The 144,179-nt window shown below is 41.6% G+C and overlaps 2 protein-coding genes and 1 pseudogene across 8 annotated transcripts; all 3 read left to right on the plus strand.

Annotated features, from left to right (window-relative positions):
- Positions 1-5,911: 5,911 nt before the first annotated feature.
- Positions 5,912-88,530, plus strand: MELK (maternal embryonic leucine zipper kinase). Of its 7 annotated transcripts, XM_021691389.1 has the most exons (17): positions 5,912-5,969; positions 8,279-8,364; positions 11,011-11,127; positions 13,519-13,662; positions 15,318-15,386; positions 17,121-17,213; positions 23,884-23,982; positions 42,727-42,795; positions 44,243-44,341; positions 56,825-56,911; positions 65,646-65,777; positions 71,100-71,222; positions 73,410-73,641; positions 76,874-76,970; positions 77,983-78,151; positions 85,862-85,965; positions 88,152-88,530. In XM_021691389.1, the coding sequence occupies exons 1-17, from the start codon at positions 5,912-5,914 to the stop codon at positions 88,327-88,329; spliced, it is 1,956 nt and encodes a 651-aa protein (XP_021547064.1). In that variant the 3' UTR covers positions 88,330-88,530. The 7 variants fall into 7 exon arrangements, with proteins under 7 accessions (XP_021547064.1, XP_044776404.1, XP_044776405.1 ...); XM_044920469.1 differs by lacking the exon at positions 71,100-71,222; XM_044920470.1 differs by lacking the exon at positions 13,519-13,662.
- Positions 14,135-14,990, plus strand: LOC110581625 (annotated as a pseudogene).
- A 22,304-nt stretch (positions 88,531-110,834) lies between the features above and the next one.
- LOC110581759 (proteasome subunit beta type-5-like) lies at positions 110,835-111,578 on the plus strand. The gene has a single exon (XM_044920656.1). The coding sequence runs from the start codon at positions 110,835-110,837 to the stop codon at positions 111,576-111,578; it is 744 nt and encodes a 247-aa protein (XP_044776591.1).
- Positions 111,579-144,179: the final 32,601 nt, after the last annotated feature.

The following is a 144,179-nucleotide window of genomic DNA, read 5'->3' on the forward strand; positions in this document are numbered from 1 at the left end:
GAAATTCAAGATCCCAAATGTACATGCCCACAATTCTGTTTAGTCACACTGAGAAGGACATTCAGGTATCTGATTGGGGTCTAGTTTTCTTTTTCATTATCCACAGTTGAGAGGCTGCCTTCCACATTGATCATATACCTCCTTTAAGCAGCTACAAAGTTGGGTTACTCCAGTCCCATCCTTCCTATACTCTATATTTCTAAACTCTAGAGGATAAACAGGGCACTTAAGAATATTTAGACCAGCTCTACAAAATTTAAAAACCAAGTAAACTCTGCTGTCATTATAGCAGTTTGCAATGCAAACACCAGTTTCCTTCTACAGTAGCAAAAATGATGTTCCCTGGATTCAGTAGATATAATTGAGGCCCACATTTGTATTACCCATCCAAAAACATGGTATAATTTGAGGGGGCAGGTGGTAGATAAAGAAAAAGGAAGAAAGAGAAAGAGAAGGTGCTTGGTTTTGTTTTACATTGGCACAAGTTGATCTCTGCTAGTTGACTTGAGGCCATGACCTGGAAGTTCAAAACTCATTTGGGAGAAATCTATCAAGTTAATTGTGAATTCTTATATCTCTCATCTGGGGAAGTGAATTCCAATGTCATACAAATGGTTGTCTCCTTTTGAGTATGGCAACAAAGCCCAGCCCTTTGTATGGAATTTAGACACATGCAGTTGGCAGTTAGGAGTCTTACATTTTGTGAGGCCTTTGTCCATTTCCATCTCATGGTTCTTAAGCTTTGAAATGTCTTTTTGTGTTTCCTTTTTAGCCCCTGTGTTCTGAATACCCCAATACTGCCTTAGTTGGGCTTTGAACAGATTTATAGCCTGACATTCCCCCATTTCTAATCTCCTGCTCTTTCTCTTCTTCCTCATCAGGATCCCAAAGATTTCTTTTTCTTTTTTTCCTTTCTTTTAGAGAGAGAGTGTATGGGAGCAGTGGGGAGGAGCAGAGGGGAGAGAGAGAATCCTAAGCAGGCTCCACGCCCAGCACGGAGCCAGATGTGGGGCTAGATCCCATGACCCTGAAATCATGACCTGATCTGAAACCAAGAGTTGGATGCTTAACTGAGTCACCCAAGTGCCCCCCACCTTTTTAAAAAGAGATTTTACTTTTAAGTAATCTCTACACCCAGTGTGGGGCTCAAACTCACAACCACGAGATCAAGAGTTGCATGCTCCACCGACTGAGCCAGCTAGGCGCCCCAGAATCCCAAAGATTTCTTGTGTTGACTTGTACTTTTACTGCTGTTGTTGTCTGTTTTGAAATTTCTTAGTCATATGAGCCCTGTCTTTTTGGGGTGTGGTTCTACTTCATTCCCACCTTTGCCCCACTGACAAATACTCTTTAAAAGATTTCTGAATTAGTACTGCTGTTAAGGATATTTTTAATCCTATGCCTCAGGCATCACCTCTGTGATGTCTCCTTCCCTGGAGTAACTTTTGCCACGCAGCGGAAGCAGAATATTTTATATCCCAGCTTTCCGTGACCTGACTTTTCTTCTTCCATTGCCTTACCCCATTCATGCAGGTTCAGCTAGATTAAAAGTTCAACCTAATTAAGTTGGTCCAATGCCATCTCTTCCTAGGAAATAGCTACTATTTATTGGATCAGAATGTCTTTTGTCCATGATCTTTTATCTTTCTTGCTATAATAGCTTTGGCGTTGAGATTAAAACGTTTAGTTTTTTTTTTTAAGGCTGATATTTTCCTTGAGTTTTAATTTTCCTTCCAAAGCTTCTGTTCTAGTGTTCTGTTCACCGACCAAATTTTTGAAGGCTTTTTACTTGCTGACAGTAATTTATCTTTTATCTCTAAGTAAAATGATTCATTGAATCAGAGTGCTTTAGGCATTTTAAAAGGAGATTTAAAAGGATATTTGAAAAAATATCTTGCACTCTTGGGCTTTTGATTATTTCATTGTTTTTTCTCTACCTCAATTTAAGAAGGTGTCCCATCCTCACTGTAGTAAGGATCTCCCCTTTTACCCTGTTTTTGTTTGTTTGTTTGTTTGTTTGTTTTTTAAATAAACTCACCACACTCCTGAGGTAGAACTCGCATTCTAGATCTTCCAAAGTCATGACCATTTTTAAGGCTTAGTAACATGCTGGCCACTCAGCTCTGGATGAGAGAGGATGAGGAACAGAGAACATGAAGGTAGTGAACATGGTGCTGGCCACTCATCAATCCCAAGCCTTTGGCGGGCTTGCTAGAGCTCTGCCTATTGGTGAAGGGAGACTATCTGGCCCTAGAAATGAGCATTAACACCAGATTTCCACTACTGAGAGACAGCAATCAAGATGGATAAGCTTTGCCCTTCTCAGGTGGAACTTAACTTCCCAAATCCGAGTTGGATATGCATGTACTCACTTAATTTTTTGAGATGTTAGAGAGAATGGGGTCTGAGGATCCAGAACCCTGTTCTGCCACAGGTAGGCCGCTGCAGGTGACCAAGGAAGATTTGTGCACAGGGGTCAGGCCAGGCAAAGGAGGATTTCGTTACTAGCTGGGTATTGGCCTCAAACCCCTTTGTGAACTCTATAGAGTCCTGGGGTGCTGTGCTGGATTATATGGGAGATTCTTTGTGCCTGACTCAGTGACCTCCACTTCCCTGGGCTTCCTGATTCCTGCTTGGCTTTCTAAGGGGTGTTGGGACATCTCTTCCCACGGTTGAAATCCGTAGCCCTGTCCTTCCACACCAGCCTCTGAGCAGGAGAGCCCCTTAGAGAAGCCATTTCTGTATAGGTTCAGAGGTCTTGCACCCCATGTCTACCCATAAAGAAATCTCCACTTTGCAGTACTGAGACTCATGTCCTAGGACTTGACCTATATATCAACACTTTTAGAAAATTTTAGAAATCTACTTCCTAGAAACTTTCTTTTACTCATTTTACTTTTTTCTTCCTTTTTGGCTTCCATGAAACTATATTCTTCTAATTCTTTTCTTTTTCCTTTCTGCCTTTTCCCACTCTTAGCTATGGGCCTGGTATGGGTAAGATCTTAGCAGTCTACATTTTAAAGATTTGTCTTTCACTTTTAAGTCTTTACACTAACTGTAATTGATTTTGTGTGTGGTATGAGAGATTCAGTATTCTTTTTTTCCATGTGGCTAACCAGTTGTCCCAGCTCCATATCTGCATTTCCATTTGTTGGTACCCCTAAAAGCAGTTTCAGTTCAGTACATGTAGATCTTTTTTTCTATTTTTTTTTTTTAACCCCTGGGATCTTTGCACTTAAATTCCTTCTTTTTAGAATACTTTTTCTCTCCTTTTTGGGCTCCCAGCTCCTGTTGAGGCCTACTGACCAAAGACCACTAAACACATCTGGAGTAAAAACATTAGGAAGCTTACCTGATTTTTGTGTTTTTTTTTTTTTTTCATAGATTTCTTGATATATATTAGCTTACCTGATTTTTGAAAAAACAAACAAAACAAAACAAAAACATTAAGTTTTCTTAGCTTGCTGCAGCAAGAGAAGCCATACTCCCTAGGAACTGAAAAGGGGCTTATAGGATTTGAACTGTGCTGGTGATTTTAAGAAAGGATTAGAGAAGCAAGGACCAGTTTTAGAATGGATATTGTCAAAGAGCTGTGGCATTTCAGCGGGTGGGTATCTTACGGAAGCAGGAGGTGGGAGGACAACATTGGTCAGAAAACACCAGTCAGTCTAAGAAAGGATCATTATCATTTTGATTTTTATTACTATTTTTTAAAGATTTTATTTATTTATTTGACAGAGAGAGAGAGACAGCAAGAGAGGGAACACAAGAGGGGGAGTGGGAGAGGGGCTCGTGACCTGAGTTGAAGGCAGATGCTTAACCACCTGAGCCACCCAGGCGCCCCAGGATCATTATCATTTTTACAGTCCCTCCAATTTGATTACCTGAGGGCTGATTTTCTTTTTCTCACTTTCCATCCTTTGAATTGGATCTTGGCTTAAATACTTCTCCGCAACACATTCTGACCACTATTGCCTATTTCTTTCTCAGTATTTATGACAACTTTTATTTTATTTTTAATTTTTATTTATTTATTTTTTAAAAGATTTTATTTATTTATTTGAGAGAGAGAATGAGAGAGAGAGAGCATGAGAGGGGGAGGGTCAGAGGGAGAAGCAGACTCCCCGCCGAGCAGGGAGCCCGATGTGGGACTCGATCCTGGGACTCCAGGGTCATGACCTGAGCCGAAGGCAGTCGCTTAACCAACTGAGCCACCCAGGCGCCCCTTATGACAACTTTTAATTATTTATTATCTATTTGCTTTTTGTCTTCTCTGCTGGAATGCAAGATTCATGAGGGCAGGGACCACATCTCTTTTCTTCTCCATTACAGAGTTAGTGTAAAACACAGCTCTGATACAGCATAGGTGCTCAGTAAGCACATCTGTAGGATAAATGAAAAAAAGAAAATTCAGGGTTGACAGTCTGATTGCACTAGCACTTCTGCCTGATACACTGCTAATCTCTAGTTAAAGTCAACTAACAGCATATCCTCCACAAATGACACAAAGTGGTATGAGTGTGACCTTAGGTATTCATGTACGCAATAAGGCCCTACTCATCCCCATGATTTTTTGTAATTCTACTTAATTTTAAAACAGAAAAAATCAAATAATAACTACCTAAGACTTTTTTTACAGCTAATTTATATATACTTTTTTTTTTAAAGATTTTATTTATTTGTTTGACAGAGAGAGAGATAGCGAGAGAGGGAACACAAGCAGGGGGAGGGGGAGGGGGAGAAGCAGGCTTCCCGCCGAGCAAGGAGCCCGATGGGGGACTCGATCCCAGGACCCCGAGATCATGACCTGAACCAAAACCAACAGTCAGATGCTTAACCGACTGAGCCACCCGGGCACCCCTCTTATGATTTTTTTAATAACATTTTCTTTTCTCTAATTTGCCTTATTGTAAGAATTTAGTATATAATACATATGACATACAGCATATGTGTTAATTGACTGTTTATGCTATTGATAAGGCTTCCTGTCAACAGTAGGCTGTTAGTAGTTAAGTTTTGGGGGAGTCAAAAGTTATATGTGGATTTTTGACTGTGCAAGGAAGTCCTTGCCCTTAACCCCTGTATTGTTCGAGGACCAACTGTATATGTAACACATGTAAATTGTGGAGCATAGTAATAACATGTGTCTATCTCATTATATGTTTCTTAAAATTGTTTATCATTGGAATCTTAATTTGCATTTCCCCGATGACTAATAAAACTGAACGTTTTTTCATGTTTTTATTGGTCATTTGTGTTTTTTTTATGATATGCCTTTTTATTTTATTTGCTTCTTTTTTCTTTTGGGTTGTCTTTTTCTATATTGTATATAGTATATTCTGGATAAAAATCCATTGTTTATAAGTGTTAACAAATATTTTCTCACATTTATGGCTTTCTTTTTTTAAAGGATATCTTTAGACATGCAAAAGTTCTGAATTTTAGGGGCGCCTGGGTGGCTCAGTCGTTAAGCGTCTGCCTTTGGCTCAGGTCATGATCCCGGGGTCCTGGGATTGAGCCCCACATCGGGCTCCCTGCTCAGTGGGAAGTCTGCTTCTCCCTCTCCCACTCCCCCGCTTGTGTTCCCTCTCTCGCTGTGTCTCTCTCTGTCAAATAAATAAAATCTTAAAAAAAATTTTTTTTAAAGGTTTATCTTTCATATATAAGTCTTTCCTTGATCTGAATTTGATTTTTATATATGGTATGAGATAGAAGCCAGTTGTTGTGTTTTTTTTTTTCTTAACCCTATAGGTAATCAGTTTTTCTGGTATCATTTATATGCCTATGATGTATTTATATGTGCACTTACAAGAGTGGAGGAGATAATCTCATAGTAGTTCCTTTTTTGATCATATACTATTTCTATCTTGCAGGTTCTTTTTGTAATATTGTATAAACCTCCAGGAGGACTATGAAAGATTATGATGAACTTCTCAAATACTATGAATTATATGAAACTATTGGGACAGGTAATTGTTATTTTTTTCCCTGGAGGCAGAGGACAGATCAACTCTTTGAGAATTTAGTGCATTTGGGCAGTCATGGGCTTTTCAGTTTAATTTTTTTTTTTTTTAAGCTTAGTATTGGCACTGGACTTTATTTATTTATTTATTTTTATTTTTATTTTTTTTATTCTTATGTTAATCCCCATTTTCAGTTTAATTTTAAAATTCTTAAATCTACTTTAGAAAGAAAAAGTAGAGCAAGAGAGAGGAGAGTAGTAGGAGAGACCTTGTGGGTCCTTTTATTTAGAATAAAGGTCACTGGAGAGTTTTGAGCCAAGGAGTGATCTATCTGACCTTTGTTTTTTTTTTTTTCTTCTTCTTTTTTTTTTTTTAAGATTTTATTTATTTATTTGAGAGAGAGAGAGAGAGCATGTGCGCGTGTGTGCACCAGTGGGGGAAGGGAGGGAGAGGGAGAAGCAGGCTCCCTGCTAAGCAGGATCATGAGCCGAGCCGAAGGCAGATGCTTTTTTTTTTTTTAATATTTTATTATTTATTTTGACAGAGAGAGACAGCAAGAGAGGGAATACAAGCAGGGGGAGTGGGAGAGGGAGAAGCAGGCTTCCCGCTGAGCAGAGAGCCTGATGTGGGGCTCGATCCTAGGACCCTGGGACCATGACCTGAGCCGAAGGCAGACGCTTAACGTTTAAAACGACTGAGCCACCCAGGCACCCCCGAAGGCAGATGCTTAACTGACTGAGCCACCCAGGTGCCCCCTGACCTTTGTTTTTAAGGGTCACTCTGGCTGCTTGGCTGTGAAAAGTTTGGGCTGGGAAAGGCAGGGGCAGAAGCAGAGAGGTGTTAGGAGTTTATTGCAATAATTCAGGTGAGTGTTGCTGGAGATGATGGGGACTTGAATGAGGGTGATAGCAGTGAAGGTAGTGAAAGGGTGGGATTCTTTACACTGTGTGTGTGTGTATGTGTATTTTAATTTATTGGGGTGCAACACAATAAAATACACAAAATATACTAGTCTTGATGGGAGTTTTATGTACACATCCACCTACATGTTCCCTGTTCAGATTAAGACAGAAAGTTTCCAGTCAGTACCTGCCTCTTTTCCCCCAAGGTAACACTGATGTGTTTTGAAGACCGAGCCAATGGGATTTGTTGATGGGTTGGATATGGAGTGTGTGACAAAAGAGAAGGGCTAAGGATGGCTCCCGGGTTTTTGGAAAATGTTGAGTTACCATTTACTGAGATGGGGAAGACCATAAGAGGGACCACCAGGAGCTTCTTTTTAGAAATGTTACGTTGGCAATTTCTCTCTCTTTTTTTTTTAAGATTTTATTTATTTATTTGACAGAGAGAGCACAAACGGGGAGTTGGCAGGCGGAGACAGAGGGAGAAGCAGGCTCCTCTTTGAGCAGGGAGCCTGATGTGGGACTTGATCCCAGGACCCTGGGATCATGACCTGAGCTGAAGGCAGTCGTTTAACCAACTGAGTCACCCAGTGGCCTTTTTTTTTTTTTTTAAGATTTTATTTATTTATTTGAGAGAGAAAGTGCACAAGCAGCGGGAGAGGGGTTGAGGGAGAGGGAGAAGCAGGCTCCCTGCTAAGCAGGGAGCCTGATGCGGGGCTCCATCCCAGGACCCTGGGATCATGACCTGAGCTGAAGGCAGATGCTTAACCGACTGAGCCACCCAGGTGCCCCAAGTTGGCAATTTCTTTTAGATACTGATGTATAGACATTTATCCAGCTTTTGATCCAGTTTTGAAACATAATATCCTGCTTTTGATCCAGTTTTAAAACTGAGCGGATGTTTCCTGTTGTCTTTTTTTCTCAGCAACTTTATATTGTGTTCTATTAGTGTTAATTATAAAACGAATTTAATTGCAATGTTAATTGTAAAGCAAATTTCTAAGCAGCAAATTCTGTTTTCCTATTTTCTTCAACCCAAAGTTAAAGATACTATCATGGTAAAAAACAATCTTCAGCTAGGCATTGGATGAGGAGAGGTTAGGGTCATGGCTAACACTTTGGAAGCAACAGGAAGAAAGGGCCACAAATTTCCAGGAAAATCTGGATTGATAGAGCCTTTTAAAAGCATATGGAGGGGTGCCTGGCTGGCTCAGTTGGAGTGTGCAACTCTTGATCTTGGGGTTGTGAGTTTGAGCCCCTCATTGGGTGTAGAGGTTACTTAAAAATAAAATGTTAAAAGACAGAAAATAAAAGCATGTGGAAAGGTATTTGAGCCTGAGTCCTCTGGTTGCTCTGATGATGATTTTAGGTTACTCTTGCTTATCTCTTTATAATACGTTTTCCTATACTTAGGTGGCTTTGCAAAGGTCAAACTTGCCTGCCATATCCTCACTGGAGAAATGGTAGCTATAAAAATCATGGATAAAAATGCACTAGGGGTAAGTGTAAGATTATTTAAAAAATATTTATAGATCAGTTTTGTAAATTAAAACCTGAATTTGCTCAAATGTCCTTGTTACTACTTTTATGAGAATCATCTTTCTGTAGCTTTTCTTTTTTTGTCTTTTTTAAAAATTGCCAGTTATGTATAAAGTAATCTGGGGGAAGGGCAATTTAATTTTTGGTAGGATCCATTCTCCTGCAGTTGTTTCATAGTCATACATGTGTTTCTGGATATTAATATCTCCCCATGACACCCGTACTAAACGTTGATCTCTTTTTACTATCGATAGGTCTTGTCCTAGAATTTTATTCAAAGTGACCTTAGAAGTTATCTTATGAAATCCTTTTTGTAATCAGCCTTTTTCTTTTCTACATGGATGCTTCCAGGATTGAGCTGCTCATTACCTCCAAAAGCAGCCCGTTCAATCAGTATGTGGTCTGGGTTTTAATGTACCTAAAGTACCTAAAGTTTTTTGTTTTTGTATTAAGGGAAGACGTGTCTCTTTTGATGGTCTTTTTGGGCCTGTTATACCCTTTCTAGTGTTTCAAGTCACCTGAGTGGTCTTTTGTTTCTAATTCTTTTACCATCCCTCATATGGTTTGGTATCTTTGTTTTTCTTTGTTCTGGTCTCCTGTTGGGAATTCACTAGTCTCGTAGTATGGATCTGTGGCCGTTTCTTTTTTTGACATGAATTAGAAAACATTAAAAAATCATTTTTTTCTCTAACCAAAAATCTCTGAGTGTTAAAATGTTTTTTCTTGTGGATTAAGTTAGCATTATAATTATTAGTATTGTACAACTGAGTAAAACAGCACAAACATTTTATAAATGTTGATAATTATCAAACATAAAAAATAACAATTTACTGAAAATACATTTTAAAATTAGTCACATTGAACTTCTTTTGGTCTCCCTTGTTGAAATGAGACAGAATTTAACATTAATTATTACCTTATTTATTTTTATTTATTTTTCTTATTTTTTATTTTTAAGGATATAAGTGCTGATTAACATACGTAAATAAGTCAGAGGGAACGTGAGGAATGTTATTATAGCAGTGTCACTCAATTCTTTGAACTCCTTCCAAGATAAATGCCAGAATCACACAGCGACCTAATCAGAACCTATTTTTAATAATCTATCAACCAACAATTCAGGTTCTCCTTCAGTATTTTTGTTTTTCATTGTTCAATATTGTATAAATAAATTGGATAATAAAAAGGCATTAAAAACCATTTTTCCTGAGCATTTAAAGCAGATTACAAATCTGATTAATTCCCTTAAGCAATTTAAACTTCAATTATAACTTTAGTGTGCCTTATTCATGTGAACACTACAAATGCTTTAATAGCAAACGGAATGTGAACTGTTTGTTACAAAATGTGTTACCACACTGATACTCAAAACTTATTCTAAAGCATCAATATAATGATGTTAATTCATTATTCCTAAACTTGTTTTGTATTTTTTGTTGTTCTTATGCTTATTTTAATTGCTTCCTAGGACTTTAATAATGTTTTTATTACTCCCAGAGTTTTATTATTTTTTTTTTTTAAAGATTTTATTTATTCATAAGAGACAGAGAGAGAGAGAGGCAGAGGGAGAAGCAGGCTTCCCACTGAGCAAGGAGCCCGATGCGGGACTCGATCCCAGGACCCTGGGATCATGACCTGAGCCGAAGGCAGACGCTTAACCATCTGAGCCACCCAGGCGCCCACTCCCAGGGTTTTAATCATCAGACTCCCACTCCTCCCAAAAAAGAAAAAAAGATTGTCATTTTGAAATAGTCAAAGTTACAATTGATCCTGGTCAAGACCTGACATCTGTGGGGCACCTGAGTGGCTCAGTCGTTAAGCATCTGCCTTCAGCTCAGGTCATGATCCCAGGGTCCTGGGATCGAGCCCTGCATCGGGCTCCCTGCTCAGCGGGAAGCCTGCTTCTCCCTCTCCCACTCCCCCTGCTTGTGTTCCCTCTCTTGCTGTCTCTCTCTCTGTCAAATAAATAAATAAAATCTTTAAAAAAAAAAAAAAGACCTGACATCTGTATGGTCCTACAAAATTGGATGTTAAGCCACTGATCATTAGATTGAGCCTCTTTTTACAATAAAGTTTTACTTGTTATTTCATGGATATCTAGATTTCTGTCTTTAATATGGACTTAGAAATTTTTTCAGCTTGGCTCTTCCTCCTTTCCAACTAACTTTTTGTTTTGAAAATTTTTAAGCCCATAGAAAAGGTGGAAGATTGAGACAGTGAAGACCTGCGTGTCTTTCACCTACATCACCAGTTTTTAGCTCAGCATGCTTCTTAAGGGATGCTGCTAAGACCGAAAATGGTAGTGCAGGCATGTCTCTGTTATTTTCCTTGTTTGGAATGCTAACCTTCTAAGGGAGTCTGAGACTCTTGATTTTTCTGGCCGTTGTACTATTGACCCATATCAAACTAGTCTTTCATAAAACCCTCAAGGTTTTTGGGTGTGTGTGTGTATGTGTACATACAAATAATTTTTGTTATATTTTTCTATGCTTTGAACAGTTTGAGGCTGTTGGTTGTTTTTGCTACTCAGTATTAAAGCTGTTGATATTAATGCTTGGTGTACTTCCCAAATAGGTTTATTGCTCATGTAATGTGTTTTGTCACAGAGTGATTTGCCCCGGGTCAAAACAGAGATTGAGGCCTTGAAGAACCTGAGACATCAGCATATATGTCAACTCTACCATGTGCTAGAGACAGCCAACAAAATATTCATGGTTCTTGAGGTTAGTAGTATGGTCTAGAGATCTAAAGGTATTTGATCACTGTCTTAGTCTGTTTGGGCTGCTATAACAGATATCACAGACTGGGTAGTTTTTTTCTCACAGTTCTGGAGCCTGGGAATTCCAAGATCAGGGCGCTGGCATGATCACGTGATGGCCCTCTCCCTGATTCATAGCTCGTTCCTTCTTGCTGTGTCTTTACCAGTAGAGGGGCCAAGGGATCTCTCTGGAATCTCATAAGAGAATTAATTCCACTCATGAGGGCTCCACCCTCATGTCCTAATCACTTCCCAAAGGCTCTACCTCCTAGAACCATCATCTTTTGGGGGTTAGGATTTTGACATATCAATTTTGGAGGGAAATCAAATATTCAGACCGTTTCCATTCACTTTATCAATAGTTAAGGGAAAACTATGTTTCAGCTAAAAGATTAAAATAAATGTTAAGCAGCTTACCTGTTTGAGTTCTGTCTATAACAATTTATTTATTTATTTTTTTAAAAGATTTTAAAAATTTATTAGAGAGAGTGAGCGAGAGAGAACACAAGCAGAGTGAAGGGCAGAGGGAGAAGCAGACTCCCTGCTGAGTAGGGAGCCCAACATGGGACTCTATCCCAGGACCCTGGGATCGAGCCCCTCATCGGGCTCCCTGCTCAGCGGGGAGCCTGCTTCTCCCTCTCCCTCTGCCTGTCTCTCTGACTACTTGTTCTCTCTCTCTCTCTGTCAGATAAATAAATAAAATCTTAAAAAAAAATAAAAATAAAATGACAGAAATTTATTGTCTCACAGTTCTAGAAGCTAGGAGTCTGAAATCAAGGTGTGGGAAAGGTTGGTTTCTTCTGGAGAATCTGTTCTGTGCTTCTTACCTAGTTTCTGATGGTTACTGACAATCTCTGGCATTTCTTAGCTTGTACCACTCCAATCTCTGCCTTTGTCTCTAAATCGCATTTTCTTATCTGTGTGTCTGTGTCTTTGTCCAAATTTCCCTCTTCATGTAACAACACAGTCATTGGATTAGGGTTCACCCTGACCCAGTATGACTTCGTTTGGACTTGATTACATCTACAGAGACCTAAATAAGGTCATCTTCATTGGTACCAGATGTTAGGACTTGCACATATCTTTTTGGGGGACATAGTTCAACTCACAGCCTATAGGTAGCTTTCAACACACATGTTATATGAATCAGAATCTTTGAAGTTTCAACTGCCCTTTTGGGGCCTGAAATGTAAAGTCTTTAGAACTTCCATCATTTATCTCATTTCATTTTCTTTAGTCTCAGCCAAATAATTTATAACTGCATATCATTTTCATAGATTAGCTGCATTTCAAAAGCACATGTTAAAATTCGTAATGTTGGGGCACCTGGGTGGCTCGGTTGGTTAAGCAGCCGACTCTTGATTTCCGCTCAGGTCATGATCTTGGGGTCCTGGGATTGAGCCCTGTGTCAGCCTCTGTGTTCAGCAGGGAGTCTGCTTGAGGATTCTCTCTCTCTCCCTCTGCCCCTCCCTCTGCTTGCATGCTCTCTCTCTCTCTCAAAAAATAAAAAAATAAATAAAAAGATGTGAATGGGTTTTAGTACTTTGCTATAGAAATATAAAACCCTGAATGGATTTAAAAATCACAGTGTTGTAGTGCCTGGGTGGCTCAGTCAGTTGAGTATCTGGAATGAACAGACTCTAATTTTCGGGAACAGAATAAAAATGTGAATACTCTTAAGTCTGCAGGCTCTGACTAATATGATTCTTCTCTCTCTGTTTTTTTTTTTTTAAAGATTTTTATTTATTTATTTTTATTTATTTATTCATGAGAGACAGAGAGAGAGAGAGGCAGAGGGAGAAACAGGCTCCCCGCTGAGCAGGGAGCCCGATGCGGGACTTAGTCCTAGGACCCTGGGATCATGACCTGAGCCGAAGGCAGACACTTAACCATCTGAGCCACCCAGGCGCCCCTTGAGTATCTGATTCTTGATTTCAGCTCAGGTCACCATCTCAGGGTCTCTGGATGGAGCCCTGTGTTGGGCCTCACACCCAGTGGGGAGTCTGCTAGAGATTCTCTCTCTCTCTCTGTCTCCCCTCCCCCGCTCTTGCGCTCTCACTCACTCACTCTCAAATGAATAAATCTTTCAAAAAAAAAAATCACAGTGTTAGTTGGCTCTACTTCTACTTACTGGTCATAAAACTGCTTGAGACCAATAGCTATTGATCTCTTTCCTCGAGTAATTGTTGATTTGTTTGATCCTGAGAGGATATTTTTGAATATGCCTCACTTGTTTTCCTTGCCTTTAAGTTGAATTAATAATATCTCTGAGTTAAGTATAATTTTTTGTTTTAATTCCCCTAAAGTGATTTTTCTAGGTGGTAACAATATCTGTGTGTCTTTCTTGTTACTGAAGTATTGCCCCGGAGGAGAGCTGTTTGACTACATAATTTCCCAGGATCGCCTGTCCGAGGAGGAGACCCGAGTGGTCTTCCGTCAGATAGTTTCTGCAGTTGCTTACGTGCACAGCCAGGGCTATGCTCACAGGGACCTCAAACCAGTAAGTGCCTGTTATACATGCTCTCCTGAGAGTTCAACACCATTTACCAGTAATTACTAGTTTTCCAAATGTTCTTATAATCTATCTTGGCTTTTTTTTTCTTCCACTCATAATGGATCACTTTTTTTTTCCTTTTTTTTGTTTTGACTGCTGGTAGGCTTTTTTGGATGTACTTGATTATGGGCATTCTAGATATTTGTCAGTTGTGGGCAACATTATGAATGTCTTTGTAATCAGCTGGGGAATATAAACCTCAGGATTTTATCTCTCGGAAAGAAGAGTTTTGAGTATTTTCTTTGAGAATATTGTCATTGAATATTTTCCCTTCAGTACTCTTTTCCTATTCTCATTTTCCTTTAATTTTAATTCCATTATGCCTCAGAAGAGAACAGTCCAGTGGAATGAACAGACTCTAATTTTCGGGAACAGAATAAAAATGTGAATACTCTTAAGTCTGCAGGCTCTGACTAATATGGATGTTGGTGAACGTGGATTTTATGTTACTTGATATTAGGGTCAGGGACCTAGAATTGGTTGGCAAAATATGGCAATGTTACTATCCTTTTCCGTCTGTTTATACCCAACCCTTTGATTTGAGTTCATTCTTTTGGTTTGGCACACGTTATGTTTGCTTGTAGTTGAACCTGAGAGCACCAAGGAGAAAATGGTTTATGCTAAAGTGTCTTGAGGGGAAGCAGGACAGTTGTCAACATTCCTCTTCTTTCCCCCTCTATACTTCTTGTCATTTCATTCTTTTTAAATGATTTTCATTCTGTTGTTCCCCAGCTGTGTAATATAAACAATCTTAAGTCTTATTTATTGGTTTTGCTGCTGCCTGGTACATCACACAGAACCTTCAGCGGCAGGGTCTGCAGGCAGAAGTGTAACCGTGACAAAGGGTTTTGGAAGAGTGGAAAATGCTTATCATATGAAAGCAGAGGCCTGCATTACATTTACTGAATTTGGAAAAATGCAAAGTATTTGTAACTTTCTTGTTGAAGAGCTAGATAGCTCTGCGGTCATCAGCTCATTCCAGTTCTGTTATACTCCAGGTTCTGTTGAGAATCTCAGATAGCAAGCCTGTCTGGTTGTGAACGTGTGGTGTAAAGCTCAAAAAGTCCGTAACCTTGTTGGCCAAACTCTAGGAAAATCTTTATTCATCAAAGAAGGAACAAAAGAATGGGAAGGCTAAATAGATGATACCGTACTCGTCCAGATTCTCAAGTTCATTAACTGCATAATAAAAAACCATAAGTGCAAAATATGCTGCTTCAAAAGTATTTATAACTCTTGAAGTAAAGGGGAAAGAGAAGAAAAAAAATCTCTGAAATTCCAACCAAAATATATTGTGTTTCATCTTTTTATTTTTATACTTTTTATAATGTTTGTTTTTGTCCCGAATATATATAGTATATAATATATAAAGTGTTTCTCCCCCAAAAATCTGTCAATCCTTGAATAAGGTCCCCCAGAATACCTAAATTTCCTTTCTATTTTTAAAAGCTTACTATAGGAAATACTGTGGAAATAAATGTCTTATATGTGAAAAAAAATCTTATTTAAATATTTAGAAATTGTTTTTAGAAATGGCTAGAGATAGGATGTGATATAAAGAAGTCAATACACAGTTAATGAAAATATCTTTGTTTTCCCAGGAAAATTTGTTGTTTGATGAATATCATAAAGCAAAGCTGATTGACTTTGGTCTCTGTGCGAAACCCAAGGTAATTACAGAAATCAAAATGCATTTATTTCCTTTGTAAATGCACCTCTTAGTATGTTATCTTGCAATGACTTCCCCTTAGCCTTTATTGAGCCTGGTTGCATCCATTAAGAATGTTAAATTTCCTCCCTTTTAGAAGTTCTCTAATACGTAGCCAGGATTGAGAACCACTGCTCTAGGTGCAGGGTTGGTCCTGCTGGAGATCCATGGGTGTGCTGTGAGAGAATTTGCAGTGCCGAGGTGACATGAGGTCATTACAACATGAATTCTGAATTGATCATGTGTTTGCAGTTTGAGTATGTTGCCACTAGATGATGCTTTTGTTCATTTAAATAGGAGTTTTGCGAATTTAGTGCAAATCTTTCTTTGTTATCCAAACTAACAGTTACATTTTGAGAGACAATCTGCTTTCTTTATAAAAGAAGAAGAAAGAAGTGCCTATGCACTTTTAAATTTATACTGTTATATATTTCCTTAATTTGCACTCCACAGTTAAGCACTGGTGTTCTCCAGTATACCTTCTCTTTGAGGTGACTTTGAACTTTCCAGCTGTGCTGTCTGCAGAGCTCCTGTGTGGCTGCCTGTTGGAGGCTTCCTCCTGAGTTCTCGAATGATGGCACTCACAGTCTCTAAAATGAGCTGTCTACACTCATTAAGAATGTTGAAATTGCAGCCCTGTCTCAGCCCTTTGCAGTCCCATGATTATTCAGAATTAGCTAAATGCAAAAGGAAGCAGATTTTGCCCCTTCAGCTGAATGTTTGATTCTTTCTGATTTTCCTCTTCTTCCCTTGGCTCTTCAGAGATTGTCAGTGGAGCCTTGTGTCTGGGAGCCAAATGCTGTAAGGCATTTTTTTGATCGGCAGCCATATAAAGATAAAACATACTTCAAGCAGATAAACTGGTTTAAGTCGTGTTCTCCACAGGAGGCAGTGGAGAAGGTTTGTGACAGACTCCATTAGCTTTTATTTATGGCTGCCACAGATTCGACCCACACAGACACCATCTAAAAAAAGCAGGGTTGGCTGGGAGAGGATTGCCTCCACTTTCTGCCGAGGAGTTCACTTCTGGGCATGTGTTTGCAGTTGTAAATGAAATTTTGCAACTTCCCAAGTCGTTTGCAAGTTGTAAGACTCCACAAGTGTTGGGTAGTTGTATCATTTTCATTATATCTCGATATTTCTGTGGGAGAGCAGAGTATGTTGAGCAAATTCCTCATTTTCACAGGTCTGGAAGCTCAGGCTGTGATTTGCGTTATAACTGGGTCTAGAAAACAGACTTCTACGGCACTATTCTATGCAGCAGATTCCTCTCTCCCCTCTCAGCGAAGAGAAGCTTCTGTATTTGTAAAGATTTGGTATTTGAGATAGGGTCCAGGAAAAAAATAGTCCGTTTTCTTTGAGTACTTGGGGGGGTGAGAAGACCTGGGTGCTTGGATGTCTGCTAAGCTGATTAGTATGTGAATGGACGTCTAGGAAAGTATGAACCTGACTTGATTGAGCTAAGGAGAAAAGGATTTTGTTCATGCCAGGTTGCAGTTGTATTGGAAATCCAGAGAAGAGGGAACTACATGTGTGTGCGTGCATATAGGCAGAGTTTTGGGTTGGCTGCAGAGTCTCTTATTCTTTGGGGTTAATTCTTCATCTAGCTTCTCTTTGTGCTGAAAGAATGTTTATCAAGGTTTTAATTTCTTAAGTGCTGTAACTAATGAGTCTTTCATTTTTTTCTTATTGGCAGGGTAACAAGGATTACCATCTGCAGACATGCTGTGGGAGTCTTGCTTATGCAGCACCTGAATTAATACAAGGCAAATCCTATTTGGGGTCAGAGGTAATCATTCATTGATTAATTTGGTATATAATCAATATACATTTATTGGTACCTATAGTAAGTCAGGCATTGTGCATTGGGGATATTACAATAAGGTAAGAAATAATCTTGTTCATCAAAGGGTTCACTTTATTCAGAGAGTAAGATATAAAGTAACACATGAAATGAATACCTTGCAATAAATATAATAATACATAGTATACTTTGAAGAAAGGATACATTTCTGGTGTCCTTTTTGTGGTTGCTTTTGTGTTAAACAGTACCATAGTTTAGGGCGCCTGGGTGGCTCAGATGGTTAAGCATCTGCCTTCCGCTCAGGTCATGATCCCAGGGTCTGGGATCAAGTCCCGCATCGGGCTCCCTGCTCAGGGGGGAGCCTGCTTCTCCCTCTGCCTCTCTCTCTCTCTGTCTCTTATGAATAAATAAAATCTTTAAAAAAAAAACAGTACCATAGTTTAGACTGGTAGGTCCAGCCAGGTAGAGCACGAGGCCAGGGTTGTAGGCTCAGTTTTCAGAGATGCTGGCTAGCTCTGAGAAAACTTGTACTTTGTTCAGAACCAACTATCTGAGGCCGGCAGTCCTGTGTAGGAGGCCCAGGCTCAAAGGCTTGGGAATTGCCTCTTTTACTTACCATTTGCTACTACAAGCTAGTCAGTCCTTTCCAGTCTCTGGAGTACTAATTTTGCTGATATTAATATCATAAGGCAAACAAGATTTAGTTATCAAAAGCTTGGGAAATGCTGGATTGAACAGTTTTCTTCAGTTCAGGACATCTCCAAATCTTTTTTTTTTTAAAGTTTTTATTTATTTATTTGAGAGAGAGAGAGCAGAGAAGACAAGGCGGTGGGGGCGGCGCTGGGCGGAGGGAGAGGGAGAAGGGATGCGGGACCCAATCCCAGGACCCTGGGATCATGACCTGAGCTGAAGGCAGATGCTTAATGAACTGAGCCACCCAGGGGCCCCTGGACATCTCCAAATCTTTAATACGTTCTATTACAATGTTGTCCTTTGGGGAACATCACAGAGAGCAGCTGGTCATGATTTGCCTTGCCTACAGAGTCCCCTTTTTATGTGGAGCATCTTTTGGAGCTAGTGTTATGTCAGAGAAACTTTGACATATGTCCATTTATTTAATTTATAACAAGAGAAGATGGGAACTGACTTGTTTTGGTGACTTTTTATTTGGATATAATCTCAAACTTAGAGAGTAGTTGCAAATATGGAATGAGGAACTTCTGTATACGTTTAGTCATATTCACAGTTTACATTTTTCCCTATTTGCTTGATCATTCTCTATGTTTGTATATATGCATACTCTTTTTTTGAACCAATTGGAAGTGTTAGACCTCATACCCCTTTATCATTAAGCACTATATATATTTCCTAAAAGCGAGGACCTTCTCTTTTATAACTACACTTTAGTTCTCAAAATCAGGGAATTTAACATCGATGCAACTTATTTAATCCGTAATTCATATTCCCATGCTGCTGATTGTACCACTGATTCCTTAGCTGTATTTTCCCTCCAGTCCAGGATTCAGTTCAGGATCATGTCTTGATTTAGTTGTTGTGTTTCTCTGATCTTCTTTAATCTAGAAGAGTTCTTTAGCCTTTCTCCATCTTCTTTGACCTTGATGTTTTTGAGGAAGCCCGTTATTTTGTAGAAAGTCCCTCATTTTGAATTTGTGTATTATTAGATTCAGGTTATGCATTTTTGGTAGATATACCCCAAAGGGGATGTTGTGGCCTTCTTAGTGAGTTGTAGGAAAAGGAACAAACTTTTACTGAGCATTTAACATAGTTCTGAATCATGCTAGGTCCTTTTCTTTTTCAGTTGTGGTAAAAATACATATAACATAAAATTTACCATCTTAACTTTTTTTTTTAAACTATCTTAACCATTTTTTTTTTTAAAGATTTTATTTATTGGGCGCCTGGGTGGCTCAGTTGGTTAAGCGACTGCCTTCGGCTCGGGTCATGATCCTGGAGTCCCGGGATCGAGTCCCTCATCGGGCTCCCTGCTCGGCAGGGAGTCTGCTTCTCCCTCTGACTCTCATGCTCTCTGTCTCTCATTCTCTCTCTCAAATAAATAAATAAAATCTTTAAAAAAAAAAAAAGATTTTATTTATTTATGAGAGAGAGAATGAGAGAGAGAGAGCATATGAGAGAGGGGAGGGTCAGAGGGAGAAGCAGACTCCCTGCCAAGCAGGGAGCCCGATGCGGGACTCGATCCGGAGACTCCAGGATCATGACCTGAGCCGAAGGCAGTCACTTAACCAACTGAGCCACCCAGGCGCCCCTATCTTAACCATTTTTAAGTGTACAGTTCAATAGTGTTAGGCACGTTCGTATTGTTGTGCAAACAATCTCCAGAGCTCTTTTTATTTTGCAAAATGAAACTCTACATCCATTAAATAATTACTCTCTATTCCTCCCTCCTCTCATCACTGGCAACTACCCTTTTACTTTCTATGTGAATTTGACTACTCTAGGTACCTTATATAGTGGGGGCATACAATATTTGTCTTTTTGTGACTGACTTATTTCACTTAGCATAATGTCTTCAAAGCTTATCCATGTTGTAGCATGTGTCAGAATTGTTTTTCTTTTTAGGGGCGCCTGGGTGACTCAGTTGGTTAAGCATCTGCCTTCAGTTGGTTAAGCATCTGCCTCATCTCCGGATAGATAGATCCGGAGTTCCAGGATCAAACTGTACAGCAGGGAGTCTGCTTCTCCCTTTCCCTCTGCCTCCTCCCTGCTCCTGCTCTTTCATTCGCTCACTCTCTCTCTCTCTCAAATAAGTAAATAAATAAAAATCTTTTATAAAAAGATTTTTTTTCCTTTCTAAGGCTGAATAATATACCGTTGTGTATATATACCCCATTTTGTTTATTCATTCATCCATGGATGGACACTGGGATTGCTTCCACCTTTTGGTTATTGTGAATAATGCTCAGAGGAACAAATATTTCTTTGGGTCCTTGCTTTCAATATTTTTAGATATATACCCAAAAGTGGAATTGATGGATTATCTGGTAATTCTATTTTTATTTTTTTATTTTTTTTAAGATTTTATTTATTTATTTGAGAGAGAGAGCGCGCGCACAAACGGGGGGAGGGGCAGAGGGAGTGGAACAAGCAGACTCCCCTCTGAGCAGGGAGCCCATCATGGGGCTCAATCCCAGGACCCTGAGGTCATGACCTGAGCTGAAGTCAGATACTTAACCGACTAAGCCACCCAGGTGCCCTGGTAATTCTATTTTTAATTTTTTGAGGAACTGCCATACTGTTTAACATAGTGGCAGCAACATTTTACATTCCTACAACAGTCTACAGGGTTCCTTATGCTAGATACTTTTTATAATTTTCATTTATATCCACAAAAATTCTGGGGTACCTGGGTGGCACTGTCGGTTGAACTTCTACTCTTGGTTTTGGGTTAGGTCATGATCTCTTGGTAGAAGGGTCCAGCCCTGTGTCTGGGCTCTGCACTCAGCACAGAATCTGCTTCAGATTTTTTTTCCCTCTCCCTTTCCTGCTCTGCTCCTCCCTGCTCACGTTCAGGACACATGTTCTCTCTCTCTCTCAGATAGATAGATAGATAGATAGATAGATAGATAGATAGATAGATAGATAGGTAGATAAAATCTCTTAAGTCCACAAAAATCCTTTGTAATGAGTACTGTTACTCATTTCATTGAGATAAAGAAGTTGAAGAAATAGGGGCGCCAGGGTGGCTCAGTAGTTTAAGCAACTGCCTTATGCTCAGGTCTTGATCCCAGCGTCGTGGGATCGAGCCCCCATTGGGCTCCCTGCTCAGCGGGGAGTCTTCTCCCTCTCCCACTCCCCCTGCTTGTGTTCCCTCTCTCGCTCTCTCTCTCTGTCAAAATAAATAAATAAAATCTTTAAAAAAAAAAAAAGTTGAAGAAATTGAGGATCAGAAATTAAGTGCCTTCTCAGGGTCACACAGCTGGTAACTACACGTCAAGATTTGAACTGAGGGAGGCTTTACTGTGTACCCCTACTCTCTCTCTTTTTTAGTATATAATAACTTTTAAAAAATATTTTATTTATTTGAGAGAGAGAGCGAGCACGAGTCAGGGGCAGAGGGAGAGGGAGAAGCCGACTCCCTGCTGAGCAGGGAGCCCGATGGGGGGCTTGATCCCAGGACCCTGGCATCATGACCTGAGTGTAAGGCGGATGCTTAACCGACTGAGCCACCCAGTGCCCCCATGATAATTTTTTAATAGACTTTTTTTACATTTTAAAAAAGTTTTTAATTTTAATTCCAGTATAGTTAACATATGGTGTTATATTAATTCCAGGTGTACAGTATTGTGATTCAGCAGTTCTATACATTACTTAGTGCTCATCATAAGTGTACTGTTTAATCCCCTTCACCTATTTCACCCATCCCTCCACTCACCATATACCTGTATTTTTTCCACTGTTCCAGCCAGTCTCCTAGGAGGAGTGGTAATCATATGCCTAATGCTCACAAGATTCCTAGGGGACTGGTGATGAGGCCTTGCTGGTTTGAATGCCTATGAGATTTTCCTATAGGATTTTCAGGTTTTTTCTTGTCTACTTTATTTTATTTTATTTTAGAGAGAGAGAGAGAGAGAGAGAAAGCAGATTGGGGGGAGGGGCAGAGGAAGAGGGAGAGAGAAAACCTTAAGCAGGCTCCACACCCTGTGCAGAGACCAAAGTGGGGCTCATTCTCTCATTCCTGAGACCATGACCTGAGATGAAATCAAGAGTCGGACGATTAACTGACTGAGCCACCCAGGCACCCCTCTTGTTTTAGTTTGACTTTCTATCCTTCTAGGACAGTGTCCCAAGGAATTGTCTGAGGCACTTGTTAAAAGAGGTAGAGCTCAGTCCTGTATGCGTAACAGATTTGGTTCTGTTTCCTAAGGTGGGGCTTGAAAAAGAAAAAGAATCTTCATTCTAAAATAAGTACTTTAGGTAATTCTGTTGTTCATGGTCCAGATCATGCTTTAAGGAATGTCCCATGCATAGTAAATATCTCTAATTCCTTCAGGGATTTCTCACAGGAAATGGTTTCAAACCCCTCCTCCCTCTGATTTTTTTTATTTGGCAATTAGTAGCTTATGGACTTACTTGCATTTGCTTTGGTTTATGATTTTACTTGATTAATTTATTCTCATATCCAGTTCACATCAGTGAGGGGAAGGTGTTTGGATGAGTTAACTGAGGAATACTTTTTCTGCTTTTTTCTCTCTAGTAGGCTTTGGTAGATTTCTATGGGGATGTTACTTTTATTTTCCTTATCTTTTTATTTAACCTCAGACATAATCTCTGTTGACCTCTTCTTATGGCATTTGATGAAGCCATGCTAGCCCACTCGTTCCTGTGCAGCCTCTTTGCTTTGAATTTAACACCCCGGTCAGGAGTGCTATGCTATCAAGGCTTAATTTATAGATTAATTATTTGACATCTCAGAGGCATAAATGGTTAATTTCTGACCTCCTGCAACTTGGAAGAAAAAAATCAGGTGTTTGCCTGAAAGTGGATTATTTACTTGGGACATCTTAATAATTTGATGTGATTTGGTAGACAAGACTGAGTTAGATTTGGGTTACTTAGTACAAGCACTACCTAGATGTGATGCTGCTTGAGTTATTTTAACTGTTTCTCTCCTCTGCCTAACCCCTTCTGCCTTTTAAAAAAAAATACTACCCCTTTTACCTCCTAAAATTTTCCTAAGGCTCAAACGAGGGTGGGAGCTATGACTTGTCCTCAGCCAACAGTGGTGTCATTATTATTATTATTATTTTTTTTTAAAGATTTTACTTATTTATTTGACAGAGAGAGACACAGTGAGAGAGGGAACACAAGCAGGGGGAGTGGGAGAGGGAGAAGCAGACTTCCCACTGAGCAGGGAGCCGATGTGGGGCTCGATCCCAGGACCCCGGGATCATGACCTGAGCCAAAGGCAGACGCTTAATGACTGAGCCACCCAGGCACCCAGTGGTGTCATTATTGACTAAGGCCAAATACCGCTTGAATAAGTAGTTAGTGCTTAGGGCTCATGGGACACATGGATATCTTACATAAAGGTTAATCTCCTTTCTGGGATTTTGAGACTTGTAGGGGTGTTTGTGCTGGCAGGCTAACTTCTAGCCTCTGTATTTGAGAAGTCAATCGTTGAACTTTATTAAGGTTTCTTTACATAGAGAGGACTTTACAGCACAGTTTAGTCACATTTGCAGATTATCAAGAGTAAATTTTAAGGCTTGTTTTGACGTCCTCATGCATGTTGATACAATCCTCACATGTAATAAACCCTCAGTAGCCCTACAGAATTGTCTTTCAGAATCAGACCTGGCTTTATCTCCTTCCTTATCATGTCCAATCCAGCCTAGCCAACTGGGAATTATTTTCTCTTAAGTGTTAGAATCCAGCATTGGAAGAGAGTGCACTGAACTGAAAGTCAGGAGACCCAGCCGGGTGGCCTGCCACTGACTGGGTGACTTTGAACAAGCCTTCCTTTCTGGGCTTTAGGTTCGCTGTCTGTGGAATGAGGATGCTGAATTGGATGGTCTCTGTGCTCTTTTTCAGCTGTGAAGATTCTGTGATTCTGTTAAGTGTACTGCCATTCTATGTTCTAAATTTTTTTTTTTAATTATTTTTTCTTCCCTCTCAGGCAGATGTTTGGAGTATGGGCATACTCTTATATGTACTTATGTGTGGCTTTCTACCATTTGATGATGATAATGTCATGGCTTTGTACAAGAAGATTATGGTGAGTATTACAACGCATAGAATTTCAGTGTAAAAGTTCTATACTGCATACTATTTGCTTTCTATCCATAAAAGTACAAAAACAAGCAAAAGTAATGTGTGCTTTTAGAAGTCAAGATAGTGGTTATGCTTTGGAGGAGGGAATGATTGGAAGAGGGGTGTGGGGTGGTTCTGTTCTGTTTCTTGATCTGGGTGCTAGTTATACTTGTATATTCAGTTTTTGAAAACTTGTCCAGGTGTACCCTCATAATATGTATACTGTTCTGTGTGTATATTATACTGCTTCAGTAAATAGCTCAGCGAGACAATAACAAATGGGGAACTAAACAGGTGAGATGATTTTTTGGCTAAGAGTTTTTATTTTGTATCCTGAAATGATGCCTTAGTAATTTACTGGGTTAAATCACATTCTCCTATTGAATTCTGGTAAAATAAGAGAAACTGTTTCTTTTTGAAGGTAACATTTGGCTTTAAGGTTTAATAAAACTACAGTTAAGAGTACTGTTAGCTTTGTTAAAATCCTATCTATCAGAGACAGGAAGCAGATTTGTTGTTGTGGGGGTTGGGGATGGAGTGGCAGTGGGGGAGTGACTGCTAATGGATATAGGGTTTATTTTTGGGGTGCTGAGAGCATTGTGGAATTATATAGTGGTAATGATTGCACAACTTTGTGAATATACTAAAAACTACTGAACCGTACACTTTAAAAGGGTGAATTTTAAGTTATGTGAATTATATTCAATTAAAAAAATCCTCAAAATCACATATAGCAAGGAAAACAGTAAAATTCTTTTTAAAGATTCCATGTTCAAAGCAAGTTAACACAAGAAGATATGTAAAGCGGGGCGCCTGGGTGGCTCAGTCGGTTAAGCGACTGCCTTCGGCTCAGGTCACGATCCTGGAGTCCCGGGATCGAGTCCCGCATCGGGCTCCAGTCCCGCATCGGGCTCCCTGCTCGGCAGGGAGTCTGCTTCTCCCTCTGACCCTCCCCCTGTCCTGCTCTCTGTCTCTCATTGTCTCTCTCGCAAATAAATAAAATCTTAAAAAAAAAAAAAAAAAGAAGATATGTAAAGAGTAAGGAAGAGCACCGCTTTGTCCCTAGCAAACCAGTCAGACCAGCAGAGCAGCTTCTCTCCATGTAGTTTGAATTCAGTTCTCTTGAACAAATATTTCTAAAGGTCGTCTTTGTATGAGATACTGGAAGGCATGAACAAGGATCTGTGAAACTTCATCATTGTCCACCAGGGCCTGATTTCTTGTTGGAGACAGATATAGGGCTTTCAAAAAAGGGTTGAGGTGCTTCAGAAAGGGATGTGGGAGAGAGCATGCTGTTAGTGTGAGCAAAGACAGAAGATGGGGGAAGCATGGGGGAAGATGGAAAAAGCGTGGGGGAAAATGGTCAGACGTTTTCTGTGGCTGGACCACTGGGTCTCTAGCACCCTTTTGGGAGGGAGACTACCTAAATCAACTGTCATTCTTGGGACGTGGTACACCGAGTTGAAAGTGGTAATCCCAGTTGGCTGATTTTTTGCTCTATAGATTAAGTTTAATGGCACTGAGTTCAATCTTCAATTTTTAAATTTATTTGACTTAATACTCATTTCCTATATCCCACCTTGGAAAAACCTTTATAATCCATGCCCAAATGACAAAGAGTAGTTTTGGGAAGAGATGGAATGGTAGTAGTTCCAACTCTTTGAAGGCTAAGGAGCTCTGATTCTGCAGTCAAATGGAAGTCGGTTCACAGTAGCTGTTCACACTGCTTTGGGGAACTGTGTGGGCCCGTGCTTCTCCTTGGGAAGCAGAGATAGATGGGACGGTGGGCTGGCAGCCAGCTTCCTGGGACTGGCTGCGCAGGTAGCCAACAGCCTGTATTTCCTCCTCTCCCTTCTCAGGAAGCTTTCCCTAAGCTTTGCAGGGTAGCAGTGTTTGCTTTCGCTCTGCTCGCTCACTGGGACCGCAGTTTCTGACTACATAGAGCCGCACCCTACTCTGTCGTACAGGACAGAGTAGCGTTAGGATCGCTTTATAGCTTCAGCTTTGCTTAAAACTCAAGTGCAGTGGGATGGAGGCTGGTCTTGGGCAGCTCAGCAACAATTTTCTAGCTATGCTTTTTAAAAAAAGAATTAGTTTGGGCTCTTCAATAATTCACTCTTTTTGCTACTCTTTTCTGTAAAGTAGTAGAGCTATGTTTCTCGTTCTGAGAGTAATTTTAGTATTGTAAGCTACTAGTATATTTTACCCCACTCTTTTTTTTGGAATTCCATGCCAGAGAAATAAACTGACAGACAAATTTCTCCTAAGATGAACTAGAATTAGATCTGTTAGGTGGTATAGCACGGAATCTTATACCATTTACAATTCTAGAAAGACAATGTGGGGACACATAATCATAGAAATTTGCTGTTGGAAAGGATCTTACAAATCATGTTTTCTCACCTCTGCTTCTTGTTTCATATTTAAATCTTGACTAAAACATCTGCCTTGGCTATGTCCATGTAATTTCTCTGCATATTAGCATCATTTGGGGTGCTTTAAAATATATTGGGTACAGCCCTCAGAGCAATTAAATCAGAATCTCATTGGTATTTTTAAAATCCCAGGATCTCTGCTTTCTGTCTGTGGACAGAATATGGCAAATTACTGAGCCTTTCTGAGTCTTAGTTTCTTCCTCTGTAAAATGGATGGAATGATAGTTTTTACAATATAGGGTTGTTAGGATTAAGTGAGTTAAGCCTTGCACAGCATTTAGAGTAGTGCTCAATAAATGTTTGCTATTATTATTCACACACATGTCTAAATTTGGTTTGCCAGTATTTTGTCCAGGACTTAAAATTTGTTCAGAGATTAATATGTACTTTCTTTTCTTAAACTGTTTTATTTGTTTGTTTGTTTTTGGCTTCAGGATTTTACTAGCCACATAAAGTTAATTGAAGGGTATTCTTCCTTTTGCTGTTTCGTTAAACTGAACTCCTGATCATCCCAAATGAGTTTCAGGAGTTCAGTTCAAAATGTGCCCATTTTGTCCAATTTCTCAAAGTTATTAGTATAAGATTATTTACCAGTGTCAAAGTATAATATCAGATTTTTATGTATTTTTTTCAGATTATACGTATATAAGGAATTTTATATTGTATCTCTTTATGCTATTCCCTTTCCAATTTTTTCACACACACGTGAGTGGAAATTTCCTGAAGTTATGGCCATGCTAGGGTCAAAATGACTGTCAGTATAATTGGAGCTAGGATTGACATTTTTTTTGTGAACACGGAGACTTCTGAGATACTTGACTTCTTGATGATGAGTATATGGGAATCTTAGTAAGACATTATGCTGTAAAAGATCACTATAATAATTGTATCCAGGAAAAGTTTTGAATATTCACCTTGGCCATGCAAAGGCTCAGTAAGGATGTCTGACTTTGAAGAGTCTAACTTCCATATACCCCGTGGATATCCACCTGGTAAAACAAAATGAGGTACTGTATGCATTTACCAACTATAAACTTTGATTTTAGAATAATTATATCTCAGGGGCGCCTGGGTGGCTCAGATGGTTAAGCGTCTGCCTTCAGCTCAGGTCATGATCCCAGGGTCCTGGGATCGAGCCCCACATCGGGCTCCTGGCTCAGCGAGGAGCCTGCTTCTCCTTCTGCCTCTGCCTCTCTCCCTGCTCATGCTTTCTCTCTCTCTCTGTATCTCTGTGTCTCAAATGAATAAATAAAATCTTTAAAAAAAAATAAAAAATAAAATAAAAAAAAGAATAATTATATCTCTTTCTTATAGTGATGATTAGACAGGCTGTAATCTTTGATTTGCAATGTTAAAATGTAATCCACATGTAGGAAGACTACTTGGCAGGAGGACGTGCGTTCATCTCTCCCAAGTAATACCGAGGCAGTAGGGACAAGTTAAACAGAAGGGGTGGGTGGACCAGGGGTTGAGGACGGGATATATTGTTGTCTTATCCTATTGGAAATAGTAGTTGATCGGTCAGGAAATTGTTCCTACCAACTCTGACTCATGAGTTAGTAGCATGATGCACAGTTCTTACAGATGTGTGATTAGCTAGGAATCTGTGCTGAGGTTAAAACTTCAGTCAGTCTTCTTGGCCAGGTGATATAGAGGTTGGCAAACTGTGGCCTACCAGCCAAATCTGGCCTACCATCTGTTGTTTAAATAAAATTTTATTGGAACATAGCCATACCTGTTTGTTTATGTGTCGTCTGCGGCTGCTTTTGCACAACAGTTGGTGGAGTTAAGTAGTTGTGACAGAGATTGTATGGCCCACAAAACCAAAAATATTTACTATCTGTTCCTTTTCAGAAAAAGTTTGCTAACTCCTGGCTTAGTGTTCGTGATCTGTAGTAGAATGATCCTCCCCAGAGCCTGCCTTCTCCCTTTCTAGAATATTGGTCTAAAATACCCAGGCTTGTAGTTCATCAAGAAACTGACATTCAGTTAATTGTTTTTATAATGAAAAACAGAGAATGTATGGTAAAAAGCTAAAACATTACTAAGGAGTATATAAAAAAAAGAAAACCCCCAAACAAAAAAACTTCCTCCTCACCTAACCCTCTGTTTTCTTCCAAAGAAACTATTTAGAAATTTCTTTTATACATTTGTAGGAATTACCTGTACTTATACAAACCTTTATGTATCTGTATATATCCTTTGGGACTGTATAATCCACACAGTGAATGGACTTCGCCCCCTTCTCCTTTCCTCCTTTTTATTTTATTTATTTTTAAATATTTTATTTATTATTTATTTTAGAGAGCGAGCGAGCACGGGCGGGCAGAGGGAGAGGGAGAATCTCAAGCAGACTCTGCACTGAGCACAGAGCCTGATGCAGGGCTCGATCTCACAATCCTGAGATCATGACTTGAGTTGAAACCAAGAGTCTGACGCCCAGATGACTGAGCCACCCAGGCGCACCCCCCTCCTCCTCTTTAAATAAATAAATAAATTTTTAAAGCTTTTATTTATTTATTTGAGAGAGAGAGAGAGAGAACGACAGAGATAGCGAGAGAGAGAGAGCAGGATCCAGGAGGAGAGGTAGAAACATGCTCCCACTGAGCAGGGAGCCTGATGTGGGACTCGATCCCAGGACCCTGGGATCATGACCTGAGCCAAAGGCAGACACTTAACCGGCTGAGCCACCCAGGCGCCCCTCCTTTTTAAATTTAATGCTTTACTTTGACTATTGTTTCATATCGGTACATAGCAACATGTATAGATTTTCATTGTTTTTTTAAATGGCTGCATAGTATTTATTGTGAAATTTCTTGTATTCCAAGTTTGTGTACATCATTTTTTTTTTTTTAAAGATTTTATTTATTTTACAGAGAGCACAAGCAGAGGGAGAGAGAGGGAGAAGCAGGCTCCCTGCTGAGCAAGGAGCCCGATGTGGGACTCGATCCCAGGACCCTGGGATCATGACCTGGGCCGAAGGCAGCTGCTTAACCAACTGAGCCACCCAGGCGCGCCTTGTGTACATCATTTTTAAAAATTAATTTTTAATTACACAATTACACAAGTAGTGCATAAAAATATTCTCTGTATAAAGAATTAAGACACTACAGATAACTGGAGTTCTCTTGACCTCTCACATAGGTAATTACTATTATCACTTTGGTTCTTTGGAACTTTTATTTGTATTTGTAGTATTTTGTATTTTTTCTTAACATAAATGGTATCATACTAATATAATTCTGTATCTGTCTTTCTTACTCAACAGTATGTGCCATTGTACATATAACATTAGCTCATTTTTACAAATAGTTTATATAGCCATTTTCTTATTGAATATTTTAGGTTATCTTTTAATTTTTTCACTAATATTTAAGTGATGCTCAGTGAGCATCCCTGTGCATATCTTCTTGGACATATGTACCAAGTAGTAGAATTGCTGGATCCTAGGGTGTAACATTTGAAAAATTAACAGATGTTGTCAAATTGTGCTCCAGCATTTTTTTCCACATTATACTCCCAGCAGCAGTGTATGAGAATGGCTGTTTCACCACACTGTCTTTTACATTGTTATTTACAAAAATTTTGGATCTTGGTCAATTGAATGGGTAAAAATGGCATCTGAAAATGGGATCTGAGGGGCACCTGGGTGGCTCAGTTGGTTAAGCGACTGCCTTCGGCTCAGGTCATGATCCCAGGGTCCTGCGCATCGGGCTCCCTGCTCAGCCAGAAGCCTGCTTCTCTCTCTCCCACTCCCCCTACTTGTGTTCCCTCTCTCGCTGTGTGTGTCTCTCTCTCTCTCTGTCAATTAAATAAATAAATAAAATCTTAAAAAAAAATGAAAATGGGATCTGATTTTTTAAAAATTTATGGCATCTGATGTGTTCTTCATGTGTCTTTAATAATTTGAGTTTGAACTTACTTTAAATGTGTGTGTATGTATATATATATATATGCCTATATATATATAAAGTTTATTTCTTCTTCTGCATACTGCCTGTTCATGGCATTTGCTCATTAAAAAAAATCTTTTTCTTTTTTTTCTTTTTTAAAGATTTTATTTATTTATTTGACACAGAGAGAGACAGCGAGCGAGAGAGAGAACACAAGCAGGGGGAGTGGGAGAGGGAGAAGCAGGCTTCCCACCGAGCAGGGAGCCCGATGCAGGGGTCGATCCCAGGACGCTGGGATCATGGCCTGAGCTGAAGGCAGACGCTTAATGACTGAGCCACCCAGGCGCCCCCCCCAAAAATCTTTTTCTTATTAAATTATAAGAATGCTTCTACAATAAGGAATAATAATAATTACTATCATTTATTGAGTATTTACTATGTGCCAAGTGTTGCTCTATGCATTCTACATGGATTAGCTCAATTTAATCCACACAGTAGTCCGTTGAGGTAGGTGCTGTAATCATACCCTTTTTAAAGATGAGGAAAGTGAAGCAGAGAGAGGGAAAATAATTTGCCTGAAGTTATTCAACAATTATTGACTCAATTGGGATTTGAACTCAGGGTGTCTGCATCCAGAGGCTGTATTCCTAACCACCATGTCATAGAGCATCCCAAGGAAATTAACGTTTTGTCTTGTGTGTTAAAATCTGTATATTTCAGGGTTTTTTTTTTTTTTTTTAAGATTTTATTTATCTGTTTGTCAGAAAGACAGAGAGAGAGAGCACAAGCAGTGGGGAGGGGTAGAAGGAGAGGCAGGCTCCCTTGCTCAGAGGAACTTGATCCCAGGACCCTGGGATCATGACCTGAGCTAAAGGAAGCCGCTTAACTGCCTGAGATACCCAGGTATCCCTATATTTTTCAGTTTTTTTCTTCATGCTTTTTTCTAGTATTGTTAACTTTTTTTTTAAGATTTTATTGTTAAGTAATCTACACCCAACATGGGGCTCGAACTCACAACCCTGAGTGTGAGGAGTTGTACATTCCACCAACTGAGCCAGCCAGGCACCCCAATACTTTTAAATTTTTTAAATACTAATTTTTTGATCTACTAGAAATTAATATTGGTGTAAGAAGTAATAGAGACCCAGCTCTTTTCTTTTTCAGTATAATTTTTATTTTTATTTATTTATTTATTTTTAAAGATTTTTTAAATTTTTATTTATTTGACAGAGCACAAGCAGGGGGAGCTGCAGGCAGAGGGAGAGGGAGAAGCAGACCTCCTGCTGAGCAAGGAGCCCGATGCGGGGCTCAATCCCAGGACCCTGGGATCATGACATGAGCCAAAGGCAGTTGCTTAACCAACTGAGGCACCCAGGCACCCCAGTAAAAAATAAAATAATAAATAAAAAAATAAAAAATAAAAAAATAAAATTTTTATTTTAAAATAGTTTTAGATTTACAGGAAAGTTGCAAAGATAGTACAGTATTCCCATATATCCCTCACCCAGTTTTTCCTATTATTAACATCTCACGTTACTATGGTGGTTTGTTACAACTAAAGAACCATCATTGGTACATTAATATTAACTAAATTCTGTACTTTATTCCTGTTTCATTAGTTTTTCTCTAATGTCCTTTTCTATTCTAGGATTCTCTCAGGATACCATATTATATTTAGTTGTCGTATCTTCTTAGCTCTCTCTGATCTGTGATAATTTCTAGGGATCTTTTATTTTTAAATAAATAATTGCTTATTTATTCTAAAATAGGTAATTGGTTGTCCCAGGACTGCTTATTCAATAATCCTTCATTTTCCCATTGATTTGAAAGGATGGTTTTATTATATATTAAATTTCTACATTTACATATTTCTTTTTCTGGGCTTTTTATTTTATTGTACTTATCCTTTTGTCTATTCTTGTCTGATACATAATTGTTTTAGTTGCTGTATCTTTTATTTACTTATTCATGAGAGACAGAGATTTTATTTATTTATTCATGAGAGACAGAGAGAGAGAGAGAGGCAGAGGGAGAAGCAGGCTCCCAAGGAGCAGGGAGCCCGATGCGGGACTCGATCCCAGGACCCTGAGATCATGACCTGAGCCGAAGGCAGATACTTAACCATCTGAGCCACCCAGGCGCCCTTAGTTGCTGTATCTTTATTATACCATTTATTTTATGTCTGGTAGAATTAGTCTTTTCTTATTATTCTGTTTTTCCTCTAGAATTTTTCTGGCTATTCTGTTATGACTTTTTTCCCTGGTGTACTGTTTAAATGGAATGTTTGGAAAGCTAATGGGTCCATAATTTGATGGAATAAAGTCTATTACATTTTAAAAAGGGATGATTTGGTAACATATCTGTGGTATTAATAATGGAAAATGAATGAGCCAGGATTGCTGACCTGGCCTTGGATGTTCTTTCAGTTGTATGAAATTCTAGCCCTTTCAGAGGGTCTTTATTTTCATAGCCTAGAAACACACTTGTTTACTGCTTGTCCATGTTCTTTTTTTTTTTTTTTAAGATTTTATTTATTTATTTGACAGAGAGAGACACAGCGAGAGAAGGAATACAAGCAGGGGAGTTAGAATGGGAGAAGCAGGCTTCCCACTGAGCAGGGAGCCCGATGCGGGGCTTGATCCCAGGACCCCGGGATCATGACCTGAGCTGAAGGCAGACGCTTAACGACTCAGCCACCCAGGCACCCCCATGTTTTTATTTCTTAATTCTTTGTGTGTTTGTGAGTGTTATTAGTGCTTTCTTTTTCTTTTGAAAAACACTAGTATTAAATTATAGTACATCTTTGTAATAGAATATTCTACAGCTATACAAATAAACGAGGAAGCTCTTTAAATACTGATATGAATGATATCCAAGATAGATTGTTGGGGGAAAAAGCAAGGTTAGAATAGTATGTGTAGCGTTCTGTTATTTTTGTAAAAATGAAAGAAAGGGAGGCATATTTGTATTACTTACTCACACGTAGAAAGGGACACAAGTAGTAGTTGCTGTTCCTTTTGGGGAGAGAAATTGGGAGAGAGGAATGGAAGGGAAGACTTTTCATTCTATGCTCTTTTAAATTTTGAATCATGTAAAGTTTTTACTTCTTGCCTAATTGTTCTAGCTAGGACTTCCAGTACTATGTTGAATGGAAGTGGTGAGAGTGGCCATTCTTGTCTTGTTCCTGATCTTGCAAGAAAAGCTTTCAGTCTTTCCCCATTGAGTGTGGCGTTAGCTATGGATTTTTCATTTACGGGTTTTATTATATTGAGGTAGTTTCCTCTTATTTCTAGTTTATTGAGTGTTTTTATTGTGAAAGGGTTTTGATTTCTGTCAAATGCCTTTTCTGCATCAGCTGACATGGTCATGTGTTTTTTCTTCCTTCATTCTGTTAATGTGGTATATCACATGTATTCATTTGTGTATGTTGAACTTTTCTTGCATTCAGGAACAAATCTGACTTGGTGATGGTGTATAATTCTTTTAGTAGGCCGTTGAATTTGGTTTGCTAGTATTAAGTTTTTAAAAAGTGGAATGATGAAGTTCTTTGTGAGTTTTAAACCCCTAAAACTGCTGTGGGAAGTGGGGGGGATGACTTCTCCAGTGAAGTCTGAGTCTGTTGGTAACAGTGGAGTTGTATGTATGTATGTATGCTGAAGTCTCTTCTGTCTAGAGTGTCTGCATCAATCTTTTTGTTGTTGATTTTTTTTTTTTTAGGTTTTTTAGGTTATCTTTATACCCATCGTGGAGCTCGAACTCATAACCCTGAGATCAAGAGTCACACGCTTCACTGACTGAGCCAGCCAGGCGCCCCTTGTTGATTTTTTGTGCTTTTTTCCCCCTACTCCTCTTTCTTTTTTTTCCTTCCAAGGAGATAGAGCATTCTGAAATGTGTATGCTTTGTATTTTCATGACCCTTTCATGTGGAGTCTCAGAAAAAATAAAATGTTTGCTGGCACGGATATTCTTATTCTGTTGTTACAAAAGTAGTACTTAACATTCATGAGCTTCTCTTGTCAGATTCTAAGTGGCGTAGTTACTATTATGGTACCCCTCTTATAGATGAGGAATCTAAGGGGCAGACACCTTAAATAACTTACTCAGAGTTTTTTGGCTAGTAAGTGGCAGAGAGATTTGAACTCAGCTTGTCAAGCTCAGAGCTAGTTCTCATAACCATCCTGAAATACTGTTTCTCAACTTTGTAGTTACTAGTCTCAAGAGAATCATAGACTCCTCGGTGGGAAAAGTGACCCTTACCCCAAACTTCTTTTTGTGTCCATTCACTTGGGAATATTATCAGACACCCCAACTTGTCAAATTTACCAAGACTACAAGTTAATTCTCCTAATTCATATTATTGTGCATCAGCTTTTTTACTCACTTTAGGTGTCACTCCTGGCAGAGCAACTTAGGTGGGTCCTCATTTTCTTCAGTAGTGTTAGGGCCTTGCAGTCATCAGTCATTTCAAGGTCCATTCCAGCTCTGAGTAGCTGTAAGTTGTCTGACTTCTCTTTGTTCACATTTGGGTTCCTTTGTTTGTTTCAGCCTAGCATTTCTGTTGAAATTTTGAATCTTGATTCTGCTCCCATGAAATATCAGCTGTCTCTCCCAGCATTGTGCCACTTTGCATGTTTCTTAAATATCTCTAATCCAAGTTGTCAATTAAAAAACTGAATAGAATAGGTGTTTTGAGAATTGGGTTTTGGTCTCTATCAGGTACACTTAACCAAGGTTTTGTGGTTTTATCCACAAAGATAAACTGAGTGACTGTTAATGCCTTACGGAAATTGAACTACATTAGATCCTTGGTGTTCCTCATTTACTGGCTTAACTTTAAGCTTTGCTTTTTCTTTCTTTTTTTTTTTTTAACCTGTCTGGACCTAGGTTTCCATACTGCCTATTTGCCTTCACTTGCTGTTACTTCAAGTTCATATTCATATGGCAGCCATGGAATCAATGCCCTTGATTATTAATATATTATTTCTCCAATACAAGGTGAATGTACCAACATACAATCTTCAGTGTTCTCTACATTTATTTGTTTGTATCCTTTGTGGGGGTATTTCGATATTTTTGGTAAATCAGATATTTATGCAGTGCAATGAATATGGTAGAAAATATCTAATTCTTGTTCAGTAGAGATTTAACCTTCCTAATTAATATTATTTACTAATACTGTAGATTCTTTGTTTCTCCTACTCTGAATTTCATTTTTTAGTTTTTCATGTATTTGCAAGTTGAAAATTGATTCAAATTAGGACTTTTATGCATTATTGTGGAATTTAATTTCACACATTATAGATTTTGAAATTTATTGTAATCTTGGCTTGGAACTATTGTTCCGAGGCGCAGTGTAATACAGTCTGCTGGTTGAATCTAATTAAGGTGTCGTATCACTTGCATGCAGTATGTATCTTTGCCTAGAATGTTCTAAAATTCCTCACTTGGGAATAACACTTCCTTCAGTTCTTCTTGGTCTGATTGAAAAACCCAGCAATATTTGACACACAGTATGTAACTCTTGTTTAAGAGGCAGGCTGTGTTTATCTTTTGCATTTGTTGACTATTTTAACCAAAATGCTCAATCACAGTTTCTAGCATGATTACCAACAGATTGGGTATTAATCTTATTAATGTCACCTATATTCATTTACCATCACTGCATTCAAAGACAAGCATGACTGTACTCCGGTTCTGGGTACACAAATATTAAGGAAGTATAAATAATTTTAGTAAATGAAAGTTGAATAGCTTGCAAGTAAAATTGCTTTCTAACAAGTATAGTTTATAATTTTAAAGAAAATTGGCACATTATCTTTTTATGAGATTATATTTTACAATTATTGAGTTGACTATATACTGTAATTATCTGTTGGAGAGATCGCCTGCCTTTCTTAGCTTTCAAGCTCTCTAGAACTCCCAGGATTGTCTTGCTTAGCCCACAGGGTTTTTTTTCCCCCCTCCTGCTTGGTTTCTCTCTCTATTACCCATTTCTTGCTCTCATTTGCAAGGTAATCGTCCCTTAAATAAACAACAATTCTCTAAAGACTGAGCAGAAACCAGGGTTAAGTTGCACAGCCCTGGTTGACAGAGGGCCTTTTATGGAGATGCTCTTCCCCAACAGAATTGCTTGTTTCAAGGTCTTTTCCATTAGATCTTTGGGTATACTTCCAATATTGAAATAAGGAGCCTTTCTCCCCGTTTACCTCTAGGCTTTCTTAGACTTTCCAGCACAGTACAACAGAAAAAGTACTGTATATCTCTTCTAGTCCCATGTCCACCTCTTTTTTGCTCTGTAACAATGTTTTTCAACTTTGGCACTATGGCATTTTGGACTAGATAATTCTATGTTATGGGAGCTGTCCTATGCATTGTAGGATGTTTAGCAGCATCCCTGCCCTGTTACACTAGATGCCAGTAGTAGCTCCCAAGTGATGACAATAAAAAATGTCTCCAGTTGCTAAGAGAGTAGATCTTAAAAGTTTTCATCACAAGAAAAACACTAAGCGAACAAAACTTGTAAATATGTGTAGTGATGGATACGCACTAAACTTACTGTGGTAATCATTTCATAATATATACATATAATAAATCCTTTGTTGCACACATAAAAAGGTCTCCAGACACTGCTAGATGTGTACTGGGAAACAAAATCACTCCCAGCTGAGAACCAGTGCCTTATAATATTGAACAAGTGCTTGATTTCCCTGGCTGAGACTTAGTTTCCTCATCTCTGTAATGTGGTTAATAATCCTTGCTTACGGCACAGGATAAAATATTTGTGCAAGTGTTTTGTGTATTTTAAAGTATTATGTACAAGTAAGAGGTTGGGTTAAGCCTGGCAGTAGAACTCAGCTCTGAATTCTATTACTGTCAGTATCTCAGTGCAGAGAGTGAAGCTGAGGATGTCGGGCCTTGGTGATGGGTCACAGGCCTCCTGACTTACTGTAGATGGTACTCTACAGGGCTTTTCTGTCCAAACAGGGAAAGTGGGTGGGTACACTTTAGGATGTAATGGAGCAGGGCTTGACTAGATGATATGTTCCTTACCAGGCAGTCCTGAGGCAGCTGCATTGGGGGCATAGCTCCATTGGGAGACATGTGGCATTCCTCAGAATGACTCTAGCTTTTCTTATAGTACTGAGCATTTAGCATTCTGGCATGCATGGTTTTGGCTAACATACCCATCTCTGGTCTGTTACTATTTTGGGCATCCCTCTCTCCCACCTGTTTCTTTCAGATTCAACAAACATTTGCTGTCTCTTACGTGCAGGGCATTGTATTGAGTGCTTTTACGTATTCTCTTTTATTCCTTTTACAATTCTCTCGGTGGAATTACTTGTTTTACAGATAGCAACGATAGTAATAGTAATAGTAGCATTAGTCATAGAGGCAGCAGTAATAGAACTAACATGCGGAGTTCTTACTTTGTGCCTGGCATGGTGCTCAGTGCTTTATATGTATTAAATCACTGAATCCTAGCATAGTAGGTACTATTATTTTGCTTCTTTGTACAGATGAGGAAACTGAGGCACAGTGCGATTCAATAGCTCATCCACATGACTAGGAAGTGGTAGATTCTGGATTTGAATCTAGGAAATTTGTCTCCAGAGACTGCTGCCTTAGGAAACAGGTCCAGAGTAATTAAATAACTTGTACAAGTTCATGGAGCTACTAAGAAGCAGGCTGGGATTCACACGTAATGTTGACTCCAGTCCATCGCTCTTTCCAGTGTGCCAAGCACCATGCTTCTCATTGACCCATTCTTGCCTCTTTCTGGCTAGGATAGCTTCGGTGGTGCTAACTTAGTGGGGGAACTTAGGCTAGCCCGGTAGGGGGATCTATTAGAAGATACATCATGAATTCAAGATGGGATGATAAAAGGGGTGATAAAATGAGGCAAAGAGGAACGTCTGGTGGAGCTTTTCTTATTCAGTACTTTGTTCTGATTATTTCTTTTTACATCTGGTTTCTGTAGAATACTGCTTCTTTTATTTAAGAGTACTTTTGTCTTGGGTGGTACTTTCTGAATTTAAAGGCATAACATTTCTTTTATTTTGATAGATCTGGTGATGGGCCTATTATCTGTGTTGCAGCAGACCAGAAAGGGCTAGAACCTAGAACCAGACTTATCCTTGCGGTGGGCAGGTGCTGGTGGGAGAGAGGTATTTGAGGAGTTAAACCCTTATAGATGGTGTATTAGTTTCCTAGGGTTGTTGTAACAAAGTGTACTATAAGGCAGTGCCTTAAAACAACAAAAATTCATTCTCTCACATTTCTGGAGGCTAGAAGTCCAACTCAGGTGTCGATCGGGCCATGTTCTCTCTGAAGGCTCTAGGGGAGAATCCTTCTTTGCCTCTTTCTAGCTTCTGGTGTTTGCTGGCAATCCTTGGAAAGCGGTGAATTGTAGTTGCATCACTCCAGTCTCTGCCTCTGTCTTCACATGGCCTACTTCCCTGTGTTTGTGTCCCTGTGTCCCAATTTCCCTCCTTTTAAAGGACACCAGTCATATTGAATTTAGGGCCCATCCCTACTCAGTATGACCTCATCTTAACTTGATTACATCTGCAAAAGACTCTATTTCCAAATAAGAATGCATTCACACGTTCTGGGTGGGCATGCATTTGGGACTGCACCCAGTGCAGATGGTGTCCAAAGAGTAAGCAGCAAAAGGCTCCACTATCAGCATGAGGGGAGACTCCCAGAGTTCATGGGGATTCTGACCAGTGAATGAAACATGACAGAGGACACTGTAGGTACAGGTTGTGATTGCAGATTCAGGTAGGTCATAACCATTTGATCAGTGTAAGCAGGTAGGAGAGTCCTTACCCCAGGCCGGTCTCTGCTTTCTCTGGGACTCTGGCAAAAGCAAGCCAAACTGTTTGAGAGAGCAGGCAAATGGTCAGGTTGCTAAGAAAGAGAAGAAGTTAAGAGACCCAGGATTTGAATGATGAGAGGCCTTGATCTCAGGAGTAAGGAGAAGCTCAGATAGGAGGGTGCGGCCAACTAGGTCAGGACCAGTCAAACAGCAACTGTGACTTACTGCTCAGGCCCAGAGTTGGTTGAAGCATCTAAAAATGCCCCCTTTCTAGGGATAGGCCTGCACAGAGCAAGGAGAAGTGAATTAAAGGCTTTCTCACTGTAATTCAGTTTCCAGCACTGGCTAGTATTAAGGTGCACTGGCAAGGTGTAAATAAGAGCAGGCTCTCTGGATGATATTGAGTGCTCTGGATAAAGGAGATTGAAAAATTTAATAACATTAAATGTTATTTGTAAGTGAAAGAAAGCTGTTGCCCTTTCTGGGAAACACTTTGTAGGCCAGCCTCTCTGCTCTCATCAGAGAGGCTGAGTCAGAGATTGAGTTGTTTTGACATTGACACCTTTTCTTTTTAAATTTATTGCTTGATAACGCTTCTTTGGAACTCTGCTTATTTCTTTAACATAATCAAAATCCAAACTGCCATGTAGTCCTAGGACTCTGAGCAACCCATATGTGTCTGTTTCTCTCCTCGCCTTGGAACTGGGCTGATTTCTGTGAGAATGATGTCCTAGACAGTTTATAAGAACAGAGAACCCCAATGCTTGGGCTAGTCGATGGCTTCTCCATCTACCTGTCTCCACCCTTCTAGCCTTCTTTAACTGCTGTAGGTTTTATGCATGCACGCATGTGTCCATGTGTGCTTATCCTTGTCTCCCTGGACCTATATTATATTTCTGACTCAGGATCCTTATTTAGTGCCTTTTGTCTTCCATCATTAGTTTTGGGGACCCTCTGGAATTTGCCAGCAGACTATGTTCCTTCGTTCCCACAGTTATCACAAAGAATTCTGTGATGAATGTTACTGTTCATATATTTTTATATGCCAAATTATTTGCTTAGGATAAATTGCTGAAGTGAAATTGCTGGATCAAAGATACGTGATTTTGAATGTTTTTTATGTGTTTTTTCTGTGTTTTTATGTGTTTTTATGTTATTTCTAAATTATTCTCCAGGAAAGCTTATATTCTCTAGTTGTATATATAAGCACTCTTGTCCCTGAACTCTTATTAACACTGGATAATGTTTTTAAGTTTGTCAGTTTGATAGACAACAGATGGTATCGTATTTTTGTTTAAATGAATTACTTTTTTATTACTAGATTAGTTGGACATACTTTCATGTTTATGGCCATTTAAGAGTTCTTGTTTTGGAAATTATCCATGAATATTCTTTGTTCATTTTCTTTTGGTGTGTTTGCTTTTCATCCCATTCCTTTATTTACTACACAAATATTAATTGAATACCTTTTATATGCTAGGGCCAGACACTGTTCTTGGAAAACAGTACTGACAAAATCCCTGTGATTAAGGAGCTTATGTTCTATTGTAGTAAGGCAGAAAATAAATAAGTAAATATGTAATATGATGAGTGGGGATAAGGTATGAAAGGGAGGTAAAGAATGATTGTGGGGGATGCTATGTTATAAAAGCAGTCGTGGGAGGCCTCACTGATACCACTAGTGTATAGTGGAGACCTGAAGATTGAGGCCAAAGCTCTGCTGGTGTTTGGGGAAAGCATTATAAGGCCGAAGAAACAAACAGTGCAAAGGCCCTGAGGTTGGACTGTGTTTGACATGTGACTGTAGTTTGGTGAATGAGGGGAAGAGTTAGGAGGTGAGTCTGAGAGGTAGCAAGGAGTTGGGTGGTTGTGGGGATATGGAACATGCATGCAGGGTCTTGGAACCAGAATAAGGTATTTGGACATTATTCTGAGTGATCTGGGGAAGCATTGGAGAGTTTTGAGTGGTGAAGTGGCATGACCTGAACCGATGTTTTAAGAGAACATGGGTGGTGGTGAGTGGAGACTAGCCTGGGGGTCGGGGAGGGTCAGTAGTGGAATCTGGAACATCAGGTAGGAGTCTCTTGCAATATGCCAGATGGGAGATGCTAGTGGCATGGTGGAAATAGTGACAAGTGGTTCTGGATAGATTTTTAACATAGAACCAATAGATTTTTTTTTTTTAAAGATTTTATTTATTTATTTGACAGAGAGAGACATAGCGAGAGCAGGAACACAAGCCGGGGGAGTGAGAGAGGGAGAAGCAGGCTTCCCGCAGAGCAGGGAGCCCGATGTGGGACTCGATCCCAGGACCCTGGGATCATGACCTGAGCCGAAGGCAGACGCTTAACGACTGAGCCACCCAGGCGCCCAGAACCAATAGATTTTGCTGATGGATCAGGTGTGAGGTTCTGAGAGAGAGAGGAATTAAAGATGACTCTGTTTTCTGGCCATTAGTAGAGATGGGGGAAAATGTGGGCAGCACAGGTTGGCTGGTTGTGAAATCTTGGTGATTTATAAGAGCTTTTTATGTGATGAAGTTTATTAATATTTAGTCATTTAGGTGGAAAAATTTTCTTTCCTCTGTTTTTAGTTAACTTTGTTAGTGCTGTTTGCTATATAGAAATGTCAACTAGTCTTTATAATTTTTGGGTTTGCTGTCATGTTTAGAAAAATTCTAAAAATAATCACCTCTTCTTTACTTAAGTACTCTATGGTTTTGTATTTCCATTCCCTCTTTAATCTGGATGAAATTAATTTTGGTATAAACTGTGAATTAAAGTTCAATCTTAATTGATTGAACTTTCAATAATTAACCTGTTATCCTAGCACCATTAAACAATTTGTTCTTTGTTAAGAGAAATGGTTGTATCATTTCCTCTGAATTGTGAAAGAGGGGTATGTGGCAGGTTGCGTAAAAAGATACGCTATTACGTATTAGTGTTTAGCAAGCCCCTGGTTTTGTCTTCGGTTGATGACTCGGTAACTATAATTTCTGAGTATCCTAGATTGTAAACATTTGTCTCCTGAACCTCTTCCATTCCCAAAACATGTACTTGACTTAGAAAATGACCTGCATCAGTTTCCCTCAATGATTGTGAATTCTGTCCTATGGATGATATGTAACCTGTTTTTAACCACAGCCTATGTCCTGCCACCAAATGTGTTTTCTGCTACTTCATTTTGTCAACTGATAATTGTTCTGAGATAATAAACTAAAATTTGCTTTAGCAATATGAAAATTGACTACAGTGTGTACTGGCTGTCATTTATTCACATTACAGATCCCAAAGCCCTCCGCATTTATGTATTCCAGTCATATTCTCTGTGCTCTAGTCCTTCTCTGATATGTGGATAATGTAGAGGTGACGATATGTAATTTGTTGGATTTTCTTCTTTAGGGCAAAAAATATGTTTCTTATGTTGTTAATAATGTTTACCAAATCTTATGTTTGGGTTAAGTCTTCAAGCGTGGAAGTAAACCTCCAGCATTTTGTCATCTTAGAAATTGATGCCAAGGCTGATTGAACCTAAATCTCTTAATTGTTTCTTGTTTTTTGTAGAGAGGGAAATATGAGGTTCCTAAGTGGCTCTCTTCCAGTAGCATTCTGCTTCTTCAACAAATGCTACAGGTAAACTTTGTTATTTATTTTTTAAATAATAGAAGTCTACTGCAGTTGTTTGATCCAACCCTAAGATGACTGTGGTCCTGCTTCATTTGGAGGACAGTGCTGTTTTTCTATTACCTTAACAAAATTCCATTCATTATATCTACCACCCTTCTCTAGATGCTGTCTTAATTGTGTTGCAAATGCATTTTCTTTCATACCTCTACCATATGTCTTTGCTGATGTGGTTTTCCTTCCTTTTTCTTGAGTATCGTGTGTTTTCTCTGACCAGCTCTTGCTCTACACTCTTCCCCTTTCTTGCTCCCACTCTTGCATGTTAAGTGTAGACAAGGAGTACATGCTTGAATGAGCTGATGGATAATCGAGTGGACCCCATGACCTCATGCAATGGTTCTCAAACTGTAGCATGTATCAAGATTGCCAGATGGGCTTGTTAAAACACAGATTGCTGGGTGCCACCCCGAGAGTTCCCGATTCAATAGATCTGGGGCAGGACTAGGGGATTTCCCTTTCTAACAAGCTTCCGGATGTTGCTGATGCTGCTGGTCTTGGTACCACACTTTGAGAACCACTGATTTAGGGGAATGGCCTCTGAGGGCTAAAGGTAGGAGTGTTGAAATCTAGGTATCTACCCTGCCAATCGGTAGGCATGCCACCTAACCTGGTTCTGATTTGTCAAATGGGGATTCTGAACCTGGCCTCACTGCTATGTAGTGCTATGAGGATAAAATGAGATAAATAGGAAACACTTTGAAAATATGAGTACCTTATTAGTGCAATATTTTTTTTTCATTATTATGTATTCGGAGTATCTTCCAGTTTTCCCATCTATTAACCCATCTCCAGTTTTTATTCAGAATTTACCTCAGGCTCACCCACCTTGATTAAGTAGGGCCAGACCACCAAATCTCCATAATGAGATTGAAAACACCTCATCCTTTCTTCTAAACTCCAAAAAACTTAATTTTTGTTGATTAATTTTCCTCTCCTCACATTTGAAAATTACAAATGGAAAAGAAAGGTGTGCTTTTCAACTTGTTCTATGTGATTGTAAGCTCATTGGAGGTAGAGATTGCATATTCACTATGAAGGCCCTGCATTGTGGCTGCTTGAATATTAAATTGGTGAATATTTCCTGTGAATAGGTTTTCCAGCAAAGACTATTACATCATACAATAGATTGACTGAACTTCATGAATAATGTTCATACCAATGAAGTTCATGTTTGTTAAACATTTATCTTCTAAGCGCGTGTTGGTTCCTGTAGTTTTCTTACCTTTATTGCCTTCTTTAAAGAATTTATTCCAAGGCCATTTTAAGGTCTTTGACAGCATTATTGTGATGATGAAGTTTACATCTGTTCTGATGAATTTTGAGTTCTCAGGAGGAAAGGAGTTCTGTGTTCCCTATTTGAAATGTTAATCTCTAGCTACTTCTCAACGGCCACTAGGTGGACCCAAAGAAACGGATTTCTGTGAAAAATCTATTGAGCCATCCCTGGATCATGCACGATTACAACTGTCCTGTTGAGTGGCAAAGCAAGAAATCTGTAAGTAAAATGAAGTCCAGGAGAATTTTTCACAAAAACTTTGTTTGATCTTTGTGTGGATTCAGGACCTACAGTGATGGTTTAAATATAAAAGAAAATGTATTTTGTAGACTTGTTTATCAGATTGGGGTTTGTGAGGTTTGTAACCTAATTAATTATACATTTGCCTGTTAATCTCTAGGACAGTGGCTCTTAATTTGGGCTGCACATGAGAATCATTGAGACCTTAAAAAAAAAAAATGCCTGTGCTGATCCCAGAACAATTAGTGGTTAATTTTAAAAGCTTCCAGGTATTTCTTACATGTAGTTAGGATTGTGAACAGTGCTCTGGAAATCACAGGCAAGTCGCTTAACTTTGCCAAATCTATTTGTTCGTCTGTAAAAAGTAGATTAACAGTTCTGTCTACTTCCCAGAAGAGTTATGAAGTTATAGCGGTTCTCAAACTTTTAAGTCTGAGGACTCCTTTACACTCTTAATATTTATTTATTGATTCATTTAAAAGTAACAGTAGTAAACCTATTACGTTTTATCTCAAGTTAATTTTTTCCTGAAAAATAACTTTAAAAATAAATTTAATGAGAGGAATAGCATCTTTTCAAATTCCTTTGAAGTCTAGCTTGATAGAAGACACTAGGATCTCATGTGCTTCTGTATTCTGTCTGTTTTGATATGTTGTTTGATTAAAATATATGAAGAAAAAGCAGCCTCACACAGATATGTACTAGGAAAATGGATTAACACCTTAAGAGCTTTTTAAGATAATTAGGGATATTCTGTGATAGTCCATTAATACTTGACAAATAGTGGTTTCTTAAGGGTTAGTTGCTTGTGGAATCAATGAAGTTATTGTACTCTATTACATTAAAATCCATTGGTCTTGGGCGCCTGGGTGGCTCCGTTGGTTAAGCGACTGCCTTCGGCTCAGGTCATGATCCTGGAGTCCCGGAATCGAGTCCCGCATCGAGCTCCCTGCTCTGCAGGGAGTCTGCTTCTCCCTCTGACCCTCCTCCGTCTCATGCTCTCTGTCTCTCATTCTCTCTCTCTCAAATAAATAAATAAATAAATAAAATCTTTAAAAAAAAAATCCATTGGTCTTTCCATTGGATCTCTTCCCCACGTAACATTATGAATTGGTCATTTGGAAAATATTGTTTCGCTGAGTTATTCAGATGTTCCAAAAGTTAATGCCTTTCATTATACATTAGAAAAAAAACCCTCACATTCGTTAAAGTCACTATTGATCTCATTAGAAGAGTCTTTAAGAATTGGAAAACTGTAAAAAAAAAAAAAAAAAGAATTGGAAAGCTGTTAAACTAATGGTGGCAGGTACAAATTTTCCAAAATCCTAATTTTCTTTTTAAAAATTTATTTCTTTAGGTGGGGAGGGGCAGAGGGAGAGGGAGAGTCTTAAGCAGACTCCACGCTGAGCACAGAGCCCAACGCAGGCCTCGATCTCATGACCCCGAGATCACGACCTGAGCTGAAACCAGGAGTCGGACACTTTAACTGACTGAGTCACCCAGGTGCCTCCCAAAATCATAATTTTTGGTTGAAAGTCCAAATTATATCATTAGCAACAAATACTGTCAGTTGTTTGTTTTCCTTTAAGTGACAAGTTCCTTTTGTTCATTTTTGAGAAAATGCTAAATACCCAGGTGTAAATATATTTTGTCTTTCAATTGAAAATGGCATTCCAGGAAGAAAACAGGTGATTCAACTTATAACTCAGTCGCACAGGTGCTTCTCCTCTAAATGGCCACCATATTTTGGTGTGCAGAAGTGCTTTCTGCATGCTTCCCACTTTGTCACACAGAATATCAAAAACACGTGTCCTGGGGCACCTGGGTGTCTCAGTCGTTAAGCGTCTGCCTTCAGCTCAGGTCATGATCCCGGGGTCCTGGGATTGAGCCCCGCATCGGGCTCCCTCCTTGGCAGGGAGCCTGCTTCTCCCTCTCCCACTCCCCCTGCTTGTGTTCCTTCTCTTGTTGTCTCTCTCTCTGTCAAATAAATAAATAAAATCTTAAAAAAAAAAAAAAATGTGTCCTGAGTGGCCAAGGTTTAATAAAATTAGTACTTTTTACTACATCAATGATATTCTTAATTGAAACTGGCTTAAAAAATTTTTCCTTGAACTGTAAGTGCATGACCAAGAATATGGTATCCTAATACAGTTTTGTGTCACTGCTTTGATTCATACTAAGGCACCAGCAGTGTTACTCATCATTGCGTTTGCACCATCACCACAAATGTTAACATTGTGAAAAATGAAAAACAGTATTATTATAAAAATAGGTTTGATCTTGGAGATCCTCAGGGCTCTGTGGACTATACTGTGAGAACTGGTCTAATATATATGTGTGAAAAAACTGTAAACAGTCCTATATGAGTTTAAGCAGTTCTTTAAATAATTATTCTTGCATTAATGTTTAAATTTCTCTTTTTTTTTAACAAATGGCAACTTGAACTTAGCAAAAGTGTGAATGTTACTAAAGGATATGTATATTTTGGTATTAGTTAACTATTACTGTGTAAAATGAAATCTCAGAATTTAGTGACTTAAAACAATAATAACTTATAATTCAGTGGACCAGCAATTTGGGCTGCCTCAACTGGGCAGTTCTTGTGCAGGCCTTATCTGGAGTCGTCACGTGACTGCAGTCATGTGGTGACTTTATCGTAGCGGGATGTAGCTGTTTGTACCATCTGTCTGTTGGGCTACATTGCCGCAGGCTAGTCTGGGCTTCTTGAAATCCCGCCTGGATTCCAAAAGAGGCAAGAAAGTGGGCAAATTCTAATCCTTCATTTTTCAAGCATTTTTCAAGTCTCTGCTCGCATCATGTTTGCTAATAGCCCATTCACCAAAGCAAACCACATGGCAGAGCCTGGAACCACTGTGAAAGGTGTGTCCTTCTAAGTCAATACAATTCATATCCCTAAAATATAGATAAGGAAATCAAGAAATGAAAAATAACAATTAAAAAAAATAAATTTTGAAGAGTGGCATCACTTTACATCTTTGCAGATTACTTTTAAATCTGGCTTAATAGAAGACACTTAGATACTTACCTGTTTTTGCATTCAGTCTTGTTTTGCTTTGTTCTGATCAAAGCATATGAAGAAAATGTAGCCTCACATAGATATGTGGTTAGAAAATTAATTTAATACTTTAAAGGAGAAGTATTTTAATGCCCTTTTCAGATAATTGAGCACGTTCTCTGATAATCCACTAAAATTTCTTCAGTGGAAGGGGGTATGTGCATGGGTCAACAGAATAGCTTGGAGGTTTTTCAGACATGCCACAATGCGGACTTAGTAGAGCTGTGAGGTATTTGCTTTCTGGAATAATCACACTAATAAATATAAATAAATACTCTTCCCAGTAGCCAACTAGTCTTGGAAAAACAGAGTAAGCTTGTTTTTAGCTCCTTCTTATTAGTCTGCCCACTGTTATGAAATCCCTTCTGATTCTCCTTTGACTGCCAGCTCCTAAAATTTCTTTTCCATATTCCCTTTGGTCCTCCATGACATCTTTAGTATCTATCGAGCAAATGCAGTTAGAGCAGCAACTAATTTTTTTTTTAAGTTTTTATTTAAATCCCAGTTAACATAGTGTAATATTAGTTTCGGGTGTACAATATAGATTCAGCACTTCTATACATCACCTGGTGCTCATCAAAACAAATGTACTCCTTAATCCCCATCACCTGGTTCATCCACCCTCCTGCCAACCTTCCTTCTGCTAGCCAGCAGTTTGTTCTCATCAGTTCTGCTAACCATCAGTTTGTTCTCTAAGAGTCTGTTTCTTGGTTTGCTTCTCTTTCTCTCTTTTTCCCCCTTGCTTGTTTGTTTTGTTTCTTAAATTCCACATATGAGTGAAATCATATGGTATTTGTTTTTCTCTGACTGACTTATTTCATTTAGCATAATACTCTCTAGCTCCATTCATGTTCAAATGGCAAGATTTCATTCTTTTTTATGGCTGAGTAATATTTCAGTGTGTGTGTGTGTGTGTGTATACACACACACATATATATACACACACATACACCACATCTTTATCCATCCATCGATGGACACTTGGGCTGTTTCTATAATTTGGCTATTGTAGATAATGCTGCTATAAACATCGGGTGCATGTATTCCCCCCTTTTAAAAAAATTTTTAAGATTTTATTTATTCATTTGACAGAGGGAGAGACAGTGAAAGAGGGAACACAAGCAGGGGGAGTGGGAGAGGGAGAAGCAGGCTCCCCGCTGAGCAGGGAGCCCGATGCGGGGCTTGATCCCAGGAACCTGGGACCATGACCTGAGCCAAAGGCAGATACTTAATGACTGAGCCACCAAGGTGCCCCTATTCCCCCCCTTTTTAAAAGATATTTTATTTTTACGTAATCTCCACACACAATGTGGGCTTAAACTCACAACCCTGAGATCAAGAGTTGTATGCTTCACTGACTGAGCCAGCCAGCCCCCTTTTTGAATTAGTATTTTTGTATTCTTTGGCTAAATAGTGTGATTTCGGATCATAAGGTAGTTCTATTTTTAAGTTTTTTTTTTTTTTTTTTTAAGATTTATTTATTTATCTGAGAGAGAGAGAGAACACGTGAGCAGGGGGAGGAGGAGAGGGAAAGAATTTCAAGCAGACTCCCTGCTGATTGTGGAGCCTGGTGCAGGGCTCAATCTCAGGACCCTGAGATCATGACCTGAGCCAAAACCAAGAGTCAGATGCTTAATCGGCTGAGGCACCCAGGTGCCCCTTATTTTTAATTTTTTTTTTTTAAAGATTTTTTATTTATTATTTATTTGAGACAGAATGAGAGAGAGAGCACATGAGAGGGGGGAGGGTCAGAGGGAGAAGCAGACTCCCTGCCGAGCAGGGAGCCCGATGCGGGACTCGATCCCGGGACTCCAGGATCATGACCTGAGCCGAAGGCAGTCGCTTAACCGACTGAGCCACCCAGGCGCCCCTTATTTTTAATTTTTTGAGAAACCTCCATATTGTTTTCCAGAGTGGCTGCACTAGTTTGCATTCCCACCAACATTGCAAGAGCATTCATTTGCCTTTTTCTACATCCTCACCAACACCTGTTGTTTATGTTGTTGATTTTAGCCACACTGAAAGGTGTGAGGTGATAGGCCATTGTTGTAGTTTTGACTTACATTTCCGATGATGAGTGATGTTGAGCATCTTTTCATGTGTCTGTTGGCCATCTGTATGTCTTCTTTGGAAAAATGTCTATACATGTCTTCTGCCGATTTTTAATTGGATTATTCATCTTTTGGGTGTTGAGTAGGATAAGTTCTTTATATATTTTGGATACTAACCCTTTATCAGATATATCATTTGCAAATAAATATATTCTCCCATTCCATAGGTTGCCTTTTAGTTTTGTTGATTGTCTCCTTCACTGTGCAGAAGCTTTTGATTTTGATGTAGTTCCAATGATTTACTATTTTGTTTCCCTTGCCTCAGGAGACATACCTAGAAAGAAGTTGCTATGTCAAAAAAGTTACTGCCTGTGTTCTTTTCTAGGATTTTATGGTTTCAGGTCTCACATTTAGGTCTTTAATCCATTATTGAATTTATTTTTGTTTATGGTGTAAGAAAATGGTCCAGTTTTATTCTTTTGTATATTGCTGTCCAGATTTCCCAACACCATTTGTTGAAGAGACATTCTTTTTCCCATTGGATATTCTTTCCAGCTTTCTTGAAGATTAATTGACTATATAATTGTGGATTCATTTCTGGGTTTTCTATTCTATTCTATTGATCTATGTGTCTATTTCTGTGCCAGTACAATACTGTTTCGATTACTACAGCTTTGTAATATAACTTGAAGTCCAGAATCATGACTTCTTGGCTACTTGGGGTCTTTTGTGGTTCCATACAGATTTTTGGGATTGTTTGTTCTAGCTCTGTGAAAAATGCTGTTGGTATTTTGATAGAAATTGCATTAAATGTGTAGATTGCTTTAAGTGGTATAGACATTTAACAATATTTGTTCTTCCAATCCATGAACATGGAATGTCTTTCCATTTCCTTATGTCGTTTTTTATTTCTTTAATTAGTGTTTTATAGTTTTCAGAGTACAAGTCTTTTACCTCTTTGGTTAGGTTTATTCCTAGGTATCTTACTGTTTTTGGTACAACTGTAAATGGGATTGATTACTTAATTTCTCTCTCTCTCTTTTTAAATGATTTTATTTATTTATTTATTTGAGAGAGAGCAAAAGAGCACAAACAGGGGGAGCAGCAGAGGGAGAGGGAGAAGCAGGCTCCCCGCTGAGCAGGGAGCCTGACGTGGGGCTTGATCCCAGGACCCTAGGATCATGACCTGAGCTGAAGGCAGACACTCAACTGACTGAGCCACCCAGGCGCCCCTTAATTTCTCTTTCTGCTACTTCATTATTGATGAATAGAAATGCAGCAGATTTGTGTACATTGAATTTATATCCTGCAACTTTACTGAATTTGTGTCTCAGGTCTAGCAGTTTTTTGGTGGAGTCTTTTGGGTTTTCCACATAGAGTATCATGTTACTTGCAAATAATGAAAGTTTTACTTCTTTCTTGACAATTTGGATGCCTTTTCTTTCTTTTTGTTGTCTGATTGCTATGGCTAAGACTTCTAGTATTATGTTGAATAAAAGTGATGAGAGTCAACATCCCTGTCTTGTTCCTGACCATAGAGGAAAAGCTCTCAGTTTTTCCCCATGTAGGATGATGTTAGCTGTGGGTTTTTCATATATGGCCTTTATTATGTTGAGGTATATTCCCTCAAAACTTACTTTGTTGAGGGTTTTTATCGTGAATGGATGTTGTACTTTGTCAAATGCTTTTTCTGCATCTATTGAAATGATCATATGGTTCTTATCCTTTCTCTTAGTGATGTGATGTAACATGTTGATTGATTTACGAATATTGAACCAGCCTTGCAACCCAGGAATAAATCCTCCTTGATTGTGGTTAATGATTTTTTTAATGTATTGTTGGATTTGGTTTGCTAGAATTTATTGAGAACTTTTGCATCTATGTTCATCAGGGATGTTGGCCTGTAGTTCTTTTTTTTAGTGGTGCCTTTATCTGGTTTTGGTATCAGGGTAATGCTGACCTCATAGAATGAATTCGGAAGTTTTCCTTTCTCCTCTTATTTTTTGGAATAATTTGAGAAGAACAGGTATTAACTCTTCTTTTTTTATTTTTATTTTTATTTATTTATTTGACAGAGAGATAGCACAAGTAGAGTGGCAGGCAGAGGTAGAGGGAGAAGCAGAATACCCGCTGAGCAGGGAGCCCGATGCGGGGCTCGATCCCAGGACCCTGGAATCATGACCTGAGCTGAAAGCAGACGCTTAACCGACTGAGCCACCCACGCGCCGCCCCCCCCCCTTTTTTTTTTTAAGTATGCTCCACACCCGGCATGGAGCCCAGCATTCAAGATGTCAGCCTCTTGAACTCACAACCCTGAGATTAAGACCTGAGCTGAGATGAAGAGTCATATGCTTAACTGACTGAGCCACCCAGGTGCCCCTAACTCTTAAAATGTTTGGTAGAATTCACCTTTGAAGCCATCTCATCTAGTCCTGGACTTTAGTTTGTTGGAAGTTTTTTGATTACTGATTCAATTTCTTTGCAGGTTATTGGTCTGTTCAAGTTTTCTATTTCTTCCTGCTTCAGTTTAGGTAGTTTATATGTTTCTAGGAATTTATCCATTCCTTCTAGCTTGTCCAATTTGTTGACATATAGTTTTTCATAAATAATCTCTTATATTTCTGTGTTGTTGGTTATTTCTCCTTTGTCATTTGTGATTTTGTTTATTTGGGTCCTTTCTCTTTTCTTTTTGATAAATCTGGCTAGAGGTTTATCAGTTTTATTAATTGTTGTCAAAGATCCAGCTCCTGGTTTCATTGATCTATTGTGTGGTTTTGTTTTGTTTTTTTTTTTTTAGTTTCTGTATCATTTATTTCTGTTCTTACCTTTATTTCCTTCCTTCTGATGCCTCTAGGCTTCCCCTGTTGTTCTTTCTCTAGCTGCTTTAGCTGTAAGGTTAGGTTGTTGAGCAGCAGCTTCATTCTAGCAACTATCAGTACTGAGCCTCAGAACAGCGAGGGTGCAGGTATGTGAGCAATGCAGTAGCAGGGCCAGGCAAGTGGGTATGTGTCCCTTGTGGAGGGGGGGAGTGGGTGGTGCAGATGCCTGTGTTCAACCATTGGGGGTCATCATTTCTCCATGTGTGGGAGGGCTTTGCATGTCTTCTCAGCCATGATCCTAATAGGATAGGATACACTACTGCTTGTGGGAGAACAGATGCCAACATGAAGAAAGTCTCTGATTTTACCAACACAAAAATTATTTTAAATTTGGGTGCAGTATAAAGTAAAATATATGGTTTTGAGTGCTCAAAAAAAGTATATAATTTTCCTTATATCTTAGTATAATAATTGCTAGTATTTACTGAATACTTACTATCATTGAATAGTGTGCTATTACAGTAAGAACTCTATATTATACTAGAGTATAATATAAAGCACTTAGGATATTCCCTTTAAGAGTCAGGTGCTATTCTTTTTTTTTTAAGGATTTTATTCATTTATTAGAGAGAGAGATCACAAGCAGGGGGGAGGGGTAAAGGGAGAAGCATGCAGGACTACATCCCAGGACCCTGGGATCATGACCTGAGCCGAAGGCAGATGCTCACCCGACTGAGCCACCCAGGCACCTGAGAGTCAGGTGCTATTCTATGGGCTTTGTGTTTTTAATTCTTTTCACTCATTTAATCTTCATACCAACCCTCTGAAGTAGATACTGTTATTGTCTCCATTTTGCAGATGAAGCAACTGGGACACAGGTTGTAAAGTAACTTCCCCAAGATCAAACAACTAGTAAGTGTAGAACCAGGATTTGAACCTAGACATGAGGGCTCCAGAATGTGATGGATCTGACAGGTCAAATCAGTCAAATCTAGGGCCTGCATCCTATGTAGCTGTGGCCTTTGGGATGAGGGTTGCTTGTCTTGTCTCTATTAAGAGGTGGCATTGTGGTTCGGTAGAACAAACTCTGGGCTAGTAATGAAAAATGCCAGTCTTGGGCACATTGCAGGAATTTTTCCAAGTCTTCATTTTCTTACCTCCAATATGAGTATTCTGCTGTCAGCCTCTTATGTATGTTTGGGTTATGTTTGCCATTTATAAAGTGCCTTTATGTGTTATATCGTTCATCTGTCTTGCCTGCCTTACAGTACTGTTTCGGGGATCAAATGAGTAATATACAGGAGAACTATAAGCAATGATTGTTGCTTTTCAAAGTATTTGCTTTTCTCCCCTCAGTTTTCTGTTTCTTCAAGAGTGAATTATAAAAAATAATTCAGATTTAGTTGGATATTTAATGTATAGGTGCTATTCTATAACTCTGTGCATGATCTCCTTCTATCATTTTCACACATAGCTCTAGTACCCAAGTATTGTATCAAATAGAAGTTATATTCAGTTCTATTTTCTGCCCTACTGAACAGGAAATGTAGTAGGCACGGATAATCCAAAATAATTGGTTAGCTTTTGGTATTCATTTTTGTACTTAATTTAACTCGAGTATGTGTGGCTGAGAATTCAGAGTACAGATCTTTCTTGACTTAAGGGGTTACATCCCAATAAACCCATCGTAAATTGAAAATATTGTAAGTCGAAAATGCATTTAATGCATCTAACCTGCTGAACGGCATAGCTTAGCTTCGCCTCCCTTAAACATGCTTGGAGCACTTACATTAGGTACAGTTGGGCAAACTCATCTAACACAAAACCTATTTTATAGTAAAGTGTTGAGTATCTCATGTAACTTATTTTTTTTTTTTAAAGATTTTATTTATTTATTTGAGACAGAGAGAATGAGATACAGAGAGCATGAGAGGGAGGAGGGTCAGAGGGAGAAGCAGACTCCCTGCCGAGCAGCAGGGAGCCCGATGCGGGACTCGATCCAGGGACTCCAGGATCATGACCTGAGCCGAAGGCAGTCGCTTAACCAACTGAGCCACCCAGGCGCCCTCTCATGTAACTTATTGATTACTGAAAGTGAAAAACGGAATGATCGTATGGGTACAGAATGGTTCTAAGTGTGTTGGCTCTTTAGTCTCATGATCACGTGGCTGACAGGGAGCGGCAGCTTGTTGCTCTGCCCAGCATCACAAAAGAGTATTACACTGTATATCATTAGCCAGGAAAAAGATCAAAATTCAAAATTTGTAGTATGGTTTTTACTGAATGTGTATCGCTTTTGCAGCATGGTAAAGTTGAAAAATTTTAAGTTGAGCCGTTGTAAGTCTGGGACCATCTATACTTAAAGTATTGAGTCTCTTTGGAAAACCCAGCTTGAGATAAGCCATATGGTTCAGACTTTGGTGTCTTGTCCACCCCACTCTTTATTCTCTCCAGTTCAGGAGTCCAGCAAAGAAGCTAGCACCTTCTTCCTCCGCTTCCCTCCTTTCCCACACACACCTTGTGGTAAAGGCACAAAGCAGGAGGCTAGGGGGAGAGAGAAAGGGTTTTTTTGTTTGTTTTTAGGAGAGTAACTTTTTTTTGAGATGGAGAGAGAGTAAGAGAGAGCAGATCAGGGGGAAGGGCAGAGGGAGAGGGAGAGTGAGAATCTTAAGTAGGCTCTACAAGTGTGAAGCCTGACGCGGGGCTCAATCTCAGGACCCTGAGATCATGGCCTGAGCCGAAATCAGGAGTCGGACACTTAACTGACTGAGCCACCCAAGCAGCCCTGTTTTTAGGAGAGTAACATTAAGATTATGGAGGGAACCCCAGAAATCTTCTCACTTGAGCAGTGGTCACTCAATTGGTGTCAAAGAAGTTGCCCAACTGGTGGTAAAGTGTCTGAGCTTCTAAGGCTGGGACCTTCCTGAAGGGGGAATTTACAATAGGGGGAACTGCTAAGGTCAAAGCAACACAGTGAAAACTTATCTTAGCATTTTGGACTTTTATATAGTACCATTAGTGTAAGTCTCTGTGGTCTCCACATTCTCCGTAACCCATGAGGTTGTGCTTACACCAGCCAGTGACGCAGGTCGTTGTTTCTAGTGTTCCTCTGTGTTCATGATGGCAGCATGACTTTCTCTTGAATCCATTACTATAAGTGTGGTATCCAGCACAAGGGAAGGTTCATGATACTGCTCTGTTTTGTGGCGGGCAAACCTCTCCTGGTATATTATGTTTGGTTCTGAACACATCACGCTGAGGGCCAGTGACAACCTAAAGTGTGCGATCTATAGAAAGGGTCAGAATGGTAAGGGGCGGTAATCATTGAAATGGTGGTTAAAGGAACTGGAAAAGAGAAAACTTGGAGAGGACAGGTTGTCTATAATAGGGATATTCAAATTTCTGAAAAGCTCTTATACCAAAGAGGAAGTAAAATTATGACTGTTAGTAAAAATAGTAAACCATTTTTTGAGGGTCTACTCTGTTTAGATGTTGTACTAGGCTCTCCACATATGTTACATGTATTGCAAGGCAGGCTCTATTTCTATTTTACAGATGATGGAACTGAGGCTCCGAGAGGTATAATAACCTACTCAAGGTCATATAGTTATTTAGTGATTTCACAACTCAAACCACGGTCTCCCTAATTCCAAAGCCTAGATTGTACTGACACTGAATGGAGATCATAGGCAGACAGACCTTAGAGGGCAGGTGGGAGAAGCTAGCCATCCCAGTTGTTCTGTTCCTGGGAAAGGAGGACTTAGGGCAGAAAGTGAAAGACCACTGATTGGGGTTGTTGTGAAGAGAATTCATACATGGCAAAGATGAGTTTAAAATTACATTCCTTATGAATCTCTTCCACTGTAGTCTTCTGAACTCCTGTTCCAGGTCCAGGCTAGGCCCCTTCGGCCTTTTGGTTCTCACTGATTCGGATTTGGTTCTCAGAACCTATTTCTGGCCCCTCATGCATGGGTCTGAATACTTGGATAATTTCTCTCCTGAAGCAAAATAAATCTTGTATAGAGACTATCTCACTTTTTAAAACTGTGCTTTGCCAGTACCCTCAGCATCGTGAGGACTCCTTGGATTGGTGCTAAACCCTAATGTAGCTTGAGGTGCGCTGCATTACAAGTCTGAGCCACTCTTTTGCCAGCCTGTTGTAGAGCCACTGATGTTAGTGCCTAGTGACTGTTCCTTGATGAAGATGCCATGCAGATCCCACTGTAGGCAGTGGGAAGGAGGACAGAGTGCCTTGGCTACATAATTTTAACAATCAGGTGGTGATGGGATGTGAAGGGCTAGGCAAGAGCTCCTCTTCATGAACTGCTTATTGTCACCTGTTGACATCTTTAAAACTTACGGAGAATGTTTATTCTCACTTAAGAATTTGATGAACTCATGTTGTTTTTACACATTGGTATTGATTTTACAAAGTAATTATGCTAACTTTAAGATTGGAAAACAATGAATATATTTGTAATTTTTTGTTAATAAAGTTTATAATATTTTTTTGTAGCTTATTCACCTCGATGAAGATTGTGTAACAGAACTTTCTGTACATCACAGAAATAACAGGCAAACAATGGAGGATTTAATTTCATCGGTAAGAAATACAATGTGAATTTGAGACTAATATCTCTTGTTTTATTTTTCTTTATTGATACAATAAATGTACTGGTAAAGTACATTAAAAATAGTATAGCATTTGTCAGACCTAGGATTTTATCATGGGTGTAAATATTATAATTATGCATGATTTTCACTCAATTCTTTTCTCATGTCTGCTGGATATCCTCTTAAAAATGACATTGATTAAAGAAAATTATAGTGGGGAAAAAATGAAGAAACAGAAGAAACTAGTCCACAGAGAATTGATAGAGTTCTGATTTTACTCCTTGAAATTCTCTAACATAGAACTATGATTCTGTTTGTAGGAATAGGTAAACACAAAGCACTTTTCTTCTTACCTAAAAGCAATCCTGTGGCATCACATCACCCATAAGCTTATGAAACAAATACAGATATCGTTATCATGATTTCTGTGTTGGATCATTTTAGCTCTTTCAGATGCTTAATCTCTAGATTTTTTTGTAGGGATGGAGGCACTCACAGCTGACCCTGAGTATAATCTAACCTGATAGGGATTGCACCTAACTTTGCTCCTGATTCAGTACTGTGTCTTTCATCATCTATGATTTGTGTTTTTGTCTCTTTTCTAATTTGCAAGGTAAAGGCCTTAAGCAAAATTTTTTTACTAAACAAAGCTTTGCTAAGCCACAATTCTTTTCAGTGAGGAGGTATAAAGGATTTTTTTGAATGACATAATAACCAAGGTTCTAGAATGTGTCAGAATTCTAAATTCTGACACTCAATGTTTGACATTCAAACAGAATGATAATTTAGTTTTTCATGGATAATGCCTTTATTTTATTTTATTTTTTTAAAGATTTTATTTATTTATTTGAGAGAGAGAGAGAGAGAGAGCATGAGTGGGGGGAGGAGCAGAGGGAGAAAGAGAAGTAGACTCCCCACTGAGTAAGGAGCCCAATGCAGGGCTCCATCCCAGGACCCTGAGATCATGACCCAAGCCAAACGCAGATGCTTAACTGACTAAGCCACCCAGATGCCCCGGATAATGCCTTTAAAGAAATGGCAAGAATTGGGAATTGTTGCAAGGTCTTTTATAATGAAAATCTGAAGTTTCCATTGAAGTAACTTAAAAAAAAAAAGAATGACTTTTTCTTTTGGACGATCTTTAATAGAAGACTATATTTCAGATACATAAGATTTCTTTTAAAATTTTTACAAGTTTTCAAACACCTACAAAAGTAGAATAGTTTAGGGCGCCTGGGTGGCTCAGTTGGTTAAGCAACTGCCTTCGGCTCAGGTCATGATACTGGAGTCCCAGGATCGAGTCCCACATTGAGCTCCTTGCTCAGCAGAGAGTCTGTTTCTCCCTCTGACCCTCCACTCTCATGTGCTCTCTCTCTCACTCTCTCTCTCTCAAATAAATAAATAAAATCTTAAAGAAAAAAAAAGTAGTTTAACAGTGATCTTCCATGTAATCATCATCTAGTTTCAACAGTTAATGACACTTTGCCAGTTTTATCTGTATCCCAGCACCCTCTCCCATCTGCCCTTTTAAACCAGGATATTTCAAAGCTAGTCCCAGACATCCTGTCATTTTATTGAGAAAAAATTTGGTGTGAGATCCACAGACTTAAAATCTGAATCTTAAAAGTAATATACTTGGTGGGGCACCTGGATGGCTTGGTTGGACATCCGGCTCTTGTTCTCAGCTCAGGTCTTGATTTTGCGGTTTTAAGTTCGAGCCCCACGTTGGAATTTCAAGAACTATTGAGGAAAAGTTCTTAAAATAATATCCTTTATGTGGTCTTTACATACAGTTTTCAAACTTAAAAGTGAAATGGAAATAGGAATTGTTTACTTCTGATACAGAAAAAGTAGATAATGAAGCATGATAGAGATTGTTTCCTGGTGTTAATCTTTCTAAAGATCTCAGTGATTCTAAAAGCTAGACATGAACAACATCAAGGATGTTGTGAAGAAAGTAATAGTTTTTCTTCTTTTGTACTCTTCCCTCATTCTTATGTGCCTGTTTATACTTACTTTCCAGTCCTAGGGATGAGTAGTATACAGGCTATGCATTCTAAATGTGAGCTTGTCAACCTTATCTGAACATAGAGTCCCCTGGGTGCTTTTTTTTAAGATTTTTTTTTTTTTTAATTCGAGACACAGAGATAGAGAGAGAGAGAGAGGGAGAGAGCATGAGCAGGGAGAGAGGCAGAGGGAGAGGGAGAAGCAGGCTCCCCGCTGAGCAGGAAGCCCGATACGGGGCTTGATCCCAGCATGCTGGGATCATGACCTGAACCTAAGGCAGACGCTTAACCATCTGAGCCACCCAGGTGCCCGTCCCCTGGGTGCTTTAAACTAATCCTGATGCCTAGGTCCTACCCCCAGGGCTTATGATCTAATTGGTTTGGTGTGTGGCCTAAATATCAGAATTTTTAAAAGCTTCCCAAATGATTGCAGTATGTTGCCAGGAGTTGAGAAGTACTACTCTAAATTCTTGCTATTCAAAGTATGTTCTGACCAGGAGCGTTAGCGTCACTTGGTGCTTGTCCGAAATGCAGACTCACAGGCCCCACTTCAGACCTACTGAATCAGAATCTGCATCTTAGTAAAATCCCTAAGTGATTCACATGTACATTAAAGTTTGAGAAGCATTGGTCTAAGTCAGTGGTTTTCAACTGGGAGTGATTTTGCCTCTTAGGGGACATTTTTGGTTGTCACAACTGGGGTGTGTATACATGCTAATGGAATATAGTGGTTAGAGGCCAGGATTCTGCTAAATATTCCACAACAGAACAGCCCCTCACAAGAAAGAATTATCCAGGGGGCTCCTGGGTGGCTCAGTCGTTAAGCGTCTGCCTTCAGCTCAGGTCATGATCCCAGGGTCCTGGGATCGAGCCCCGCATCGGGGTCCTGGGATCGAGCCCCGCGTCGGGCTCCCTGCTCGGCGGGAAGCCTTCTTCTCCTTCTCCCACTCCCCCTGCTTGTGTTCCTGCTCTCGCTATCTCTCTCTGTCAAATAAATAAATAAAATCTTAAAAAAAAAAAAAAAAAGAAAGAAAGAAAGAATTATCCAGGCCAGAGATGAGTAGTGTTGAGGTTGAGAAATCTTGGTTTAGGAAGTCCCAGAGAATTCACGTTGGTCCTAGGTACTCTCCAGTTTATTTATTATTTTTTAATTAAATTAATTAATTAAGATCTTATTTATTTTTTTGACAGAGAGACAGCGAGAGGGGGAACACAAGCAGAGGGAGAGGGGGAGGGAGAAGCAGGCTTCCCGCGGAGCAGGGAGCCCGATGTGGGGCTCGATCCCAGGACCCTGGGATCATGACCTGAGCCGAAGGCAGACGCTTAGACTGAGCCACCCAGGCGCCCCTATTATTTTTTTTTTAATTAATATATAATCTATTATTTGTAAATTAGTTTGTTATGGTAAAATAGCTAGCGTGATTTCTTTTTTTTATTAACATAATGTATTATTTGTAAATTACTTTGTTTATGGTAAAATAGCTAGTGTGATTTCTTTTTTTAATTAACACATAATGTATTATTTGTAAATTACTTTGTTTATGATAAAATAGCTAGTGTGATTTTTTTTTATTAACATATAATGTATTATTTGTAAATTACTTGGTACTTTCCAGTTTAAATAGCCTCAGGGGACCCAGATTTGAGGTCATCTATGGTCTGTCACACTTTTTCTGGCACTTTGGGAGCTTTGCCTTTATTTTGGGGGCTGGTTAGACTGGACAGGGAGAGATCAGTTTAGTGAGATCTATGCTGGTATGGTGCTGCTGATCTTTGTGCAGAGAGAGAAGCAATATTATTCTCAAATGTTTGACTCCTAGAACTCCCACTTTTATATCATATACATGAGCACTCTTTTTTTTTTTTTTTTAAGATCTTATTTATTTATCTGAGACAGAGACAAAGAGAGCTAGAACAAGTGGGGTTAGGGGCAGAGGGAGAGGGAGAAGCAGACTCCCACTGAGTGTGGAGCCTGACTCAGAGCCAGACCCAGGGCTAGATCCCAGGACCCTGAGATCATGACCTGAGCCAAAGTCAGACACTTAACCGACTGAGCCACCCACGCGCCCCTAAACATGAGCTCTCTAAACTGCTTTTTTTTTTTTTTTTTAAAGATTTTATTTATTTATTTGACAGAGAAAGACACAGCGAGAGAGGGAACACAAACGGGGAGTGGGAGAGGGAGAAACAGACTCCCCGCCGAGCAGGGAGCCCGATGCGGGACTCGATCCCGGGACTCCAGGATCATGACCTGAGCCGAAGGCAGTCGCTTAAGCAACTGAGCCACCCAGGCGCCCTCTAAACTGCTTTTTATATGCAGAAGTTAGAGTTTCATATGTGTTATGATTTCAAGACATCTCACCGTAGCCCTCTTGAGACTCCCAGTAGTGGTGCTAGAGCTTCCTTCCACCTGATTGCTTTCCTTACTTTCCTCCTATTTTCCCAGCTGTGAGTGGCTGTGAATTGTGGGAGCAGCCAGTCATCTGGTAGGAGGACTTCATTGAGGGTTACATGTGCATATGAGAACCTATTCAGATCAGTCCCTTCCCCCACCCCTGCAGTACAAATCCCCCTGTATTCTGGTGGCAGAAGTTTAAAGATTGAGGGCCTCACAACCAAGGTCAGGGGAAGGATAGTGAGCCATTCCTCAATTTCTTAAACGCTCTGTACCAGTAACTGCCTGCCCTCAGCCCAGGTGCCTGGGCAGTTCTTTAACATGTAGCCTGCGTGAACAGTAACTGGGGATTAAATTTTTTTTAGAAATGGAGTCTTCTTTATGATAGGTAAACCTATTGCTTTACTTTCAGACATTTGACTTTCAAAACAGGGAGTAATTAAAATATGAGGGGGCGCCTGGGTGGCTCAGTCGGTTGAGCGACTGCCTTCGGCTCAGGTCATGATCCCAGGGTCCTGGGATCGAGTCCCACATCGGGCTCCCTGCTCTGCGGGGAGCCTGCTTCTCCCTCTCCCCCTCCCCCTGCTTGTGTTCCCTCTCTCGCTGTGTCTCTCTCTGTCAAATAAATAAATAAAATCTTTAAAAAAAAAAAAAAGATGAGGGAGACATGGGTTGTGTTAGACTTGGGATTGACGTCACCTGAAAGCGTAACTAATGTGCCGATTCATCTGTTATTGAACACACAACTTCCCCATGTATCTAATTGTAATGAGTAGTGTGAAGTGGCTATGGCAAAAAAGTTATTAAAAGGATGTCTTTTTGTTTAGGGATAAAGAGGGCTTAGAGTTTATAAAACTCCTATGCAGGTTTAGAGGACTCCATCTAAAACTGTCCAGGTATTGCTTACATTGCCTGGATTGTGCCATACTGTTGTTGATAAACAAGTGGCAACTTGTTTCAGAGCCATTGTTTGTAATCAATTTATGGCATCTCTTTCAAAAAGGTAGGACTGTCATAATGGAGAGTGATTGTGACTGCTTAGTTTTTACCCAGTTCCCAAGTACCTTCTTTATGAAACTTTCTGCCCTTCCTTCCAACCCATCCTGTCTGGATTAAAGGCAACATTCTGTAATAATTTATCACAGTATTTTATACTTCTTCCACTAGATTGATAGGTCCATTATATAGATTTCAAAGCATACATGATGATTGTGGCCATCTAAAATATTAACAGATAAAATTTATTAATAAAAACAGTTTTTATTTACACCTTTTTGGTCGTAGGCCTCTTTGGATTATGTGCCTTGTGAGGAGATACATGCATTAAATATTATTAAAATTTAACACTCTTGTAGGATAGAGAGTCACCTAGTCTTATGAGTCCATTATTTAGAAACTTGCAGTTATACATAGTGGATTGAACAGGTATGTTTACATCCAACCCTTCCCTAAAACCTCACTAAAATAATAAAGGGATAAAAAGATTAAAAAATTCACAAGGATGTTGAGGATATAAGAGGAGACAAAAGTAATGTCAATAAGATTTGAGGAATTATAAAATAGGTAAGTGGCATCTGACATAGCACTTCAGAGAAAGCTGAAAGCTAAATGCCTGCAATGGGAAAAGAAAATAAGCAAATTGATTAGAGCCCTAGGCTCCAGAAAGGCTTAGGAATCAGAGGTACTAGGAGCCTCTGAAGTTAGGGAAGTAAGTAGGGTGGAAAACAGGAAGATTGGTTGAAAGTCTGTACTAGAAGCAGTTGGACCCCAGGTTCCTTTCTCTACCTTGTGCTGTATGATAGCCACCTCTTCCTTACCCCAGCAGGAGATGGGAGACACTGAACAAGGGGAACTCGTGTACCGTATGCAGCTCTGGTAGGGGTGATGAGCCATTCTGAAATGGATGAATGGCCACATGCAGTCTTCATATTAAGTAGTGAACCACTATCTCTAACCACATTCCCTATTCAACTCTGAGAATGCTGGAACCAGGATTTTATCCTGTTTGCAGTGGGGATGGGGAAAATATTGGAAGATTCAATTCTAGGGAAAAGCCAAGAGACAGGACCTACTATACCAATGGTTGGGAGTTCAGCTTCCTGTCTGTTCACCATAGAGAGAAGCCCCCAAGGTGATGAGCAGTCTCAAATTATACACAGAGCCTTTAATTAACTGTGCTTTATAATTCCCCATCTTTAGGGACAGGCAGCCAAAGCTTATCAGACATTTGAGGAAAGCCTCTAACATGAAAATCAGAGATCAAAACAAATGGTGGGGGTGGTGAGGTGGGGGAGAAGGAAGAAAAGTAAAGATACTGAGGAATAAAAGATAATGCAGGGAGTGGAAGAAAATGGCTAGAAGTGATAATTAATATTCCCAGAGATAAGAGAAGCTATTTCTTTTTTGAAATAGGAATAAGATGACTAAAAAGGAACATTTCAAGAGATAGCTCTTGAAAATTTAAGATATGACCACAGAAATAAAGAGGTTAGTAGAAATGATTGAAAGTACAATTAAAAGAAAATCTCTTAAAAGTCGAATCTAAGGACAAAGAGATGCACAAATAGAAGAGAATGGGTAAGAAAGGTCCAACATACAAATAATAGAAGTTGCAGGAAGATAAAGCAGAAGAAAGAAGGGAAGAAAGCATCAAAGAAATAATACAAGAAGAAATATTCCAGAACTGATGGTTTCTAAGTTAGTAGAACTGAGTTTTTAAGAATGAAGGGGCTTAGCCAGGGTTTGGAAATAAGGATGAAAATAGATCTACACAAGGTGAAATTTCAGAAAACCGGGGGAGAGAGAATATCCAAAAAGTTTCCAGGGACAAAAAAAAAGCCCCCAAAAGATCATAAAGGTTTGGAGTCAGAAAGACTCTGGATTTTTCAGTAGCCATACTAGAAGTGAGAAGACCATGGAACAATTTTTTCAAAACTGTGAAAATTATTGTCATCCTAGAATTCTGTACTCGGCCCAGCCAGAATCAAGTGTGAGGTGGGAATGCAGTCATTTATCAGACATGCAGGATCTCACAAAATTTACCTCCCATTCATCCACCCTCAGGAAGTTATTGGAGGATATATTCCACCCAAACAAGAAAGTAACCAAGAAAGAGGAATATTTAGGATCTGGGAAACTGGGGATACATTGTAGAATAGAGGTGAAGAGAATCCCTAGACCAGCAGTTGAATTGTAGGTTGAGAAAGAAGCCAGTCCAGAGTGGAGCATGGAATGCAGACATCAGGTGGAATGTCTCCAAAAGGGCAATGGAGGAGGGAACAGATTAGCTGGTGTGTGTGGACATGCTGAGGGGAGGTGAAGAATGCTGGGGAGTGTGGAGTTGAATTAGTAAGACGAGCAACTGCCTCTTTTTTATTTTTAACTTCAGGAAAAACCAAGATACTAAAGAAGGAAATGCAAGGGTAGTACCCCGCGTGGTTTAGCTGCAGTTCCATACTGGTTGTTAAGATATTAGAATATTTATGGGGCACCTGGGTGGCTCAGTTGGTTAAGCTACTGCCTTCGGCTCAGGTCATAATCCTGGAGTCCTGGGATCGAGTCCCGTGTTGGCTCCCTGCTCAGCAGGGAGTCTGCTTCTCCCTCTGACCCTCCCCCCTCTCATGCTCTCTCTATCTCATTCTCTCTCTCAAATAAATAAATAAAATCTTAAAAAAAAAGATATTAGAATATTTACCTACTCATTAGTAAAGAACTCCTACTCTGAGTGCCCTCCCTGTTGTCCATTACCTCCCTTAGGTCCCCTGGGCACCTTCCTCCAGTCTCCCCTGGTGATTAAAAGTCGAATAATTTTCATGGTAGGGATGCCCCAGGACCCTACTCACCTCTCAGCCTCTGTTCTAATTGCATAGAATCAGGGTACAAATGAAATATTTCGAATATTACCCCTATTCAGTTGTGAATACTAATTTACATAATCATAATAGTGTAAATATTGATTTAACTAAAAATTGTGATAAAAGTATAGTAGGAGGATGCAAGGAGGAAGAATGTATGGGGCAGGAAGGAGTTGTAGTAGAGCTAAATCCTTATTTTCCATACTAGGAAATTCATAGATAATATCTGAAGCTGAAAAAAAAATTTAAAGCTGTATAAGCAACGGAGAAACAAAGAAGAAATAGCTAAAAGTATTTAAAAGTGGTTCCCTCTGAGGAGTAGAAACTATGTGTGTGAGAGAAAGAGAGAGAGAGTTGGTATAGGGGATTGCTTTTTTTTTTCTGAATGGAAAAAAATTAATGTAAAATAAAACGTTATTTCTAAAAACAACTTTAGTCTTCTAAACAACTTGATTTTCTTTTTTCCAGTGGCGGTATGATCACCTCACCGCTACCTATCTTCTGCTTCTAGCCAAGAAGGCTCGGGGAAAACCAGTTCGTTTAAGACTTACTTCTTTTTCCTGTGGACTAGCCAATACCACCCCATTCACAAACATCAAGGTAAATGTTAGAACGGTTTTTATTGTTTTTTTTTTTTTTAAGATTTTATTTACTTATTTGATAGAGACAGACAGAGCACAAGCAGGGGGAGCTGCAGGCAGAGGGAGAGAAATGTTAGGACTTTTTGTGTGAACACCTACTGCTCTTTTTTTTTTTTTTTTTTAAAGAGGGGGTGCAGAGGGAGAGGGAGAATCTTTTTTTAAATTCATTTATTGTATATGTAGAGAGAGAGTGAGAGAGAGCGCATGGGGGGAGGGGCAGAGGGAGAGAATCCCTAAGCAGACTCCCCGATGAGCATGGAGCCCAACACAGGGATCCATCTCACAACCCTTAAGATCATGACCTGAGCTGAAACCAAGAGTCATACGCTAAATGGACTGAGCCACGCAGGCGCCCCAAACACCTACGGCTCTTGTCTTGTGCCTGCTGCATTCATGGGTGGATACACCACTGGTATCAAGGAGCCAGAGGCAAGACATTTTATGATTTAAATATTTTGGGGGGGGGGAATAAAATTTAAATAAATAAATAAAATATTTTTGGTGAGGAAAATGGGAAATTCTGAACTTGAACTCTAAAAATTTGAATGTAAACATAGCATTGAAATAATCCTCTCCTCCCCTCTGTTTTTCACAAAAGTAATTTGATTGTTGCAGAAAAATTTTAAGCCACAGATAAGCCAAAGGAAAATAGAACTCATCTATGAACCTACTGCTTATAGGGTTTTTTTTTTACTGTGTCTTTCCAGTCTTTTTTATAGTACTCTTATTTACATAATTTATGTATATTCAAGTACTTTTAAAAGATACCGTATTATTGGGTTGTAGATAAAAATTTTAAATATTGTTGGGACTAAGATTTCTGAAAGAGGATATATTCTACTTTATATGACATGAAATATTTTATTTTTTAAAATATTTTATTTATTTATTTGACACAGAGAGAGAGAGAGCACAAGCGGGGGGGGGGAGCAACAAGCAGAGGGAGAGGGAGAAGCAGGCTTCCCTCAGAGCAGGGAGCCCGATGCGGGGCTCGATCCCAAGACCTGGGATCATGATGACCTGAGCCGGAGGCAGACGTTTAACCGACTGAGCCACCCAGGCGCCCCAACATGAAATATTTTAATGAATATTTTGATACTCATTTATGTTGATTGTTTAGGTTTGTTTTGAGCTTATGTGACTCAAATTCCTTGTATGAGTTTGTTGTGACCATATAATTTTTTTCTATTTTTATCTTCTTTGTCTCATTTTTCTTTGTCATGAGCATTTAGAATGGTAGAGAAGCTTTACATTTAGGGAAGCACCATGTCATTCCTAAGAGTTCACATTAGTCTCTGTCTTCTGTCTGATTCTTTGTTATCTAAAATTCTGCCTTCTGAATCCTTTGCTGGCTGGGTGTGGAACTTTGTAATACAATAAGCCTTCCCTTTGATTAATTTAGGTTGCTATTTAAGTTATTCTAGCACTAGGAAATTGTACTTTTATTATTCTCAGAGAGAGGTAGTTAGCTCTCTTTACAGAATCCAGTATAGCCCCAATGACTATGTAGGTAAAGTGATTTTATTTCTTTAGGTTTCAAACCTCTGTTAAAAAAAGCCATCTTGGGGCACCTGGGTGGCTCAGTTGGTTAAGCAGCTGCCTTCAGCGTGGGTCATGATCCCAGGGTCCTGGGATCAAGCCCTGCATCGGGCTCCCTGCTTGGCGGGAAGCCTGCTTCTACCTCTCCCTCTCCCCCTGCTTGTGTTCCTTCTCTAGCTCCCTCTCTCTCTGTGTCAGTTAAATAAATAAATAGGGCGCCTGGGTGGCTCAGATGGTTAAGCGTCTGCCTTCGGCTCAGGTCATGATCTCAGGGTCCTGGGATCGAGTCCCGCATCGGGCTCCCTGCTCCTTGGGAGCCTGCTTCTCCCTCTGCCTCTCTCTCTCTCTCTCTCTCTCTGTCTCTCATGAATAAATAAATAAAATCTTTAAAAAAATAAATAAATAAAAAATAAAATCTTAAAAAAAAAAAGCCATCTTTTTCATGATCTTGTATTGAATCTCCCTCTGACCCCCCTGAATTCCTTTACTGCTTCATTTAGATCTCTTTTTGGCACTTGTCAGTCATGTGCTGCAGATATAGGGGATTTTATGTTCTTCCCAGACCGTGCCAGTCCCTTCTTCCCTCCCTAGTTGATCTCTTAATCAAACTAAACACTAAAAGTATCAGTAGCTGTTATGGAAAGGAATCTCGAAGTGAGATAATGTCATTCCTGAGTTGGTTTTCTAGCCTGTTCTTGGAGAGTTTTATTGGATTGGTGAATACCCCATACCCAGACAGATCTATTACCCATGGACTTCATGAATTGTCCTGTCACTCATCCTGCCCACATTGCCAGACCCTTTAAACTGAAGTGAATACCTTTAGGTCCAGGAGGACACAAAATCATGAACTCTTTTTCTGATCAAGGTAGTTTCAGAAAGGAATTAGATAAGTCTGTATTTATAATAAACTTTAATCTTAAATTATATATAAATTATGCACATTAAATTATAATAAACTTTATTAATAAACTTTGGCTAAATTTTTACATTTACGATACCTTAGTTAACAGGCCTGAGACATTTTCCTAAGCCATTGAATTTTCTTACATCTGGATTGGCCTGATCTCAATTTATCTGCTTATAACATTTATGAAGTATTCAAATGGAAAAGATCTGGGAAGATACTTACTCTTCTCTCTCTCTCTCTCTTTTTTTTTTTTTTTAAGATTTTATTTAGGGCGCCTGGGTGGCTCAGTCGTTAAGCGTCTGCCTTCTGCTCAGGTCATGATCCCAGAGTCCTGGGATCGAGTCCCACATCGGGCTCCCTGCTCAGCAGGAAGCCTGCTTCTCCCTCTCCCACTCCCCCTGCTTGTGTTCCTGTTCTCGCTGTTTCTCTCTGTCATATAAAATAAATAAAATCTTAAAAAAAAAAAAAAAGATTTTATTAATAAGAGAGAGTAAGAGAGAGAGAAAGCACAAGCAGGGTGAGGGGCAGAGGGAGAGAGAGAAGCAGACCCCCGCTGAGTGGGGAGCCCAGTGCGGGGCTTGATCCCAGGACCCTGGGATCATGACCTGAGCTGAAGGCAGATGCTTAACCCACTGAGCCACCCAGGCACCCCTTACTCTTCTTTTCAACTAATGAGCTTTGACCCTGATCATGTAATTATTTGGGTATTTATGTTATTTAATCAATTTTTATGATAGGTAGATATTTTAATGACAAAAAATGGAGCAGAAATAAAATTTGGGATTGTTTTCTGATTTTATGCAAATCATTGAAGCTTGAAACAGGGTTCCTTTGTACTCTTCTCCCCCTTGATAGAATCATCCCTTATCTCTGGGGTGTTGTTTATGAGAAGGTAGGTAATCCTGAACTATTAATCAATAGATGGCGTTTTCAGTGAAACAATAATATAGTCTAATCCAAGAATCATAAAAGACTACATCATCAGGTGCCTGGGTTGCTCAGTCATTAAGCGTCTGCCTTCAGCTCAGGTCATGATCCCAGGGCCCTGGGATCAAGCCCTGCATCGGGCTTCCTGCTCTGTGGGAAGCCTGCTTCACCCTCCCACTCCCCCTGCTTGTGTTCCCTCTCTCGCTGTCTCTCTGTCAAATAAATAAATAAAATCTTAAAAAAACAAGAAGACTACATCATCAACATATCATTAGCATTTTCAGGCCCATGCTTGCTCTGTAACAGTTAAGTTGAGGCAAGACATACATAAAGATAGCACTACACTGGAATAATAGATGATTGGTGCCAACAAGGGACTAGAGGTGTGTTTTAGTGGCTTTAGGAAGGGAGTGATCACCATAGGTGACCCAAACTGGATCTATAGTCAAGTCTAGAAAAAAATGGAAAAGAAGGAACACAGTATTCAGGGCAGGATAAATGAATTAGCAAAATATCAGGCACCTAAATGTGCTTGATATATTCTGTTGGCAGTCATTAGACTTTGGTTAAGATGGAGAGGTCAAGTAGGGAAAAAGTGAGAGGAAGAGAAGGAGGAAGTGAGCTGGGGGTAGGCGAGATCTAGATTGTAGAGAACCTTGAAATGTCATGTCAGAAGGGTTAGACTTTATGCTATAGATATGGGAGCCATTGATTTTTGAACAAGATAGGATAAGTCACTTGCATGACTGTAATTTTGGAAAATTTATCCAGATTTGTTCAGTTAGGGATGTGTGTGCTGTTACTCCCTTCTGCAGTGCCCATGACAGCCGTCATTCATACAACACTGTTCTTTCCCTCACTGAACCTAGATTTAGCTTTAGTATTTTTCTCCACCTAGCACTGCATGTAGGTAGTTCTGGTTCATGATAACTGGAGAACTCTGTCATTTCTGGCTGAGAGGGTAGAAACATTGGTGGCACAGACCATACCATCTGTTTGAATAGTTCAGGTCTGAGAAGATGTGTTCATGAATTAGAGCAACGGCAGTGGGACTGGAAAGTAAATGATGAGAGATGAAGAATTCAAGTAAAATTGTCTGGCCAGCTAAACTCGATGTTGAGGGGAAGGGAAGGAAGGAGAAATAAAAAAAAATCCGATTATACTCCATAGACTTAGGATTTAGGGTGTGTCTAGTATACCCTTAGTTTGTAGAGGGGGAAGAATGAGGGAAGATAACTAACTCTAGTGGTATTGTTAGCACAGGACCCCAAATCTCCTGTCCCCAGGAGATGCTTCATAAAGCTAGTTTATTTTTAGGAGAAATTGCTGCATACTCTGTATGTACTTACAACGAAGAAACCTATATTTCAAAGTCATTTCCCTTCTGTTTTCTACTTTGTCAGAGCTTTTTTTTTTTTAAAGATTTTTTTTTATTTGAAGGGGGGAGGGGCAGAGGAAAAGGGAGAGAGAGAATCCCAAAGCAGACTCCCACTGAGCGAGGAGCCCAATGCAGGTCTTGATCCCAGAATCCTGAGATCAGGACCTGAGCCAAAATCAAGAGTCAGACGCTTAACCGACTGAGCCACCTAGGCACCCCATCAGAGCTTTTTATTTGTTATTTGTCTGGTGGTACAGTGATTATCTGATAATAATAAGCTAAATAGTATGGCATATAATGTAAAAATGTTCCAAGACATGTTATTTGAGAGTCAAGAGATTCTCCTATGTAGTAATTTGTATTAGCATTTTTTTGACTTCCTATTTTCTGTCCTGGATGGTGAGCTCCTTCAATATACTATCTCTGCTTTGTTTCTGCTTCCAGGGCCTTGCCCTGTGCCTCAAACATACTCTTTTAAAAATTGAATCATGATGGTGTTGTCTCTAAGTTTTTCTGTTTTTCAATAGTCACAGAATCTGAGTCTAGAAGATATGACGACAAGTGATGAAAACTATGTGGCTGGGTTGATAGACTATGACTGGTGTGGAGACAGTTCATCAACAGGTGTGGCCACTCCTGAAACACCACAGGTTGGTTATTTGTATTACTGTTTTGTTTTTTTTTTAAAGATTTTATTTTTATTTATTTGACAGAGGGAGACACAGCGAGAGAGGGAACACAAGCAGCGGGAGTGGGAGAGGGGGAAACAGGCTTCCCACTGAGCAGGGAGCCCGATGTGGGGCTCGATCCCAGGACCCTGGGATCATGTCCTGAGCCGAAGGCAGATGCTTACCGACTGAGCCACTCAGGCGCCCCTATTTGTATTACTATTTAAAGCAGTGTATGTTGTCTTAGTTATAAAAACATCTAGACTCTAATGTGAGTATGTGTAGTAGCTCCATGTAATATGCAGTATTGTGTATGTGCTTGCAAATCTAATGAATTCCTAATTCCATTGAAAACATTAATGAGAGATTGTTGGAATATGAATGAAAGAGAAGCCAGTTATTTCCAAGTTGAAGAAAGCCAAGATTCCATTTTGGAGCACTTTACTCCTCCTCGTTTCGCTTTTCTTGTCCTTTTTTTCTTCCCCTCTTCCCCTTCCCTCCCTTCCCCTCCCCTCTCCCATTCCAAAAATGAGGTATAGCTTACATGTAGTTAATTATTCACCATTTTAGTGTACAATTCTGTGTGTTTTGACAAATACATACAGTCATGTAACCACCATCAAAATCAAGAACAGTTCTGTTGCCCCTCCCAAATTCCCTCATGCTTCTTTGCAGGCAACTCCATATTCCCCCCAACTCAGAGAAACAACTGATCTGTCTTCTTCTCCTTTTGATAATCTTTTGTTCTTTACATAAGCCCAGTTTACTATTTTTTTAACACATTGCTGGGCTTAGTTTGCTAAAATTTGTTTAGAATTTTTGCTTCTATGTTCTTAGATGAAATTGGCCTATAACTTTTTTCTTCTGAAAATTTTAATTTTATTATTACAGAAGTAATACATGGATACATTTATCCTGCAAAACATTCAAACAAATATAGAACAATATAGAATAATGAGTGAAAGGCTTTCTTCTCCTTTTCTTGCATTCCATCCCATTTTGTATTAATCTTATCTGATTTTGGTATTGTGATTATATTAGTCTTCTAAAATGAACTGGGATGTGTTCCTTTTTTATTCCCTGGAATGGTTTTTTAAGAGCTAGGGATTATATCTTCCTTGAATGCAGGTAAGACCATGGAGGTAGTATGAATTTTGTTACCAAACCTATATGAAATTATAAATTATTAAAGGAGACTTTTGCTTCTCTAGAGCCAAGGCCAGGACAGACACATTTTTGTGCCAAACTCCTTTCCAAGGCAGATTTATATTTAATTCACCCTTTCATTTTTAGTTAAAGCCCCTTCTGGCTTTTCTTGAGAGCTTTGGTTCTAGGTCTAGGGCTTCCATGGCTGTTGAAACCCACGCTGTCAGTTTTCCGAGATAGTAGGTAGATGCCCTTAGAGCAGTGGACAGTTTCAGCCTTCATTACATCTCTGGATACATGCTCCTCTTTTTAGTTTGGACTCTGAGGATTTTCCTTACTTTTTGGCAAGCTCAACCATAAATTCAAAAGGATTAATAAATATTTTGTTTCCAACATTTCTTTCTTTTTTTTTTTTTTTTAAAGATTTTATTTATTTATTTGACAGAGAGACAGTGAGAGAGGGAACACAAGCAGGGGGAGTGGGAGAGGGAGAAGCAGGCTTCCCGTCAAGCAGGGAGCCCGATGTGGGGCTCGATCCCAGAACCCTGGGATCATGACCTGAGCCGAAGGCAGACGGTTAACGACTGAGCCACCCAGGCGCCCCAGTATCCAACATATCTTTTAGAGTATTTTAGCATGGTTTTTCTGCTCTAATCATTGATTAAGCTTTTATTTTTTGGTACATGTTGAGACAAACCATGGCAATCTAGGCATGGGAAACAATTCTTAGGATTTATTTGTGGCCATTCTCAGTATTGCCTGAGATCTGGGTATGTTTAACATTTAACCTGAAACATGTTGAAATGATCTGTCAATAGAACAGCCTAAGGTGATCTACATGTACTACAGAGAACTGAATATTCCATTTTCAAATTTCCTGATATTGCCAATAATATCCTTTTGAGAGTATTTCATTTTAATAAAAATGGTGCAAGGTAATTTGCAAATGATTAAAGCATGTTGTAGAGAAATTGACTTTTCTTCTTCGTCAGTGTGCTTTATCCAGGAACTTTTTTCTTCCAGTTTGCCAAGCATTGGACAGAATCAAATGGTCTGGAATCTAAATCATTAACTCCAGTATTATGCAGAGCATCTGCCAATAAATTAAAGAACAAAGAGAATGTATATACGCCTAAGTCTGCTGTAAAGGATGATGACTGCTTTGTATTTCCTGAGCCAAAGACTCCAGTTAATAAGAACCAGTATAAGAGAGAAATACTCTCTACACCAAATCATTATGCTACACCCTCAAAAGGTATTTGCTATGTGGACTAATCATTGGTAAAATACTTTAAATTCCATTCTTCTTACCATCTAAATAAACATAACAGGTCAGAAATGACTAGCATTGCTCTCAGAAATTTCTGCTTTTTTATCGTGTGTTATTTGCATTGGTTGAAATGAAAGCATATTAGTCAATTTCCAATTTTTCTTGAGTGATATTTTTTCTCTTTTTCACATATATAGAGTTGAATTATAGCATCATAGAATATCAAAGCCAAAAGGCAAATTAGAGCTCATTTCATCCACCTGCCTTTTTCACAGCCGAAGAACCTGAGACTCAGACAAGTGATTTGCCCAAGGTCATATATCCAGGTTTAGACTTTGCTTTCTCCTTTCCCCCCACTTATCATGGCTAAAGCTAAAGTCTCTGCTGAGCCCTTCTTACTCATGTAGATATCCAGTTCTGGTATCTAATCCTGCTCTTGTCCATATCCCAGCAGACAGGTGAGACCTGTGATGTCCTTCTAGATATCTAGATCTATGTCTGGATATTACAACTTTCTCATTGCCCTTGGTTTCCTCGTCAGCTCAGTCAGCACCAATTATGTAAGCTGTTTCCTTTATGACACCTCAGTGTTTTCTTGCTGGCCTCATTTGAGCACATTCTATTTTGTTAACGTGCCTCTTAAAACACAGTGCTTAGGACTGAACCCAGTTTTCTAGTACTGGGTCTCATCCGGATAAGACAGTAAGTGTTGTGAGAGTAGAAATTCTGTCTGCCATGCTCATTGCAACATTGTATAGTATGTAGTAGGGGCCATGTTTATTGTCTGGTATATAGTAGGTGCCCAATGCATTGTGTATGGTAGGGTCATATCTGTTGAACGAAGAAATGAATAAATTAGAGCCTGAGGGGTTTTATTTACCATGATATAGTCTTTGTCACTTTTTAAAATGACCCCTAAACATTTTTGGCCTTTTTTCCAGCAATTGTGATATATTCTTTTTTTTTTTTTTTTGAGAGAGAGAGAGTGTGAGCCCATGTGTGAGTGGGGAGAGGCATAGGGAGGAGAGAGAATCTCAAACAGGCTCCATGCTTAGCCTGAGATCATGACCTGGGCTGAAATCAAGAGTCAGAGGCTTAACTTTCTGAGCCACCTAGGAGCCCGACCTACTCTTGTTTTATGTTAAGAGCCTCATGAACCGAAATTCTGAAACAGTGCCATGTGAACTGCTGCTAAATCACATCCTGCCATTGTGCTTCCAGTTTACTAGTGGGCCTGATAGCCAGTTCCAGAGCTCTATTTCTTATACAGATAGTATGAAAAGCTTTGTCAGAATATTTACTGGAAGTTCTATTATTATGTTAATGGCATTCTCTCGTTCATCAACTCAAACAATACTTTCCCCAGAATTGTGAGGCTAGTTTGGTGTGATAAGCATTTGTGGCTGCCTGGGGTTGTTATGAGTAAGATAAGTCTGGATATAGTGGCACCTTAGTAGTAGCTGCTATTGCAGTTTTTCTTAATGGGGTTGTTTCTCTTCTGTTATTTGTTAATATAGCTACAACATCCTATGTGAGTCAGGGAGTTGGGTAGGGAGGTAAGTGGACTTTGGCTCATTGAGGGCTTTTTTTTTTTTTTTTTTTAAGACTTTGATGCTTATATCCCTTCTGTTACTGTGTGTGTGTGTTTTAACTTTAAAATTTTTTTAAGGATTTATTCATTTATTTTTTAGAGAGTGTGAGTGTGCACGTGTGTGTGTGTGTGTGTGTGCGCGCACGCGCGTGTTGGGGGAAGGGGCAGAGGGAGAGAGAATCCTCAATAGACTCCTTGCCGAGCACTGAGCCTGACATGGGGCTCAATCCCAGGACCCCGAGATCATGACCTGAGCCGAAATCAAGTCGGCTGCCCAACTGACTGAGCCACCCAAGTGCCCCTGTGTTTTTTAACTTTTTATGTAATTCTGAAGGTTTTGACATATGGATAGTTTGGAATTTATAGTGTTAAAGTGTCATCAGTTTGCGTATCTTGTCCCTTTGAGAAAGATTGTATTGGTCAAAAGGAATTATTGGCTATTTTTTCTTTATTTTATTTTTAAAGGTTTTATTTATTTGAGAGAGAGAGTGAGAGCATGAGCAGGGGAGGGACAGAGGGAGAAGCAGACTTCCCATTGAGCAGGGAGTGCGGTGTGGGGCTTGATCCCAGGACCCTGGGATCCTGACCATAGCCCAAGGCAAACACTTAACTGACTGAGCCACCTAGGCGCCCCTGGTTATTTTTCTTTAAACATAAGAGCCACCTATGGAAGCTAGTGGCTGAAGCCTCAATTGATAGCTTCCATTAGTGCTTTGCATTTGACTTTGACTCTGAGTCATTTTTTATATTAGCAGTAATCACTTTTTTTTTCTAAGAGAAGTACAATCCAGTTAGTGACAATTTGTCGAAGAGTAACTGTGTATAGTAGTAGATACTCTTTGTGTACAAAGATGAAAACTATTTTCAGAGATACCCATGAGTGATCTTATTTTCTTATTCTTATAGAACCAATGAAAACAGTGCTGAATAGTCATAAACAAAACAACACCTCTAATGTCTTTTTAAAAACTTGATATCTTATACTTATTATAAAGTGTTATTACTTCTAAAGGGCATGTAACTTTTAGATCATGAACAAAAAGTTAACCAATCTGTGGTAGCCAGATTTGTTATTGCGAATTTGTCCGGACTGGATACACACACCCTAGTAGAATCAAACACAAAATTCTAGAATAGGGAATATAAAAATAACCAAAGCTCACAGCTGTTTAATAACTTTTGTCAAGACTTCACAGGGACTGTTCTCTTTGCCTAACAGGAGTTGACTAGGACTAGGAATTGAATTAACACCTCTCAATACTGTTTCACTTAAAAGCATAAATTGGATCCTTGTATAAATACAGATCGACTTATTTATAGAAAGGAGAATCAGTAGTCATAAAATCTGTATTTATATGATCTTTAAATCTGTCATATAATATTAAGCATGGCCTCAGTTTTGCAGTGAAGGAAAAAGAAGAGCTACACATGCAAAGCAAAATGATTTTGTTTTTATTATAAATCACAAGGAAACATTTCTTTAAATAATTAGAGCCTTAACAGCACTGGCCAAGTGATTACAGTATTTCTGAGTCAATGAATAAGTGATGTATGCGTTATTGATAGAAGTTTTGAAACCGTAATATGTCACCTGCATGTGGTTTGTGTTTCTTGTTTTTCTAATAGCCAGAAACCAATGCCTGAAAGAAACCCCAATTAAAATGCCAACAAATTCGGCAGGAACAGAGAAGTTAATGATAGGTGTCATTAGCCCTGAGAGGCGGTAAGTGTTCTGTTTTTTAGATTCTTTGATCTTCAGTATGTGTAACCAGATTTCCTTTTTTCATGTATGATAAACCCCATTAAGGTATAAAACCATTGTATAAATTATGTTGGAGACTGTAGGAATGTCTAGCTGAATGACGATGGTCTGTGTCCATTCCTGGAGCTGTTGCTGCTGCCTTCCTCATGGGCTAGAATTCTGAAACTCCTCAGGAGTAGGACTGGCACCTTACCATATGGCAGGCTGGGAAGACAGTGGCCCTGGCCCCAGCCACATAGTACCCTTTCTGAGGCCCATCTCTTCCTATGCTTCTGCCAGTAGAATATAGATATCCACTAACAGATAGCAGTTACTCAAATAGTAAAGATACCAACGGGTGCTTCAGAGAAAACTCATTCCTCTTGTGTGGACAGTTCTGCAGCATTGGTGACCCTTCCTTGTCTTTCATAGCTATTTTTTTTAAAGCAGTATCCATTTTGAGGACAGCTGGGGAAATTAGACCATGAACTAGATATTAGACAGTACTATGGCATTATTATTAATTTTCTTGATGTCATGTTGGTATTTTGGTTATGTAGAAAAGGTCCTTATTCATTGGTTATGTATGCTGAAGTGTTTCAGAGTGTAGTCTCATGATATCTTCAGTCAGGTTACTTTCAGATGGTTCAGCAAAGATGCACATATATTTAATGTATTTACTTATCTATATACATAGAGAAAGCAAATGTGGCAAGATATTAACAACTATTGAATCTAAGAGGATATATGGTTGTTCGCTGTACTATTCACTCAACTTTTCTGTATATTGACTTTAAAAAAAAAAGCTAGGGGAAAATAATTTTGCCAAGTGGCAGTTGGCCGAGGGGAGGAGTGATGACTATGTTCCAGTGGGAGATGGCTTTTGTACTCCCTGGGGAGTGAGGTGGTCCGGCCTTGGCATACTCAAGTGGCCTTTGAGGGCCCCACCTGGCAGGAGGCCCAGCTTTACTCACGGATTTTTTTTTTTTTTAAGATGTCGCTCAGTGGAACTGGATCTCAACCAAGCACATGTAGAGGATACTCCAAAGAGAAAAGGAACCAAAGTGTTTGGGAGCCTTGAAAGGGGATTGGATAAGGTTATCACTGTGCTTACCAGGAGCAAAAAGAAGGGCTCTGCCAAAGATGGGCCAAGAAGACTAAAGGTAAGTGGACTGGAATTCTTTAATATGGATTTCTGAAGCTGACTGCTAACTGGACTTTTTTTTTTTTCTAAGAGAAGTACTGAATGAATGAATTGATTATTTTTTATTTTATGCATTTTGATGCAGTGGGCTTTGAGAGTGCAGAGGTAAATTATATATACTTGCTCCTTTCAAGGAGCAAATAACTATAATTAAAATACTCAGAGCGATTAATCACAGAGGCAACATGGAGGTGGGGAAGCATGGGTATAGATGGGGAACTGAGAGCTGCCTTGAGGATGGGTACTTGAGCTTAATTGTCATATCTCTGATTGTAGGAGAGTCCCTGACACATGGATACCTTTGTAGGCCCTCAAAAAATATTTCAATGCATGAGAAGTGAATTTGAACTTTGAATGTGGTATATGTGAAGAAAATAGTGAGCAGCAGACTGGGAAGGTAGGCCAAGAGGTCCTCACAGGCCTAAGAGATTTGGACCTTATTTGATAGTCCTGTTACGCTTTAAAAGGCTTAATGTGTCAGTGATGTGGACAATATGGTAAATATTGGTAAAAGAAAGGAAAAAGAAGTTATTAGTGGATATAAAATACTTCTTACTCTTTAGGATTCTCTCAGCATTCCTTCAGACATCTAATGAATGACATGTTTGTTTGGGGGAAGTAAGAGGTAAAAGTATGAATAAGACACAGCCCATGTCATTGAGGATCTCGTAGAGTGGCAGTGAAGACAGGCAGGGATGTTGCTCTGTGCTGTGAAAAAAACATGTCCCAAGAGGTGTGGGGCGCGAAGGAGGGCAGAGAAGATGGCAATGTTCCCTGTGGTTTGGGGAGTGGGTCTGTGTTTAGTTTTTGCACTGAGAATCTCATTGAGAGCAAATCTAGGCAGGTTTAGGGAAGGAAAATGATGAGCTGTTGGGCAGAAGTGTGTTTCAGGGGAGAATGTTCGTTTATGTCCTGGTTAAAGTGGAAGAAGATAGGACTTCTCCATTAATATTTGTTCCCTTGTTAAACTTGTATAATGCACTGAGAAGTTTTGCATTGTCCTTTTGTTCTAAGATTTCTCTAGATGGAAACAGTTATGAAATATTTCAAACCCTGACATTGGGATTAAGAAAACCATAGTGTCATTTCTCTGAAAAACATTAGGTAAAATTAAGGAAACATGTCCAATCATATACATTATTGAGAGGCTAAGCAGTATCAAATACTGATGGATAATATGCCAAAAGTGTTCACCTGTGTAAATTGTTATGGAACCCGAATGCATTTTCCAGTAGGAACTGCTGTGTTAGTTGGCTTTCCATGTATTCCCTAATACTTCCAGGATATGGGTTGGAAATGAAAAGACCTGGGTTCTAGCCTCAGCTTCGTACTGTGTAGCTTGGATAAGTCATTTTATCCTTGACTGCCTCAATTTCCTTATTTGTAAAAACGAGATAATTTCTACCCTGGCAACTTCACAGAGCTGGGATGTGTAAACAAAGCTGTCTCTGTGAGATGAACATGAAATGCTCTATTATAAAAGGTGCTCCAGTGTTGAGTAGCATTGTTTCTATCCATGTTGAGCATTTTAACCCCAATGGAGCAGAACCACAGTCCTAATTAGCACACACCTAACATTGGAAACTTGACTAACTTTGGATCTTTGACTCTTTATAATGCTTTAAGTTTTTGTAGAACTGCAGAGCTTGCTTTAGGAAATTAGTTTCATTTTTTTTCTTCCTACCTCTTGTATTAAAAAATTATAAACTTACAGAAAATTTAAAAGGATGGTACATGGTACAAAGAACACTTTAGGTTGTTAAGAGAGCAAATCATATGTAGTTAAGCCCTCTTTTTAGGAAGCAATCTGTAAAAATCTGAAATTTAAATAGATTAGGATTAATTCTTTATTTTACAAAAGGAATCACTAAAATTGTGATTTAGAAGTGTTCTGCTTATTATCTTGACAAAGCCAATTTAGTTTGGTGAAATAGCCCTGGATGGGAATCCAGCAGACAGAGGGTCCTATAACTTGAAGCTGGGTTCCTAAACTCCAGTCATTTAACTCACCTTCATATCGGCATATCATCTGCACTGTTATTTATCTGGCATTTTCTTTATATTGACTCTTTAAAAAAAGACAAAAAAACAGATTTGGTGTGCCTGGGTGGCTCAGTTGGTTAAGCCTTCGGCTCGGGTCATGATCCCAGGGTCTTGGGATCGAGCCCCGCATCGGGCTCCCTGCTCCGCCGGGAGCCTGCCTCTCCCTCTCCCACTCCACCTGCTTGTGTTCCCTCTCTCACTGTGTCTCTCTCTGTCAAATCAATCAATCAATCAATCAATCTTAAAAAAAAAGCAGAGGGCGAGGCAGGCTCCCCGTGGAGCAGGGAGCCTGATGCGGGGCTCGATCCCAAGACCCTGGGATCATGACCCGAGCCGAAGGCAGACGCTTAACGACTGAGCCACCCAGGCACCCCAAGATCGCTAACTTTTTAAAAACTTGAGTTTATTTTTATTTTTTAAATTTTATTTTTTTTAAAGTTTTTATTTTTGACAGAGAGTGTGTACAAGTAGGGGGAGTGGCGGCAGAGGGAGAGGAAGAAGCAGGCTTCCCGCTGAGCAGGGAGCCCGACGCGGGGCTCGATCCCAGGACCCTGGGATCACGACCTGAGCCGAAGGCAGACGCTTAACCATCTGAGCCACCCAGGGGCCCCGAGTTTATTTTTATTTTTTTATTATTTATTTAAAGATTTATTTATTGTAGAGAGAGAACATGTGTGTGCGAGTTGAGGGGGGGCACAGTGAGAGAGAAAGGAGAGAGAATTTTCAAGCAGATGCCCTGCTGAGTGGGGAGTCAGACGCGGGGCTCGATCTCACAACCTTGAGATCGTGACCTGAGCTGAAATCAAGAGTTGGACGCTCAACCGACTGAGTCACCCCCGCGCCCCTTGAATTTATTTTTAAAGAAACTGTATATTATTAGTTTTTGCTAATTATGTTTTTCCAAATCAGATTGGAACAAATACATAAATACTAAAATAAAAATACAGTTGACCCTTTGATCAACATGGGTTTGAACTGTGTGGGTCACTTATATGTATATTTTTTTCAACAAATATATAGGAAAATTCGGGGGGATTTGTGACAATTTGGAAAAATCAAAAACCACATAGCCTAGAAATATCAAACAAATTAAGAAAAAGGTATGTCATGAATGCAAAAGATATATGTAGATATCAGTCTAATCATTTACTGCCATAAGATATAAACAAATATATTATAAAAAGTTAAAATTTATCAAAACTTATGGACACAAACATACTGTACATGGCACCATGCACAGTTGAGAGAAATGTGAACAAACTTAAAGGTGCAGTATTAAATCATAATTGCATTAAAATCACCTGTAATACATGTTGTACTACTATAATAATTTCATAGCTACCTTCTGTTGCTCTTGTGGTGAGCTTGTGTTTTGAGTATCTGCTTAAAACGCTGTGTGATGTGGGGCACCTGGGTGGCTCGGTGGGTTAAATGTCCATCTCTTGATTTCGGCTTAGGTCGTGATCTTAGGGTCCTGGGATTGACCCCTGCCTTGGGCTCCCTGCTCAGGATGGAGTCTGATTGTCCCTCTCCCTCTGCCCCTCCCCCTGCCGGTGCTCTCCGTCTCACATAAATAAAAAAAATCTTTAAAAAAATAAAGTTAAATAAAATTCCATGAAAAACACTGTGTGATGCTAATCATTTCCATGTGAGCAGTTCATCTCTTCAGTAAATTGCGTATCATAGTAAAAGATGATCTCTGGCGGTTCTTGCATATTTTTTCATCATTTTAGTGTAATGCCATAAACCTTGAATAACGCTAGGGGACCCATATGAAATGCTGCTAGTGATGCTGGAAGTGCCCCCAAGAAGCACAGAAAAGTCATGACATTACAAGGAAAAGTTGAATTGCTTGATATATACCATAGATTGAGGTCTGTAGCTACGGTCGCCCACCATTTCAAGATAAATAAATCCAGTAAAAGGACTATTGTTTAAGAAAAAAGGGATATTCGTGAAGCCCTTGCTGCAGTTATGCCAACAGGCACAAAAATCTTGCACTTTTTGCAAAATGCTTTTTTTTTTTTTTAATCGCATATTGAAAATGCAGCTTTTATGTGGGTGCAGGATTGAAAGGCAGATAAAAAGGCATACGTATAAACTTTAATATGATTTGAGAAAAGATGAAGTCTTTATGACAACCTAAAGCAAAACAAAGGTGAAGTATCTGAAGTTGGAGAATTTAATGCCAGCAAAGGATGGTTTGATAATTTTAGAAAGAGGTTTGGTTTAAAAAAATGTCAAGATCACAGGAGAAGCAACTTCTGCCCACCAAGAGGCAGTAGATACTGGTTCCCAGATGCCATTAAGAAAGTCATTGAGGGGGCGCCTGGGTGGCTCAGTTGGTTGAGCGACTGCCTTCGGCTCAGGTCATGATCCTGGAGTCCCAGGATCGAGTCCCGCATCGGGCTCCCTGCTCGGCAGGGAGTCTGCTTCTCCCTCTGACCCTCCTCCCTCTCATGCTCTCTGTCTCTCATTCTCTCTGTCTCAAATAAATAAATAAAAGCTTAAAAAAAAAAAAATTAAAAGAAAAAAAAAAGAAAGTCATTGAGGAAAAAGGATATCTTCCTGAACAGGTTTTTAATGCAGACTAAAATACCCTATTCTGGGGCTGCCTGGGTGGCTCAGTTGGTTAAGCCACTGCCTTCGGCTCAGGTCATGATCCTGGAGTCCCTGGATCGAGTCCTGCATTGGGCTCCCTGCTCAGCAGGGAGCCTGCTTCTCCCTCTGACCCTCCCCCCTCTCATGCTCTCTCTCTCTCTCATTCTCTCTGTCAAATAAATAAATAAAATCTTAAAAAAAAAAATACCCTATTCTGGGGAGAGAAAAATGCCACGAAAGACATTTATTAGTAAGGAAGAAAAATGAGCACCAGAATTTAAGGCAGGGAGGGATATGCTAGCTCTATTGTTTCATGCAATGCAGTCAGGATTATGATCAGGACTGCCCTTGTTTATATAGCTGCTAACTCCCAAGTCTTGAAGGGAAAAGATGCCCACCAAGTTGCCAGTACAAGAAGGTCTGGATGAGAATCCCTTTTCTGGATTGATTCCATCAGTGCTTTGTCCCTGAAGTCAAGAAGTACCTTGCCAGGAAAGGAGTACCTTATAAAGTTCTTTTGATATTGGACAATGCTGCTGAGTCACCCAGAACCCCATGAGTTCAACACTGAAGGTGTCCAAGTGGTCTGCTTGTCCCCAAACACAATGTCTCTAATTCAGCCTCAAGAAAAGGGGGTCATAAGGACCTTTAAGGCTCATTACACCCAGTACTCTCTGGAAAGGATTGTCAGTGTTATGGAAGAGAATGTCATGAAAGTCTGGAAGGATTTCATCATTGAAGATGCCATTGTTGTAACAGAAGAAGTCATGAAAGCCATGAAGCCCGAAACAATAAATTTCTGCTGAAAAAAACGGTCCACATGTTGTGCATGACTTCACAGGATTTACGACAGAGCCAGGCAAGGAAATCATGAAAGAGTTTGTGGATATGGCAAAAAAAGATATGTGTGGGGAGGGTTTCAAGATATGAGCCTTGGAGAAATTCAAGAGCTGATAGACACTACACCAGAAGAATGAGCAGATGAGTTGATGGAGGTAAGTGCTTCTGAACCAGTGGCAGATAATGAGGAAGAAGATGTAGAAGAAGCAGCGCCAGAAAACACATTGACATTAGGCAATCTGGCCGAAGGGTTTCCATTATTCAAGACTACTTTGGATTTCTTCTATGACATGGACCCTTTTATGATATGAACACTGAAACTAAAGCGAATAGTAGAAGGAGGATTGGCACCGTACAGAAACATTTTTAGCGAAATGAAAAAGCATAAAGTCACAGAAACTACGATGTATTTCCAAAAGTTCCACCAAGTGTGTCTGCCCCTCCTGCCTCTCCTACCTCTTCTACCTCTGCCACCCCTGAGACAGCAAGACCAACCCTTCTTCCTCCTCCTCCTCCTTCTCAGCCTACTCAACATGAAGATGAGGATGAAGGCCTTTATGATGATCCATTTTCACTTAACGAACAGTAAACAATCATCATGCTGTATAGTTAATAAACTTACATATTGTGTATGTGTGTGTCTTTGTGTGAACATCTAATAGCTGTACAAGGATCATGAGACATTTTTTGTCATCATCATTACCTAAGTATTCATCATGTAGAACATTGTGTGCAGGACTCACAGAAGTGGATTGTCTATCTTTACTTAGACATAAGGTGAGTGATACTTAATATAAAATTAATAATGTGTTTGTTTTCTTACTGTTGTATAACTTTGCTTTCAAAGAATTATGTTACTGTTCAGTATGCTTCTGTTGTGATTGGAGAAACTGCTTATCAGCCTGTCATCACCAGCAGGTAGTTTTAAAAAATATCTAACAAGTTTCTAATGCTGTATTATGAATATGACTTTATTACTGTATCCCATAAAATTTGTAAGACCATTTATTCATTAGTGTATAGGCTAAGCTACTGTGAAGCAATCATATTGATTACACTAGGCCACCATGAAGCAATCCTATTGCTGCTGCTTTGTTATCAATGCATGAATCACTATACCTGTAAATAAATACAACTTTGTTTTTCACATCTTTTCATTTTTGATATCCAGTGTTAGTAATACATATAATATCTATAGTGTTTTGTGTCATATAAGACTATTGATGTAGGTACTAACAGATGATAGAAGATTCATCTTGTAAACATACAATGTAAACTTACAATATTGATAAATGTAGTACAGTACTGTAAATATATTTTCTCTTCCTTATTATTTTCTTAATAACATTTTCTTTTCTCTAGCTTACTTTATTGTAAGGGTATAGTATATAATGCATATAGGGGCGCCTGGGTGGCTCAGTCAGTTAAGTGTCCAACTCTTGATTTCGACTCAGGTCATGAACCTCAGGGGTCGTGAGATTTAGTCCCGCGTCAGGCTAAGGCTGCCTGGGATTCTCTCCTCGCTCTCCCTCTGTCCCTTCTCCCCCCCCAAGTCCGTGTTCACACACTCTTATCTCTCTCTAAAAAACAAAACCAAATAAAATAACAAAAAAATACATATAACATACAGAATATGTGTTAATTGACTGTTATGATATCTGTAAGGCTTTCGGTCAGCAATAGGCTATTAAGTTTTGGGGGAGTCCAAAGTTATATGTGGAGTTTTGACATTGTACGGGGTCAGTGCCCCTAACCCTTGTGTTGTTCAAGGGTCAACTATATGTACAAACCACATTTCCTAGGGCATTTGTTTCATTTCCCACAGTTTACATTTTAGGACTATTACTATCTCTAGCACAGCATGGGAAGGGAGAAACGAGCAAAGCTCATACAGATATAATAATTAATATTTATGTATTTCTTTAAAAAGATTGGTAGGAGAGGAGGATGGAAGGTTAAAAAGGATGATATGGATGGAGTTACTAGTGAATATTATTTCTCCAAGCTCTTCAGTGCCATCTTATTTCAGCTTACCAAGAGTTGTTGGAAATTGTTTCTGTATTTTTCTGGAAATGTTTCCCTTTGAAGTGGTACTATAATGAGTTTGTGAATCTCTCAATTAGGTAGAATGGTCTTTGTGTTGATGTAAAGATTTACTTCTTACCCCTTCTTTTTCTTTTTTAAGCTTCACTATAATGTGACTACAACCAAATTAGTGAATCCAGATCAACTCTTGAATGAAATAATGTCTGTTCTTCCAAAGAAGCACGTTGACTTTGTACAAAAGGGGTAAGAAGCACACTTAGAGGCTGTTGCATTTATTGCTTGATGTCTTTTGAACTTTGAGAAGACATGTATTGATTCTTCACTTCTCTTTTTAAAAAATATTTCTCCCACCTCGTTTTCATCAAAAAAGCTTTTATGCTAGTGTCATTGTTCATAATTTAGTCTCGTTGGTGTTATGTGAGCTAGCGCCATATTGTCACCACTTTCAAAGTTAGACTTTTCAAAATAGGAAAAATCCGAACTTCTTCCAGTTTTCTTTTCAGTCCTCTATTTTCCTCTGATGTTTTCAATAATATTTATAAACTGCAATCTAAATTTATGAGATACCTCAAACCAATTAGGGATTTATGTAGAACCCTTTCCTTTATGACTTGCTATTGGACAGGACTGGGTTTTCAGCACTTTATCAAATTATTTCACCTGAACTCTCTCCCACTGTTGAGTGAGCTGCCAGCAAAGCCTCCGTGGCTGTGATCTCAGGGTCTGAATGGCCAGACCTCTTCTCACTACCTAAGATGTTCATATTTCTAAGCATTTCCAGTTATGTCTCTTTAAAATTTCATTATTAAGGCAGATAAAAAGAGCCACTAATAGATATAACAAAATATTTAACTAGAATATTCAATGTAGAGTAAGATTTTAAGAAACAATCTTTGGCAAAAGTAATTTTATTTTTCATTATCTGTAAATGTTGGCAAGCATTCCTTACCTGAACCCTGGCTTTCTTCTTTAGGCATCATCAGAACACATATAACTCATTCTGGCTCATTCTTCATGCTTGGGCTTTAGTGATGCTTCCAGAACCTCTAGCCAAATCAGAAAGCTTTCAATAATCTTTCCTTCAGCATATAATCTCTCTTTCCGATCACCAACTAGCTGCTAGCCAATAATTTATTCTTCTAACTTCCTGATCAGCTGCAAAGTCTCCGCCTTGATCCTTTTTTTTTCCCTTTTTAACTTTTCTGTTTGTTTTTAACTACTTTGTGAAAAAGCAGAGCAATAAAAGCTAAGTTTTTTAGTGGTGTGATCTTACTAATCTCGGATATATTCCCTTATGATCTTTTTCCAAGCCAGAAGAATTGGTTTTTCTCTTCCATAGACTGAATTGCTCTATGCTTCATCTTCCCATCAGGAACCTTAACTATAGGGCACTCCTTTTGGTACTCCTATTTCTGATAATGATTGCTCATTTTTAAGAGGTCAAGACCCCAAACACAGATCTAAATTAGTAAGAAAAAGGATGATGTTTTGTGAAACCTCATAACAGATACTAGTAATTTGTCTACACTTCTGTGGAACACTGCCTAATCATAAATATTTAGGGAACTAAAATTTAAAATTGATCTGTTGTTTTTTATTTATTGGAGATTAGTAAGACAAACTAAAATATCATGCAAACTGATTAAAAAATTGATTTACATGAATTCAGTTTATCTAACTTTGCAGGTACATACCTATTTCTTAAGATGTGTTTAAGGCTTCATTTGGACTGGGCCCTTCCATCATCAGAGTTGTTATGTTGCAGTTCTAGTTATATTTACCATGTGTTTCAGCCATGAGAATATACCATCTCCATGGGTTTTCTGTTATAATTCTGCCATAAAGTGTAACCATGCTTCCAGATATTAGTAATAAATTCTTACTACTATTAGAAAAATCTCAAAAACATATGCCGTTCTGACAGGTTGGTAGCTTCAGCTTTATTTATATGAAAGACAATTTTCTGATGAGGTGCCCACAAAAATATATTCTTAATCTTCCCTGCACTTTCCTTTGTTGTGAACATTGTGGAAATGGCCTAATGTTCAAAGATTACACTGTTGAAAGAGATGCACAAAAAAAAAAAAAAAAAAAAAAAAGAGATGCACAAAGAAGGCCAGAAGATTTCTTGAGCATGAATGGCATGGGTAGCTATTAAATGAAGGGCTTTTCTTTGGTCAAGGGAAAATTCTGATAGAGTCTTTCATCTTTATTCTTTCTTGAGATCCTATTTCAGCTTCTGGGAAAACACCAGTCATGCTCCATGACTAAGGTATAGCTAAATCATTTGGAAACTGTAAGCAGTAATAGATTGCTTAATGTGACATAATGGTTCATTCTCTCCACTGGCCTCCTGGAGGCTTAGAAATCTCTTATACAGAATATTCATGATGCTCCTACTAACTGGTATCTTATCTTGTTTTTCATAGCTATACACTGAAGTGTCAAACACAGTCAGATTTTGGTAAAGTGACAATGCAGTTTGAACTAGAAGTGTGCCAGCTTCAAAAACCCGATGTGGTGGGTATCAGGAGGCAGCGGCTTAAGGGTGATGCCTGGGTTTACAAGAGATTAGTGGAAGACATCTTGTCTAGCTGCAAGGTATAATTGTTGGATGGTTCCCCCCCGCCGCCAATGGATGAATATGGGTGTGATACAGCCTATATGGAGACTGGTGTGATTGGTTTGATTTTTAAAGTTCTTTGGAACTACAGACTTGTTTCTAAAGAGCTGTCTTAAAGACCAATATCTTTTTGTTTTTAAACAAAAGATGTTTTGCAGATGAATCTAAGGTGTGCCCATCTGTCATTATCTATTACTGTCTTTTTTAATCATGTGGTTTTGTATATTAATAACTGTTGACTTTCCTAGATTCACTTCCATATGTGAAAGTAAGCTCTTAACGATGTCTCCTTTTAAATGTGTAATTTCTTTCTGAAATAAAATCATTTGTGAATATAGCAGGCTTCTCCTCTTCTTTGTATTTGATTTTGATCCAAATAAAACCTCAAATGGCTTCCTGACTATTAAGTAGAGACTATTTGGAGATGTTTTATCTGTTATCAAATATGCCTTGGGCAGAAAAACAGATAAGAATTCATTTGCATAATTTTTTCCCCCGTCTCTGATTTAAGTAGGATTTATTGAGATCATTAACTAAGTCACAGCTGTGGTTACCAGAGTTAAACAACACATTTAATATGTTGAATAAAAGACTATTGACTTCAGTAAGTGTGTTCGGTCAACAATAAGTATCTGAACTATGAACCCCCATGAAATGTTACTTTATGGTAATTTTCCTTAAGTCTCGATGTTGGCCCCAAATTTGTATTTTTATTTCATTTTATTGGTCTCTAAAGGCTAGCCCTCAAGTTTTATTTGTATGGATTTTACCAATTAAACTAGTTGGAGAAAAATAGCACTACTTCTAGCCAGTAGTGAGGGAGTATTTTGTCACTCATTTATTCAGTAAACATTTACTAAGTGCTTACAAACATTAGGTTCAGGGGCTGAAGATGATACTGTCTAGTAAACTCAGGGAGCTCAGAATCTATTAGGGGCAAATGCATAAACTAGTATTTATAGCATAGAGGGGATGACCAACTTTGTCTGGAGGAGTAAGGGATAATTTGTTCTTAAAGGATATATAGGTGTTCATCAGAAAGAGAAGAGGGAATATGGTATTCTTGGCAGCAAGAAGAGTATGTGCAAAGGTGTGGAATTATGAAATGTCATGCCTTGTTTAGGGTGGAGGCAGAAGGTGGTGCAAGGGGGAAATAGCTGGAGTTGAGGGCTGAACATTTAGCTGGAAATAAGTGATGGAAGAACTTGAAGGAACTCAAATGCTCCACTAAACTGTTTTGGCAAAGGGAAGCTCTCAAAGGGTTTTAATTTTTTTTAGAACAGCTTAGTGAAATATAATTCACATACTATAAAATTCACCTCTTTAAAGTATATAATTCAGTGGGTTTTATTCACATTTGTGCAACTCTCACCACAATCTAATTTTAGAACATTTTCATCACCTCAAAGAGAAACCCTGCATCCATTAGTGGTGCTCCCTGTTTGCCCACCTCACAGTTCCTGGTTCCCACTAATCTACTTCCTGTCTCTGGATCTGAGTATTCTGGACATTTCATGTACAGGGATTCATACAATATTGTGGCCTTTTGGGTCTGGCTTCTTTCACTTAACATAATGTTTTCAAGATTCATTATGTTGTAACATGTGCCAGCACTTCATTCCATGTTACAGCTGAATAATATTCCATTGTATGGATATATCACATTTTATTTACCCATTTATCAGTTGATAGATATTTGGGTTGTTTACACTTCTTGGTTATTATGAATAACATTGCTATTAACATTTCCATACAAATTTTTGTGTGGACATGTTTTCAGTTCTCTTATGTTTATATGTATCTTGGAGTGGAATTGCTGAGTCATTTAACATTTTGAGGAACTGACAAACTGCTTACCATTTTATGACCCACCAGTGATTTATGAGGGTTCTAATATTTCTACATTCTCTATAACATTTGTTATTGTCTGTCTTTTTTATTTTAGCTCTATGAAGTGTTATCTCACTATGGTTTTGATTTGCTTTTCCCTAATGACTAATGATGTTGAGCATCTTTTCATGTGCTTACTGGTCATACATCTTTTTGGAGAAATATCTATTCAGACCCTTTGCCCATATTGAATCTGGTTGTTTGTCTTTTTATTGTTGAGTTGCAAGAATTCTATAGTCCTAGCTGTAAGTCCCTTACCAAATATATGATTTGCAAATATTTTCTCTCTTTCTGTAGGTAGTCTTTTTACTTTCTTGATGGTGTCTTTGAAAAACAAAGTTTTGGGGCGCCTGGGTGGCTCAGTCGTTGGGCGTCTGCCTTCGGCTCAGGTCATGATCCCAGAGTCCTGGGATTGAGCCCCACATCGGACTCCCTGCTCAGTGGGGAGCCTGCTTCTCCCTCTCCCACTCCCCCTGCTTGTGTTCCCTCTCTCGCTGTGTCTCTCTCTGTCAAATAAATAAAATCTTAAAAAAAAAAAAAGAAAAACAAAGTTTTAATTTCCTAAAGTCCAATCCGGCTATTTTTATAAAACATAAGAGAAGAATCACTCTTGTATTCCTGTGTCAGATGGGTCTGGAACAAAAACTTTTGACCATGAACCACAGTAAGAAGTTCGTTTTACTTTGGGATGCATCACACATAAATATAAAACACTGCTTAGCCTTACTATAAATGTGATACTATTTTCTATTTTCTTTTGTAAACATCTAGTCTGACAATTGCAGTCTTTACATTGGAGTTTTTAGTATACTTACTTTAAAAATTTTTTAAATTTAAATCTCTTTTTTGGGGATTAATTCAGCCTAGAAATGTTATTATTGGCTCTACTACCCATCAGACTGGATCAAGTAAAAATAGGTACCCTGACTGCTATTTAAGCTAAATCTTGCTTTTCTTTTTTCTTTCTTTCCTTTTTTTTTTTTTTTTTTAAGATTTTATTTATTTATTTGACAGAGACACAGCGAGAGAGGGAACACAAGCAGGGGGAGTGGGAGAGGGAGAAGCCGACTTCCCACTGAGCAGGGAACCCGACGTGGGGCTCGATCCCAGGACTCTGGGATCGAGACCCGAGCTAAAGGCAGACGCTTAACGACTGAGCCACCCAGGTGCCCCTAAATCTTGCTTTCCTTTAAGGACAAATAAATGTTAATGGTTGCTATAGCATCTAAAATCTATCACTTACCTCTAATTTTATAGAGCCATTTGGAAAATTAAAGGGGTATAGTTGGGAGTTGTAAATGAGGCTGGGGTAGTTCCTAAGAGGCAAATATGGTTTAGATTGTTGACACTAAACTAAATCTGCATAGTTTTAAGTTGGCTTCCCTTTCCATTGTGCAGCCACACATGGACTTCTTTGGAGGGTGTATGTGAATTTTATGTCCAGAGGATGGCAGTGTGAAGAAGTGATGAAGGAACTTGTGAAGAATGGTTGAAGGAATTGAAAGTTTGGAACCTGGAGAACACTTAAGGTGTTAACCCTCAAATACCTGAAGGTCTATCATGAGGGGAAAATAGGAGACTTGTTTTGGTGATAGTAGCAGGCAAAGAAAGTCCAGTGAGAAGTTGGAGGTAGAGGTCATATCTTACTCATCTTTGTGTTCCTAGCATTTAGTAGTGCCTAGAATACAGCAGGGACTCAGTGTATACTTATAAAGTTGAACCATATTGAAGTTAAGCTCACAATAAAGAGCTTTCAGAAAAAACTCCAAGCTACCTGACAAGAGAGGGTGCCCAGGAATATAGTGGCTTCCCTGTCATTGGAGGTGTTCAGACATGTTGGACAGCCATTCATAGGAAAGGTCATAGAAGGGATTTAAGTACTGAACTGAAACCAATAGTCCTAAAGCTCCTATCTGTCCAGTAACAGTGTGGAAGATAATCAATTGTTTGGATATTGGGAGTAGAGTGACCGCAGAAGCTTTAGCAGCAGCGTTTTAGGTAATTTTGTATATTTTGCAAATTGGGGATGATAGAATGGTGAGTGAGTTGAAGGAGCAATAAAAGGTTGTGTTTCTTGGCTGTGATAGAGAGAAATAAAGTAATGATCATAGTAACTACCTAGGATTGAACACCCACTGTGTGCCAGACACTGCACTGGATGATTTATATCAGGCATCAGCAAACTACGGCCTGTGGACCACCCTGTAGCCCTGTAGTCTTTTTTGATAGTTTTATTGGAACACAGCTGTGCTCATATTATCTATGACTGCTTTTGTGTTAGAGTGGCAGAGTTGAGTAAATTTGACAGAGACTGTATGACCTGCAAAGCATAAAGTATTTACTATTATAAAGTATTTACAGAAAAAGTTTGCTGACCCCAGATTTAAATAAATGTTTTCAAATCATATACATATTAACTCAGTCTTTGCACTAATTCTGCAAGGTTGGTGGTATCCCTTTTTACAGAGGAGAAAGCTGAGTATCAGAGAGGCAAAGTAATAACTCTCTCAAGGTTATAAAGCTTGTAAGTGTATTGGCTTTGAATCAGGGATGACAGGCTCCAAAGTGCATGTTCTTTCCTATACTAGAAATAGGTGTAATACCTCTCTCCTGAAATTGTGCCATATAGAAAAGCATGATTATATATTATACGCATCAAAAGATTGCTTTTTTTAAAGCAGCAATCTTACACAAACTGGTTAAGATGTAGGAAAACTTCACTAGTCCAGACCTTATTACAGTTGAGTTTGTTGTGTGATTCCTAATGAAAATAAGAAATTCAAAGTGTCTTCCTCTGCATAAGAAGAATATAGTCTACCAAGGAAATAGGAATTGAAAGACTGTCAGCTTCTTGGTTCCACAGTGATTTTGTACATTTTAAAGAGCTTATTTTTATGACTATGATTATTATGTAATATAGGCTTATAGAATTATATATTTAAAAGCCTTTCTGTAGGCTCTGGGTTAGGGTCCATTTCCTTGCTTTTTCTAATTTCTGGAGGCTGCCCACATTTCTCAGCTCATAGCCCTCTTCCTCCCATCTTCACACAAAGGCAAGTTGAGTCCTTTTCACATCATATTACTCTTTCCAAAGTCACATTTCCCTCTGACTCTGAACTCTTCTCCCTCCCTCTTCCACTTTTAAAGACTGTAATGATTACATTGGGCCCACTCACGTCGTGCAGGAGTATTTCCCTGTCTTAGGGTTAGCTGTTGGGCAACTTTAATTCCATCTGTAAGCTTAATTCTCCTTTGACATGTAACAAATCATATTCATAGATTCCAGGAATTAGAATGTGATGTCTGTGGTGTGGGGGCATTCTGCCTATCACAATGATCAACTGATTTTTGACAGACACCAGGACAATTCAGTGGGGGAAAGAATAGTCTTTTCAACAAATGGTGTTCAGCGGCGCCTGGCCAGCTCAGTCGGTAGAGCATGTGATTCTTGATCTTAGAGTTGTGAGTTTGAGCCCCACATTGGGTGTGGAGATTGCTTAAAAATAAAATCTTAAAAAAATGAAAACAAATGATGTTCAGATAATTGGATATCCACAAGCAAAAAATGCAGTTGGACCCCTCCCTCACACCATATAAAAAATTAACTTAAAATGGATCAGAACCTAAATGTAAAAGCTAAAATGATAAAATTCATTTTAAAAAAGTGTGGGAGTAAATGCAGTCTTGGATTAGGTAATGGTTACTTAGACATGACATGAAAAGCACAAGCAACAAGTGGAAAAATAGATATACTGGACTTCACCAAAATTAAATACTTTTGTTCTTCAGAGGATACCATCACAAAAAAATGAAAAGACAACCTACAGAATGGGAGGATATTTGCTAAATATATCTGATAAATGACTTGTAACCAAAATATAAAAAGAATTCTTAAAACTCAACCAGAAGAAAACAACACAATTTAAAAAATTGGCAAAAGATCTGAACACATTCTTCACCAAAGAAGATACACTGATGGCAAATAAATGTATGACAAGATGCTCAACATCATTTGTCATTAAAGAATTTGAAATTAAAACAAGATACCACTACATACCTATTAGAATCTAGGCTAAAATCCAAGAAACTGATAATACCAAATGCTGACAAGGATGTGGAGCAACAGGAACTCTCATTCATTGCTGGTAGAAATGCAAAATAGCGTATCCACTTTGGATGACAGTTTGATAGTTTCTTACAAAGCTAAACATAATCTCACCATATAATTCAGTAATTGTGTTCCTAGGTCTTTGCCCAGTGGATTTGAAAACTTAGGTCCACACAAAAACTTACGTGTGAATGTTTATTCATAATTGCCAAAGATTGGAAGCAACAAAAATATTCTTCAATACATGAATGGTTAAACTGTGGTACATCCATACAGTTGAATATTTTTCAACAGTAAAAAGAAATGAGCCATCAAGCCTTGAGAAGACCTAGAGGAACACTAACTGCATATTACTAAGTGAAAGAAGCCAGTCTGAAGAGACTACCCACTGTATGGTTATAATTAATATGGCATTCTGGAAGGGGCAAAACTAAAGAGACATGGAAAAAAATCAGTGGTTGCCAGTGGGATGGGAAGGAGTGTTGAATAAATGGCCCATGGGAATTTTTAGGGTGGTAAAACTATTCTCTATGATTCAGTAATGGTGGGTACATAATATTATGCATTTGTGAAAGCCTATAGAACTTGACAGCACAAAGCATAAACTCTAGTTGTCTGAATCTGTTTAGGCTGCGATAGCAAAGTACCACAGACTGGGTGGCTTAAATAGCACTTATTTCTCACAGTTCTGGAGGCTGAGAACTCCCCAAGATCGAGGGACTGGCAGATACCTGCTTCCTGGTTCAGACAGCTGTCTTCCCACTGTGATTTAACATGGTGGAAGAAGTGAGGGAGCTCTCTGGTCTCTCTTGTAAGGGCACGAATCCCATTCATGAGGACTCCATCCCTCCACCTGATCACCTCCCAAAGCCCCACCTCCAAATACCATCACATTGGAGATTAGGTTTCAGCATATGAATTGGGGATAGGGGGCAGACACAAACATTCAATCTGCAGTATTATTGTACGTGAATTAAATCATTTAAGAAGGTGGAATTTCTCAGGGAGGAATGTATACTGTGACAAGAGAATCTAGCTATTAAAAAATGTATGAAATAACCTTACTGAAGGGGGAGGGGGAAAAGTTGCTGACCTGAGTAACTTTGGAAATGAAGAGAGTGTGTAAGACTCAAAACAAAAGGAACCACACATAAGCATTGTACTCTAGGTAATAAAATTGTTTCCCTTGAGAGGACAAGTTAACAATTCCGGTGCTTGTATACTGGAATTGAAGTAAATGGATGGTAGATGGTAGAAGCTAGATCTCTAACTGTTGGAGTGGGAATTTACAGATAAGCAGGAGAAGGAGGCTAGAATGATCCATGTCCATGTGGTGATGGATTAGGGAAGGAGACATCAGTAAGAACTCATTTACTTTTTTCTTTTAAGAGAGGGAGAGTGGGGGAGGGGCAGAGGGAGAAATAATCTTAAGCAGACTCCACACCCAGCGAGGAACCCAACACTGGGCTCAACCTCACAGTCCTGAGATCATAACCTGAGCTGAAATCAAGAATTAGACCCTTTAACAGACAGAGCCACCCAGGCTTCCCAGAACTCATTTACCTTAATATAAATACAGATGGTTACATATAGAAATGTTTATAGATATGTATATATATACAACTTAGTATCAGCACATGTATTTCTTTCTTTTTTTTTTTTTTTTTATTTATTCATGAGAGAGAGAGGCAGAGGGAGAAGCAGGCTCCCAAGGAGCAGAGAGCCCGATGCGGGACTCAATCCCAGGACTCTGGGATCATGACCTGAGCCGAAGGCAGACGCTCAACCATCTGAGCCACCCAGGCGCCCTGTATTTCTTTTTTATTGTCAGCTGAGAAGGTCTGAAAGATACCCTGGTAGCAATAAGCGGATGCAGTGCCCAGATCTTGTTTCTAATACCATTACCATTCTCCAATAAAAGGAACCAGGACTCCTTGGAGAAATAGCTGGTTCTATCTAGGACTGGGACAGGAAATATGCAAGATGAGTCTGAAGCATAGTGCCAGGAAGTAAGGAAGTGCTAACAACAGCCACACTCACAATGATGGGAATATGTCGTCGAGTGGAGAGAACTTGGAGTTGTTGGCAGATTTTTTAAAATCTAAGTTGTTTGAAATAGTAGTTATTGTAAAAGCTTCGTTGTGTCTGAGCAGAGAGACTTTGGGCACTTGCTTGGCTTTTTTTTTTTTAAAGATTTTATTTATTTATTTGACAGAGAGAGCACAAGTAGGCAGAGTGGTAGACAGAGGGAGAAGGAGAAGCAGGCTCCCTGCTGAGCAGGGAGCCCGATGCGGGGCTTGATCCCAGGACCCTGGGATCGTGACCTGAGCCGAAGGCAGACGCTTAATGACTGAGCCACACAGGTGCCCCACTTGCTTGGCTTTTGAAAGCTTCAGGTTCTCAGCTGTTAAACAGAAAAAACAGTGCCCTCTTCAGGGGGAAGTTTTAAGAATTGTCAGAATATGTGTGCACTCATGATACTGGGTCTGTCCAAAGTCAGCCCAGAAGATGAGCTTCATAGTATCCTTCTAACTGGGCTCTATGTCGAGTGGTCTTGTCAAGACACAAATCTTACATGTATGCCCAGTCCTTCCACTACTAAACCTAATGCCCCCAAATGATTAGCCAGTTGACACAAGGCCATTTGTTGAATATGTGTTCATTCTTGACTTACTTTTAACTTCATTTAGTTCAGTTACTCAGTCAACACTTGTTGAATTAGAACTTCATGTTGGTGCTAGGTGAGATATGGGAAAGAATACATGTATTTTCCTGCCATCAGGGTGCTTAGGGTCTCTTGGGCAGCAACAAGATGCATTGAAGTTCACACATGGGGTTTGGGGGGGGGGGTCACTTTTCCACGTGATCCTCTAAGCCAACTTTCCAAGAGGCAACTGTTTCTCATAGCATATGAGAAAAAGGGTCTAGGGTATGACCTCTTATTCCTACTTTAATGCACTGTGAAGACTTAGCTAAGTCCAGCTGTAGCTTTTTGTATCACTATCAGAAAGACTGTGCACTTGAGCAGGAAGAGTGCTGGATTCTGGGACTCAGGCCTTTGGACTCCCAAGCTGATTCTGTTTATGACCTTGGGTAAGTTACTGGCCATCTCTGGGTTTGTTTCTATAAACATAACACACACATGCAAACATATACAAACCTCTTTTAGGGTCTCTCCTAGCTGATACGACAAATGATGTTGAGGTTTGATGTATAATTAGGAGTGATGGTTTCAAGTTTTGGCTAAGATAAGTAGCTCCAACAGAGTAGCTACAAACACCTCACCATGTGACATAAGTATATACCTAAAATACAACACTCCTTACAAAGGACACTGGCCTGGACAACACTTCCTCTATATTTAGGTGTTCATTCTGCTGATCTGCTGATCTGCTTGGTGTTCTGAATTCCCAGTCTGGTTTATACACTCTGAGAAGCCTCAGGCATTCACTTGATGGAGAGAAATAACTTGCACAGAAAAACATTTAGAATTACCAAGCAGAGTTACAGAGCAGGAAGATTTAATTCCAAGGGAGACTTGGAATTAAAGTTTGGTGGTTAATGGGAAATTTCTTGCATTTGTCTTAAAAGACCTAAACCATCCAGAAGGCCAGGGTGTAGTCAGAGGTGAGAGTGATACACTTTGATATTTTCGTGTCAGAGATGCAAAAAAAAAGACCTTTGAGGAAGGGGATATCTCTCAGGATTTAATATTTTTATTTTTAAATTTTAATGTATTTTTAATGTTAAATTTGATTCTGTTTTGGGCTAGATATTAGAATGAGGAAATATTGATTTATACAATTTCAGAGCTGAAAAGGGCCCTTGAGATAAAAGACTACTGCCCCTCTCTCCACCCCACCCTGTCCCTGCCATGTCCTTAGCTGAGAGGAGGATCTTTTTTTAGAGAGAGAGAGATGGAAAGAAATCATAGGGGACAAGTCCAGGGTGACAAGATCCACCATCCATCATGGCTCCTGACCACGAACAGTTGGAGCCTTTCTCTTTACTCTGTGTTTTTTTTTTTTTTTAATTAACCTTTTTTCATTTTTCCTACTTTAGAATTTCACATTATAGTCCTTTGTTCATTCTCCTCTTTTCTCTCGATAATGAAAATGGATATAATATGAACTTAAACTCACTTGCCCTGGGTCATTGCCAGTGCTTAATAAAAGTGTATTAGTATTTGTAGTAATGATAATAACCCACAGATAATGATGTCGCTAAAGACCAAAGGGTCCCCTTGCAGAGAAGCCCCCCCCTTCCAGTCTCCTAGCTTTGCTGGATTTAACGGAGACCTTGACTGCTTCAGATAGTCATTGTCCCTTTTAAATTATCAAGGTTTCATGGAGACAAGCATTCTTCACTTAAGGGTTTTCCGGACTGTCTGATGTGCTGGGCTCTGGATAACCTTGTTCCTATGTCATCATATGTCATGCTGCCTCTCAGAAATTGTTCCCTGATGTTTGCAAAAATGAACTACTTAAAGGAAAACCAGAAGAAATTCCCTTTGTTCACTTACACACACACACACACACACACACACACACACCTTCACTATTGGAAATGGTTACACCTGGATAAGTGAGTCAGGATCATGAGGAGATTTGAAGCTGTGTGATGTGAGGAATGGCAGGAGGAGATGAGACTGAGGAGGAGATGTGACAGGGATGTTCACAAATCTAAAGGTACATGGAAGATGGATTTGAACTTTTCTGGGTGGTCCTATTGGGTATAAAGAAGACCAAATTTATGGGTATAATAAGCTGGATTTGGTTTGATATGAGGTAGGCCTTCTTAGCTGTCTAAGAAGGAAACATGCTTGCCCAGGAAGTGGCCAATCCCCTATCCCTGGAGTGCTCCAGCAGCAGCAGGGGAGTCCCCCAACTGGGACTGTTGAGGAGGGATTGTAAAGATTAGGTGATGTCTGAAATGAATCACTTGAGGCTCCTTTCTAACCTCAAGGGGCAATAATTCTATAAGGTTCTTGATATGAGAATCCTTGATCCCATTTCTACATTGTAGAGTGGGAGTCCCGGGGGTTTCTTGATAGAAAGCTCAAGTCTAGGATCTGGCTTTAGGAAGGGGAAAATGGCCTTTTCCAATGGCCCAGCATCTCCAGCTGGCCCCAGGGTTATATGAGTGGCTCTAAGCCCCAGGCAAACTTCAGCCATTGTCAACTACACATCTGAGGAATAGGTGAAGGAGCTGGAGACAGGAGAGGAAACAATTAGTCATCAAAGTTAAGAGAGGAGGCCTTTGAAAGAGACATAGACAGCAGTCCTGGAGGCTGTTGAGAGGTCAAGGACGCTAAGGAATGAGAGGGGGCATTGGATCTTTCAAGTAGGAACGCAGGAGTATGCTGGGGCAGAAGCTTGACCTCAGGAACACAAGAGAATTGCTGAGAAGTAGAGGCAAAAAGGTCAGATTCCATGCTCGTGGATTTAGCTGCAAGAGTGATGGGATGGAGGCTAGACAGGTAAGACCCATGAAGATGAAGGTCGAAGGCAGATGGGGAGGGGAATAAAGATGAGGAGAAATAGCTGATGTTGGAGGAAGAAAGGATGTTGGGTAGGGGAGAGGGAGAGAGAGAGCGAGAGAAATAACTTGCACAGAAAAATATTGAGCAGCATCTCTGTTTCTCAGATCTACAAATAGACTCCATGCAGATGGGACTAGGTTTAAAGAGAAGGTGAGGGCACCTGGGTGGCTCAGTTGGTTGAGCGACTGCCTTCAGCTCAGGTCATGATCTTGGAGTCCCGGGATCGAGTCCCGCATCGGGCTCCCTGCTCAGCAGGGAGTCTGCTTCTTCCTCTGACCCTCCCCCCTCTCATGTGCTCTCTCTCTCTCATTCTCTCTCTCAAATAAATAAAATCTTAAAAAAAAAAAAGAGAGAAGGTGAGAAATCCTTTGGTTTACTAGGGATATTGAAGTGTGGCTGTAGAGGGAACTGCCCAGAGGTCAAGTCTCTAAGGGTACCATTGTCATGCTTGTAGCTGAACTCGATGACTGTGTTAGCTCTTCTTGGCCCCTGACACTGTTATCCATTTCCTCCATTTGGAACTCTCTCTGCTTTTGATTTTATTCCCTTCTGGTTTTCCAACCATGCTTCAGCTTCTTCCTCTGTCTGCCCCTTAGATGTTAATTCCAGGCTTCTGACTCTGGCCCACTTCTCTTCCTGCTCTTCACATTTCTCTAGATGTTCTCATCTATCCTGTGGCTCATGATGGCTCCCAAATCTGCATCTCTGACCCAGACCTCTCCTCAGCTCTAAGTCCTTCTACTCAGTCCACTTTCACTGTACAGCTCCATTTGGATGTCCCATAGGCACCCAAAAGGCAACATATCTAGACCCAAACTGACACCCCCTCAGACTGTTTTTTCCCCACTGTTCCCATCTTTAGGTTGACCATACATCCCTGGTTGCTGAAATAGTCTCAGTTTAAGCCTGTTGTCCCAACATAATTATTAATAATCTCCCTTTTCCTCTCAGAAATGTTCTGGTTTGAATGATACATTATAAGGTCACTTTATCCATTTTGGACAATAGCATGACCAGTCATTTAAATGCCCATGCCAGAAATTTCATATTTATCCTACACTTAGGATAAATTTGCTTAACTCCCACATTCTCTATTGTTTGTCTCATTCCAGAGGACTGAGCCCCTGGGCAGCAGGGACAGAGTCTTATCCACTGTGATATTCTAGTGCCAAGCACAGAACCTGGTCTATAGAAGATGCTCAATAAATGTCAAGTAAAGGACATGAAGATGGAGTTAAGGGATGGAATTAGAAGCCATAGAATATTAGAGCTGGAAAGGGTGGGCCCTTAGGCCTATCCTCTCGTTTTATAGATAGGGAAATTGAGGCCCAGTATGGTGCATGGACTTGACCAAAGTCATGACCAGTTAGTGGCAGGTCAGTACTGGACCCCAGATCTGCCAAAACCTATCAAAGGCTCTTTTCAAGGTGTTTTAAATCTTCTTCATTAAGTAGAGGGACAACTCAGCAGTCTGCCTTCATTAGACCCTTAGTGTGTGTGTGTGTGTGTGTGTGTGTGTGTGTGTGTGTGTGTGTCCCCTGAGGGTTTGGGGATGTGGTATGGAGGGGAAGAATCGATATTCTTGCTTCCAACAGTGTTCAAAGAAGCTGAGAAGACCCATCAAGGCTTATTTGAGAGGCATTATACCACTTTCCTCTTGGAGATATTTTCACCTTCTTAACATTGCCAGACCAGGTTAAAATAAAATCTGATCTGACAATAACTCAGGTGGTGTCTTTTGTTACTGTTTTTAAATCAAGATGAGAATCAGATGCTGTGAAACACAGCCTCAGCAAACGGGTCATGGAAGGCTAGCATATCGTTTACTGCTCGATCTGACATCTTGTTGCTGGACATGAGGATTCTGAAAAAGAGGCCACCTGCCTTCAGTGGAGTCTTTCCTCCTTCTTTTAGTTCACCTCCAATTCTTCTCTTAGCCTGGTCTTGGCGAAGAAATCATTTGATTTTGAAAAAAGGATCCCTTTTTCTGCTCTTTATGTTCCTTATTTGTAAAATAAGTAGGCTAGAGACTCTCATCGCTGTGTCTAGCCCTGAGTCCCATCATGTTAAGGGTCCTCTGCCCATTGCTTGGAACAGACTTGGACATTCATATCTACCATAGGTATTTCTAATATAGATACATTTACGCTATCAAAATCCAGGTCTCTACTTTGTTCTTGGCCAGACTGAATCTCTCTTATACATGATACTTAAATTCATCATTTCTTAAATGTCCAGTCCTCTTTCTTTTTAAAACACTCTAATATGCTTATTATTTCAACCATTTATATTTAACATTAAAGTTTAATCATGAAGTTGTTAACCATAGAAAATTATTAAATAAGTGAGTTTGGAATGAGCATGGAACAGCTGAAAAAAAAATGAGTGAGTATTTCAGAATGAGCACTTTGGAAAAGAAATTTATGCATAGAAAACAATGGAGAATTACAATTAAGAGCTCTGGGGATCTCAAACTGATTTGTCCAGCTATTACATAGTCATTTCAATTTAAATTAAAATTGTAACTATTTTCTAGTCTACTAAAAATATGAGGTGTCACATTAAGAGTTTTAATGGTGCGTTCTCTGGGGAATGCAAGAATGCAAGATTGTAGCACATAAATAACTATATAGAGAAGAGTGAATAAATTCTCTGCCAAAAATGAATATGATAAAAACAGAAATGACAGTGGATTATTTTATTCCCTCTAGTGAAGCGCAGCTCACACATTAGAGCAAAGAAACAGTTCATAGGGTATCTAATTCTGTATCACTTTGTCAGAGCTGATGAAAAGAACAACACAAAAAATTTTAACTGGTTGATGAACTCAGGCATAAATGAGGCCATATATTTTGTTCCCAATGTAAAAAAAATTTTAGCCATAGGAAGTAGGTTGATATTAATATTTGATAGCCCTGGTTCATAGAAAATTGGATTAGTCAACGTTTTAACCACTGTAGAACATGTTTAAGGCAATCAAAAACTTCTGGAGGGGAAAAAAAGATTAAAGTCAAAAGCAGGAGATGTAGCTACATGGAGTAGGCTAAATCCTGATGTGTGTGTGTGTGTGGTCGTGTATGCTAGAATGGCTGGTCAGAGTGGTTGGTAGAACACAGAAGATTTGGGATTTTATTGTAATACATGTGAATTATAGATAAAAGAAGTGGTATCTGGACATCTGGATAATGGGGAGAGTTAACTGACGTAAGAACCAGGTGCAAGAGAGTTACTATAAGTTTGGTTGAGCTTCCAGGTAGCCAGGATAAAAAGGAAATTGGTAGGTTTCATACATCTTGTTGTCATATCAATGTCTTCCTGTTCCTAAGTTCTTGGAGGAATTTGTTGTTTGGAGCAGTAGTTCTCAAACTTGAGTACACTTAAGAATTATCTGGCCTCTGGAGATTCTGTTTAACTTGTCTAGGATGGGATGTGTGCATCAATATTTTTTTTAAAAGCTCCTCAGGTGGGTTTGATGCACAGCCAGGCTTGTGGGTTAGTGGTGTAGAACCTTACAGAGAACAAATGACTAATCGCTGTTCAGCAGAAGATACAGAAACTCTTTATACAACCAATTATCATATTGATTCTTAATATAAGAGGAGTATTGATTTGTAGTTCAGTGAAGGCATTTCTAAAACAATTCAAATCCAGTTTTCCTGCCACATAAAATTACAGGCATCTGTACTTTGAGTAATCCATTCCTGAAAAACCAGACATTTTGCATACACGTGCTAGCTGGGAGCCAATTTTTATTATTTTATTTTATTTATTTATTTTTTAAAGATTTTATTTATTTTTTGACAGAGAAAGACAGCGAGAGAGGGAACACAAGCAGGGGGAGCAGGAGAGGGAGAAGCAGGCTTCCTGTCAAGCAGGGAGCCCGATGTGGGGCTCAATCCCAGGACCCTGGGATCATGACCTGAGCTGAAGGCAGACGCTTAAGGACTGAGCCACCCAGGCACCCCCAATTTTTATTATTTTAAATAGGAAAAAATTACAATGTATTAAATGCAACCCAAATCCCTCAACTAAATTTTACTGAGACAGTCAAATTCCTTTATAAACTTAAGTTACAAATTACCACATTAGGATATAAAAACGCTTACAACATTCCTTCCTGTCATTAAATGATACATAGGTTTTTAATGGTCATTTGTGCGCAGTGACAAAGCTTCTTTTAGGACTAGCCCCATCTGAGACACACTTCCTTTTTATTGTTTCCTGATGCGCTGTTCAAATTTTGTTCGATTCTGATGGTCTACCAATTATAGTTGGAAGAAACTTGAGGCTTTTCTCAAACACAATGTCACAGTTTTTGTGATATATTTTTTAATGAATGAAAATTTTTTCCTTTGTGAATATTGGCTTAAATATTATATTGAAAGATATGTATATTCTATGATATTTGGTCATTCCTATTCTGAGGGGCATTCTAGCAGGGAAATGCTAAACAGGGAGATATTCTACTTAAAAATGCATTTAGGGGGTGCCTGTTTGGCTCAGTTGGTTAAGCGACTGCCTTTGGCTCAAGTCATGATCCTGGAGCCCCAGGATCGAGTCCCACATCGGGCTCCCTGCTCAGTGGGGAGTCTGCTTCTCCCTCTGACCCTCCCACCTCTTATGCTCTCTCTCTCTCTCTCATTCTCCCTCTCTCAAATAAATAAATAAAATCTTTAAAAAAATGAAAATGTATTTAGGGTCACCTGGGTGGCTCAGTCGCTTAAGTATCCAACTCTTGGTTTTGGCTCAGGTCATGATCGAGCCCTGCATCTGGCTCTGCACTCAGTGCGGAGTCTGCTTCAGATTCTTTCTCTTCTCTCTGCCCCTCCCTGCTTGCTCTCGCTCTCTCAAATAAAATCTTAAAAAAAGAATAAAAATAAAAATGCATTTAAAAAGTCCAAGGTGGATAACCAGGCTTGAGAATTGAATTAGTAAGGATATTTTTTGGCTGCAAGTAACACAATACCCTCCCTCATTAAAGTGGGTATTCGTGGCAAGAAGTCCAGAGGTGGATGGTCACAGAGTTGGTCCAGCAGCGTAATGTTGTAATCAAGGGCTATAGCTATTCCCACCTGCTTGATGCTTTACTCAACTCATGGTGTTGGTGTTGTCTCCCTTCATGGTCACAAGATGACTGCAGCAGCCCAGATACCATGCCTTCTGTCAACAGAGTCCGGAAGTAGGAAGGGATGGCAGTGAGAGAACTCCTCTTATTCAGTCTCTCTTTATATCAGGAGCAAAGTCCTTCTCACAAGCCTTCAAGCAGAATTCTAACATCTCATTAGCAGAAATGGGCTATATGGCCATCCATAGCTATAAAGGAGGCTGGAAGAATGGTTATCTTGCATCTACAACCTCCATCATGCAGGGAATCTGATGGGGGAGAAGAAAGGCTGGTGGGAAGGTCAATAGAGTCTAGATTCTATCATTAATGAGCTGTGTGTCCTTGGGCAGGTCTCTTGCCCTCCATAAATTGATAGGGTTTCTGACAGAGCACTTCTGCTTGCATTTTAAGATGTTACTTACAAAGGTTTGTCTTGATTGGAAAAGAGAATGTCTATGGAGATTGCCAGAGCACCTTGGCATATAAAAATTGCTAACAAGTTCTACAGCAAAGAGAACAGTTTACCTATCCAACCCAGTGTTCCCAAGATGTATTTGACCATAGAACCTTTTATATAAACCAGGAACTTGTGCATCCAGTATTCTGTGGAACTCTCCAGGAAACACTGCCCTGTTAGATTGAAGTTTCTTAAAGATAGGGTCTTCATCTTTAAATTTCTCAGAGTACTCAGCAGAGTTTCCAGATACACACTGCTCATCCTTCATCAAGGCTTTAACTTCACTTCCTCAGGGAAGACATCTCATCCATCCAAACTAGGACAGAAGATACACATGTATATTTCCTGACCTATTTTGGCATTTATCCTGTATAAATATATCCTATCTTCCTCCTGTAATGTATAGATACCTCAATTGCAAAAACTTGTAATTTGTTATCATGAGTATATATGATCTGTCTTGCCAATGGACTTGTATTTACGTACAAAGTGGTTTTGAGGATCAAATGAGTCAGGAGGCGTAAATGTGCTTTAAAAACTGAAATGGAATCTTTTCAATAAACCCAAAATATGCAGTTGGAGATGGGGGGAGGTAAAAGCCTACAAAGAAGCCAAACCACAGGCATTACCATGAAATCTGATGGCCATCATTCTGCAGCCATCATCATCCCCTCGAACACCCAGACCTCTCCTGCCTTCCCTGCAAAGAGCACTCAGTCCCATGCTGCCACAGCACCTGGCTCATCTGCACTCTGCAGGTGTGTTCAAAGTCATTTCGCTCCTTGTTCCTTATCTGCCCTACCTGGAGACACTCAGACTGTGTGAAGGACATTATCAGGGCCGCTGTAGGGTGACTCTGGTGACTGAATAATGCATGAAACCAGCAGTGGCCAAGGAGGAGCCTCCCCAAGTGGGTGGTGGGTTGAGGACAGGGTCTGGTCTCCATCTGTGGGGACCCGACTTTCCTATCCGTGGGGTCTTTCAGATTGATGGCTCAGTCCATATGGATGGAGTTCCTTTAGTAGGTTTCTTGAAATGTTTATTAGCTGGAAACAGGTATGGACTGACAAATTAGACAACAGTGCTTAATGGTTTACAAAGGGTGCCCATGTCCTTCCCCTTCATTTCACTGGGGCCTCACAAATTGCTCTGGGAGGTAGAGGGGTCAAGGGTTGTTATCTATCATCTATTGACAGGGAAACCGAGACCCCAAGAAAGCATGATTTGCCCAAGAGAAGATCAGTCTTCTGGGCGACTTATTATTTTTTTAATGTTCCTAGATTAACTGAATCCACAGTACTTTTCTGTTCTTCAGCCAAATTGGAACGTTTCTCCTGCTCTCCTATTCCTATTTAAAATAAAAACATGGGGGGGGCGCCTGGGTGGCTCAGATGGTTAAGCGTCTGCCTTTGGCTCAGGTCATGATCCCAGGGTCCTGGGATCGAGCCCCACATCGGGCTCCCTGCTCAGTGGGAAGCCTGCTTCTCCCTCTCCCACCTCCCCTGCTTGTGTTCCCCCTCTCGCTGTGTCTCTCCCTGTCAAATAAATGAATAAACATCTTTAAAAAAATAATAATAAAATAAATAAAATAAAAACATGGAGCACCTGGGTGGCTCAGTTGGTTAAGTATCTGCCTTCGGTTCAGATCATGATCTCAGGGTCCTGGGATCGAGCCCCTCATTGGGCTCCCTGCTCAGCGGGGAGCCTGCTTCTCCTTCTCCCTCTGCCATTCCGCCTGCTTGTGTTCTCTCTCGCTCTCTTTCTGTCTCTGTCAAATAAACAAACTCTTGAAGATAAAATAAAAACATAACAAATTTATCATCTTAACCATTTTTATGTTTATGATTCAGTAGCATTAAGTACATTCACAATGTTGTACAACCATCACTTCTAATTCCAGAACTTTTTCATCGTGTCACACAGAAACTCTGTACATTGAACATTAACTCCCGACCTCCCCTCCCTCCAGCCCCTGGCAACCATCATTCTACTTTCTTTTTCTATGAATTTGCCTATTCTAGGTACCTCATATAAGAGGAATCATACAATATTTATCTTTTTGTATCTGGCTTATTTCACTTAGCATCATGTTCTCAAGGTCCATGCATGTTACAGCATGTATCAGGATATCCTTCCTTTTTAAGACTGAATAATATTCTATTGTATGTACACACCACATTTTGTTTATCCATTCAGCCATTGATGGACCCTTGGGTTGCTTCCATCTTTTGGCTATTGTGAATAATGCTGCTGTGAACATGTGTACATCCTATTAAGAGTCCCAGCTTTCAGTTCTTTTGGGTATATGCCTAGGAGTGGAATTGCTGGATCGTGTGGTAATTCTATTTAGCTTTTTGAGGACCCGCCATACTGTGTCCCTAGTGGCTGTCCCATTTTACATTCCCATCATCCTTTTCTATTTTTAAGCCAAAATTCATCCTCTGCCTCCAGCATCTCCCATTCATCTCCACTCCCCAAACATCCACCCTGTGTACAAAGCGGATGTGCCTGTCCCACTTATTAGAGGAAAAAAAAGTTGCATTAATAGTTAAAAGTGTGGTATTACGCCGGGTCTGGCAGTAGGTGATTGATGGCCTCCATTACACCCCATTAGATATTTTATTCTTGTTAAATGAAGAGCAGCCAACTTTGTCAAGTATTTTTAGTTCCCTCTGGTCTTATCGGTCCGATCTATTCTTCAGGACGGCCTGTAAATGGCCACATATGGCTGAGTGTCTGCAGGACGGATGGCCATGCAGCTGGCGTTCATTGGCCACCAATTTACCCCGGCCCCCTTCATTGTGAGCCTGACAGCGCTGGGGAGCCTTGTAGATCTAACCAAATATATCTATTTTCTAATTGTCTATTTATCACCTTCTGGGGATTTGTGGGCCTCCTATCTGAAGGCAAAGGGGGGATGGCCTTGAACAATGATCCTTGTCAAGGCTCTCGCTCGCTCTAAATTAGGGCCTAGTTGCTAAATAACTAATTTAGTCCTGCTATCAAGCTGAAAAAGTGGGTATTCAGCACAAAGTGCCAGCTGGGGAATTGATTATGTCTTCTCTCAGCGAGTGTGATAAACCTGCCGCTGAGCCACCGTGGAAGGCTGGAGATGGCTCCCCCAGGGCGGCGGCGTTTCATCATGGAGAATTGGCAGGGGTGCCAGGTCCACTGCCCACGTGGCAGCTGAAGTCTGGGGCACTGGACCTGCCCCGCCATGGCACCTGCGGGGAGTCTGGCCAGCACGGCACCTTCCTGCTCCTGTGGCTTCTGCCTGGAGCCATGGGGATGGTGGCATCTGTCAGAGACGGGACCAAGGTGAGAATTGGGGAGGGGACAAGAAAGTCATCCTGACAGTCCCAATTCCAATTAGACTGAGATTATTGAAGGGAACTCGGCCTGGGGTTGGGGAGGTGGGAGGGAATAAATGGGAATAGGAGGTTCTTAGGAAAGTGTATTAATAACAACTGCCAGATTTTGAACAGAGAAGGGGGCAAGAGACTTATGGATTACTGCCTGAGAAATCTAAGGACAACAAAAACAGTAACAGCAATCAATTACTTAGCCCTCCCCTGGGCCAGGCACTGTACGAGGAGTCTTCAGATCTTTGATCTCTTTGAACCTTCTTAGTATCCAGGCATGTCAGGGTTCCTACCCCAATTGGTACTTGGAGAAAAGGAATTTCAGAAATGTTACCTAATCAACTTGTTGAAGGCTGAACTCTGCCCATAAATTTCTCCCTGACCCCAGTTTTTGTTTTGTTTTGTGTTTTTTTTTTTTTTTTACAATGCCCAAAATGCCTCTATCATTGCTTTACTCAACTGGTCTGGGTGCTGGGGGCCAGAGTGGAGATTCAGTCAGACCAGGCCCTGCCTTCATGGAGCTGATCTGTCAGAGGGGGAGTCAGACAGACCACACGAATACAATACAATTCGCAATACAATCAGACCCAAAGGCCCCTTTGTAACTCAAATCTTTTGAATGGCTCCTTTATCATCCTGAAATTAAATTCACAGATAATACATTACACTTATTTGCATAATTAAAAAAATCAGTATAGCATCTTCACTGTAATTTAATGAAGAAATGAAAGTAATTGTAATAAAATAATATGTATTTCATTATTCAAATGTTTGGTCATAAGTACATGAGAAAGCATCATGAAACATTCGGATGCTCATACTTACTTATAATGAATGTTTGAATTTAAGAAAAAAGAGATAATGTCCAACTGAATGTTGACGACTTTTTCTCTTTCTCGTTGACAATTTATATTGTCATATATATATATTATATATATAATATAATATATTATATATATTATATATATATTATTATTAATATATTATTAATATTAATATATTATTAATATATTATAATATATTATATTATATAATATATATATAATATAATGTATTATATTATAAAATAGGGCTAAAAAAAAAAGATATTGGTCAATATACTTAGAATTGCTTGGAATGTGAAAGCTCCAAGTGCAGACAGATACAAGACTCAGATACCATGAACGGTGCCACCGTGGGTGATGTCATTTTCTGAAATGAGAAAACTCCGAATTGAAGGAAGTAAAATAATCTTTGTGTTTCAATAATGGTTGCATTCCTGGGAAAGTCAGTGTAAATTAAAACCAAGCATGCTGTCCTTTGTGAGTTTGAGTCTAGATTGAGAGGACTATAAACGTTTTTTGACCCACACAGATGTCTGGTTAAAATTCAGATGTTGTAAGTTTGCAAGACAACCCATGCCTTTCCTCACTGGGGGTTGGTTTTGCCCTGCTGAGAATCACTGGACTATATAAAAGACAAGTAAATAAACAAGAAAATAATAAATCGTGATAACAACAATCAAAATAAAACTAGGTGATGGGTTAGAGAGTATTTGAGGAACTACTCAGATTGGGAGGCCAGGGTTTCTGGTTTGGGTTAAGGGGTCCTTCTAAGGCCAGATGTTCCTGGGGGACAAGAGGCAGAAGAGACACAATCATCCTTTGGAGGATTCATTACTCCATGGGGGCAGCGGTGGGGAAAAGAGTATCAGGAAATTGGTCTGGCCAGAGGCCCAAAAGACCCAGGTTGGGAGCTGCTCTACCAGTTACTGAGCGACCTTGAGCAAGCCACTTTTTTCTTCATGAGCCTCAAGTTTTCTCACCTGTCAAATGGAAAGAGTGATGATCGCATTGCCCTCTTTCCAAGTTAATGAGAAGATCCAAAATGATGGGAACAAGTGCTTTGTACACCGTAAAATTTGAACAGGCTTTAGTCTGTGATGGGAAACATTAGAAACTACTCAAAAACCTCCAAAGAAAGGGGACTGGAAACAAAGGCATGGCAAATCACTTAAGAAAGCATTATGTAGGTGCCCTTACTAGACATGGCACTGGCCAGCGTGTTGGAGAGGCCGCTACTGGTGAACGGGCTCGGGTTTTTCGGACTCGGGGGTCGTGCAGATCTGCTGGACCTGGGTCCAGGGAGTCCCAGCGATGGGCTGAGCCTGGCCATGCCCAACTGGGGTGTCGCAGAGGAGCTGAGAATTGAAATGCTTCATGGAACCACCACCCTGGCCTTCAAGTTTCAACATGGAGTCATTGTTGCAGCGGACTCTCAGGCCATAGCCGGTGCCTATATAGCCTCCCAGACAGTAAAGAAGGTGATAGAGATCAATCCCTACCTGCTGGGCACCATGGCTGGGGGCGCAGCGGACTGCAGCTTCTGGGAGCGGCTGTTGGCTCGGCAATGTCGAATCTATGAGCTTCGAAACAAGGAACGCATCTCGGTAGCAGCTGCCTCCAAGCTGCTTGCCAACATGGTGTATCAGTATAAAGGCATGGGGCTGTCCATGGGCACCATGATCTGTGGCTGGGATAAGAGAGGCCCTGGCCTCTACTATGTGGACAGTGAAGGAAACTGGATCTCGGGGGCCACCTTCTCTGTAGGTTCTGGCTCTGTGTATGCTTATGGGGTCATGGATCAGGGTTACTCCTATGACCTAGAGGTGGAACAGGCCTATGATCTGGCCCGTCGAGCCATCTACCAAGCCACCTATAGAGATGCCTACTCAGGAGGTGCAGTCAACCTCTACCATGTCCGGGAGGATGGCTGGATCCGTCTCCAGTGACAATGTAGCTGACCTACATGACAAATATAGTGGTTCTACCCCTTGAAGGAGGGTGGATGTGGCTGCTTGCATTTCATGGGGGGACTATTGCTGGTAGTGTGGATACAGCTCCCTATCCTCCAGGGGAGGGGTCCTCAGTTGTATTGATAATTTTTTTAAGCACTGGTGCCATTGACCTCTATGTGTTACTAGTTGTTAATGACCTGCTGCAGAGGTGATTTTACTTTCTTGGATGTTAACATTACACTACTCGAGCTCAAAAAAAAAAAAAAAAAAAAGCATTATGTAATCATTAAAATGTTGTGAAATAATAGTTAATGTGCAGAAAGACGTCCACAGGGTGAGAAAGCAAGTGACAAAATGATACGGAGAGTATGCTCCTTTGTTTGCAATTAGAAGAGGAAGAGCAAGCAAACAAAACAACCAACCAACAAACAAAAAAGAATTGGAAGGATGTATACCAAAGTACTAACTGATGTTATCTTTGGGAATTAGAGTTGATTGTAATTTTCTTTTTGCTCCACTGTATAATGAACTGTATCATTTTTGTAATAAGAGAACCAAGCCACAAACGTGGATTTTAAGATGCTTGTCACACACCAAGACCATGCTAGAATCACTGGTGCTGTGTGTGGCTGGGGGCCCAGGGTACTGTCTTTCTTGACATTTCACAAGAGATAAGCATTGCGGCTGCTTGCCGTCCAGGGAAAGCTGTGTCTTTCCCAGGAGCAACTGGTTCTCTTTTTGTATTACCCTCTCTATCCTCAGAGCTTGAGTCAGGCAGCTCCAGGTTCTTACAGTCAGAGCTTATGATGATGTCCCAGATTCTGGGCTGGGTACCATTATTTGAATCCTCACAATAACTATGAGGTAGATATTATCACCTCCATTTAATAGGTAAGAACAGAAGATTAAATGAATCACAACTTGTCATATATCTTCTAAGTGGAAGGACAAAGTTTTCAACCTGGGATTTCTCGTTCTGAGCCACTGGGCAGACATTTGTAACCACTTGGGAGATTAACTATTGGCAAGACAAGTTTCTGTGTCTCTATAAATGCAGTTGAAAAATGCCTAGAGTTTCTATTTTCTATTGGCTAAATGTGGGTAAACACCCACCTCACAACCTGGCTGGGAGACAGTAGGGTATTGGAGGAGAAGGCTGCAGTCCTCTGTGTGTACAGAGGAGGGACGTGGTTAACATGACTTCCTTTCTCTGGCTTTGGGCAGTGTTGGAATTACAGCCCTGCCACCCATCTCCCTCTGCCCAAACTGGAACCCATCATGCTGGTGGGTTAGTTGGAGGAGATTCCAGTGAAAGAAACTAGGGACCTGGAGGGTAGCCCCTATTGAGCCCCAACCTTGGGGGGGGGTGTCTTGAATTCTAAAGACTCCAGTATCGCACTGTTCATCCACCCAGCCACTCACCCATTATCATCTCTCAGAAAAGGGAGATTTACTTTCTGTTCAAGTCCTTCCTAAGCTTCTCATGTTATGGGGCTTGTTCTCATTTAATTTTGACCCAAAAGCACTGTTTGGGGATGACATATTCATCCCCAATAACTTCAATCAGTGCTAGGCTTCCAGTGCTTATAAAGGTCACTTCCTGGAGTAAAAATGGAGACAGAAACACTAAGCAGAGATTTAGTCATTTTTCCATATAATTGCAAGTGTTGGGTGTTATAAACAAGCCTTTTAAAGATCACTTTAAAAAACAATACACTAAGTGTTTCCTTTGCAGAGCTCATGAATAGAGAATGGATACTTGGGGCTAGGAGTGTAATTTCCAGTGACAGCATCATCCACGGATGCAAAACATCCTGTAACTTAAATGATTCGGATGGAAGTGAAGGTGATGTGCTCTGGAAAGTGGTGTTAGGTGACTTGTGAAGTGGCTCTGGTGATGACAAAGATACCAATGTCAAAGAGGCATGTGAAGAGGATGAGTATCATTGTTTCCTGGATTCCATGTGAGCATGAAAAAAGGCAATGTTTCTAAATATCCTTCCAATTAATATGAGACTTTATGTTAGTATGTTAAGTTTCAATTAACATATGACTTATAATTACTACACTGGTATACTAATATATTTTATATACATTACTTTATGTGAAATTAAAGTTTTAAATTTATTAAATAGGCAGACCTTTGACTATCCCATCTATATTCTTAAAAGTTGATACATGCAAGTTGGTCAAAGCTTTGTTTTGGAACTTTCTATTGGCAAAAGGCAGATCTCTCTATACTTGGGGTTTAGGCCTACTATGTGCCAGGCACAGTGTGGAGGAGAAACCAGAGTTCTAAACCACACCTGAGTCCTGAGGGTCTGTGTGGGAAGAGGCCTGATGGAACCCCTTCATCTTCACCCTCCCAAAAGGTGTTATGTGCTCTGCTGTGGAGAGGATGCATCCACTTGCTGGAGCAGGCTGGTGTCTAAAATGGGGTTGAGGGGCTCCTGGGTGGCTCAGTCTCTTGAGCATCTGACTTTGACTCAGGTTGTGATCCCGGGGTCCTGGGATCAAGCCCTGCATCAGGCTCCACGCTCAGCGAGGAGTCTGCTTCTCCTTCTCCCTCTGCCCCTCCCGCGGCTTGTGCACTCTCTCTCTCTCTCAAATAAATAAATAAAATCTTTAAAAAAATAAATAAATAAAATGGGGTTGGCATCAGTGGGGTTAATCATTTTTGCTCAGTGTTCCCTAAAATAATCTATGTCCCTACTTGAACATTTTAATGTTGACATCTAGACTATAATAAACCATTTTAAATAATTTTAAATATACAGTTTTAAATAATTACAAAGGATATCATGTCTGGTATATTATAAATATATAAATTGTGAGATAAAACTCTTCACATTGCTGTTTAAATGTGTCCAATAAAATACACATATCATAGCAATTTGATACCCACCACCATCCTTTTAAAAAATACACGAATGAGCTCTTATTTAACAGTAGGAAATTGTATTTCCAATCCACTTCCCCCACAGAATTTTATTCTAATGTAATGTATTTTTATGCTTGAAAGTCTTTTATTGATTTTCCTATCATACTTCTCTGCAACAAAAAAGATGTATATAAATTGAATTTTTTAATTTCCTATGGCCATAAGCCTCTAAGAATAAAAAAAAATTCTTTTGGATTGAGTTATCATTTCAACTATCAGTAATACAAACCTGATAAAAATAACATGAATGTACTGCAAATTTTGATAAATAATTATTAAAGAGTTAAAAATTATCAGAAAAGCTTCTCTTAATGAGATGGGTGGGGGCATATAGCCATGTTGTCGTGCACTACAAAACTCCAGGGAGAGATGTTCACATAGACTGTGATGTAGATGGCAACCCCTGGAATTATGCAGTGAACAACCTGCACAACTGTATGTGGTGGGCCTGGATTTGGACTGTGGTGGTTATAGTGCCTTGATTAAAGGTGACATTGAGAACACCATTTGTTGAATTGTCCCTTTATTTGATGCCCCAGAATTTTTGACTCAACAGGACAACATAACCATAGTAATATTCAGGTGAAAAGATAACATGAGTCTGTTTATACAGTAGAAGAAGGATTATAGAAGGGAGGATGGGAATGGAAAACTGGCATGATGTTTCCACCAAAGGCAGATCAGTTTCAGGAAAGAATTCACATGGAAGGTGGGAACCAGGAAATTGATTCCCTGCTGGATATTCCCTGGAAAGTTTTTATACCCCCAGGGGGCTGTGAATCTTTGGGGTATCTCCACAGTCCAGCCAATGGTGCCTGCAGAGCTCTTTGTCGTGCTGGCCAGACTGGAGGCATTCTGCCATTAACCAGAAACTCTGCCTCTTGGTCTTGGCAGGCCCTCTCAGCCAGGATCCCCAAATCCATTGAGCCCACCACAAAGCCCAACCCTGTCTGTGGGCCTGGTAGATGCCTCATACCATCCTAAGGAAGAGCATAATATAGTACCCACTTGTTTAGAACTGAGTAAATTATTTAATTTAATGCTGAGAATGCTTCTGAACCCTGGCCATGTGCCAGGTACCCAACTAGATGCTGCTAAAGACACTGGGCACGAAGGGAAAAGTGGTCCCTGACCTCAGTTATTGCCACTTGACACTCGGTCTTGTCTTAAATTCCATAAAGACAGTGGTCAACATGGGGTCACAGGAGGTGGAAGAGGCAGTTGATTGTGATGGGGGTATCAGGAAGATTGTATGAACATGGTGGAAGTTGAGCTGGGGTATCACTGCTGTCTAGTTAATTCAGTCAAAACAGGCGACAAGGTCTGAAGAATCCAGAGAGATGTGGCCATATGGTCTTAGCCTGGAGTGCCTGAGCCTCTCTGACGTGCTGACTGGGAGTTTCTAGCTCATGTCTGTGTAGAGCGCTGAGCATAATAGCTCATTGGGCAGTATACTATGAAGCTCTTCACAGTATTATTTTGTGAAAATAATTTCAGCTAAATACACTTTGGCTTCTCACAGGAATAGGACAAGAATTCATTTTTGACTAGGCTTCTCTCCTCATTTCCCTTGCAAGTCGGATTACTTAGGGGCCTCTGCCGAGTGGAGTCACTTCAGGGCTCTGCAGACCTCAGGAGCCCCAGAGTGTTACCTCACTTGACCTCCACAAAATCCTATGCCCTAGCCAGACAGCCCCTCCAGGACTGCTCCTGAGCCAGCCCTGGGAGGATGGTGCCCCCCTGGTGCCCCCTGTGGTGGGAAGTGGAGCCTCCTCACCAGGGCCCTTCCTGCCCTTTTTCCGTGAACCACACCCAGATAAGTGAGCCCCATCCCCTGCAGAGTGGGAGTGGCCAGTTATAGGGGCCAAGTTCTGTAGAGGCACCCTCGTGGAGGTCCTAGTCCTCAGGAGTATCTCAAGAACCTAGCTGGGAAATAGATGCTAGCACTTCCTCAGGCAAGGCCCACTGTCTGAGTGTATTTTTTCTGCAATCCTGGGTTATTTGACTTCTCTGAGGAAAGATAAAGTGTTGGACCACACTTCATTCTTAATTTCTTTCTGTCAAACTTCTAGTTCTGTCATGATTTTTTTTTCCTTTTATTGCCATTAATTTTTTTTTTTTTCTTTTTGGGTAACTGTAGATTGTAAGGTAATGGATTTTGGTCATGCCTATGACATTAGTGCCATTTATTGAGTTCCTACCAAGTACTAGGTACTTTTCCTGGGATATCGCATTTCATTCTGCAAAGTAGGCAGTATTGGCCCCATTTCACTGATGAGACTGAAGTTCAGAAAGCTGGAATGACTTATAAGATCACAGCTGGTAAGTGGTAGGGTGAGAATTTGACTCTAAAACAGTGACTAACTCTAGAAAGTGTGTTTTCTGCACAGAGGGTCTTGAACTAGGCTTGTCTCCTACCTGCCAGCACCCTTTAAAATAAAGCAGCTAGGGCACCTGGGTGGCTCAGTTCATTAAGCGACTGCTTTGGGCTCAGTTCTTGATCCTGGAGTCCCAGGATCGAGTCCCGCATCGGGCTCCCTGCTCAGCAGGGAGTCTGCTCCTCCCTCTGACCCTCCCCCTCTCATGCTCTCTCTATCTCATTCTCTCTTGCAAATAAATAAATAAAATCTTTTAAAAAAAATAAAATAAAGCATCTATCACTAAACACAGCTCAAAGTAGATGGAACCGCAGTTAGATCCACATGTGGCGTTAATGCAACATAAAGACCGGTAGCCACCTTGCTGTGTGGCCTTGGGCAAGTCACTCACCCTCTCTGGACCTGAGGTTCCTCAACTATAGAAAAAGAGCAAGGAATGGATGATTTCTCAGGGGACTTTGTACTTCCAAAATCCTGTGCTTCAAATGCCACAGTAAATTTAGGGGCTTTGTGGAGCTGCAGCCCATCTGATAGTCTCCCCAATTTGACCTTTTCTTAAATTCATTTCATTAATTCTCTTATTCATAAGAATGCGTTTTCATTTCATGGTTCCTATGTTTAGTGCTTTCTCCTGATGATGCTTCTCTTCCCCGGTATAATTTTTTGTTCCATTAATTTCCAAGGACCATTTTGCCAGATCAGAGTGTTAAGAATCATTCACACCTCTTCCATTTGTCTAACCAACCGCTCATCCATTTCTCTCCAGAAATAATTGTATATGGTTCAATAAGTTTATTGTTCAAATCTGTTTACACTTCAGGATGCATCTCATCAGGATTTGCTATAAAGGGTGGAAGCCAGTTTCCAATTATCATTATTATATCTGTTTCTCCAAGTTTTCCAAATATACTTTTTCTTCATCTTCAGGAGCTCTTTTAAATTTTTTTTAAATTTTATTTTTCTTTTATCCCAAAGACAGACTTTAAACAAAAAAAACACTAATTCTTTTCAATATTTCTGTGCCTCTATTTCCCTGACTCACCAGGGCTAGCAAATCACCTAGGTGTGATGGTGGGCTTTTTCTCTCTCCGGCACTACTCTGCCTTTATTTTGAGAAGTTCCCCATTAAGGGCTCACCGGGTCTTTATAACTCTCTCGGGCTGCAGACACTGTGGGCAAGGGAGGTCTGAGAGGGAAGAGAGAGAAGAGAAAAAGAGAAGCAGAAATGGAACTCTAGGAGCAAGAACAAGAGAGAGAATTTGCAAGTGAAGACACTGCCTGGACTCGGGACAGGCGGCAAACCAGTTCCCAAAGCAGCCCCAGGTCTAGCTGCTCCCGAAGCCTTCCCGAGGCAGAGGTAGAGCTTGAGGGCTTGAGGGCTTGAGGACTTGGGGCCAGCAAAGTGGGGTCCAGAGCTGTTCTGCCAATTAGTAGCTCGGCAGTGTGAGTCCATTCCTTTAACCTTTGCCTCAGTGCCTCAGCTGTAAGGGTGGGGATAATAGTTCTTGCTTCGTAGGTTAATGTGGGGATCTATTCATATATCCATTTATTCAGTTATTTCTTAGGTTCCTGCAGTGTGGCAGACTGTACTGAGAGCTGAGGAGAGAGTAGGGAGCAAACCCCAGGCCCCATCCTTGTATTTACGGAGTTGGGCTCAGGGTGGGGTGACATATATCAACATATTCATTACTCATGTAAAATTTACCAGGACTGCAGAGAGTCCATGATGCGCTTTGGGGCACCCTGGGGGTGTACCAGGTGAGGAGAGGGGAGAGCACGGTAGGCAGAGGCAGGTGTGGCTGCAGGGCAGACAGCACGGGGAGCCCAGGTCCCAGGGAAGCTGGTGGGACAGAGCACCGAAGAGGCCTGCCCGTCACAAGTAAAGTAGCGCTCAGCTCGGGTAGCCGCTCTCCTGAGTACTTGAACTGTAGCTGCAGGCTTCCCAGGGGCCACAGCTGTTGCCCCCTGAGTGGGAAAGGAGCTATTTAATGCTCCTATCCAACCGTGGGGAAAGCGCTGATAGACTCAGGAGGAAAGAGCTGGGGTCAAGGGTCCCACGGGCTGGGGCACTCGGAGTCTGGACCTACCTGAGTGGGGGCCCAGCTGCAGGAGAGCTTGGCGTGAGGTGCCATGAAGCAGGGCCATGAGATTTTCTGTCCCTGTCCTCAGCTGCGGTTCATCACTCAGCATGTATCAGAACCACCAGGGGAATTGACTTCAGAAGCAGACGTCTGGCCTCCCTTCCTGGAGGCTGGTTTATCAAGTTTACCAAGGCTGGTTACAGGGTCACAGCAGCCTCCTTCCCAATTCCAGGAAGCGCTTTCTACCAGTGAGACTGCCTGGCTGGGGGGTGCAGCCCGCACTCACTGCCAGCCTCCAGACTGGGAGGGTAGCGACAGGTGTCAGAATTCCATTGGGAGTGGATGGGAACCAGTGAGAACGTCCTGCCTTCTCCATCTCTCTGTTCCCACGGCGGTTGTCGCTGGAGAAACGCAGGTGTTTCCCTTCATTGTCTGGTCTCTTTATGGGGAAATGGCATCAGCTGGCCTCAAGAACTGATCCGTAGAGCCCTAACAGCACCCCCCTACCCCTAGTGTGCTGATCATCTTCCTGAAGAAGCTCCTAGAAGGTCAGGTGCTGGGGCGTTTGGCCCTGTCATGAGGGAGATGGCAGGGAGGGTGCTGGGTTTCACCTTGTAGCTCTGAGTTAAATGCTTTGCTGGGTGGGGGGAGCCCCAGGCTGAGAACGCTGTTTGCTAGGAGAGCGGCACAAGGCATTCAGGGGCAGCTTTATGTAGTCTCATTAACGGACATGGATGCCGGCAAAGAGGGAAAGCGCTCAGTGTGGCCTGAGAGTGGAGCCACCCTTGGGTCTCTCCTGCTGAAAGTCTGGGGTGGTTGTGGGAGCAGGGGGACAGAATTAGAAGCCCGTCCCAGGACACTGGGATCCTGGTCGAGGGTGGAAAGTCGTTCCAGGTTGGGGTGGGGTTGGAGAGCTGCCTTGGTAAAGAGGCAACCCTTGAAACTATACACTTACTGTGGGGTTTTTTCCCTGATGTTCTCTTGTTTTTGTTTTGTTTTGTTTTTACTATAGAAAATCTGGAAAAAATACAACAGAAAAATAAATTTTAAAATAAAATAAAAATCTGGCAACCCCTACAATCCAAAGCCATCCTTCAAAATTCTGGTGTATTTTCTGTCAGGATCTTTTTCTAAGCACAGGCCTGGGCTCCTGGGTGGCTCAGTCGGTTAAGCATCTGACTTTGGCTCAGGTCATGATCTCAGGGTTCTGGGATCAAGCCCCGAGTTGGGCTCCCTGCTCAGTGGGGAGTCTGCTTGTCTCTCTGCCTGCCACTCCCCCTGCTTATGTTCTCTCTCCCTCTCTCTCAAATAAATAAAATCTTAAAAAAAAGTTATTTTAATTCTAAAATATGCAAAATTATTAGGATGAAAAGGCAAAATTCAAATTATAATTAGTAAATATTAAAAATTTAGATCAAAATTATTTCAATAAAGCTGGTTTTAAATTTTTAAACAGTTGATTAAGTTAAATATTAAAAATATTAAAACTATGCTTTTTTTAAAGATTTATTTATATATTTTAGAGAGTGGGGGGGGCAGGGGAGGGGCAGAGGGAGAGGCACCGGGAGAGAATCCCAAGCAGACTCCCTACTGAGTGTGGAGCCCCGCACAGGGCTCCATCTCACCACCCTGAGATCATGACCTGAATTGAAATCAGGAGTCGGGCGCTTAACTGACTGAGCCACCCAGGCGCCCCAAAACTCTGCTCTTTTAATGACCAACATTCATCTAGTTGTCAATGTAAAGGGTTGGTATTATGCTTCATCCATATTTGTCTAAATCTACATATATACAAATTTAAGGGTAAAACGAATTATTTGATATTGCAAAATATTCCTAAGCTGTTATGTACAGCTGTTGCAAGTCTTGTGCTAATTAGTGAGTACGTCTGGAACCATGAATGAGAACATGAAGAAAAGCAAGGAGATGGACACTTGGCACTACTGGGAGATGATACTAGGTTATGCAAGAAAGGTTTGCATTTCATGCTATCTAAGAGAAAATGACAAATTCACTAGTCTTTTCTCTTACTTCAGCACGTCCACCGCTCACATCTTCCCTGCACTCTGTAGTGGTGTCTGTCTCTGATGTCAGCGGCAGCACGGTCCACCAAGTGTTGTGGCACTTTTGTTTCAAGGACAAAGGGCAAGAGGTGCAGACACATTTCCTGGGGCTTGAGTGATGTTAGTGGAGAGTTGATGTTTTGGGTTATGCTATGTATGCAATGCTGGGCACCAGATCCTAAGTAACAGAAGTGCCCATGTCTTCTGTAATAACTATTTGTGTGTACGTGTGTATTTATGAGATGCAGAACACCCTCAATTGTGGGACCCAAGGCAGGGATCACCCTTGCTCAGGTATAAAGTCCAAGGATATATATGTATAATAATATACATATATAGTGTGTGTCTTATTTCCCCAATTTTCAGTCATGAACATTTTCTTTATAAATATTCTTCTGAAAGTATTTATTTTTAGCAATATTCCATACAACACATCTATCACCATTTCTTAAACCAGATCCCTACTGTTGAAATTTATGCTGTTTTCCAATTTTTCTCTCTTATAAACAACACCACAATGAACATCCTTATGCATATATGGGGTACATGTCTGGAAGCATCACTAGGTCAAAGGGACATACATTGTGTACACAGAATTAAATCAGGAGGGGCTCCTTTAAAAGTCAGATGTTAAATTGATAAGCTCTTTTGTCATGTGTTAAGGATGGGTCACAGGAAGACTGACAGCATGAGAATCAGCCCAGGGAATGGAGTCTGGAGCTCTGGATCCTCACTCACTGTGTGAACTTGGGCAAGGCTCTTTCTGTCTGGGCCTGTTTCTCTATCTGTACAAAGAGAAGCTGGACTAGATTTTCCCCCCCCAGAGTCCTTGCAATCAGAAGCACTGAGATTCTGCAACCCTTTGCTTGCTGGGTGTGCGTGGAGCCAAGCTCAACCCTGTGGGGCTCCATCCATTAGGCCACACTGCCCCCTGCTGGCCAGTTACCAGATGCCAGTCCCGTTCCTGACTTGCAGGGAGAGGCCCTGGAACGTTGCAGGGCTCACAGCAAGTCAGCTGCCCACTGAGAACCCAGCAAGTTAGGAGAGGCTGTGAAGTGGCTGCTGTTTCACTGGAAATTACATACTTTGGGCTATGCTTCCAAATGTCTCATTTCTTTCGTTTGTTCAGCAAATGTTCCCAAGGTCCTCCTTTATGCCCGAGCTGGGAACTCATGTTGCCCTTGAGGAGCACACAGTTTAGAAAGGGCAGAACGGGCCACACGGTACTACCATCCAGAGCAGAGAGAAAGATGTGCAGGAAATGCTTCTGATGCTTAGTTATTTGGCTATTGCTGCGTTCTCAAGCCCCTGATATTCATTTGTTTGGATAAAGAGCCCAAATGGATGTCTGTTCTGGGTTGAATAGTGTCCTCCTAGAACCTGTGAATGGGATATAGGGTCTCTGCAGATGTATTCAAGTTAAGATGGCATCATGCTAGTGGGCCTCAATCCAGCGACTGGTGTCCTTCCAAGAACAGAAAACACACACACACATGGGAGAAGGCCCTGTGACAATGAAGGCAGAGACTGGAAGGATGCATCTATAAGCCAAGGACTGACAAGGATTGCCATGAGCAGAAGCCAGGGAGAGGCAAGGAAGGATTCTCCCCTGGAGCCTTCAGAGAGAGCACGGCTCTGGCCAACACCTTGACTTGGGACTCCGGGTCTCCAGAACTCTGAGAGAATACATTTCTGTTGTTTCAAACCACCCAGTTTGTGTAATTTGTTACAACAGCCCCAGGAAACTAATACTACAATGGCTCCCTGAGGATGACAGGTGACATGCCCAGAAGAACTAGGAATCTGACTGAGAGAGAGAGAAAGAATGAATGTGTGTGAGTGGGAATTGCTGGAAGGCCCGAGTCGTAGCCCCAGGAGGCTGCTGACTGGCCATGGGACCCTGGGTGAGTCCCTTGCTTCACCTCTCTGGGTGTTGGTTTGTTGGTCTGTATAGGAGGGCATTGGGTAGACCAGTGGCTTTTACATTCATTCCACTGCTGTTTCATCTCCTAAAATTACATTCTCGGGGACTATGCCAAAACTGTTTTTGTTTGTTTGTTTGTTTGTGTTTTTTTGAGATGAGAACTTTTTTCTTAAACAAAAGTAAACGTAGCAGCCCACATATAAAAGAGTGCAGGTAAGTTGGGCCAGTCATGGGGTCCCGGGGCTGGGTGGAACACTTTTGAGAACTCCTAACCCATCTGTAGGACACTGAGGTTTTGCTCATTCCTGTACTGGCCTCTGGTGTCAAGAAGGGTACATTCGATGTCAAATGGATAACAATCCAGAAGTGAGTCACTTTCTTCATTATTTAACAGGAAGGTTCATTTAGCCCTTTGGGTTTAAAAGCTTGGGATCCCAGAACTTTCCCATGGGCTCAGAGAAGGTAAGTGTACTAGTTTCTTGTGGCTCCTGTAAATTCCCACAAACTTGGCGGCTCCAAACAACAACATTTATTCTCTCATGGTTCTTGAGGCCAGAAGTCCGAAATCAATTTCACCTGGCCATAGTTAAGGTGTTGGCCGGGCCACAGTCCCTCTGGAGGCTCTAAGGGAGAACCTGTTCTTTCCACTTCAGTTCTTGGTGGCTGCCAGCAGTCCTTGGCTTGTGGCTGCATCACTGCCATCTCTACCTGCAGTCACTTTGCCTTGTCTCCTGTCAAATCTCCCTTATAAGGACACTCGGGACTGCATTCAGGGCCCACCTGGATAATCAAGGACAATCTCTCCATTTCCAGATCCTTAACATAGTCATATCTGCAAAGTCTGTTTTGCTATGCAAGGTAAGATTTGCAATCTAATTCAAGGGTTAGATCTGATATTTTGGGGGGGTCATACTCATCCCACTATCGAAGTGACATGTCCACAGCGAGTCAGTGGCAGAGACACACTCTGTCAGTCGCCTCCTCTCTTGTTCTCATTATTCCCATCCTCCCTCTTTGCTCAGTAAAGAAGTGGTAGAAGGAATTTGGAGCCCTTTTCTGGGTGACAGGTAGAGGAAGAGGCTGTCTGCCATCAGCTTCTTGTTGAACTTGAGGCACGTGGGAGGCAGGGCCATTCCGATGGAAAGACACAGAAGGAGGCCCAGCCGGGCAGCAGTGTCTGGAGGTACTTGCATGAGCTCGGTCCTGCGTGCGGAGCTTCCCCCCTCTGATGTAATCTCTCACAACCCTCTGAGACATTATCTATTGACAGGCTTCAGAATATCCATTCAGGTCTGGGTTTCTGCTGCCCTGATCTAAGAAAGCATGCTCTGAGCACAAGGTCAGAGCACTGGACTTGAGTCTGGGAGCACAAGCTCCTTTTCTAAGTAGTTCTATGGGCAAGTCATTACAGTTCTCAGAGCCTCTGTTTCCTTGTCTGTAAAATGGAGCTGAGAACCCTTAACCCTGCTGGGTTGTTATGAGGTTCCAAGGAAATCATGTCTTTTACCTCCACTGCCTACAGAGGAGGGGCTGGAGGTGAGATTTCAATGGGCCAGCAAGCTGGAGGCAGCCTTCGGGATGAATGGAGGTGAGGACCGGGGCTGCACGTGGGCCTTTTCTGGGCTTGGTGCATATCAGATAAGGGCAACTGACCCCTCTGGAAGGTGCCAGCAGGCAGGGAGGTGTATCCAAGGAGAACTAGTTCTAGCTGGTGGTCACTTAGATTAATTCAACGTGTGCTCACTGGGTAGTGGTTTTAGGACAAGCTCTGACTGGGTGGTGATGGCAAGGCGTGGTGTTCCGTACATCAGTGACCTCTGGGCTGTGAGGAGGGATGGGTATGTAAATAAGGCAAGAGAAGGCAGTGAGCGTCCAAAACCAGGAGAGAGACAGAAACAGGTGAATGGGGGACACTGAGAAATAATGGATCAACTCTGACTCAGCGCAGGGGCCGCAGTGGGGACAGTGGACTCCTAATCCCCCATGTGGTCCAGTTTCCCTTGCATCTGCAGTTTGAACCTCACTCCCACCCTGGGGAGACAGAGTAGGGATAGTTATTAGTACCATAAAAAACTTTGATTCTTTTCAAATTAAGAATGTAATGACCACTGTAGAACATGTTGAAGATGCAAATAAGCACAAAGAAGAAATTAAAAAATGGCTTACAAGCCCATTGCCCACTGACTCGCCATTGTCAATATTTGGTATGTTTCTTTTAGTGTTTCTTTTTCTTTTTTTTTTAAGATTTTATTTGTTTATTTGACAGACAGTGAGAGAGGGAACACAGGCAGAGGGAGTGTGAGAGGGAGAAGCAGGCTTTCCGCTGAGCGGGGAGCCCAATGCAGGGCTCGATCCCTGGACCTTGGGATCATGACCTGAGCTGAAGGCAGACGCTTAACGACTGAGCCACTCAGGCGCCCCATAGTGTTTTTTTTTCTACATGGATGTCGTGCTACCTCTTGTCTTGTAGCCTGCCTTTTTACCAAACTAGACAATGAATAATTTTGTGTCACTAATGGTTTTGGACAGCTAAATGTTAAATTGGATACATAAAATTCATACTTTAACCGATTACCAACAATCAGATACATTGTTTCCTTTTTTAAAACTATTAAAAGCAGATTCTGGAATAAAATTCTTGAAATTCTTACCTCTTTGTTCACTCAGTTCATTATTTCCTCAGGATGAATGCCTGGGTTTGGAGTTGCTGTGTCAGAGGGGAACCTCACTGTAACAGCCAAATTTGCCCTCCACAAAGGTCGTTCTGATTTAAATTCTCAGCAACAGTGTTTGAAAGCACGAGTATCTCCCCACATTCAACAATGCTGGCTTTTATCATCTTTTGAGTTTTGCAATTTGATAATCAAAAATGTCCCCCAGCTGGTTTAATCTGTATTTCTTTTTTTTTTTTTAAAGATTTTATTTATTTATTTGAGAGAGAGAGACTGAGAGAGGGGAGGGCCGGGAGGGTCAGAGGGAGAAGCAGACTCCCCGCCGAGCAGGGAGCCCGATGCGGGACTCGATCCAGGGACTCCAGGATCATGACCTGAGCCAAAGGCAGTCGCTTAACCAACTGAGCCACCCAGGCGCCCTTAATCTGTATTTCTAAGATGATTGGGATTTTGAACATTTTTTTCCTGGGTTTATAGGCCACGTGTATATGTGTATCTGTGTGTCTTTCCTGGCAAAATGTCTGGTTTGTGTTTCTTTGGTATATTTATAAGACCATCTGATATACCAGGACAGGAACTAGTGACGCCTTTTATTAGTGAGGAAGCTGAGGTTCAGTGAGGATAAGTGACTTGCCCAAGGTCACTTGGGCACCTAAGTGCTGGAAGCTGAGATCTCCATCCTGGGCTTTGAGTCACTTTCTAGCACTGTGCCCACCGCGTCTGCTGATAGATGACCCTCTCCTATAGTTCTGGGGGAAAAAATCAAGCATGCCTTGTTTCAATTTAGTCTTGATTCTTAAAATAATCTATCCTGTAACATACAGTAGTGTTAGCAGAGAAAATATGTTCCGCCACTTACTGCTGAAGGAGCTGGAGATCCGCGGTGGGCTGTGACCCTGTAAGAGCGTGCCCTCCATTCTGATAAATCAGGTCCTGGATGGCTGTGTGGGAGATTAGTGCTGACGGGTGTGGGGACAGTTAGCACGATTATTAACAGGACACCATGGCTGAAGACAGCTGGCTCAGCACGCACGCGAGCTCCTGGAGACCCCAAGTCAGGGTTAGACTTTGAGAGCTGACTGGATGGGGGGAATTGTTCACCCGCCCAGCCATGCCCCCTGGGGGCGGCTCTGCAGTGCCCGTACATCCACCCCACTCTCCCCTGTTGGCACTGTGGCCACTTGTGGTGCCCGAGGTTAGAAAGAGCTGGGTCCCAAACCTGGCTCTGCCGTAGGTTTACCTGTGACCTTAAGCACCTCCCTGCTTCTCTCTGCCTTAGTTTCCCCACTTATCCAGCCAGGATATTGGGCATAATAATTTCCAAGGGCCCCTCCAGGTCTGTAGGTCTGCCTGCCCTGTCCATCTGTTGCCTGGCCTTTCCTGCTTCTTGGGTTCCCGAATGCCTGAGAAGATGGAGACATACAAACATGGTGCTCAGTGGGACCTCAGTGAGTGACCTCCGCTCACCGAATCTCAGGCGACAAACTCTGGTTGGCAAGAAAAGTGACTATTTTTATCTCCAGGGCTTACTTTCTCTTTTGAGCTGTCATTCAGCTGCACGAATAGAAGGTAATCTCAGTGAATTCCAAGCAATCTCATTAATCTGGGGTCTCTCTCCCCACTCTTCATCCATTAGACTGTGTTTAAATTTGGGGTGGGGCTCACTTAGTGCCTTGGCATAAGAGAGCTGGTGGCTGTCTGTGTTCTGAGAGACACCCATCCCAGATGTCAGTCTTTGAGACACATGGTCCTACTGGTGTCAACGCTGATGCCCACAGACTGTGGCTGCACCAGCCCTCTCTCCCAGGGCAGATCTCTCCAGAAGTGGTGTGACCTCAGCTACATTAGAATCTGCTGGGGGCCTGGGAAAATCCAGCTGTTCTCTCATGAGGCAGGAGGCTCCCCAGCCTCCCCAAGGCCCTCTCTGCTCAGGCACACCACATAGCCATGTCTGCTCTGTCCCTCCATCCCCACTCCCATGTAGGACCTCTGCCAGGCTCCTGCTTCCCCGGTATCCTCCTAAGAAGAGGCTCAGGCTGCCCTCACTTTCAGATCTCTGCAAATCCACCTGAGATTTCTGTTATCCCTTAAGCCCAGGCTTAGCTGGGTTCCAGGCCCTTCTCAAGGACCCCTCCAGCATCTGACCTCTGACCCTCTTCTCTCCCCCAGCCCAGGCAATTTTTAATGTCCTTAGGGGTGGGTGGGGGGGAAAGAATGACTCGGACAAATGAGGCATCATTCTCAATCTTTTTGTCTTATACTTTTTTCCTTGTTCTTTTTAATTGCTCTCTGACCACCTTCTTGCCCATGGTGCAGTGTGAGTGAGGCAAGAGCAGAAGTCATAAGGAAATATGGAAGCCAACGCCCCACTGAAAGGCCCGAATGTTATCTGGCCGCATGGAGACGGAGCACTGAGAGGTCATACTGAGGTGGCAGCAGATCTGTGACTGACCTTGGTTTACCCACTCTGCCTTTCTCAGAGCCACGCTCAGATGCTAGAAATCCAGCTTTTCTTCACATGAAAACCATCCTTGTACATGGGCTTCCTATTCCTCTTGCTTTTGAACTAAAGCCAAACCCGGGGCAGCCAGGCAGCTCCCATAGTCCTGGAAACTGCCCAGATCATGTGGCCCAAGAGGGTAGATTGGGCACCACCCCAGTCTATTGGCGCTCCTCAGAGTCCCGAGCCGCTTCCCCGGCCTGTCTCCAGCCAGCAACCAAGTGCGGAGGCAAGTGTGCAGGTGGGGCTGCGCCAGGCGCGTCTCCTCTTTTCAGCTTCGCTCAGTCAGCATCTCCGATTTAGCTCTGGGCCTCATACTTTGTTATTGTGGTTTTTAAAAACACTTTATCAAGGGAAAACCCTTCTAACATCTTAGGGTCTGTATTTTTTTTTTTAAGATTTTATTTATTTATTTGAGAGAGAGAGAGCAGAGAGCACAAGCTCCCTGCTGAGCTTGGAGCCCTATGTTGGGCTCCATCCTAGAACTCGGAGATCATGACCTGAGCAGAAGGCAGACACTTAGCTTAACCAACTGAGCCACCCAGGCGCCCCCTTGGGGTCTATCCTTATCTCTGCATGTTTATTTTTCATTGTAACAGAAAACGGTTTGGACTGTATGCATTATTTTTTATTTAATACAATCTTGAAGTCTTTACATTCTACGAAATATACTTCTGTGATAACATTTCCAACAGCTACATAGTATTCCAGTAGGCTCTGAAATGTAGCCAACCATCCCTTTTATTGGACATTTAGGTATTTCTAATTTTTTTTTTATATTATTAAACTGAACAGTATGAAATTTCTGACATTTGGTTGTCTTTGACCTAAGAAATGGCAATTTCATTTGGTTTGATGTGATGTAAATAATACTATGATGAACATCCTTAAGACTACTCTTCGCGTAGTGGTTTCAATGACTTGCTTGTATTCCTAGACATTCCTAGAAAGGGGTTTGTGGAATCAAAAAGGATGCATACATTTAGGCAGACCTACACTTTAATACACTGACCTCCAGGCATGTGTCCAAAGCAGACCAAGAGAACCAAGGGATGAGGGTGAGGAAGAGTTTCAGGAGCCAGCTGTTAGATGTCCTGGAAGGGGGCTTGGGCTTGGCTTTAGATGATAGGGCAGAAGCGTCAGCGGCTTCCCGCACTAGGGGTGACCCTGGACCAGTTAGAGCACCGAGGTGCGACCCACTCTGGAGAGCAATCAGCAGGGTTTTCGTAATGGGACTCCTGGTGTTTGGTCAACGATATGGGTGGTTTGCCTAGGGCTTGGGCATTCTGAACACTGTCCAACTTCCATCCACCTTTGAAACTCTTTCCCTGAGCTTAGGACTCTCTGAGCCTTGAGATCAGAAACCCCCTTTTCCCGGAGAAAGGTGATTTAGAGATGACGGCTTTTTAAAGGACTCACAATCGCGTCCATGGTTTTGAATGTTTAAAAATGCAGCTTGGCCTTGAGGGTGGACCCAGGCCTGGCTGTGGAGGGAGGTTCTGATGGATTCCAAGGCGGCAGGCCTCCTGAACCATTGAAGCGTGCAGGCTGAATTTTAAAAATAATTGTCCTTTTTAATGATGTAAAACATGTCATCTAGATTAAAAAATAAACACACTTTATTACTTTCCCAGTCCTTTCTTCCTCCCTCCCAGGGCCAGATGGGGATTGCTTGAATATTTCTGGCGTATTTCACATATTTAATAACGCCCTTGGAGGTTCTTCCAGATCTGATGAAATGTGGGATTGAACTCTGCCCATAGACACTATTCACAGAAAAGAGCGCTGGTGGTAGGGTGTGTGTGTGTGTGTGTGTGTGTGTGTGTGTGTGCGTGCAAATTGTTGGGTGTGTGTGTGTGTGTGTGTGTGTGTGTGTGTGTGTGTGTGTGAGCAAATTGTTTCTCTGCCCCTCCTGGTGCCTTTTGGGGGGGGGGGGAGAAGAAATCACTGCAGCTAAGCAAACCAGAGCAGCTTCTGGAGAGTCAGGCCTTCCCCGACAGCTTTCCGCGAGCTCTCTTGGGCTGCAGCGAATCCAAGAAAATAATCAAAGCTTTAATTTATTTATACATCTTCTCTATAGATATTATAGATCCAACAACTGCCGCCTCCTAATTTATGCGCGCGGAGCCCCCGAGCGAGCGGCGGCGGCGGCCGAGCGCGGGTCCGGGGCCGCGGGCAGGAGCGGGCGGAGGCCCCCGCGGCGGGCGGCCCTTTCCGGGCGGCAGAACAATGGCCGAGCGGTGGCGAGCGCGCTGCCCCCGGCGGCCCGCCTCGGAGCGGGCGCACCTGGGTGATGGGCACCTCCCGAGACTCCCCGGGCCTGCGGGCCTGACAGGCGCGAGGCGGCTCCTTAATAGACTGCGGGAGTGTTCTCCGGGAGAAGTCTGCGGCGGTCCCCGAGGAGAGATCATCAGGCAGAGTGGTCCCCGGAGCAGGATTTATTAGCAGACAGGATGGGGAAGTTGATTAGCCTCCGCGGCTGAACGGACATCCTGTCAGACAGGCCTCTTAATCCAATCACTTACCTGTCGAGGGGGAGCCTCCCGCCCCCCGCCCGCCGCCCGCGGGGGGCCCCTGCTACCTGCCCGCCCCCGAGCGGGAGCTGCGGGCCACAGGCCCGGGCCCACCGAGGCGACACCAGCGCGAGGCTCCGCATCTCTCCCTTGCCCCTGCTCTCTCACCGGGTCTTGCTGCTGAGGCCACCTCCAGGTGCACTCCTGGATTCACAGCCCTGGTGGGGCTCCTCCCCTGCACCGAAGCTTTACCTTCCGTGGCTCCCTTTTCCCCACTCAGGAAAATACCTGCTCCTGGGTCTTGCCTCATTTGGCCCCGAACCTCCTTTCCAGCTCGTCCCGCGCTGGTGGCTCTCCCCGGCGGCCTCTGCTCTGTGCAAACCCATCTACTCTCCTCCTTCTCTGAATCCTTCTGCCTGCTTCCCCTGGCCCTTGCTCCAGTTATGGGATCTAGTTAGAATGCTCTCCCTCTTTTTTCCAGATCCAACTTGTCCTTGGAGATATGGCTCACAAGCCTCATCTTCCCTGATTACATCTCTCCTCCCTCCATGCCCAGGTAATCTCTCCCTCCTGTAAAACTTCGTGCCAGGGTGAGGACTCTAGCCCCCAGTCCTGCCTCCACCACTTCCTAGCTCTGTGACCTTGGCCTTTCCCCCTTCTGTAAGAAGACAGGGATGATAACAATACGTGCCTCAGGGGTTTGTCCTGAGGACATAGGTTGTGTAGAGAATATGCGTAGAGAGCTGGGCGTGATGCCCGGTGTGCAGCAGAGCTTTGTGCTCAGCATCTGTCTTACTCTGTATCAGGTAGTGCTGGATGGTATTACCTCCTTCCCTGCTCCCAGGTCCATTAGGGTAGGAGCCAGGCCTTCACCATCTCACACCCTCCCCCATCTCTGCCCACCCCCAACACCAAGTACAATCCTTTACAGATAACTCGACAAAGTGTTTGTTGAGTGAATGAAGGAACCGCTGCCACACTGCAGACCAAATATTGGGAACTATTTCTCTGACAGCACGAGGCCCCGTCCTGATTGATCTGACCATGGAAGAAGCAAAAGGTTGAGGGACAGGGCTCCCATCTGCTTTCGTGTGGCAGGCATCGAGACGTGTGTGAGTTCTTGTCAAGAGTTTAGGAATTCAGACCCTATTGATCCAGTGCATCTTCAAAGCCATCAATCATCATTAAGAAACAGGACCTGAGCCCCTGGATGGGGTGGCTGGTCCTGGGTAATTTAGAGGATTTTAGACACACACACACATACACACACGGCTTAAAGAAGTCAGCTAAGACAAGCACTGAACACCTAGCAGGCAGGAAGGGAAAAACCCAGGGAACTTATAGGGACCAAAGGTAACCGACCCAGAAGTACATCAACTTCCACTTCCTGGTGGAATCGCAGAGTTTTGTGGTTGGTTGTAACTGTCTAATGAGCATTTCACTTTGGTAAATATGGATGCTGGGGTTTCACCCTAGTCCTGCCACCTCCTACTGATGTCTGCCTCTTCTGGCTACTCACAACCCACCAGTCTTGCTGGGTCAATGTCAAAGTCACTTGTCTGTGGTTTGGGCCATCTTATTTCCCTTTAAAAAAAAACAAACAAAAAAACCCCACAAAAGCATTTTCCAGGCCACAGTCTTCAGGCAATGTTCTCATGTCTTGATGTTTTTCAGATTTCTAAACATGCCTGGTAATCTTGGCGTGGCAGAATATACCCCTGGAATGGGATTCAGAGCACCTTGGACCTGGTCAGGGCCTGCTACTGACTAGAACCATCCGTAGAGCCTCGGAGGTAAGCTCAGAGTCAGATCTCGTCCAAGTTCTGGCTTTGCCACTTCCCAGCTGTGGAACCCCCAACAAAGGATGTACCTTCAGTGTCCCTATGTTTTAACTGGGGATAATAATAATAATAACAACCAAAATATATTAAGTACTTGCATGAGTCAGGTACTGTACAATTCTCACTGGGGCTGGGAAGGGGGAAGAGGACCACACGTCCCGGCACCTCCCACTCTGGGTCTCCCTCTGCCCAGCCTGTGGGCACTTCCTTGGGACTCCAGAACCCTTCTGGAGACAAGAGGCAGGTGTGGGTAAGATGTGATGCCAAAGAGGAGAATAGTGTTGCTCAGATAAAAATCCCATTGTTGAGGGAAACGCTGCAAGTTTCCAAGATGATTATGGCTTTAAAGCTCGAGCTACATGCATCATGTAGATTGGGTGTTGTGAAGCACAAGGTCCCAATTTCTCTGCCTCTTAGAGGTTGACTTCTCCAGATAAGGTAAGGGGCTGTGACCCAGATCTGAGGAGAATAAACCATGATTTTTCCTGAGTCACTGAACCATTGTTCGAGACCAGGGGCCTGGCTCCTGAATATTCTGAGGCCTGGAAGAAGTCCAAGGTGATCTTGGGGACTCTTGGGGCTCCTTGGTTCTGTGTGCAGAGCCCACCTCAACTGCTGCCTACTGCCCCTCTGGACCCCTCCCCCCCCATCCAGGGGCTCAGGCAAGAGGAGCAGACAGACCCCTGTGCCTGCTCACAGCCCGAGTGGTGCTGGAAGAGGAGCCAGTTGCTTGGAATGGGACGAGTGGGGAGAACGAGCAATGCTCTGGTCTCTGCAGTTGTGTTGTGTGGGCTGGCTGTGCTCGGCAGCCCTGGCGGTGGGAGCCGGGAGACTGCTGGTTGGGGCTTCAGGGGCAGGGACAGTATTTTAGTCACCTTGGTATCCCGCGCACAGAGTAGGTGCTCAGCATGTGTGTCGTTGGCTCGGAGAACAGCTGAGGAGGGCAATGCGAGTAGCGGGGCAGGAGAAGGGTGCTCCAGATGGAAGAATCTGCATGAGGCCTGGAGGTGCTCACAGTGGGAAATGAGGCTAAAGAGCGACGGTCAGAGAACTCAGGGTCAGAGACACATAAGAGCCACCTTGTCCAGAGTCCCTCTTCACTTTGAACCCATTCTAGAGCCCCAGCAGCCGCCTTCCAGGAGATATTCTGCTGCACTTGAATGCTTCTGGAGGCAGGGAGCTCATTCTTCTCTTGACGTTTCTCTGAGCATCTCTGACTATGACAAAAATGAATTCTTTCTTAAACTAAGTGGGCATTGATTCCTTTAGGGGCCCCTACTATTCTTTAAACTGCCTGCTTCTTGGGTGTCACATTGCCGAGGGCCTTGAGTGCCAGGCCAAGGGGTTTGGTCTTTATTCTGTATGTAGAGGGAGCCCTGGAGGCCTCTGAGCAGGACTGTGAACAGGCAGAGCTTTACGCAGAAAGATGACTTCCCAGGCTGGGCTGGGGCTGGAGCCCTAGAGACAAGGCGACCTGATGTTTGTCTCTGCACCCATTCGTACCCACAGCATTAATTAATGGACTCGAGGGCAGATAACCAATGATAACCATTTCTCTTCCCAAACAGGTCCAAGGCCAGTGTCCATGGGTATGGACTGAGAGGAGGCGCATATAAAAATTAGTATCTTAGGTTTGTCCCAAATCTGGGGCTCGTGGAAGTCAGCGTCTTCCAGACCCTACTGGCCCCCTGGAGTTTGTCTCTCTGGAGAATCAGATATAGCAGGCAGGTGCAGGAAGCTGGGGTTCTTGCATTGAAGGGAGTCTCCAGCTCTCCTCCGGACCTGATAGAGAGAGGCAGCTGGAGGGCTGTAGCAGATGGTCATGGTGAGGACTGGCACTCAGTGGGAGAGGCGGTCAGCCCTCCATCGTGAGATCAGGGCTTCCCCCATCCCAGGATCCCTTCTGACCTTTGTGTTCTCCAAAAAAGTCAAGGTGATGACAAGACACATCTATCGCATCTCAGCCATCATTGCAGTTGAAAGATGGGCCCGGAGCAGGTGGACTGCTTCAATTATGATGGATGAGTACGGTGACAGCTCTCGGGAGAGCCACGGGAACCTGGCAAGTGTTCACTCAGCTATGACTCCTCTGGTAGCAATTTGACAAGATCAGAGCACTTTCCAGAAGTGGAAAGTTTGGGGACCTCGGGGTTTGCTTGGCCCAGGGACTCTGTCTGCTGAAGCCCTCAGCCAGCGACGCAGGGTGGGCAGCCCTCCTAGGAGGGCCAACACTGGGGAGGCAGGAGCAGCTGGTGAGGAGGGGCTCTGTCTCAGGAGGCCTCATGGCCCTGGGCCCTGAGCCTGGGACCTGCCTGCTTCAATCCCCTGCAGCTGCTGACCAGGGGATCCCAACATGGTCACAGCCACAAGCTCACAAACCAACTGGGCATTTCCTCTGAGCCAGGCCGTGTGCAGGGCACTGGGCGACAACAGTGGACAAGAGATTCACATCCTGCCTGCTGGCACTTTCTGTGCTGACTCTGAGTGAAGGGAGGGCCTGGGACCAGACAGCCCCATCTGTTATTGACCATGAAGCTCCTCTTTGAGCTTCAGTTCAATCACTTCTTTTGGGGCATGGTGGCCGGGGCTTCAGTGCGGTAAGCTATGAAGAACACCCAGCTTGTCACAAGTGTTCAGTGCTGGCTTTCCTCCTTCACTGATCCCCTTGTCCTATGGTGCGTTTCTTTATTCATTCAGCAAACTGGGTGGAGCACTTCCTGTGTGCTGGGCATTGGGCTTGACCGCAGGGAATTAGATGTGGTTCTGTAGATGAACGGCTCACATCTGAATCTGCTCAGGGAATGAAGCAGTCCCTTGGCCTCACCACCCCTTGGTGGCTGCTGGGTGGAGGTGCCCGCCTTGCAGAGTGACAGCCGCCTCTTGGGCAAGCCCCCTCCCCTGGCCCTCAGTGTCTCCATCTGCACAGTGACAGGGTTTGAAGGCCCTCTGCAAGTTTGAAGGCCATCCGAGTTTGAGGGCCCTCCCAGCACAGACATTGGCAGGTTCATTCCCTCACTTTCCCCTCAGAGTCTACTCCCAGGGGAGCCAACTTCTATCCTCTTCATGAACTTGGGGGTAGCTTTACTTGGGACTTCCCTCTGTACCCCAGACATGTCCCCCCACCCCGGATACATGCCATAGTCCTTTTCTCTTGCTTTGGAAGATGCTCAGCATGGTTATGCCCACATAGATACTGAATAAATACTTTTCTGTGCTTTAATAAGTGATGTCATTTTGGCTGGGCAAGAGAAGATTTTGATGAGGATGAGGATGACAAGAATTTTAAAATCACTCACTAGCTGTGTGTCTTTGGGAAAGTCACACTCTCTCTGGACCTTAATTTGCTCCTCAGTAAAACGGGGGTGTCAGTCCTGCCTGGTCCCCACCCTGGGATTGGATAAGGAGCCAACTCTAGGAAATAACTGATAGAAGAGGAGAGCTGGGGAGGAAAGTGTGGTGGGGAAAGATGGAACGTGGGGCCAACGTGCCAAAGGGGCTCTGATCTGCTCTTTCAGCTTCTTGTTGGCTGCAGGTGGCTGTAATGATCTGAGACTCTGTGTTAGTGGTGCAAGGAGTGGTCTGCAGCATTTCCTTCCCTGGCCCATATAGCCACACAAGGACAGGGCTGGTTTCTATCTCAGGCCACTCAAGGCACTGCAGACCAGGTCCCCATCAAGCTCAGAGGAGCCCATGGAATCAAGCCCACAAGCTCACTTGGGCTCTCACCTCCTTCTTCTCTTCTTGCCTGATCTTTGCCCTAACAGAGCAGATCTTTGTTCCTTCAGGGCAAATAGAACAGACCCAATTCGGATACCACAGACTAGGCCTGCAGACTGAGAGGCTCTGGTCACACTCCCCCCCATGCCCACCCTATCCCACCATGTCTCCGTCTTTAAGTCCTTCTGAGACTGAGTCTTGTGCAACTTGCCAGGTTCATGTTTCATGTTTCAAAGAGCACAGGCTTAGGGATCCAGCTGACCTGAGTCTGATCCCTGCCTTGGCCCCTTTCTAGCTGGATGACATTGGCCAATCATGTGATCTTTCTGGGCCTCGGTTTCCTCGCCTGCAAAGTGGGAATATAATAGTGCCTATTTCGTAGGGTGGTTGTGAAGAATAATGAGAGAACGTATGTGATGTTTTAGAAAACTTTATGGTGTTTATGCCCAGTCGAGTCTCCCACCCCCTTCCCTGAGAAGAGCTCCCTGGAGTTCTCAGGGCTGCAGGTCCTATGACTCTACCTCTGTGGCTGAGCATATGACCAAGTGGAACTAATCAGAGTCCATCCTTGGGTTTTTATACTCTAGCTGGGGAAACAAGGCCTCTTTCCTCTCTGTTGTAAAGATAGAAGATGTAAGCTTGAAGATGCCTGCAGACATGGTTCTGGCCTTGGGGACAGGGACTTACCAGAAAAGACCAAGCTGGAGAGAAGCAGAGAAGTGGGGAAAGAGAGAGAGCCCTCTTTGCGCTTGAATCCCTGGCCCCACCAATCTCTCAGTCCAGCATCATCCCTGTTTGTCCTGTGGTTTCACCATTTGCATGAATGCCTATAACATTTCCCTTTTGGACTAAGCTGCTTGGAGCTGATTTTCTGTCATTTGCCACCAAAGGATCCCAATTCATATAAATATACTTAGCCCAATAGCTGGCTTATAGCAAGAGCTCAGTAAGTGGCAGCTCTCAGAATTAACTCAAGTCAGGCTCTGTGTGGCTTGACACGGGTGCCTAATTTCCATCCTCATTTACCTCTGGCCACCTTGTCAAGAGGACTTGTGTGTCCTCGCTGCCACCCAGCCCAGACTAGAGCTGCCTCCGTGAGGCGCGAAACTAGCCCGAGTAAAACAGCACCACGGACAGTAGCAGCCCAGAATGTAAGCGCCTGCCGCAGGACGCGGACATAGTCAGGCTGCCGACATCCTTCCCCATGTCGCCACCTGATAATGAACAAGTAATTTATGTCCGAGAGTCAGTGGAGCCTGTCGCAGGCCGGGGCTGAAATGTTACTACGAGGGATTCCTATGAAGGTCATTGCCCTGCTCTTGTTGCTGTTCAGGGTTGTCTGTAAATGGCGTCCCCTTGGAGGTGTCCCCTTGTTCTCTTGGCTTCTTTTAGGGGAGAAGGTTGCACCTGTGATGAGCTGGGCTGGGACAAGCACTGGGCTTCTTCTGAGCCATGCCCTTGCAGTGGCCCTGGAATCCTTGCAAAGTCTGACCTTAGGTGGTCCCCGGACAAGAAGGGGAGATCCAGGGCGGACTGGTGCACGAATGGCTGTGTGGGACCTGTGAATGGGATCTGTAAACGGGGAGGGCAGGAATTAGGCATCCCTCTTTGAGGACAAAAATGTCTCCTAAGACCTACTGTGTGAGTTAATTTGAATCAAATGTTAGATATGATAGGAATAGTGTTCTGGGGACAGGGTAACAGAATATCTTTTTAAGAGCATGAAAAAAGGCCAAGAGATAAAGCAGAAGATATAAAGCTGGGCTAGTGAATAGATGAATCCCTCAACCCCTTCCTGTGGGCCTTAGTTTCCCTACCTGTTCCTGGATTAGAGAGCCCTCCCCATTCTGGAATGGAGGCAGAGCATGTTTTAACAGTCCCATTTCATGGATGATGAAACTGAGGCTCAGAAGTTGTGTCAAGCAACTTCTATGTTCCAGAGCTGGGCCTGTAGCCTTTGAATAAACCAGTGCTCCATCCATTGCCCAGCCCTGCCCACTATTCATAGAAATTGTGGGACAAGCATTCTCATGGGGTCCTCCCTAGCAGAGGCTCAGAGACCCTCCTGTCCTTCCAACATTTTAGAGCAAGTGTTCCTTGGGAAGTTGTCAGGCTGACTTCTGTTAAAAGGGGGAAAGGCGTCCCTTGGGAAAGGGTCTTGTCTCCCCGAAGAGGTTTGGCTGCTTGTGTGTGCAATGCCTCAGCTCAGCTGGGCCAGCTTCCATGAGGGGGTCTGCAAGTGAGGTCATCCCCTTGTTTTGCACCATAGGGTCCCTTGTCAGTGGACCCCTTTCAGCTCCATTTCCCCTTTCCACATTGGATGCTGGGGTTTCTGGCCGGAACCATGATCATTGCACCCTGAGCTGAGTGCTGTTTTCTTTTCCTCCCAGGTGAGGACTATGTTTAAATTTACTTGAAGGTCCTATGAGGGGAATGAAAAATAAAGAACAGAATGGCAACCTTCCTACTAAAAAGAGAACTTGCCAAATGAGCCCTGCTTGCTGCTCCTCTCACCACAATGAGATGGGCATGGGTGCTTTGGCTATGGAGGCTCTGTGATCACATCACAGGTGGTGGGCAATGTCCATGGGGCAGAGGGATGCCAACAGGCTGGCCCCTGTGGCCTGGGCTTTTAGAAAATATCCTTAAACCCAGCTTTTCCTGCAGGTCCTCTTGGCAGAACTCTGGGAGGCAGGTAAGACCTGGATTATCAAGCCCATTTCACAGATATGGAGACAGGGCTCAGAGAGGGAGTGCGGAGGGGACCGGAAGCTGGGCTGCAGGCCCTCATGCACGGCCTTTGCTTTTGTATCTCTGGCCACCCCACCCCCAACAGCAGGTGCAGAAAGGGCCACTCAGATGCACAGGGCTCTGGGGCACCTGGCCAGATGCTCTTTGGGCAGGGCTAGGGGAGGGGAAGAGTCCCTATAATTAGCCCTGTCCTTGTCTGCAACGGCAGCCCCATCACAAACTGTATTGGTTTTTTATTTTTATGGGAAGATTTTTAAAAGGGATACATGCTTATTTTGAAATATTGGGAAAATAAAGGTGGAACGTGGGTGATCTCACCCTTGCCTCCCCTGTCTGGCTGGTGGTCCTTTCCTTGCCTGTTTCTACTGACCATGCCCTTCTCTATTGCTCGCTAACAACCCGTATCTCCCGAGTCAGACTGACTGCATCCAGTGCTCAGCCCCACCACATCCTAGCTATGTGACCTGGGGCCAGTTACCTAACTTCTCTGAGCCTCCATACCTTCAGCTATAAAAGGGGGATAATACTTAGGGTGACCGTTGAGGTCATCCAGACTGGGACACTAGGTTGGGGCACCAGGCATAAAGAAAACCAGGATGTGTGGACACTCAGTGATAAGAGGAGTTCCTATTCATGGGTTGTGATAGGATGAAATGATAAAATGCTCAGATTAGTGAGCATAGAGCTGAGAGTCTCAAGTTCTCAATATAAGACAGCTTTCCTGTTATTGTGCGTTGTCTTCATGCCAGGACATTTGGTGACCTTCCTTTCAGGGAGAATAAAATGGTCTGAGCTGAGACTCCTCACCTTCAGCACACGTGCCAGTCCACACGGTGTTGACATTTGACTTCTCTTGCAAGGCCGGGCATTGGGAATGATCCTGACGGCTGTGCAGCGTCCCTGCCTGGAGGCCTCTGACCATGATGGGATGACGTTCTGTGTCGTCACACAACGTCACTGGTTAAGACCCAGGAGGGCTGGTGGCGCCTGGGTGGCTCAGTCGTTATGCATCTGCCTTCGGCTCAGGTCATGATCCCAGAGTCCTGGGATCGAGCCCCGCATCGGGCTCCCTGGTCTGCGGGAAGCCTGCTTCTCCCCCTCCCACTCCCCCTGCTTGTGTTCTCTCTCTCGCTGTGTATCTCTCTCTGTCAAATAAATAAAATCTTTAAAAAAAAAAAAAAAAAGACCCAGGAGGGCAAACAGCTCTGAATTGGGGATGAAGACCACATTTGTACGTGTATTTCTGTCTTCTGCTAATACTTGTGTGTAGGTTGTTAGGGAGGTGGGTGGGTGGTGGGAATGATGGTGCTGCTCGTTTAAGCTGAGACAATGCTTCTGGAAAGCTCAGTCCCGGGAGATGGCCTCAGGGGTAAGCCCATCTGCTCCTGGGGGCTGGGATGGGATAGTCAGGCTGGTCAGTCCTGACGCCATACCCTGGAGAATTTCTGGGAAGCTGCCGAGGGGTCCCGATAGTTCAGAAAAAGCCACAGAAGAACAGTTAGGAATCCTGCATCCCTGGATGTTGTTAACCACAGTTAACCACTGAGGCCAGGCCTTCCGGTCCAGTGCAGGTGTATATGTGGGCTCCATGGGAAGGCGTTTCATAGCTCAGGGTAGATGCGCCAGGATGCGACTTGATATTTCCTGTAAGTGGGCTTTTCTCCTCTCTTGTGCCCCTGTTCTGCCTGATGCAGAAAAAATCAATCTAGTGATTTCGTACTGAAGTCATTACTATTCAGGGACTTTTGAGTGACTTCAGGTTTTGGATCTCTGTCACAGTCAGGATTGTTCCCCTGTTGGGGTTTTCTCTCTGTCCCATCCTGTGAGTTGAGTCTAAGTCATGCGGAGGGTGCTGTCAGTCTGCCTCCATCTCCCTAGTTCCTTCGGGTCCGGGTGTGCAGGGCCTTTTGGGCTCAAAGCTCGCTAAGTGTAAAGCTGCACCCACCCCCGAGGGCCATTCTGGCCACAAAACTCTGCCCTTGTCTTCCAGCCGACTTCAGTGACCCATTTGGGAGCTGTGAGAGTTTTCTGAATGCCCTGCTATGCAGTCTGGGGCTTCAGGAAAGTGCGCGGGGCTGGGGGCTGTACAGGCTCTACAAGCCCCCCTGCCCCCATTCTGTTCTCTGGCAGCTGCTTCCTCGCCAGCACTGGGTGCAGGTACAGAGGCTCTGTGCTCTGGGGTCTCCACACTCACCTGGGGCCTTCTAGCATTTTCTCCCTTCCCATGGGGTTTGGCTTAAAGTGGGTAGGTGGCTGCACCTGAGTGCCTTTTCTCTAGTCCGGCGGGGCAGGGGTAACTCCTCCTGCCTTGTCTGTCCTACACTTGGGCCGTGACTCCTGAACTTAACATCTAAGAACTTGGGACTTTTCAGACAACTGCCCCCTGGGGTAATTACCAGAGTGGAGGGGGTGTGACACACTCTCGTGTGGGGTGGTAGCCACAGAGCTAAAGGGGTACAGGGGAGACAGTAAGAACAAACCGATTGATATCTCAAATTCATGTCCTGTCGCAGGGATTTAAAAAATAGAGCAGTATTGTATATACTGTTTTATTAACTTCTTTTACACATCATGAATATTTACCACTGCCATTATATATTGTTTCATAATATCATTTTTAGTGACTGCACTGCATTTCATTGTGTACAAGTTTCTGAATCGAGCCATTTCCCTTTTGTTGGGCATTCAGATTGTTTTCATCTTTTTTACTCTCAGAAAAAAAAGTGCTGGGATGAGTGTTTCTTGGACATAATCTTTGTGCATATCTCTATTTCCTCAGAATACATGAGGATGTTTATTTATTTTTTTTTAAGATTTTTAAAATTTATTTATCAGAGAGAGAGAGAGACAGAGGCAGGCAGAGGGAGAAGCAGGCTCCTTGCTCAGCAAGGAGCCCGATGTAGGATTCGATCCCAGGACCCTGGGATCATGACCTGAGCTGAAGGCAGACTCTTAACTGACTGAGCCACCCAGGCACCCCGAGGATGTTTATTTTAACATAGCCATGTGAGGATATTCCCACTCATCCCAACACAAGCCCTTGTGCACATCTCCACAGACACACGCACACACACAGACACACATGCACGTGCGCACACACATAGACACACACAGACACACCCACACACGCACACACACATAAACACACATGAACACACACACAGACACACACGCACATGCGCACACATACATAAACACACATGCGCACACAGACACACACAGAGACACACGCACACACACACAGACACACATGCACGTGTGCACACACATAGACACACCCAGACACACCCACACACGCACACACATACACAAACACACATGAACACACACACGCACATGCGCACACATACACAAACACACGTGCGCGCACACATGCACACTCACACACGCACACACACAGACACATGCACGTGCGCACACACATAGACACACACAGACACACCCACACTCACACACATACACAAACACACATGAACACACACAGACACACACGCACACACAGACACACATGCACATGCGCACACACACATAGACACACACACAGACACGTGCACACACACACAGGCACACACCCAGACACACAGGGCCACACACAGTTTTGAGACTGTGTCTGGCACAGAGCTGAGCTTGGCACAGAGCAGTCGCTCCACTGAAATTGTTCATTGTCTTAAGAGAGTGGGGGACACCAGGCTGTGGAAGGACAGAGGAAGAGAGGCTGGGAAGCCTGGCATGTTGTGAAGAAGATGGCCCGGGAAGTCGGCTTTGAAGGAACAGGAGGGTAGAAAATAAACAGAGACAGAGGAATGGGTAGTTTGGGCAGAGGAAATGGTGCAGGCAAGGGCCTGGAGGTGGAGAACAATGTGTGTGTAGGGAAAAACCAGGAGTGTTGCTGTGGAAGGGCATGGCGTGTGTGGATGTCCAAGAAAGACAGATTAGAATGTGGCAGAGGAGAGAGGGGCCACCAGTACCCCCCAGTTCTTGCCCAACCATGAAATCTCGCCAGCTGGGTGCGACCAGGTGTATCAGGAGGATGGGTGAGTAGCGTCGTCAAATAAAAGACAGGATACTGTTAAACTTGAATTTCAGATAAAAATGAAAATTTTGTTTTGGTATAAGTATGCTCCAAATAAGCATGGGGCACCCTTACACTAAAAATGGATTCATTGTTTATGTGTCATTTGAACTTAACTGGGCGTCCTGCGCTTGTATTTGCTGGCTCTGGCAGCCCCACACGTACAGAATGCGGTCCTGCTGTAGCATCAGGGGCATCATTACCATTTTTTGGGCCATTGCTTCATAAGCAAAGACAGATCGACGTGTGTGAATCCCCACCGCACCTAAATGCAGATAAACATGACGAACGGTAATGGTTCCAGAGGAGCCAACGGGAGCGTTTTCAGGAGCAGGTGAGCGATGGGCGTGCTGGAAATGAGCATCTGGGCGCCGAAGCTCTAGGCCCCACCTGCCATGCCTGGAGTGTGAGATTCACCAAGAGTCTCTTCTGAAGAAGCGAGACTCCGGTCTGGAGAAACAAGGCTGGAAGTAGTGATTGGGTCCCAGGGTAGCCCACTTAAAGTCCATTCTGCTCCTACGGGGCAGAGTTTTAGTGATGTCATGAGAGAGGCTTGTGTGGGGGGTTGCCTGGAGCCCCACTTCTATTTGGAACCTATTTCTGTGGTGATCGGAGCTCTGTGGTCCTTGACTAGGAAGGAAAGATGGAGGCATCAGAAACAGACTTCCTTCAACCCAACCCTGGCTGCAGTGGTCTCTGGGCTTAGGGGTGGGGGAAGGGAGAAGGGGAGAGGACATGCGTATTATTGGAAACTGGGGAGTAATAAAGAAGGTGAGTTCCCCCTCACCTCTTCTCTCTAGCTGTCAAACCCTCAGGGGAGGAAGTAGCATGTACCATGCACTGGCTATGAGCTAAATGCTTTGGGCACATTATCTTAGGTAATTTTACACTTGCTGGGTGTTATCTCATTTTACAGGGATAGAAACTAATGCTCAGAGAGGTGAAAGAAGCTGCCTAAGGTCATATAGTGCAAAAACAGCAAAGGCAGGACTTGACCTAGGTCTACATAGCTCCCAAATCTTGTTTTTTCTCATTGGAAATAATGCCCATTATGGGCAGCAGAACCTGATGTCAAGATTCCACATTTCCGACTCTCTGAGCTGCCCATAGTTCGTGATAGTCTCAACATGGACCGGCCACTC

Source organism: Neomonachus schauinslandi, chromosome 13 (assembly GCF_002201575.2).
Source record: "Neomonachus schauinslandi chromosome 13, ASM220157v2, whole genome shotgun sequence".
Classification (NCBI taxonomy): Eukaryota; Metazoa; Chordata; class Mammalia; order Carnivora; family Phocidae; genus Neomonachus; species Neomonachus schauinslandi.

What these genes read in the sequence shown, in the direction of transcription:
- MELK (XM_021691389.1), top strand. Translation starts at nt 5,912, where the DNA reads ATGAAAGATTATGATGAACTTCTCAAATACTATGAATTATATGAAACT. An exon ending in GTCTCTGTGCGAAACCCAAG is followed by an intron (nt 15,387 to 17,120) that starts GTAATTACAGAA and finishes TCTTATTGGCAG; the next exon opens with GGTAACAAGGATTACCATCT. An exon ending in AATCCTATTTGGGGTCAGAG is followed by an intron (nt 17,214 to 23,883) that starts GTAATCATTCAT and finishes CTTCCCTCTCAG; the next exon opens with GCAGATGTTTGGAGTATGGG.
- LOC110581759 (XM_044920656.1), top strand. Translation starts at nt 110,835, where the DNA reads ATGGCACTGGCCAGCGTGTTGGAGAGGCCGCTACTGGTGAACGGGCTC.